The 140837-nt window shown below is 40.5% G+C and overlaps 2 protein-coding genes across 6 annotated transcripts; one reads left to right on the top strand and one right to left on the bottom strand.

Annotated features, from left to right (window-relative positions):
* Positions 1–32316: 32316 nt before the first annotated feature.
* S1PR3 (sphingosine-1-phosphate receptor 3) lies at positions 32317–41035 on the top strand. Of its 5 annotated transcripts, none has more exons than XM_067316639.1 (2): positions 32317–32570; positions 37850–41035. In XM_067316639.1, exon 2 carries the CDS (start codon positions 38028–38030, stop codon positions 39171–39173), a length of 1146 nt encoding a protein of 381 aa, XP_067172740.1. In that variant the 5' UTR covers positions 32317–32570; positions 37850–38027; the 3' UTR covers positions 39174–41035. The 5 variants fall into 5 exon arrangements, with proteins under 5 accessions (XP_067172740.1, XP_067172745.1, XP_067172742.1 ...); XM_067316644.1 differs by lacking the exon at positions 32317–32570 and adding an exon at positions 32988–33065; XM_067316641.1 differs by lacking the exon at positions 32317–32570 and adding an exon at positions 33172–33432.
* Positions 41036–48985: 7950 nt separating this feature from the next.
* On the bottom strand, positions 48986–109966 carry SHC3 (SHC adaptor protein 3). Its single transcript, XM_067316638.1, has 12 exons — positions 109427–109966; positions 89320–89390; positions 76296–76359; positions 73427–73546; positions 70285–70338; positions 65886–65937; positions 61585–61711; positions 60269–60422; positions 58074–58170; positions 56941–57135; positions 54435–54730; positions 48986–50492 (listed from the first exon to the last, which is right to left on the bottom strand). The coding sequence occupies exons 1-12, from the start codon at positions 109964–109966 to the stop codon at positions 50364–50366; spliced, it is 1899 nt and encodes a 632-aa protein (XP_067172739.1). The 3' UTR covers positions 48986–50363.
* Positions 109967–140837: the final 30871 nt, after the last annotated feature.

The following is a 140837-nucleotide window of genomic DNA, read 5'->3' on the forward strand; positions in this document are numbered from 1 at the left end:
AGAAGAGGGCATCAGAGGGAAGTGCGCCAGGTGACCAAAACAGAGGTTAACGTTGTTTTGAAGGAAGCTTTAGACCAAAAATGCACACAATGAAGAACATTCTTAAAATCTAGCCAAAAAGGGGGCACCAAGAATACCATTGCAGACGAGGCCATCACAAACTGCATCGTGCCAACAGCCAAAGCTGAGCTGTATTTATTGACTGAGGCAAAAGACAGGGTATATTCAGCTAACAAAGGTCTGTGTTAAGACACTGTGTGCACAGCTCTGGCTGTCTCCTTAGGGACCAAAAAAGGAAAAGCAAAGAACTGCATCCTCACTATTTGGGATAAAAGGAGGGGGAAAAAAAAAAAACACAAAAAGAGGGATTAGCTGTCTTTCTCCATCCTGTAAGCAAGAATGAAAAGAAATGCTCTCCGCTGCTTAGAAAAGTTACAAGTATGCTGTTCCTGCAGACGGCGTTTGATGATTTTGAGTACATGACATGTTTGAATAAAGGATAGTAGGGGAATCTGTCAAAACTGCATTTGGAGGGAAAATCCTCTAATAAGGCTAAACTTTGCAAGAAGAGTCATCAACACTCATTATCCACAAGGAGAGCTATGAATACTAAACTGACTGTACAGCACATTTCACACATCTCAAAATGATGCTCCCACTCCATATGTTTTCCAGTCTCTGGATGTTTGCGTCTCCAGTGCTAGCCAAATATTTCATGAAATGTTGAAGAATACCCTTCCACTTTTAATTTTAATGGGTTTGTTCATGTTTACCACTTGAGATGCAATTCCTTTTGCACAAGGTTTACTTATGGATTTTATATACAGTTTCCACAGAATTGCTGGAAATAAAAGTTGCAATCAACAGTTTAGATCAAGTTCTTCTCAGTGGTGTTCGTTTCCTTAAATGGGAAATTGAAGATTTATTATAGCAGACTAGCTGTGAACTCCTCCATTAAATATTCTATATTCCCCAAAGATCCCTTCACTGTTGCTTGTAGCTGAATCTTTAGTCTCAGGCAAAATAGACTTGGCTGTTATGTATTGTATATTCATTTCTTGAATCCTTGTTGGTGTTAAAATGACAACCTTCTCTCACGTTCAGTGAGTAAATGCAAACCACAGCACAGCTCCTCCTTTGAGCACCTTTTTGGGTTCAGATTGCTGTGTATATAAAGCAAAGGTAAAGGATTAAGCTCAGAAAAGTCCCTGGTGAGGACTGTCTCTGCCTCTCTGCCTTGGGAAAGATGTTTATTTATTCTTCATGAGATTTCACAACTGGGTTATACTTTTGGATGCACAAATGATCTTAGATATTCAGGCAGTAACAAAGATCAGGATAAGGTTTTTTTTAATCTGTGTCTGACTGAGACACTGTGGCCATTTCACTTGACCTGTGCTTCAGCCGGAGATTAGGTTACTGCTATGCACCCTAGATTAGCCTATCCATTAAATCCGCTAAGAAACTGTAGTTTATTTGTGATGAGGAGACTCTTTTTTCAAGACTTTTTCCCATGTAGTGCATCATGCAGTAAGGGCTGGCTTTTGGGGCTCTTTCACTCTACATGAGCGACAAAACACATCTAGGTTTGGGTTGACGTTCATTTGCAGAACAGCTAATCCACCACTTATGGAGTCTCTGAATGTGTATCACAGCTTGGATCCAAAATCTACTGGGGATTCAGTGCAGTTCAGGCCTATTAACTGTTATGTGCTCCTTTATTAAACCATGGGTTTAGTTACAGACTGCAACTGAAGCTGTTGCTTCAGAAAACATTCCCTGGGGCTAGCTGGCACTACTGACCAAAACACTAGGAACAAAACAGATCTTCATTGTTTGGAAAAATCTCACCCCTGTTTTCTTGTTTTCTTTTTGCGCCCATCTGCTTTTGAAAAGTAGGCTTACATTTAGCACAGCAATTCTCCAGCTTTTCCTGAGGTAATTGGTTGAGCTGCAGGTTTCCTGCGAGGACCCCACTCCGACTTGCTGCAGCTCCCAGACCATGGCTCTTGGAGCAATAACACTCCCAAGTCCTGGAAGGATTTCTCCGACCACCAGTGATCTGTTGATGATGACATAAAGCTAGTTGAATTTTTTGCTAAAATCCCACCAAACACTACTCATTAAGCAGCTGCAATGTGGCACAAAGAGACAAAACCCTGAGATGTGGCAGCTACAGCTCCTCACGCTGGAGCACATCCAAGGCACTAGCCTCAGGGCAATCCAGGAACTGCCACGCTCTTCCAGTTTTTCATATAAGCTTTATTAATAAGGTCCAAAAGAGAGGGAGAGAGAAAAATCACTCCGTAGTCTGGATAGGATGTTTTTGCTGGCTGCTTGTGAATGACCATGACTACTGAGTATATAGTTTGGTTTTAAACACATTCTAATCTTCACCATTCTTATATTTACTGCATTAAGCACCTTACAGCTCTGAGCATCATTTTTATATGCTGACATTTGAGGTGATCAGTTCTCCACTTTTTTTCTCTTTTAATTTATGCAGAGCCTAGACATCAAACTCACCAAAGGGTCTAGCCCCTGAAAGTTAGGTTCAAACATTTGTGTTCTGCTAGTTATACTTCTTCTTGGAAGTTTAGTAAAACTTCTTGGAAATTTAGTAAAACAATCTGTATCTGCTAGAAGCCCATAATATATGTCAGTGTTACTTGCTAGGGCTGACAATATTCACACATTAAAAGAGCACCTTAAAGAAATGGCTTACGCTTTGCTGCATTTCAGAGGAGGAAAATGGAGATATAGATGTCAGTGTCAAGGAAAAATCCAGGTTTTTAAGCCTCTTGGTCAGCCTCCTTGCACTACTGCGATGCCAAACAGCCATTTGCTGCACAACTGACAGGCTTTGTAGCAAAAGTTGCTTTAATCTTGCAACTACGTGGTATGATTGGGAGCAAATACATTGCAAGTAGATGGTAATAAAAGGATGTAAGCCACCAGCAGCAATGCCCATGGGTTTGTATATACATTTACAGGCATTTAAAAGCAAACCAAAAAAAAAGAAAAACAAGTTTATTTTTTACATTCTTCCTCTTCATGTGAACCGTAGTCAATGGCGTTTTCCACAACCGTTAAGTGGTGGCTTTGCACTTAGAGAGTCCCATGTAGGGCTGCTCCCAGACAGCAAGGAAGCGAAGGAGCTGGGAACAATTGGAGACTTGTTTAACTGCATTGGGTTTGATACCCAATGTATTGCAGGTGGTTCCCATCTCCCTTCACCCGGAAACAGGGCAGTAGGTAGCTCCACCCAAGGTGCAGTTGGCACCTACCTGGTGGCACAGCATGCCGAAGGCTGTATTTTTACTAGGGCCAGCCCAGTAAAGGCAGGTTGCAAATACCTAACCGAGGCCTGTACTTGTTCCTCGGAGTACATTTCATTTACATGCCAGCTCCCTAACTCAAGACTTCTTTTAACATTATATTGTTTAATATTAATATATCACTTTTGCGTGCCAAGCTGGCTCCGGAGCAGGGGAAGGAGCCCCTCAGAAGCTTTAAAACACAACTTCAAAGCCAGGCAGGCACTCAAAATACAGGAATACAAAGCAGGACACTAGTTTATGGAATATTGGTGTTAAAGGAAAGCTCTTCTGTTCCCTCACTTCCACGGCAGATGAGCTGCCATGGGCACAGCAGACAGCACATGCAGTTACTAAATGCTACTCATTGCTGCTGTCTAGACACCACGTGAAGGCTAAACTACCGGCCTTGTTTACAAACCAGCAAATACCTGCGTACTCTTCTGGAATTATTCGGGGTCATTGCGTGCTAAGTCACCAGTGCTGAGTTTGCATACAATAATGCCAGTGAGAATAATAAGGGTTCACATCATTTTTGCAGTGACCTGAACAACTGCATAGAGTGAAGAGAACTGGAGAGTCAGGCCCTCTGCTGCTAAAAACATTTGTTTTCCTTCATTACATCCTTACTGTGTTTTTATTAGTTTTGTATCACAGACACAAGTAGTTTCCCGCATTAAAGTTTCAGTCAGATGTTTATGAATGAGAAATGCTTGCAAAGACAGCTTCCACCAAACGAAAACCTCACAGACTTTGTGGCATAAAGCATTTTATTTAATCTTTTTTAAAAAGTGAGCAGGCAAGTTCGTTTGGGTTCTTTCCAGTTGATACCAGCTTAAGTAGAAGATGTCAGTATCTGTCATCCTGTTGTAAAAATATCTCTTTCTGCTTGCTTTCGGGAAGAAAAAAACACAACAAGGATTTTTCACAAAGTTGAAGAGGTTTTGCCATTTGTTTTGGGGAACAATTTGTGACTATTTTGAAGTCATAAAACTGTAGCCATCCAGCGTCAGTCCATCTTTCCTATGAGAATCATAAAAGGATGCTGTAGCATTAGGAAACAGCAATATCAAATAGCTTAGACTGGGCATATCTATAATATCTGCCACCTGACCTCCACTGTGAGTTAGTATTATTCTGTCTCATGGTGTTTTCTCCCTTTTTCACCATCCTAGATGCAATATTTCATGCATCACTATTCAGATGAGCCAGGTTTGGAAGCACAGCTATTATGGTTACCTGCAAAATCTTTCCAAGGGAGAATGCACAACAGGAGAGGTAACACTGACTAATGCAAGTGGCAAATGAAACTATAATAATGTGGTAATGTGAAGAAAAGAAAGAAGTAGGAAAGATATTTTAGAACAGCAAAAAGGTTTATCAGAATGGGCCAAGCTAATGTACTGTTCTGTACATGCAAATAGAGAAGGCAACTGATTTTTGACAACATTTTGCATCCTTAAATAGGAGGAAGGCTGTAATAAAAAACACTACCAGGACCCAAAGAAAGCCTGTGTTTAAATTACAGTGATTGAGACCAAGATCTTTTTAAAATGTCACTTTTTCTTTTATTGTCTGTGAATATAATCAAACTATTGATGTTTCCATTTCTCTAGACTGCGTGGCAAGTACTAAGGTCTGGAGAGCAGTACACAATTTTACAGCCTTTGAAAAGAGCTGTGAACTGAATTGACTGATCCCAGGCTGAAATGACTTCAGAGTCAGCATAGGTCAAAGCAAACCACATCCAGCAACCGGCCAGGGGAGCACGGATAAACTCTGCTTTAGCAAACAGCCAAAGGTGAGCTGTAGGTTTTCGAGCAGCTCCTTTTCAAATCGTACCGGAGAATCAGGCAAAGCAGCAAACTGGTATAACCAGTAACCAGCCATTTGACAGCTTCCTCTCTCAAAATCCCATAGCTAAAATATCCTCATCACATGGCTTGTCTCGATGAGGTAGGCTTGGCTTGTCACAGCACAGCTGCAAGCCTTGACTCCATCCGTGGCTGGAGGTGGGATCCGCATCCCAATCAGTATGGGGCTGGCACATCACATCCACCTGCATATGTACACCATATGGAGGGGGAGAGCGAGAGAAGGTGTCTAGTATGTCAGTCCCTATATACCTTTTCCCTCTCCCCTTTCATATACACTCATCGCATTTTTCCCCTCTCTTAGTTGCAGTACAAATATTGTGAAAGATTAATGGTATTTCTCTTGACTTCACTGGCTAGGTCAGTATTTGGGGGGTTGAAACTTACTTGAGTTAGAAATAAAAATTGGTGACAGAACATGGAATTTTTGGACAAAAGATATATCTACAAGAATAAATTAATTCCTGCTTTCTGGATCACACAAGGGACCCAACATGCAGGAACAGCTCTCCAGTTGATGGCTCCCTGCCTTCTGAAGAGAAGCCTGACCCAAAAATCCTCTGTCAAGGCTTTGTTTAGGGCCAAACTGCTGCTTTTCCCAGAAGTTTTGAAAATTTTCTCTCTGTCTTTGCTGCTTTCTGCCTTTCTCACTTCTGCCCTTCTCCCTTCTTCAAAATGCCCAGTGAAATCTCTTCTGCCCAGACCATCTGAATTTGTGAGCAGCTTCCCATTCACCTTTGATCTGGATAGCAATATCTATTTTATTCTCTTACAACTCTCTGAAATGTAGCACATAAAGAGAAAACCAGCACTTCCAAAGAAATTCAACCCACTCTCATTCCTGAGACTCTTCTACTTTGGACAAAAGTGCATTTTCTCTTGTGTTTTCAAGCCTTAGCCCATGTTCCCTTAAAAACAAAAGAAAGAATATGGGCTGATGTTCAAGTTCACACAGTCCCTCTGTCCACAGCTGGCCCCTCTCCAGCTCTCACAAGTCCCAAGACACATCTTACTTATTCTTAATGTTTCCAGTGAGGCCAGGTGGCTGCTCTCTCCTCCTGTGTGTCTCCTTGGGAGAAATGGGCTTTCTGATACACACTCACGTCCCTCCAAAGCAAGAGTGTTCCTCTGCAGGAATCATAAGGAGCAATAATTCAGAAAAAAACAGATCACAAGCTGTACCCAGGGTCGAAAGGGTGGAGAAGAACTTTTCATGCAGGACAGAAAAATGGCTTCAAGCCAACTGTGTTTGGTCATTTAATAATAGCTGATCATTCTCATATGAAAAAAGATTTTGTTGTATTTTGGTAAAACTCAGTATTTGATCATGTGCATAACAAAGGCTATTAACTGCTCTATAAATCCTGAGGGAACTTGATAGCCCTGGTGGCTGAAGAACCCCTGAGTGTTTGCTAACAATGAGACAGATGAGATTACAGGGTATTTGGAATTAAAAAAAAACATGTTGGAAGACTGCTAAGGAACTTCCTAAAGTACCTGAGGCTACTAGACCAAAAGTTATGTGTTTTTTCTGCCTCTGTGTTAGTCACTATGAAAAATGACCCTCGATTGCCTCTTGCCTGCTGTTGAAGGGAGAGCATTTATTGCTTTCTGAAGGCCTTTATATGGGACAATTAATAGCAAAACCCAATTAGCTGTGCAGGAGCAGAGAATGGAGATGCAGCGATGAAGGAAAGTCCTACAGACGGGCAAGTGAGCACTTGTCTTGAAGTCAGAGTCATCTGTGAGAGGATTTGCTGAACCTGAATTTCCAGCCAAGCATGCAGAGATGTTTTCTCGTGCCCTTCTTGGCCTAAACCATCCATGGTCACAACTTGGTGCCGTAGGATTCACAGCCCCGAGGTTGCGGCAGCTGCCGTAACTTGAGGCTACCGTGGGCAGAGGTCCGAGCGGGGCTGCGCCTGCCAAGGTGGCCCCTCACTGCACCACCGCCGCCTCATGCCCAAGGGCAATCACGTGTGCCCAGCTGCCATAATTCACCGGTGTGTCAGGGCCCGCCTGATTTCTATTATAAATGTGGCTTTTGGAGCTTAGATTTTTAAGCAGTTCAAGCAGCACCAACAGCAACACAGGAGATTGTAAACTTGGATCAGATTTTTTCACCAAGAGTTTTCCCCAATCTTTTCTCAAATCCCGCAGAAAGCACGATTTCTTATGCTAGCCCTTTGATTTCTGATTTTCTGTAAAAGAGAAAGCCAATGCTGCTGTAGGAGATAGCTGAAACATTTCTTGTTAGCAGCCCTGTTAGGCTGGCTTGGCCAGTAACCTGCTCAAAGCAGAAAACAAGGGGTCCTGAAGAAGTTGGGCCTTTTCCACCACCTTCTTCATTTGAAATACCCAGGGTCTGCTACTGTAGGCACCAGGGGACTCCCGTGTCCTCAGTGTAGGGCCCCACAGACTGTATCCCAAGGGGACATCGGCCCTTTGTACCTCCTGGTGGTCTCGACGGGCAGTGGAGGTCTCCACCTCTCTCCACTGCCTGTCTTGTGAAACTGCACACTTATTTACAGACCACTAAATGAGACGTGGTATCTGCAACATAGGACTATCTGCTAAGGCACTTAATCAGGATGCACTAGGTCCTCCTCCAAGGAACAGGATTTTTTTTGGTCTAACTAATTAAGGAGTGACAAACCTAGCCTTTCAATACTTGGCTGGCACATCCATATAACAGCTTGGTTCCTGCTGGAGAAATGAATTTAATGTGGCGCAGGTCATGCCTGCAGCACGCTCTCGCAGCCAGGCCCCAGCAGCAGCAAGGCTGGCTGCTGTGCAAAGCACAATATCTCTTTGCAATCACGCGGGACACGGCATGAGACTGTATTTTTCACTAGCCTCACCTTGGGTGAGCAAACATGAGGCATTTTGATTCAAGGCTGGGGTGCCCACAGGGGCCCCGCGGCTGGAGGGGGGCTGTGCTGCTCTCCCCACGGCATTGCGGGACGCCTCATCCCTCTCATCCGGGCACTGCGGGCAGAGTCGGCTTTAAGTAAGGACCTGACTCCTGGGACCAGCAGATGTTAGTGTTTATGGAGGAAATTTTTCTTGGCAGAAACCGCTTCCAAGAGACAGTCCCTAATGTTTAAACAGCGACTTTTTACCCAGGGAAAACTGAAGTGCTTTAGCTCCTCAAAGAAGAGGGTAGCGGGCCAGCAACGCGAAGCTGCGGAGGCAGGAAGCATCGGTGCCATATGCCTGTATCCAGCTGCCCTCTGGCTGCACCTCTCCAGCCAGGAGGAACCACGTTTTTGCAGAAGCTCCAGCTGGCCAGAGGTGGGCCTGGCTCACCTCGGCTAACCAAGCATGAGCCCAAACAGATGGACATGTATCGCCCCAGGAAAGCTGTTGACCCTGGGGTGGTGTGCTCTGGGGAGAAATGCTCCCAGGTAGGGAAACGAGACTCTTGCTGGGACCATGGAGGTCTCCAGGCTTGGAAGGGAGGCTCCTGTGTTGCGTAGCTGCAACAGGGGGTGCACAAACCTCTTCTATCCCAGATATTTGGTGTAAAAGAGCTCGTCAGAAGGAAGGAGATACCCTTCCCTCTTATTTTTCCTCAGGCCCCTGTGAGCTACCTTGGACACCCAGGCAAGATGTGTCACATACTCCAGCGAGCACAGTGACATCTTGTGCCCTCAAAATGGCACAGTCATGGGCGGGGGGAGCTCTGTTCCCACCATGATTTTAGCCAGCTGGCCTAGACTTTGGTCTGGTGTGGATACACAGATCTGGAGCAAGCAGTAAATCAGGATGTGCTGTTGCTAACCCCCGACATACAAAAATCATGAGTCATGCCCAGAATAACCCAGAGATTAGCAGTAAAATTCATGGGATTTAAAAAACATAGTAAATGTCGTGCTGCTTTTATTTGCCGGCTATTTTTGAACCCACGCTTGACTGGACCCCAGGTAGCCACAAAAGTTAAAAATGTGATCTTCTGAATGTGAAAATACCCTAAAAATCCTGACTGCAAGGGCTGAGACTTTAATAAATAAAAACACTTTTAACAGAGAGAATTTGAGTACATTGCAAAACTTGGTAACAGTGGAAACACCCGCAAGCTTTGCCTAATGGGGACCATGAGAGGAGCAGACTCGCTGACTTGGTGTCAGGGTAAACATCCATAGAGAAGTCATTACGCTACAGCTATCTTTCTGGAGCGCAGCAACTTCTCATACATCAACAACTTGAAAACACTCTCTCTCCTCCAGACAGCCTTTACCCCTTTATCTTAAAATAGGGCTGGGTGTTTCTGGCTTTTTAGGAAATATCAGCCTGGACTTTTTAACCTCTCTCCCTGTCTCCTAATAGTTTAAGTGACATAAATAAACCACATGCTTTTAACTCATGGCTCCAAATGTTGGGGTTTTGCTAGCACTATAGCTAAGCTGTGCCTGAAGAAACTGAGACTTGAACAAACATCCATATATTTTCTATGCTTCTGCTCCACCAGTGAAATCTGAATACCAGGAAGAATTGGACAACCTTTAAACTATTGCGGCACCAGTATAGCGAAACGAGATACGGCAGTTGATTTGCCCGGGGCAGCCATAAAATAACTGGTATCCTGGCTGGCTGTGATTCAGCGTAATGAGGCTTCTGGTTTAGCCACTCCAGCCAAACCAGCCCCTTTCTGAATTTCCCATGTTTTGATATTTAAACAAAGCCCAACTCTCCCAGGCTCTGTGTGGAGTGGCAAACCTGGTGGTCTGCATTTTCTATTTTCTTTTAGAGGTTGGGACACGTTGCTCTATTTACCCCCCTACCACCTATGCTTTCCTCCACTTACTTTACGGTCCCGGCTACCTCAGCTGTTGATCCCACAGAAACTTCTTCTGCGAATGCTCTTAGGAATAGAAGCCACTAGTAGCCAAACTGGTAGTAACGTTGTGGTTGCATGCATGTTTGTAAAGTTTGTTTTGTATAGATATAATCAGAGGCGAAACGGCTGGATGGAATTTTCTGCTGCTTGAGGCTGCGCAGAGATGTCTTGTTTGAGGTCTCCTTATCTTCGCGTGCGAATCTTGACTCACACAACCTTCTGTTCTGAATCAAATCCATATTCACTAATAATCTGGCTCCTTTCCGAAGAAAGATTTAAGTTGTTTTTAAACTTTTTGGATTCTGCAAAACTGCCCGTTATTTTGGAATTTCAGCAGAAGAGTGTGGAGCAGCCCCGTGCCTCAGCAACAGCTGGGCAGCAGGACTATAAGTAGTTATAGCTGGGTTTCAGAGGAGAAGAATAATGAAGTGTTGCTGTATCTTTATCTCCCTGCTGCCCCAGCCTTGTTATTTTTAGTAAAATATTCCAGTAGGGCAATTGATTCTTCTTTGTAAATGAGGAAAATTAATTAGCTGCACAGCAAGCAGTTCAGTTTAATTTTCCCAAGTGTCTGAGTGAGAGCTTGAACTAGCCTTTTGCTAGTGAGCCCTCAAATTTGAACCTGGCCCTTTGAAACCAGGCAGTCAAGTCTGGACACAAGGTTATATTTGTAAAGATGCAGCTAGTGCCCATGAGCTTTGATAAAGAGTTTCCAGCTACTAGCTGGTTAGCACATTGTTCTTAATTTTTATCCTTTTAGACACACGGTGATCCAGCACTTTGGTACTTTTCCCACAGCAGGTATCATATTTTAGCTTTTTTTTTTTTCCATATCCTGCTGGTTTAAGTAGATTCCTGCTGATTTAAGCAAAGCTTCCAGTTCTGTAAGTCTTCTGTTGCCGGCATATAATACCTATTTCAGGGACTTCTGCTGCTTTCTGTTGTGCTGTGACTGAAGGGAAGCTAGCAACTTCTTGTTTTGGTCAGGGTCTGCACAGAGAGAAATTTCCTCTCATCTTGGCTTCCATGAGTTATGATGGTGCTTTCTATGGCTGCAGTTGTGAGGCTATTTTAATCTTTCATGCAACAGCGTCACTTCTGTGTAGCTGTTCACCTACATGTTCCCCTGAGAATGGAAATTATTTAGATTCAGATGTTTAAAGAGACTAAGGTAATTCCACTGCAATTCCTTTGAGCTCAGCCTTAATGTAAAATGAATTCCAATTCAATGTGTTTTCACTGAAAAAAAAAAACATTATCATGCATTTAAATATCTGTCAGCTTATCTCTCCTCCTAGGTGCATACTCATTACATACCCACTACTATAGCTGGGCATTTATATTCGATGTATATCTATAGGAAATTATAGTCCCACATATATTTTAGGTCATTCTAGACTGTCCCACAGCTGGGGGGCAATGCATAATATAGTTTATTGCAATCTGCATGCCTTTGCCTACAAATTCTCCTGCCTTCCTGCATTTATCAGCAGCGCTGAAGCTGAATTGCCAGAAGACTTATTTTTCTATAAGATGAAAAAGAGCAAACAAAAACCGCTTCACCAGCCTTCCAGGCCAAAGGCTGGGCCTCTTCTTTTTTTTCTAGAGCAATGACATCCTCAGCGTGCTTGGAGTCTCTGGGCATTACTGCAACATAAACATGAAGTAATGATAAGAATACAACAGGAGAATAAAAAAGAACCACATAAAATAAGTTCTGCCCCCCACAACAAAGGCAGTTAATGCCCTTAAAACACTGTGAGAAAGGCATTCTCCTAAAGAAAGACTCCACAGGAAATAAGAAAAATCATCAACATTTTTGACACGATTTTCTGATTGAACTCTTTCTCTTTGTCTGGGAATTTAGTGAGTATTAAAAGCATTTCACGTTGTTAGTGTGCAACAGATGAAACCGGGACCTTAGTGACCAGTCCTCAAAGCAAAAATATTCACAAACATTAAGGCAGCAAATGAGGTGATATTTAAATGGAGGCATTCCAAAAAGTCTGCTTAAACTGCCCAACTTTCCAAACCCACAGGCTGAGGATTGGCTTGAATTAATTATAAACTTCTCTCCTTTTCTTTTCTTCATTGCCCTGACTTTCTGGGAAGACTAAGGGACTCTCATGCCCCCTCACTGACTCCAGACCCTGCTCGCCTCCACGGCCCTGGCAAGCCGGCCCAACGCCGCAGACGGGCTCGCAGTCCCTGAGAGCGGCCGTGGGGAGCAGGATTTAATCTGCAGAGCCGCAGCACCAAGGGAGCCAGGGGAGCCCCTGGGCTTCAGGTGCTCCTCCCGGCGTCCCACTGCATAGCAGAGTGCTCCTGGCTGATATCGGTCACCCAAAGACAACTGTAGCGCACAGGGTCTCCATGCTGCCAGCTCCTGTGCGGCTCAGTGGAGGAACGCTGTATTTCCTCTTATGCTTAAAAATCATGTAGACGCACTGGGCAGCATTCAGGTGGTCCTCAAGTCCAGGTTTTGAAAGTATCATGCCGACAGGGGCGGACCGCTGGTGGTATTTATCACTTAGCATTAACACGAACCTCAGGTGCAGTACAAAATAAGAAATGCATTTGGATAGTCCAAATATAGACAACGGTTACAAAAGCTTAAGAGGTCAGTAAAAAGAAATAAAAGCATAACTATATCTATACTTCAGATCAGCTCCAAGAGACTTTTCTTGTGTTGTGTTCCAGCTTTCCAGCTTCCAAGACGTTTACCTGACCTTAGGGCTCTTTTTTATGCACAGTCTCATTCCCTATGCCTTTAAAGAGAAGAGTCAGACACGAGGAACATTTAACTTTTATGCAAGCTTCCTCCATGTTGCATTCATTTTTAGATTTGCCCTTCTGATCCCTGCAAGATCTCTATGAGCGTAGCTTGGTCAAGGTATTAATTTTAACCTTGGGCTTCTGCATGAACCTCCTGCTCCAACTGTAACGTTGTCAACCAAGGGGAAACCAAACCAGAAATCAGCTCTTAGGCCACAGGCTCAGGGAACTGAGTGCATTCAAAATAACTCTGGTTTCACCACCTTCTTTTTAAGCTAAGTAATTCCCCCTGGTGGGGGGAACCACAGAAATGCTATGGGAAATACTGCCCCAGCTTGGCTACACAGGTGTTCTCATGGCTGACTTTCTTCACTGTCACCCAGTAACAATTTCAGTATATCAATGAAGCCAAAGAGCTGCATTTCAAAAAGAGGCATAAGCTGTGTCACAAACAAAAACCTCAGAAAACATGTCCAGAAAGGATGTGGTAAACATCTGTCTGTCTGCATCCCTTTAAAAAATTACCCAGGGGAAGTACGCGTCAATACTGACTATGCATATTTACCACATGCTTAACCTTTTCATTAAATAATTGAGTATCCTTCATGTTCTGAACCAGATGAATGGGTTAGAAGGGTTGTTGGGGGGATTAGACTGCTTGTAAATAATCCTGGCATCCTCCCATTTCGTGCTCCTCTCTAGAAAAAAAATAAATAAAAAAATCCATCAATGAACAAAGATCACTCCAGAGGGACCAGTTTCAGAGTAGCAGTTTATATACCCTCTTACAGTTGTTCAGGAGTTGTGAAATCACTCAGGGAAAAAAAAAACAACCCCCCCCAAAAAAAACCTAGTTCCTAATGACTGAGAGATTTGCCCTACATTTATTTCAGGAGATTTTGGAGCACCCCAGTAGGCTTTTCTCAGTTCTGACGTGTGCGTAGTGTGTAACAAAAAAATGGACAGTCATTAAAATCACAGATTAAGCATTATTACATGAACACTATATAGTTTACGTACAACATAGCATTAAGGTTGTCTGGATTTCTAGTAAACTTAATATTAACTAGAAACTTCCTACCTATATAAAACTTTATTGTTTAACAATTACAACACTCCTGCAATATATGTATCACCCTACAGTGTGTGTGTATAAACTCTCCAGCTTGACCCCATTTTAACATCATTTTTCTTGGAGAACTGAAAGAGGCCGTGTGCCAGGAGGACAGAGGTGCAGACCACTGGATGCCTGTAAAACCCAAGACAGTAGCTATGTCTCTCAGGGCCTATTTGGTCTGGAACCAGGCTACCTTTAAAGTCATCTTCTGCGCTACTGCCAAGCGAAGTGGTCTTGGGGAAGGGGAGAGGAAGCCACTGCCCAGCACCTAAATCGTACTTTGCATTTTGTGTAATTTAGCTGAGGTTTCTCCATGCCTTGGAAGAAAAGTACTTTTTGCATTTGATAGACCAAAGGAGCAAAGAAGTGGCATTGTGACCCAGCTAATTTTTGACAGCTAACTGAGATACCTATGAGAGATGCATCGTCACCTGAGACTGTCCCACTATAGTTGGTAGAGAGAGAAGCACCTCCTAAGTGGAAGCTGGCTAAGCAGCTTCCTGGAAGTGTGTGTGTGCGTGTGCACACATGTGTGTGCACATGTGCACGTGCACGCGTGTGTGCATACATGTGTGTGTCCCTCTCTCCCCCTGTTAACTGCCCAGATGCTGGCTGACAGCACTCCCAAATCAACTGCCTAAGGTGCTGCAGGATGAATTCAGCAGTGAACTAGCAGTGGCTTTCGTGCCACAACAGGGCTAAGAATTGCAGCTGCAGAAGTATTGGCTTTGTATTTATATATATATGCAGTAACCACTAGGAGTCTGCAGAAGAACTGAGTCATGGTTTACAGTTCCTTGAGTTTATTTATACATTTCTCTGCAACGCTGAGAAGTTATGACCTCTTTTCATAATCAAATGAGCCTTCACAGCCCTGATGGCTGTTTGCAAATAGCACGGGGTCAGTGAGACTTGAGATGACAATTTGCCCGGACAACAGTAAGCATATCAAAGCTTTTTCTTAGTTATGCTCTTAGCAATATGGAGCATGATGAAAGGTGAGACTTCTTCCTCCAGTCAGGTATCCTGGCCCAACCTGTCAGGTGTTTCTGCACAACCATGGCCAGCAGGAGAAGATTTGATCCTTTCCAAAATCAGCAGTCAAAATCTAATCGTTAGGATGTGTCTGTCTGTTATTCCCCATAAGCATGTAAAGAAACTAGACGGGCATGCTCAGTGAGAACTGGAAGTGGCTGCTTGCTGTGTCTGATCAATGAGAGAGCCGAAACACTGCAGGTAGAAGTAAGAACTAGACTGGATGTGGCAGAAAGCTTCTAAAACTTGTTGCTTTTGTGAAATACTGCTAGCATGAGCTGCATAACCCTGCTCCACCCAGGGATATATTACTTCCGTGTAAAATGACAGCAGGGCGTTACACAACAAGACAACTGTGATTTTAGTATGTATCCATTATAATTTCACAAAACTATTATGACCCCGATTCTATAACCCCAATTCTGTAAAATAAGTGGGAAGATAATAGATATTTCATGCTGCCAATTTTGTTCTTGGGTCTCTGTTTGCCAAAACAACACGTCTTAAACCTTTTAGAGTCTCAAAAGCAGCACCAGCACATACAAGCAAATGGTTTGTTCACATCGCACGACAGAAACGTCACGCTCAAAAGGACCTGAAACAGGAAGCAATGCAACCACATCAGTACTGCTGCTCAACATGACTGATTAGCTTGCGTGTCTTGCAGAGGAGATGCAGTTTTTCAGAAGAAGGCAGCATCCATACAGCATGAATATACCTGACTTTGACTGACGTTAGAGACAGTATTTGCATCAACTGAGAAATATTTATTAGGAGCATATTTGCCCTAATGTCACTATATTCTACATGAAGAGAGATAGACACTTGCCATTATGATTTGTATCTTTGATCAATTCTAAGACCCCTGTTCCTGTATTATTTAATTGCTTTGAAAATACTGTCCTTTGTTTCTAATTTCCCTAGTTTTGAACCCGGACTCAAAATTTAAAATAGTTATAATTTCTTTCTTCTGCCATATTGCTCTCCATTTATTATAATATATTATGTATATCAGCACAAAATAATATGCACAAGCTTTGGAGCATCTATATATCCCACATGGCTTGGCAAAGTAATTCAAGAGCAGTGCATCAAAAATAGAAAGATTGTTACATACACATCTGTTTCATATTCCTGTCCAGGACCCAGCTTCTATTTGAAATATTTTGTTTAACCATTTTCATTTCAGGAGCAACAAACAAAATGACAACTGTGGACTTTTTCACATTTCTGAATCTTAACAGCCAATGAAAAAAACAGTCATTCCCAAAGAAAGTTGGACAATATATTGGATCTGGAATGGACTTTATTTATTATTAATTTTATATTGAAGTAATTGATGTAACTTGTTCAGAAAACAAGTCCAGTTTCTGATGATCCCCTGCTGTATGAGTCACATTTAGAAAATTTAGAAAAACAGGCAGTAGCAGGGTTAATTTTGGAGTGCTTTGCTGCTGTGCTAGCTGCCTTGTTTCTGACCCCAACCCCTGCTGTCTTGTGCTTGAGGACATCTCTTCACACTGCTCCAAATGCAGAAGTCCAGAGATAATTTCATCAAAAGAGATTTAATCTTGCAACGAAAAAACAAAAGAAGGAAGAATAGAAAATGTTGAAGGAAAAATTGCCTCTGGGACCTTCTGGGCAGGGTTGGTTAGCTCAAGTTCAGCAGCGTGCTCACAGAAATGTGTGGCCTTTGGCCAGCCCAGCACAAATATACTACACAGGCAGCCTGAAACGCGAGTCTTGATGAATTAGATGAGATATGAGTGATTTGTGAACTGTACTGCTTAGCCCTATCACAACCATGTCTGAAAGCTAATGGTGCCCCATCACAAGCCATCAAGATATCGCTTCTCCATGGTGCTCCCAGGGCTGGGAGGCAATGGTTGTCTGCATAGCTGTTTTAGATCAAATTAATTGCCGATTTTCCCAGTGGAATTCCCAAAAGAGAAGGAAAGAAGGCTCCTGGGGGCTTCATTTATGTGTGAGCCAGGCAGGTCAGCTTACAAAAATATGAAAGGAAATTCTTCTTGCCAGGACTCCATCAAAGGAGCTGTTGGGGCTTCCTGTTAAATATTTGCTTGCTAGCAGTGAAGCACACTTCAGCCAGTATTTATTTTATTTCAGGGATTTGTACTCCTTTTTACTATTCATTTCACAGTCCTCTGATACTTGAAGCTATTTTGTGGGTTATTCCAACCTCTCTGTGTCCAGAGCTGGTTCTAACGCAAAAAGTAAGTTTGCAACATCTGTGATTCATTTTGAAATCAAATTCCTTAAATATTTATTTCAAGCACATTCCCAGGAAGCAAGAGACTCAGTTGTAATTGCATTCTGCCTGAAATTTATTATCAGTTGGTATTTCATGTAGACTTTTTAATGCCTGAGTCCAGAGTTCATGTAGGAAGAGGCAGCATTTCAAGTCATATTCCACACACTCAACACAAGAACAAAATTTATTTCTCGAATAAATAACAAAGATATTTTACAACACACAAACTGTATATCAGGAAAACTATAGCAAGCCCATTAAACCTTCCTGTTGAAGGTCCCTGGCTGTTAGTTGTTTTCACCTTCTGTGGTTTAAGATTTATAAAAAAGAGGATCAAATGATCATAAAAACGATGAGTCCTGCTAATGAAAAATGAATATTTGTACTTTGCAGGGCAAGGCTCCCTCCTGCACCAGGAGCCTGCACGGGTCACTGCGATGAACAGAACGGCATTGTTGCATGCCCACACAGGCCTCCCTGCTGTCTTCGGTGTCCACCAGCAGCACGCAGAATTAAAGAGAGGTGAGTATGCGGAAGAGAATGTGAAAACAAGCCTTCACACAGATTTGCTTGGTTGATGGTTTTCCACCATTCACACCTTTTACGCAGGGTAGCTTGTCACATTCGATACCTCTTGGGCCATATCTGAAGGTGCCTCTGGGCTCCCACGGTTGTTCCCTTCTCCCGCCTTCAGAAATGCCACGGGCTGGGCAGTCCAGTTGGTATTGCTGAGTATCTGCTCCTGGGGTGGCCGGGGATGGTTCCTCGGCTATGCTGTTGCTGTGTTATTCCATCCTGAAAACCCTGGGGTATAAAGTTAACCTTTAACCATCCTTGCAATTCCCTCCTGCAATCCTGGCGGGACAAAATGGTCTTAAGGAATAAAAAATTGCCCTCTCCCATGGCAGCAAGCAGTACTCCCACACGGGCACGGGGCCAGGTCAGCAACTGTAGTACGTTTAATTCTAGTTATTTTTACAGCACTTCTTGTAATTGTGAAAAACACTTCAAATGTTTACCCTTGACTCTGGTGGTTTGATGTTGTTTGTTTAAATGCTATGCTACGAGAGCTAAGGTAAATCAATTTTTCTTAATGCATTGTAATGAAAAATTCTGTCGTATCACCTCAGCCAACTTGGGTGATAATACATTGGTCATTTGTTTTAAATAAAACTAAAAAGGCTCAGTGGAAGTGCTTGTGCTTTTATTTTAGACACAATAGGGATCTAATGGTCATGTATGAAATCACAAAGAGAAAATAAAATATTTTACAAATAGAAACACTTTAGGACTTTTCAATTGTTTAAAACAATTTACAAGATACATTGAGTGAATAAAATGCCAATTTGTAAAATCCTCAGCTAATTTTGCTTTCAGATTAACAATTAAGCAGGAAACAGCCCTGATTCACTGTAGACCTGCAATAATTTAAACAAACTTTAGAGTTAGGGCTTATTTACACTTTGTTGCCAGGTCAATCTGAGATGTTTTGCATAAAAATGTGTTGATATGCCAATTTTTTTTTTTCCAAATTAGCTGTTGTTTTAATGCATGTTATTAAACCCACTTCAGAGCCAGATTTCCATGGTGGTACATGGTAAAATTGTGTGGTTACCTGCCTAGTCCTACCACTGCAATGTCTGTTGACAGAAGGGAGCAGACATACGCAGTGCCAGTGGCCGCCTCTCCACCACTGTGCGTTGGGAAGTCCACCAGCGACCTTCCCTGCGTAGCCTCGGCTCAAGGTGGGTCCAGAAGTCCTGGATTTTAGCAAACCCATTGCATCCAGGCGACCCATGGGGCCACCACTGCAAAACCTTGTGTCCCCCTGAGACACAAGCATAGGCCCAGGTTTAGGGAGGAGGAGAAGTAGGATTTTAACCACTTAGATCCAGGCACCGTTTTGGCACTGTCTTGGTGGCCTACCTTCTCAAACTACCCTTTTCCTGCCTTTACCCTTCTCATTCCTAAAAATGGCAGTGATGCCAGAAATTGTAGAAAGCTGGTCTCTTCTTTTCACCTCCAAATACGCCAAGCTATAACTAACAGTGAAGATTGCTACAGCGCTCATCTTACCCTCTCCTCTCTGATTAACCTGCCACAAGCCAGGATGGAAAGTACTAAAAGTAAAAGGATTTGAAAGGAATTTTTTTTGGAGGGAAGTGAAATCCAGAAAAGAAAAAGCAAGATTATATTCCTGGCTCATAGTTGCTGAGACCTCAGCTTTGGTCCAATGCTTGATACATACACAGGCATGAAAAAAAGAAAACTTGTATCAAAGATATCACAGAAACCATACATCTGCGTCATCCACTCAGCCTGTGCACACTGCATGGGAGTCACTTCCACTTCTGCAGCTCTCTGTTAACAGAAGAATGGTCCATTTTTCTGTTTTTCCAGTTCCTTAAATAAAATTATTTTCTGCCTTTGGGCAATAGTCTTCATGGCAGTATCCTTCAAACAGAGAATTTTCCTCCTTTATTATTTGTGACATTTAATTTGATGTATTCTTCATTATTTATTTTGAAATCTTTGAAGACACCCTTACACTCATAGTTTCGCATCTTGAACAATTCATTAAACCTTTCACTTTGAACAGCCTAAGTTGTGAACATGCTCTACTGTAGAACCTCACGTGCAACATACTGAAATCCTCACAAAGTTTTGTTCTTACATGAGACATACGCAGTGGTCATGACAAAAGCCTGACAGAGAAGCCTAGACCTTGTTCCCAGGTGTCCTCTATGCAGGAGGAAGGGTACAAAGCATCAGGGACCCTGTATGCAGGAGCTGTCTCAGCACTTTGCAGGGGACTTTAATCTGACTGATGGAAGTACTCAGCAGCCACCCACTTCTTCCTGCCACACACTCACAATGCAGTTTCCCCTGCTTTTGAAAAAGTTTTGCAAACTACAGCAAGCAGCTCTCATGGCAAGCAGATAGTTCTCAGGATCAGCTGTCTTCTAAATGCACATTTCTTTCTGCAGCTACTCAGAAGGTCATTAACAGCTCCCTTTGCCTACCCAACTGCCTAGCAAAAAGATTCATAAGCTGTAGAAATAAAAGAAAGTCTTGCTGTCCAAGAAAGAATGGAGGGCTCTCAATGCCATTGGTGTTCCCTGAGCTCAAAACTTCCACTTGTGATCACAAAAAGCATTCCAGACCTGTTAAAGTTCCTGGGCTCATACACCTTTCAGGCCCCTCTACACAGATATTAGGACATCTCCCATGGCAATCAAACAGACCTTAAAATAGGAAGTGGAAATAACATTTTCTATACATAAGCAGATGATTCTCTGCAAAGAATAGTCATATGCTTTCTATTAATAGTCTCCATTTTACTCAGTAATTCCCACTGTGAAAACCTATTAAAATTCTCTGGTGAAAGGCTAGCGCTGTTATACAGGACAACAGCAATGCATACACCTAGTTGCATAGTCCCTACAGTATTGATCTACTCACACCAAACTAGTTAGCAACTAATGAATTCCAGATAATGATGACTGCACTTTCCTCCACGGCAAGCAGGGCTCCTGTAAAGGTGTCCATTACGGATAGTGCTGGGAGTAGATCTGCAGGGGACTAATAAAGCAGCATCCTAAAACTGAGCTGGTACTGCTCACCATGCCAGCAGTTCAGCTTTATCCTGCCCCAGATGCCATTTCTTTTCGGTCAAGGCCAGAAGCAGTTTTTCAGGAAATGCAGTCACTCCAGGAAAGACCTGGGAGATGTTTCCCTTTGGTTTCAAGCTTCTCTTCCATGTAAGTTCATATCTTTCTAGTCCTGAAGGTTCCTGAAAGGATCCATCTGCCTTTGCACTGCTTTCTTAGTGAAGGACTCATGAAGGACTGCAATAAAGAAGCTCCTAACTCCACAGGAGGTGGACCCTTCTGAGCTTTGTCTGTTAGAGTCAAAAAGACCAAAAAAATCTTCTTGAGGCAATGTGCTCACAAAAAATCCTGCTGCTTTGCCTGCACGCACACACACACATATGCACACACCCTCCCTCCTGCAATTTTGCCACAGTTCATCTATTAAAATAGCCACTTTCACCCAAGTCATCCATCCCCTAGATATTTATAGTACTTCTATTATTTTTTCACTCCTTTGTGGGTGATCTCTTGATATGCTTCCCCATGCATCCTGTGACTATTCATGTGAAAGCTATAAATATGCAGCTGAGTTGGTCAGCACTCTTCCCTTCCCGCTCTCTGAAACAGGTCCAATCTTCCCAGATAGCCAGGTCCTCATCTTCTGAGTGAGAGATTCTTCACTGCCAGAAGAAGATGCTTCAGAGGCTATTTCTGAAGGCTAAATCATCTGATAAAATACAATTAGGGGAGGTGCATTTCTCCAGCTCCCATGGGGAACCAGGAGACATTTGTACAAGAACCATACCATGCTCCTGTATCCTTGCAGCCTCAGATGACCCACAGCACCGCATTGGCTGGAAAAGCTTCTCAGGCTCCATTATCTCTAACCAGTGGCCAAATGGATAAATCTGGAGCCATGCCACATTAAACAGCAACTTTTAGGACACTGTATCATTTCTCCTCCTTCTGTGCTAGGGAATCATGTTTGATTGTCCACTCTTGTAAAACAAAGAATTCCTATCAAATGAACTATTTTAAGCCACACTATTTTAAGCTGCCCATACATTACAGGACCTTAACTGATAGGACAAGAACCAAGGTTCAACACAAAACTTACCAAACAAGCCTGTAAAAAAAATCAACCCCTGTCAGCATAACCATTAATTATGAATGGCAATGTGGATCACACAAACCCTCCTAAGTAAAATCATGGGGAGCTTCAGAGCTGATAGTGATAGGTAACTGCCTCATCTCATATGCTTCTGCTATCTGTTATTATAGCCCACTTTCTTCTCATATACACATCACCTGCAGACTGTAGGAATGCACTGAACCTTTTCTGGGAGCAAGAGGCACAAGGTGCAAGTCCAAAACAAGAAGTACACTTTTTCCTTTCTTGTTTTTAAATGCCTGGAAAAAAGTCATGTAAGACAATTCAAGTGAACAAATCTATTCAGAGAACTACTTCACATTAGTTAGCGCATTCAAACTCTTTTAAAGGCAGCCTATTGATTAACCAGCAGGAATGGAAACTGAGAGAGAGGGATGCAAAAGGGATGAGATACACACCTGAAGAAAACCAAGAAGGGGACTCTCTCTGCTGAGATTACAAAATCAACCCTTGTAAAAATATGGTCACAGAGCACATTTCAAAATCACCAAACATTAGTCAAAATAATACAGATTTTGCTTCCAAAACTCCCATAAACTGTTGCACACATACATTAGTGAGGGGATTTCTTACAAGGAAATGCTCTTTCAACAGTATTTCTGCTTGCCCAGATTTCTTGGAAATCTCCTCAGTGTTAAAGGAAGCCATCACAAGGAGCATCGCACCTTATTTCAATCTTTCCCGTGTCTTTCTCTGCCCTTCAAAGACTCATGATTCATTGGCTATGCAGGGTGATGCCATTGACAAAATTTCATTTTTGTATGCATAAATAGGCTTTAAAGAGAAGCAAAGAAAATACATCTATGTTTTACTGACGTAAAACTGAAGTGGTGGTGGTGCAACACAGCTGGGTGTGGAAGCCAGAGGGGTGGTACAACTGCTGGGTGTGGACCTCAATAGATAGAAAAATGCCTATCAGTTTGACGCATCCTGGCTGAAGTTTTGACCAGCTCTTAATCACTTTGCAGTGGGAATGCATGGCCCATCACTTCTGGACCATAGTCAAGCTAATAGTTGAAAAGAACACATCACTTTCTGTTTCTATAAAGTGAGTGAGGAAATTTAAATGAAAACTGCACGTTGGTTTAAATGCGCAAAACTGACAGGACTCATTTCTTAAACAAATCTCCAAAGTCTGCAAATACAAAGGACTGCTGTAAATTATTTTCCAGCCCAGCCACTATCATGTGCTATTTCTTTGTTTCCCAGGACAAGGAGAACTGTGTCTGGAGGCGGTATGAGGCAGTGACCTATAAGAAAAGGAATGGATGTAAACCAACATTTACAGACACAGACTAGCTGGTATAGACACAGCTATAGCTGTGTGCAAGGGTTAGCCGCATGGCCATAATCCCCTTTACCGCGTGTTAGGATACACGTGCACATATAGATCCTACCGAAATTAATAGTGGACAGAGGCTCTAACTGAGAACAAAGGCAATGAAAAATTATCAATTTTAACTGCTCTTTCTCTTTGTGTCTTATATAGGAAGTCCGTGCCTTTGTAGCACCAAAAAGTATGTTGCCGTTGGACAAAATATTTTGACGAATTTTCCTGATACTTTATTAGCGGTGTAACATTTCGGCTATGCACAAAACCTCACGCCATCTTCACACACTATCACCCACTTCTAGGCAGGCTGGTCTTTGACCGCTACCCTGTATTGCTCCAGCTCCCACCATTCCTGGGAGTAACATAACATCAAACACCTCCACCTTTCTTTAGCGGCAGCTTATCCATTAGCCATTGGAAATGGATACTAAGAAAAACAGATAGACGGGAAAGTGATATAGAGGTAAAATTGGGATGCAGTTACTGATTTTTGTCAATGAAATAGAACAGTGGTGGATGCTTGTAAAAATATGTCTAGATTTCCCAGTGAGTAAATACCACAAACGTCAAATAGCTCTCAGAATAAGATAGGACTTGTAAAATGTTCTCCTACATATTACTTAGGAAACTTTCCTTAGGAGACTTAACTTAGGAGGAAATGCCAGCATCAGCAAGATTCACAAGGTTTTCCACAACTCCAGGAAAAGTTGCAAGAGCATCTAAGAAAAATGCAGAGAAATATGGCAGATTTTATTTTTATTTTCATTTTTTTTATGGCAGACTGTCATGCTGAGCTGTTGTGTGGGCTTCTCTGAAAGATAACCCCAGCTCCTGAAGGGTTTGAGCTGCTCAAGCCCAAGGTGTAAGTGTGCGAAGCATCCTCAGGGAGAGGTCCTCTGCCTTGGAGCTCGTTCCCTGCCCCATGCCAATGGGGGGGCTAAACTCACTGGAGAGCTGAGCTTGTGCTAAGCAGAAAGTCCTGGTCTTGGAGACATATATTTGTATCTTTTACCCTTCTGTATTATTGTAACTTGCACTGTAATGGTAATAAAAGTGATGGTGACAGTGAGGGTGTTTGTCTCCCCTTTTCACAGCCCTCCCCGCTGCACACACATTTATCCAGGACAAGAGGGGAAGGATGCTGCTTGTAACCGTTCAGTGTCTAAATGTGCTACATGGCCATCAGAGGAGAGGCAAAGGGAGGATTTGCCGTTCCAGAACCACAAAACTCTGTATTTAAGCTAAATAAGGATTTGATTATGCCTTTTACTCCCAGGCTGGCCTGAAGGGTGGGGCATAAAAAACACTATTCCAAAAGCAGCCCAGAAAATAGTGTGCCTTGGAGACATATTCCTGTTTCCTGCTGGCAGTGGATTAGCAGTAATAATTTGCCTCCAATCACATATATACGCCACCTCTCACATCAGCTGATCCATGATCCATATACTTTCATCACTGCCAGAGACCCAGGTACCTCCTGGAGAAGAAGACAAGTTGTGGTTGTTACCACCACACTTACGCAAATTGTTGATGCTCCAGCAGACACTTGGGAGCCTATAAACTGTAACACTAAAACTGACAAGAAATTGTTAACTTTTAGTAACACTGACGCTTTAAATATTGCTGTCCCAGGACTTTTAGCATAGAAATGAACAGCTAAGAGAAATGAAATGAATATGCAGAAGGAGAAGGTGTGGATAGTTTGAATATTGGTAAATGAAGATCCATGTCAGAGATTTCAAGCCCAAGAAAATAGAATTAATATAGGAAATTGAATGGGAAAAGAAGAATCAATAGCTGGAGAATCTGAGTTTCAGGGAAAGGTGAGGCATATGAAAAGTCGGCAGTGTAAGAAAGAACAGAATAGAGAAGCTGTAGCAGAAAAAGAGCCTTAGGAATAAGAAATAGGAAGAATACAGGTCCCGTTAATATCAGTGGGGATCTTTCTATTGGCTTAAAAAAGACCAACATGTTGCCCTGCTTGTATTGATAGGTGATATATGGAAGAAGATGAGCTCGCCAACACACCTCAACTATAGTTTAATGACAAAGATGTCCTTTGCTAATAGAGTCCACTCCAAAGGCATATGGTGATTGCTAGTGTAGGTCAACCGAAACAGCAGCACCAGAAAAGGCCCTCACACGCAGAAAAAAACAACTTAGGTGCGTAGAATGCAGTAAAGACAGGATTTCATTATGGCCCTGAGAAATGTGACAGACAGGACAGAAAAGGGAGCAGAGTGTCGCTAAGTGTTGCTTAGCAGATCTAGTTACCTTGGAGTGTCCCACATCAGAGCAACAGTACTGCTTCCAGCATCTGACCGAGCTAGCATGGGAGTCTCCCCACAGCACTGCCTTACATCACATACACATACCCAAGAGGAACAGAAAAAAAATGCTTGTGCATCTTTAAAGCAATTATTTCATATAGCATCATGTGGATAGATGCAAATATCACTGTAAGATCTTCTTCCATAAGTAACCCCCCCTCCATCCAGGGATACTACCTGATGCACAAGGAATTGCTAAAGTGATTGTCAGTCTGAGACGTATTGTAAGCTAGGCACTACTTACACAGACCCTTACCATGACACTTTGACATTCGCGTTCCATAAAAGAGCAACAAACTCTCCATTAGTGCCTAAGAAGCTTTTAAAGTCTTATTCACAGAAGTGGCACATATTGCTTCTGGGGAACTTCTTGTCTCAGTGAGTAACAACAGTTCTGAAGAATGTTATGTGGTATGGGAGGAATTTATCTCCTGTATAAAGGAAAACAGATGTCGAAGGGAGCAGGACATGAGATCATTAAAGGGTTGCTGTGAGAGGTCAAGGGTTCTTTTCTGAACAGGGCTTGTTTTATGCTTTTCTTAATCATAATGTTGAGTCATTATTATAAAGTCAATACAGATGTCTGATTTTTAACACTTCTGAGCACTCTCAACCCCCCCCTTAGCCTATGTGGGAATCAGAATTTCTCAATGGCATTGAAAAACAGGTCTGTGGGTTTTTTAAGTATATCTTTTGCCTCCCTCTTCCATTTCTGTTTTCCTTCCTTATACTCAGTCTCAGCATATAAATCACTCATGGCAGAGATAACTAGTATTTCAGTGCCTAGACCTTACACCCAGCCTGTTTAGATGTAAGTCCAGGTGCAGATTTTTTGCTGAACACTAGCCTAGCATACTATTAATGTAAATAATGGCCTGTGTTTTAGCTGCTCTTCCCCCCGCTTTGGTCACGTCATGTGGCCAGTGTGAAACAAGCAAGTTGGCTGATGGGGGAATGGGTCCTTCCTAGAAGATCCTGCTGTTCCCATGCAAGGTCTTAAGGGATAGGCAGGCAGCCTTAATTTAGGCTGTCCACACTTGCATGTAGGACATGAAGAAACACCTGTGGACATGAAGAACCTCAATTCCCTCTTTCTGGCCCACTGTTGCCTAGACAGTTCAGGTCTAGCCAAGGTGTCTATTTATTGGTGTTGTTATGAGAATAGGTGTAGGTTTCCACAACTGAGTCCCAAATTTCTTGCCAAGAATTTCCTTCTTAGCTCCTGACATGTCTCATCGCAAGTGGCTTTGTCCCACCTGGTGGTAGCCAAGATGTAACCAGTCATACAGTCTCTGCACACTGTGTGAGATGTGCTCATGAGCCTCAAAAGCAATTGGAATTGTGTATTTCAGAATAAACATTGAGAGAGTTTGGAGACAACTCAAGGGGAAAGAATCATGTCTCTTATAAACTGAATAAACTTGATATGGGACACAGCCACTCTGTTTTAAAGCGTGGCGTATCACAGAGCCCTGACTCACTGTCTCTCATGGCCCCAGCCCCTCATGGGGCTCCCCGACATTAAGGATGTTACCATCCACAGTTCCCTGCTTGAACATCTATTGCAGTTCCTTGTAACAGAGATGGCAGAGCCGATGCTATATCTGTTCCTAACCCACTTCTCTCCATAGCCCAGGATATAATACAGTCACTTAAGGTAACGTGCCAAGGTGTAAAATGCCTTTACAGAGGAGGTATGGACACTTCCAGTAAAAAGACAGGAAAGACAACTGTGGGCAGGAGAAGCTTCAGCTTAATCCAGCAGGGCTAGGAAGTCAGTGCCTACAGGACCATGACACTTAAATAGAGCACATCAAGCATCACCATGAAACAAAAACCATTCTTTAAGCATTGCAAAAAGATTATTTAGCGTAGCAGTACAAGCTCAGGGGAAAACTTTAGCTTCTTGCACTGTGCTTCTTTGCTGTCCCAAAAGAGGCCCATTTTCAGGAAGATGGCCCAAGAGCCCAGCTGTCACGGTAACAACTCTTTTCCATATATTTTCTTTGCCCCCAACCTTCAAGACTCCTAATCTAGACAGTTGCATCCTTCCCTGATGTAAAGCAGTGATGCTTGAATGCACAGAGCCTGCCGCGGTGCACAACGGCAGATGTCCACCAGGGAGACAGCTCTGTGTTTCGCTTCGGTGGAAGGAAACGTTCTTCAACTGTGTCTGAAATGCAGCCGAGCAACCGAATCATACACAGTGGGATTTGCCTGGAAATCGGACTGTCTCAGAAATGAAAACTATGCCATTTACCCTGAAGCCTCCCTGCCTCCTGTATCAGTGTAGAGGTCTTGGTAGACACTTTCTCGGCATTTTTGGAAGCTTTCAGTCTGAAAGCCAGAGATTCATGTTTGCCGCTTGGGCTTGGTTCTTCACCAGATCCCAGGTGGAAAGGAACTTCCTTTCCACTGGGCAAAATTCTTGTAAAAATAATAAGCAAAAAGCATCTCAAAACAGTACTTCACTATTCTGCTGTTCAAAGTACGGGAGCTATTCAAAAAGTCTGAAAGTGTTAATTCTGCATTCTGTAATGTGCCATTTTCAGTCAAAAACGTAACTTCTGCTTGAACCAAGACTCTTGCCCAGCAATGAAACCTATTCTATCTATTCACTGGCTATCTATTTGCATCAAATAACATCTACTCCAATCTGTTTTCTTACATACCCTCTTAATTAAAATTCTGTTTTCCTCTGTCCAAGCCACTCAGCAAACTCAAATTTATTTTAAGCTTTAATCATGCAATAGCCCGTGGCTAGTCTGGAAGGAGTTCAATGAGATCACCTACAGCATTAGTCATTTTCTCTTCAAACAAAATAATTCCCACTCCAGGCCCTCTTTGCTGGGAGCTGAGCTGTTCTTTTACCCACCTTTATAGTTTGCCACAGAAAAACAGTGTTGTAAACATCCCTCTGTAACTATATGGGCATCCTAAGAAAGAGAGCCAACATGGGGTAGCCTGCTCCAAAGGGCTCATGCCTGTTCCTACCCCATAACGCTACACTAGGGAGAAGTGGCGCTCCTTCGAGGACAGTGCGCATGGGTGCGATGGCCATGGACTTGGCAGCAGGCACCACCAAAGCTGCTGCCAGGGCTGGGAGCTCTGCGGGAGCCGTGTGCCAGGGACAAGTTTGCAGGGATTCGGTCATCAAGGTGAGACAAGCGCCCTGGCAATGATGCTGAGGGGTCCCTGCTCCCAGAGGCGCAGCCTAAGGGAGGCTGCAAAGGCTGGGGCTGGTGGGAGCAATGTGCGTAAGGGAAAGGTGAAAGAGGACCCTTCAAAAAGTGAAGTGCATGTATAGTATTCATGTTGAGTCACAGGATGCAGACAGGGAAACCCAAGTAACTGTCTGACATCTCACTGAACCCTTGTTTGTACTTCTCCTTTCTTGCTGTTCTGCTTTTCACATCATGTCTGGCTGAAAGTGTGGTGATAACAACTATCTTCTAACACGTGCAGTCAGCATGGTGAGAGCTGCACATGGAGCTGAGTCTCTCCTAATGTAACACTAATGATATATATATATGGCTATGCTCTCAGCATTGGCCCAGCTATTTACACCAAAGGGCAACCACAGCAGAAGCAACCAGATTTGGGCTTAGTTAAGCACATAATTCTGGTAGTTAATACACATTATGCAGTTGCAATATATAGCATGTAAATATATTGTATACAGATGACATATACCAGACTCTACCTCTCCAAAGGACATTGCAGTTACACAAAAGAAGAAGAAAGGACATCCAAAGCTACAGCCTTCATCTGAGCTTGCAATTAGCTTATCAGCAAGGAACTTCTCTCCGTTTTTAGCACCCCAAATAATGATCTGAGGGAGGAGGGGGGAGACGTGAATAGAAGATATGTATGTGTCTGGTTATTGGGTCTATTGATCGTTTCTAAGACAAACTCTGGAACGCCATGTACTACAGCAACGTTAATGTTTTACAGTGCTCTGAATCAAACTATTGTTTCCAAAGAGCACCATTTTAAATATCTGAATTCAAATGCATTCCATTTATGAGACGCTGTGATTCTAACTGTGTTGATAAAACTGGGTTAGAAATGTTGAAGTAACAGATAGGATTTGCAGGATCTTGGCCTTGAACTCTCCTGTGACGCTTGGGATTTCCGGGGTTACAGCTTGACAGCTTTCTTTCTGAAGAAGAAAAAAGGGCAGATACTTTTAAAACAAAGAGAGAAACACAAAAGAATTCAGAAAATAAATAGTGATGGTATACAAGTGCATGAAGACGTGGAGAACAGTCCTAATTTTTGAAGTTTCAAAAATCCCTTCTTAACTGCAATTGACAGATGACTTTCTTGCTTTATTAACCAAATAAATTTTGGTCACTGCAGTTTAGGGCTCAAAAGCATTCCAAAGAAAATTTCTTTTTTTCTTTTTTTATATTATATCAAATTAAAATATTAATTTCACTTATTTTCATTTCTATTTTTGTTTTAATTCTTTCTAAATTAAACCATATTGCATTCAGTCTTGGCTTAAAACTGAAATGCAGACACAGAAATGAGCACTGAAAAGGGGTTAAAAATTAAAATATGCTGTAGCACTCCATTACCTAGACATAGCAATGCATAATATATCTCATTAACAGAAAAAACTATAAACTCAGCAGCAGTGGAAAAAGTAGAGAGCTAAAATATGTTAAAAAATAATTACATAAATTGCATGCTAGTTTGAATTGCAGTTTTAAAATTGCCCTGTTCGTGTTTTTCTTGCATACAATGCCAGGAACCCTTTTCTAAATGATGGCACATTCACTCAGGAACACCAGGCAATTAAATCAATTAATTAATCAATGCTTTAAAGCATTTGTTGAACATCAGTACAAGGAATATTGTAACTAAGACATTAATAAAATACAGCATGAAAGATTTTTTAATCTTGATAGAGTGAAATGACCACAATTCCATCAGGCCCTAAACAGTTAACCGAAAAAGGAGTGTCTTCGAAGACTTAACCGTAACTACTATGTGAAAAGCATAATATTATCCTGTCACACAATCTGTTTTGTCTGCATAGAAACCACAATATCTGTTGTCTGAGGGTAACTTCAGCTTCTCTATCATTTATTGTATAGGTATTCATTTGTAACTATGCAATATTGATAAACAGAAATCATTTGAACCCCTCTTAACTTTAAGCATGTGCTGAAAACCCATTATATCAATGGCATCCATCTTTCACTGAATGCGTTGGCTCAAATGCCATATGCAGAAGTCAATAGGTTTTTTTAACCACCTATTCTGTGTGTAATGCACGCTACAGGAAAACCGAGTCAGCGGTGACCGCAGCATGCCATGAAGACCAGGACATGTGAAATTAGAGTTGTTTTTTTTCTACATTTCATTCGGCACATGGAAATTAACTGGCCATTTTACCAGCGGGTCACCTAGGATCTTGAGCTCTTTGCCGCTTCTTGTCATCAGTTTTAGTTTCCCTTTCGAGTAGCCTCAATAACATCTCTGCTCTCATGTTATTCGTCCTGTTCGCCCAGCTCCTTATGAACCTCCAGGCCAGGACAGGCTCCAGATCCCCACAAAGTTCAGTCTGTGACCTCCTGTTGCTATGAAAACTGACCCTTATTCCTAGCCTCTGCTTTCTATCTCTTACTTGATTATCACTCCTTTTATCCCAAGACAAAAGGGGGTGCAACTGCAGGGGGTGCCGGGTGGCTGCCAGAAACTGCTGCTCACTGACCTGCAAAAATGTCAGCAGCCGGACACTCCTCCAGCACCATGTGGCCAAGATCTGTTTGTGGTGATGGAGACACCAGCATCTTGCTGGGGCACACTGGTGGGACTGCATTGCTCTAGGTAATTCACAGGCAAAGAAGGGCTTCGGATGGCCAAGACCACTTTTGGAGGTCTCTGTTAGAGATGACATGAGCCACACCATCCATGCACCACTTTCCAGTCCACTGCAGAGGACATCCATCCTACTGAGGATCTTGTAGGAATGAGCTGCTACAAGGTGGTGGCGAGCCAGACTGAAGAAGGCACATCAAATCCATGGCAGGCCTTGTCTTGTGCCCTTTCTTAGGATAGTCTGATGAGCTATTTCTGGCTCCTTTCTTGAAGGTGCAAAAAAGTAGTAAAGGAAAAACAAGGAAATAGGGGAAGAAAGAAGGGACTTGTGTGACCTAGGACTTGACAGCATGACACAAGTGGTCCCTATGAGGGCTACAGAGCTTCTGGGGCTTCTGAGGACAGTGCTTTACAGGGAAACTGTTGGACAACACTTCTCCATGCAATGAGAGACCTCAGTTCAGAGGCCAGAAGTCTGCTCTGCTGTAAAAAGTGGTGTGTGCTTTCATCTGGCATGGAAGAAGTTTTCTACTCCCCCTTCCTGCCACAGAAGAAAGCAGCTTGCATGGAGCACAGATGATCAGCGGCCAACAGAGGTGACACTGGCACCACCACTGCTTGCCACTTTAGCCATGCTTAGTGGGGCTGTAACCACTGGGTCCACTGACTTAAAAGGGTCCTTGTGTCTTGCACCTGTGCAGTCCCTGCTGGCGACTGCAAAAGTCCTACAGCAAAAGTGTTTTCTCCGTCATCTTCAGTAGATTAAAAGCAGTCACCAAAAAACGCTACTTGTTCTGGTACTTGGACTTTGTTTAAACTTGTGGCTTTTTAAAGACTAGCTTCTTCCAGGACTTTTCCCTCCTCTAGAACGGGAGTGCAGGCAGAACAACAGCTGCACCCGTGGCATGAGGCCCAGCGTGACGATGCTCCGCTCGAGACAGGAGGCTCCCAAGAAAAACACTGATTGCAGCGAGACGACTGGGCAACCCCACACACAGGGCTGCTGCAGCGCTCCTGCTCGCGAGCTCATTCTAGCCGTGTCCGACAGAAAGCTTTGCCGTACCCCACAAGCACCTTACAAGTACGTTTAATTAGGAGGTTCTAGGATTTCAACCTTTTTTTCCCAGCGCGCCGCTCCCATCCCCGAGGCAATCGACGCGTACGTCGCTACCCTCGAGCCACCTTAATTCAGCCGGCCGCTCCGCACCTGAGGGGGACGAGCGCGGCGGAGGGCGCAGGGAGGCGAGGCGAGCGCGGCGGCGGCCCAGCGCTGCGGGCTCCGGCTGGGCAGGGCCGGGCCGGCGGCGCTTCCCTCCCTCCCCCCTCCTGCCCTCCCTTTCCTGCCCCGGCACCCGGCACCCGGCACCCGGCGGCGCGGCGGCGCGGCGCGGTGGCGGCGCGGGCCGGGCCGGGCCGGGCGGAGGGGCCGGGGCCGGGGCCGGGGCAGGGGCCGAGGCAGGGGCAGGGGCCGGGGCCGGGGCCGGGGGCGAGCGGAGCCCGCGGGGCCGCGCCGGGCCGCGCCGAGCAGCCGCGGGGCGGGCGGGCTCCGGCCGCGCAGCAGCGGCAGCGGCAGCAGGTACCGGGCGCGGGGGGGCGCGGGGGGGCGCGGGGGGGCGGGCGGGGGAGCCGCCTCCGGGGCGGGGGGCTGCTCGGAGCACCGCCGCCGCTGTGCCGGCTGTGGCCCGCGTCGGCTTTGCACTTTCGCAGGCGCCGTGCGCTGTCGGAGGTTTCCTGGCTTTGAGCGGCGCCGCTTGGCTGGAGTCACCGCTTGCCGGGGCAGCTGGAAAGTTGCTGCGGAGGGGGTTAGGTGAGGATGCGGAGCGACGGCGCGGCAGCGGCGCTGGCTTGCGGCAGGTCGGCGAGAAAGCTGAGCTCGGGGCAGCTCGCTTGAGCGGAGCAGTGCTTTTGGCTTGGAGAAGTCGCGCCGCGGAGCCGTCGGTGGGGTGCGTGTGCTGCTTGAATAACTCGGGCAGAGTCTGGCTCACCGCGGGAAGCTCTGCAGCCGCGCCGATTTGCAAACCGAAGGCTTAGTCTTGCCGGTGAGGGGAATAGGCGGGGAGCACTAGGAGCGGTGAGAGGAAAGGGGTAAACGTGCCTTCCTTTAATGTGCTTAAATGCACAGGAGGAAACCGGTCGGGAGCTCCTGTGTGAGATATGCACGTGCGCTACCCGGGATTACAAAATGCAAACTGATGCTGTCCAAAATCCAGAAGCCAAGAAAAATAATCGTTTATTAAAGGCTTTTCCTAGGCTGTAAGTTGCCAGCACATTCATCTAAAAAAATAAATAAATAAATAAAACCTTTCTAAAGTTTATTTGAGTTGTCCAAGACATTGTTCTGCGGCAGCTGTTTGTTGTCTGAACTCTGTTTGCATCTAGCACAGCTCAGTTTCAGAGTGGAAATGTGGATTGAAATGCGCTGTTGTTCTCCAGAGCCCTTTCTGTTCTTAAATTTAACACTGCTAGGGTGTGCCTGAAAAATTACACGTATTTGCTTTTCATCGGGAAAGGCTTTAAAAATAAAGGAAATTCACACAAGTTTGGCTTTGAATATGCATTCTTGTCTCCCCCTTCGCCTTTCTTAAATTGTCATTTGTGGCCACAGCATATGGCTGTGCGTGGAGAAGAAGGGCGACCAGGAATGTGTGTGTGTCGGGGGGAGGTCCTCCTCGGTCGGGTCTTTTCATTGATACTTGGGAGGTAAGAAAATACAGTTTGCAGCCGAGTTATAGTTCAGTTGCAGCTGGGTGTGCTGAGTGTGTAGCGTACCATGGTCTGGCGTGGACGAAAGTAAGAGACAGTAAGTTAAATCCTGTTCTCACTCGCACCTTACAAATTGCTTTGACTTCAGTGTGAGTGAAAGTTGAGAGCAGTTTGGCTTTAAAAACAAGTTCTCATTGGCTCTTTGCACTGCAAAGCGCCGGGTGACAGTGGGGAGATGGTCGGAGAAGTCCTCGGCTCGCTGGGGGGCTCCTGCCGGGGCACCGTTGTCGCTGCTCGGGGCAGGGGGAGGTTTGCTGGGGAGGGGTTGTGGAGGGGGCTCAGCGTCCCTGTTAGCGCCAGCCCCCTGGTGCTGGCCTGGCACTGGGAATTGCACGTTCCCGGAGAACGGCCGCAGGCTGCCTGGGCTGGCTGCACTGCGCGGGTGGCAGGGGCGCCCCGGCGGTCCCAGGGCCCCCAGCAGCTGCGGGGACCGCAAAGCCGGTGGTGGGGCTGGGCGGCTTCCCAGGGCCTGCGGATGGCCCCTCTCTGCTGGCTCCATCCTGGCCGCGGGGAGCACCAAGGTCAGCCGAATCGTGGCGGGAGGTGACTGAGTCGTCCCTCACATGGCCACAGCTTCCTTTATTTGAGCAATTTGTCAGTTGCCGGTTTGACCACAGCATCCGTGAGGAAGCATAGCTGGATCCCTCCTCTGCTTCGTACCCTGCGCAGTACCCGGCAGAGCAGCAAGAGGGATGCTCCCGCTTGCTTTAGAGTGAATAAAGCTGACTTCCAGCAATATCGAGGGCTTGGGGTACTGAGGTACCTAACCAAGGCAATGCTCAACATGCGACGGGCCACACGCACGCTTTTCAGGCCCTTTTTTGAGAGTCCTGGTTGAGGTCCATACTTTACATGTGATCAGGACAAACACTGTGAAGAATAAGCTGTAGAGCTGTCAGGAAGCAGTGACACAAGTACGCTGGAGCTGGCTGTAGATATCTTATTATATGTGGCCAACTTTAAATTTGCTGACTATTAAAAATGAATGGTCTTCTCGAGTTGCTGGTTACAAAGCAGGAAAGAAATGAGAACATTGTTTAAAAAGAAATATGGCTGAAAAATATTACCCTGAAATGCTGCTGATGGAAAAGAATGAATTTTAATTCATTACATTATTATTTATATTAACTTTCCAGTGGCCTGCCAGTGAGACCCATTCTCCGAGAGTCCCGACGAGTAACACTGCTTCTTGCAGGCAGTGGTGGCAAGACCTGTCTTGCAGCAGGGACCTTGTAATACTATTACAGCCTCCACTGCCTTGCCACAGGACTGCCCAAGGCAAAGATTTACTTTTACTGTGATCCTAAACTTGCTGCAATAATATTAACAGAAGTAGTCGTTAGGAGCAATGGAAGAAGAGACCTGGTGTGTTTTCTGCTGATTTTGCCACTGTGCCTTCAGCTGGGGGAGCTGGTCTAGTGCCGTTGCCCTTAGTAGAGTAATGACAGTTTTAGCTGCTGAGTGGTGACTGATAAAGTCCAATGTCTGGTGTATCATTTTCTTCATGGAAAGAAATATATTTGTCCGTCGATCTAGCAATAGGATGACTTGGCTTGGAGAAGCCTTGCTGAAATATTTATTTTGTTGCATGTGCTGCTCTTAAATGATACTGTGTATGACTCCATTATGCAGCCATCAACTAATCATCTGATGAATGTTGCTGGTTGAGCTGTGGTTACCAAATACTTTTCTGGCCAAATATAATTGTTTATTGTACAGCGGGAAGCACTTGCAATTCATATGGCTACACTGAGATTTTGTTAAAAGACAATACAATGAGAGGCTGTGATAGTTTCTGTGATAACAGTGGGCAGATTGTAACCGAGTTACAACTGTGCTGAACTTCAGCTGAGGTGAAGCTGCTCTGCTGAAGAGCTTCAGAAATGCTTCAGAAAAAGCGTCAGCCACTCGAGGGCCCCGATCTATCCCTGGGAAGTGCGTGAGGAGGGGGGTTGTCTCACAGTCAGAGAGACGACTCAGGACACCAGACTTCAGCTGCATTTATTGGACAATATGGGCCTCATCTCGGGGGTCTCTTCACCACAGTAGTTAGGGCTTAACACCTAGAATGGACTAAATGTAATAATACGTAAATTACTCTTTCAGGAAATAATTTTAAAACTTTTCGAATGTATTCATGAATTCAAAGCAAGTCACTGTAGGCTTTTGTCAGATTATTTCTTTGCTGAAGGAGAGAATCTGGGGAAAGGGAGGGTGGGAAAAAGGGCTGTGGGTCACCCTTTACGTCCCTTGACGTTCATATGGGCTGTGGTTTGCTCTTCCCCTCTTCCAGAAGGCACTTGAAAATGCATCTCCCACTTTTCAAGGGCCCAAATCAGGCTGCTAGAGTAGCAGTTGCTTTCGTGTTTTTATGATCTTCAGAAACCTGTTTATTTTCCAGTGAAAGTACAAACACTTATATAGTAAATTTAAGCCTGATGACAGTAAGCTTGCTTGCCTGTGTTACCTAGGATAATCTGGAGATTCCTTGGGGTCTAGAGACCACAGGTTGAAAAGTGTTGGTGTGCTGGACCCTGGGGGGCACTGAGGTGTCTCAATTTCTTCTCTCGATACCCTTCCTTTGAAGGTGTCTTCCAGAGGCTTGCAAAATGCTCGTCACCCCTGGGTAAACAGTATGGTGAGGTCAGGAGCTCTAGCTCTTAAAGAGTTTCTGAAAATAAGCTCTTTCATTTTGGACCAATAGAAAGTGCTCTCCCACTCAGCACGACTTTTTATTTTTGCATTTTTCCCAGAAAAAAAAAATGAAACATTTACAAATTTTGTTCAGATGAAAGCAGTTCTCTCCTCCTCCCCATCCTAGTTGGATTTTCCTAGCCCGAAAACTGGCTATCCATTCGTTCTTACTGTTTGGGGCACAAGCACTGTTTCTCATTGGAGTGTGCAGCATCTAAACTGTAACATTTCTTGTAAAATCTTAAGTGCTTCTGACATAGCCTGATATTTTGCTAATCTGTGCAGGTCTCTTCAAATATTTATATATGGCAATGAAAAAAAAAGACAACTAGGAGAATCTGCTGGGAAAATGCAATATATCAAAGTCCATGGGAAAACTTTGCAGTTAGACCTAGTCATAATTTAAAGAAAAACAAAAGTGAAACAGAAAGGACTATCAAAGATGTTATAACATGCTCCTTTTTTAAACATTAAATACACATCTTGCATACAAAAGTGAAGGGAAAAAAAAGTAAAGTTGACCAAAAAGCCCAGTATTGTGAAATTACTTTTTATCTGGGTGGTACTTCCAGAGATGTGACTTAATATGTTTATCTGAGCAATGGCAGGAGAAAGCCACCTAATCTGAGTAGGAAGTGGGATTGATTTTATGGTGACTGCCTTTCAGAGCATCTCCTTAATTATAAATAGCCTGATTTTGTACTGTTAAGCAGTTTCTCGCGGTGCTCTGGTATTTCTGCGGCAGAGCTGTGCTCATGTAGACCATGACGGACAGCTTACCCAGGGTCACCTCGATGGATGCAGTCCATGTCCCCCTCACCACAGCAACAGTACCCGTGCGGGCTGCAGGAGACATCAGATGCCAGCAAGACTGATGTGGCCTTCTGCTGTTTTTGTTTTCAGGGCCTGGTTTGATAGTCACTGTCCCGAATTACCATGAGAGTAGCGCTGGAGCCTGGGGTCCCTGCCGCCTGCCCAGAGGAGTGCTTGGAGGAGCATGGTTTGATCTCCCTCTTGTGGAAAATTATTGGAACTAAATTCATGCGATATTAAAGAGGCGAAGAGCCGCATTGGCTGACAAATGATGGCAGCCATCACTGTGCCACCTGCCTCTCTCGGTGGCCCCCAAGGAGGCGAGGAGATGGACTCCCTGATTGTGCTGCATTACAATTATACAGGAAAGTTTATTCCAAGAGAAAAGGCAACTGATAAGGTAGACCTGCCAACTATTGCATTTCTCCTCTTGTGTAGCTTTATAGTCCTGGAAAACTTGATGGTGTTGATTGCTATTTGGAAAAACAATAAATTTCACAACCGCATGTACTTTTTTATTGGCAATCTAGCTCTCTGTGATCTTCTAGCTGGGATCGTTTACAAAGTAAACATACTTATGTCTGGGAAGAAAACTCTGAGCTTGTCCTCCACAGTCTGGTTCATTAGGGAAGGCAGCATGTTTGTTGCCCTAGGAGCTTCCACTTTCAGCTTATTAGCAATAGCTATTGAGCGGCATTTGACTATGATTAAAATGAGGCCTTATGATGCAAATAAGAAATACCGAGTGTTCCTGCTCATTGGAATGTGCTGGCTGATTTCGGTCTCCTTGGGTGCCTTACCCATCCTCGGCTGGAACTGTATAAACAACTTACCGGATTGCTCGACGATTTTGCCTCTTTACTCCAAGAAGTATGTTGCATTCTGCATAAGTATCTTCATAGCCATTTTGGTAGCTATCGTTATCCTTTATGCGCGTATCTACATCCTGGTGAAGTCCAGCAGCCGCAACGTCACTAACCACAATAACTCCGAGCGCTCCATGGCTCTCCTTCGGACGGTTGTGATCGTCGTTGGCGTCTTCATTGCCTGTTGGTCACCACTCTTCATTCTGTTCCTCATCGATGTGGCCTGCAGGGTCAAGGAGTGCTCCGTCTTGTACAAAGCCAACTGGTTTATTGCTTTGGCCGTCATCAATTCTGCAATGAATCCCATCATCTACACTTTGGCCAGTAAGGAAATGCGTCGGGCTTTCTTTCGCCTTGTCTGTGGCTGCCTGGTGAGATCCAAAGTGGCCAGATCCTTGCCTATTCAGCCCACACCAGATCACAGTCGAAGTAAATCCAGCAGCAGCAATACCCAGAAGCCAAAGGATGATTTTCCACAGATGAATGTTGCCTCATGTATCATTGAGAAAAATGAATCTTCATTTCAGAATGGAAGCTTCTGTAAATAAAAGACTCCTCAAGACAAGGACTTTTCTGTGGCTTTTACAGTTAAACTACAAATGGAGTTCCAGTGTTCATGCACTTAAATCATAGGGGAAAACACTAACCACTTATTTAACTTTGAGGACTTATTTATCAGCAATCATTTGCTTTGGTAGTCATTCAGCAACGCACCTGATTCAAGAGAACTTTTCATGCTCTCCACCCAACAGCTGGGACAGAGTCCATACATATCCAATGACGTTGTACACCGCAATGGCATTGCATATTTATGGTTATATATGGCACTGCCTGATCTTGCAACATATCTATAAAATCTGTCAGAAACTTCACCATTCACTAAACACTGCCAATGATCAGAAAATGAGCCTGATTATTGCTGATTGGGAAAAAGGCTCATTACATATGTTGGCGATTATAGTTATCTGTATGTATCTTGCTGTTATGTTAATGGCCTTGCACGTATGTGGTATAAATAGCTGTATATTTGTACAATTCCTTATTAAAAAGTCATTGTTTGGCAAGAGTTTACAATATGCTAAACATTGTATTGCAGTATACAGTGTACGATGACAAATTATACAAGTAGATAGATGTGTTTCAAAGAGGATGTTTGAAAACATTTGAAGAAGTAGCTTTAAACTGACACAGGAACTTTAACATGCCATATCAATGCAGTATTTTTATTTTTTCACTTAAACTTTTCATGTTCAATGAAAGACAACATGACAGTTGTCACTGTGGCATTTCACAACTTATTTTAAACAAACGGTAGTAAATAACAAGCAGTAGCAAATAACAATTGAGAAAGGATATATACGTTCGTTATTTAAAATAGCTAAAATGTGACCCAACAATACACATATATCAAGTGTATGTACTATTTCAATGCATATATTTTTACTTACTATTTCAATGTATTTAAAAATGTATGTCAAACCCATGTACACCTGTATACCTTGTAAATGCACTACCTAAGCTGAGATTCTTCAGTCCTGAAAAGGAGAAGTAGCATTTCAGAAAGCAATGAACCACAACTAGGTTTTCTTGGGGAGTTCCTAGTTTTCTCTCCAGGCACTACTGTGGCATTGGATCATATTATGGATTTGGTTGGGGAAGAAGTCCAGCTAGCAGGACAAGATCCCGCTGTCTGTTGGTGGAACCTTATGCTTCTCCCAACCTCTGGGTGCTTTTGCAGACACAAGAGGGAAGATGCAGTACAGCAGGATCACAGTGAGGCGAATATCTCCGTATATACCTGACCTTGCCTTGGATCTGGAATGAGAGCCCATTCAGTTTGGAAGACCTTCCACCTTTCCTGGAGCCCCAAACTTACTCTTTAGAGAGGTTGTTCCAGAGAAATCTCTATACAAACAGCTCCATGGTTCATCGCTGCCTTACCAGGCTCCATTCAGGATGGTGGTCCATTTCAGAGGGGGTTCCCGTGACCTGTAAGGATTAAGACATCATGAACATTTGGGGTCAGGTACCCATGAACGTGGTCCGTGGTACTTCCATCAATAGTACTTCAGGGCTGGAGGCTTCAGTGGAGGTTGAAGGGAAATGCTCAAATGAGTTCCCGTTGTCTTTCAATAGGAGTATAACCGTCCAGCTTTCTTGGGCTCTTGTGAAGATTCCTGTTTAATGTCTCAAACCACACCTTGCCTTATGCACAATCAAAAGTTGAGGGTTTTTTTTAAGTTCATAGCTTGTAAAAGTTGATCCTTAGCTTTACTCCTGTCTCAATCATTTAATGCAACAGCATTAAAAGACTCTCTCCAAGTATGTACAGTGTATAAATCATGTAATGTATGTAGCAAAAGCCTTTAAAATATAGAGGTTTGCATTGTCATTATCTTTTACGTGGTAACAGTCTACTTGTAAGTTTTATGCTATTAGACAAGTATAAGAACAAAGAAAAACAAAAACTACATTTGAAAGAAACAACTGCAAGATAGTAATAAATATGAAATAATTTCTACCAAAAATGTTGAAAAGCAGTGCACATAGAGAAAAAGAGCAAGCTAAGCTAAGCATGATAAAGGAGTGAGAACTGCAGAAATATAGGCTGGGTCAGCAGCTCCATGGCTTGGTTAGAAATAGAAGTGATTGCATTGCAATGTCATGGTTTAGGTTTTTAGATCTTAGACTGCTGTTTGGCTGTATTTTCAGACTTGAAGATCTCCCCTGAAATGGTCTCTTTGAAAACTGCCTGCTAAAATGCTTACATGTTTCTAAATGTTAGCTTGAGAGGTGGTGGCACACAGCAGCATTCCTTGCTACAGTAAATGAGAAGGGCCTTAGCAACGCAACTGCTTGAGAAAACATTGCGGCTGACCCAACACCAACTCTCACGTTAAGGATGTTTTGCATGACTCTCCATATTTAGATGAGAAATAAAAATGAAAAACTGTAATAGACAAAGTCCACGGACATGCCCTTAAAAGTGAGTTTTAGCAGCGGGCTTCTAGCCCTGGCTATTGTTAGAGTTGATCCAAGGTGTGAGCAACACAAGCAGCTCTGCTGTTTGAGGCCCTGTGACTCTTTGTTAATATGAAAACCTTTCACTCTGCCTTGATTTCCAACCCTTATTTTGGATCTGTATTTTTTTTGGTAGTTCACTGCCAAGCCATACTTGACAGCAGGCTCCTAATGCTCATAGGTTCACATACAAAGCTAATATAATATACAAAGTACTTCTGACTGAAGAGAAAAAAAATCCATTGGGGATATGCTTTTCAGTGGGTACATCCCACTAAGACTTACTAGGTGAAAGCCAGATTTAGAAAGATTTCAGAGTAAAATTTCAGAGAAGGCCAAGTCAAGGGCTTAACAGCAGTGGACCATAAAGAACCAGAAAGATGTCCTGTTCTTGAAGCTGGAGAAAGCTGGAGGAGAAACTTCTTTCCAGAGCTTCTGTAGAAGCTTTTTTCCCCCTAAAATATTAGAAAAATCCTTAAAATACAACACAGAATCCAAGTTGTTCATCATCTGGGCTGATTTGACCCTACAGGAAATCTGAATCAGGTCTCCTTTAAGTAACTGGTTTGCTTTACATGGAGCAAAAGCTATAAAGCAGACAGACATTTCATTCATATTATTTCATGAATTGGAATATTTATTTTTGTTCTGGATTACAAAAGAAATGCAAAAGAAACCACCTAAGGGAGAAAAAAGCTTTCACAAGAGGCTTTCACAAGAGGCTTATTGCCAACAGTCTTACAGAGTATTTTCAACCCATTAGGTACCATAAACATTTAGAAAACTTTCATTTAAACCTCAAACCTTTGAACTGAAGTGGTTATGTAGCAGTTGTTTTTCATAGAAATGCAAAAAGGTTTTGGCCTTCTATAGAAAGTGTACGTTTAAACTACAGATGTCATGCCTCAAAGCACTGCCTGCGAGAACGTTATGTCAACCGCATATGGTAGGTTGTCTCCGAGTCTGCCGTGGTTGAAGTCAGAGGCAGGTTTTGGCTCTGATTTCCTGGGAGCAGGCTCAGACCCTAGGCTCAGACCCTAGGCACAAACAGCAATGCACACAGCTATTCCCTAAGAAAGGCACATTTTACAATAAGCATCTGTAATTAAGGGTGCAACATCACCTACAAGGTTTGTCATTTCCAATTGCTCCAATAAGGTAAATGGAAACCAAATGTTACTGTAAGAGCTAAAGAAGCTGGGATCCTGAGAGCAGCTGGTCCATTTCTGCTGAGCTTTGCTGGAGTCAACATTTAACTGGCTTTGTTGGTGCCATTTAACTCTGGATTTCCACCAATATAATTAGCAGCACTAGCTTGGCCGTTGACTTCACTGGGAGCTGCAGACCCAGCTCCCACCTTGAGCCTGGAGCCCATCCTTGCTCATGGCAAAACTCGGGAGGGGCTGACGCAGCAGCAATGCTCAGAGGGTTTCTGCTCAGCCACCGTCAAGCCGTGGGGCCAGCCGCAGCCCTGAGGCCTCATAGCATCTGAAGGAGGCCAGAGGCGTCTGCACAGCGGGTGGGAGGGAGATGGTTTGGGAGCATCAGCCCTGCTGAGCTTCCTGCCAAGGCGAAGGGGTTGTCCCTGCTCCTTGGCACACCGGCCCTTGCCCAGGGGTTGTCCTTGCCATCAGCCACCAAAGAGAGGCTGTGCGGTTGGCCACCCTCCCCTATGCAGCATGCCGGGTGGGAACGCCACCTTTCCAGGTCAGGCCACTGGCTGGGCTGGAACGAGGGGCCCCTAGGAGCAATTACTCGCTTCTGAAAAATGGTATTTTGGCAAAGTGGAACTCTTGGAAAGCAAAATCACCTCTGTCAAAGTCATTGGGGCTCCTCTAGTGCAAAGTCAGTGCAACTGAGGTCAAACACATCATATTTTATTTGGTCCTCTGTCATTTTTGGTCCCTGTTTCTACTGAGATGAGAAGTTCATTGACTTAGTAATACTCACTATCCAAATAAGCCCTGCAGAGTTTCATTTATTCTGCTTCAAAGCAGACATCTCTCCAATCAAATGTGAAAAAAAATAGGCTATTAGGGAACCTGAGTGCAGGAGAACAAACACAGGCCCACGTTCTGTACATTTAGATTTGGTAGTAGTACTGCTTATTTTATTACTTCTGTTACTCATATACAAACTGAATAATCAAAAACCAGTTGCATGACACTTATACTTCAAATCATGTTGCTTGAAGACTTCCTCAGAGACAAAATTTGCCTATACAATCAAAATGCCACGATCAGCAGACCGGCAAAAACTTGAGATTTAGTAAAGTATTTCACAACAGATTTCAAGTCTGGAGTCACAAAAGTTGCTGGGAATATAAATGATCACAATATTTCTACACACACTATTTTTCCTGCGAGTCTCAGTTTAAAATGTTTTTCAAGTAATAAATGCTAATAAATACCAAATGTACAGCCAAACTCTCTCTTACAGCAAAATAGTCACTTTTTTGTTTTGTTTTTGCTGTTTACACAATGCAAAGAAAAAAACATTTACCTCAAAAGAAGAAACCTGGCTTCTTTCAAGATTTAACTCTGCAATACTTTACTTAGAAGCAGCTATCACACCAATCCAGCCACAAAGGACACAAATATACATCTTCTACCAATTACAGTCTTTACATTCATTACCTCATATGAAATTTCACTTTTTTTGAATGAATATTTGCCCAGGTGTTTTTGGTGGGTTTTGCCTCTCTGAAGAAAAAGGAAAAAGCTGGAAAAAGCTGTCATATTTAACCTCCGTGTTGTTTAACTTCCATGATAATGATGTAAACTGTCTGTTAGGTCTGCATCTTAATCTCAAAATTTGAGGCTACCATCATCATCTGAGTCATCTTGCTGATCTCCCAGAAAGCAGGGTAACAGAATGAGTCACTTTTAGCTTTAGCTACTTCTCTGGTTTCCATGGTATCTTCTATTAGTCAAACAATGTAAAACACCCTGAATTTAGCTTTTCCCTGTACAGTCCTTTTGCTGGAAATACATAGCTCTGAAATCTTCTCTCTCTTACTGAGAAAAAACAAAAAAAAGCTTTTTCTCAGTGGAAGCCATAGAAGAAGCTCATGTTGGAGGATGCAGAAGAACAGATCAAGGCTTAGGAACATAAATGTCTCAAAAAGGGATGAGCCTGAGGCATTGCCTGGGCTTTTTGCCATTGCCCTCAGAGGTTCTGCTCTAACCATATCAACCAGTTACCGTATTTATAATTTGGTGGCAGCTCTCCATTCTCACGAGCAGCTTATACGCCCATTGGTGCATGTTTCCAGGCTTCATACTTCTTGTCCCTGAAGTATTCTCTCTCAGGAGAGCATTTCAGCCCCTATTTGAGCCCCTACTTAACTTGCATGCCCACCACGTGGCTGTACTATGTTTTCCACAGACCTGACCTCCTTCCAGCTGCATCCTTGCAGCTGTGAGCAAGGTCCACAGACACCATGCAAGTAAGCAGAGTTAAGTGCAGCTGAGCCCAGAGCTTCTCGTGGGAATTTGCCCATATCCTGACAGCCTGGAGCACAAGTGGTGCAAGGATAGATTTGAGGAAAAAGACCACGCAAACCTACCCGTTTTTGACAGTAGACTAAATCTGAATGTAGTTTTTATACAGACATTTAAAAAGAAAAACATCTGGAAGCTAAACATGGAAGTGTATCTGTTACTTCAGCACAGATTTTGTTTATGCAAATATGGTTTGCTTAATATACATTCTTGGTGCTACCACTTACTTCATGTAGACATTGGATGCTAAGAACAAAGGCTTGAAAGCTGGATTTGTAACCTGATGGGGAAACATTCACAAATTGCAAATTTCTGCTCTAGAGCTGCAAATTTCCTGGAGGCTATGAAATTGTGCTAGCTTTCAAATGGAGCATTTATTACTTACAGATATATAAATATGTGTAGATTCTGTTATGAATACATTGTTGCTGGCATCTGGCACTAATGTGCCAGCAACAATTGCACTGTGATATAAATTTGATAAATTCTCCTCCTGCTACTGCACAACATGGTGCCTGGGGACCATGATGCTAAGAAACGTGAGCATGTTATTCTGCAGGGAGGGGCAGGGGGAAAGATCCTCAGATACAGAAAATTTAGGGCTGGCAGATGACACCTACCAGATTGTTAGTAAATATCTACATTTTCTTCATGCAACAGTACATGTTTTGTACTCAAATCCTGGTCCCAGGCCTACATCCTTCATTCAAGCTTTTATTGAACAAGCACAAGCTGCAGAGAGGTTTCTGGCAGACCAGTGGTAACTCCCACTGGGAACCCTGTAGGGCTGGAAGTGGAGGACAGCTACTGTATAACCTTATATCCTACTTCATGTGCAAAGCTCCGGTCAGTAAGCCATGGAAACTGGATCTCCTTCTCTTATGGTCTCCACCCAGGCATGGCCAATTTGAATATCCTCTTCTTGCATTAGTGAAGGGAGCTTGGGAGTCCTCACGCTGCCCAAACTCCCATTGAAGTCCAAAGGTAATTCAGTTTTCAAGTCGCTTTCCCTACCTTTGAGGTTTCCATTGCTTGTAAAACAGAAGAAGTAACTGAAAATTTGGAAACACGACTGCAACTCAGCTGACAGATCTCTCACTGATAACTTCACTGGAAAATTTGTTTTAACCTGATAATTACTATATATCTGCAATGAATCAGAAGCATTTAGTTTATTTTTAAAAGTCCTATTTAAAGAATCCAATGCATTTTCAATGACTGTGATTCACCTAGCTGTAACACAACTGGAAACAAAGCTGATAATCAGATTTTACCTCTCTTCAAATCAGACTTGACATGAATTTAGGCAGTCTTGCAAGATACTGGGAGTTTCTTACTCAGTTCTGTCTTCTCAGCTATCCGTTGTGATACCAATGCACTTAGTGGTTTTAAAAATAGGGTGATTGTTCAGCACCATGACTCTAAGAGATGGGATTTCATTGAAAAAGTCAATTTACAAGACTCTGTAAAAATCACTAAAATTAGGCAGTATTAGGGTATCCTTTGTTACCAATGGACATGCCAAGCAGGGAAAACTGGACATGCTGACAGAGCAGCTTAAAATACACAAATTTTCTTGGGAGGCAGAGCTTCAGAAATGTACTTGGGGGAATTTAATACTTCTGCCAAGCTTTTTCACCATGGAGAATGTTATTTTGTGTTTCCTTGCCACCTGCTTAAATTTCCAAGACATGCAGCTAATTGGCTGCTAAGTTATCAAAGCTACAGGCAGGAGAATGGTAAAACCTTTTAGATGCTTATTTCAGAGCACGTATAGTGCCTTCATTTATACACCCATATCTTGACACATTTTGCCGGGGTGTAGTGACTGGCTATTTAGGAATCTAAAACGAATAGGCAGAAGGTGGGATTTTTAAAGGCTCCTGAGAAAGTTAGGGACCTAGCACTTACTGAAGTGATACATAATGATGTTTTAAGCACCAAAAAGGCCTTCTTTTATAGTTAGTGATATCACACTAACAACTTCCCAGGGCATGGCTGTAGGCAGGTGGGGGCATGGGAAGACAAGTGTTATGTATGATGAAAAAAGTGGGAACTGTAGTGTTTCAAACTGGAATGTGGTGCCACATGAATGCTCTTTAAACAAGTGTATCAAGCTTGTTAAAATTTCCAGCTAGTCAATCTGTATTAAACATAAATCATTAGATGTGTAATAACGTATTATCATTCAATTGTTTTGATGGAGCATCTGTTTTTTTCTGAAGCTAAATATGCAAGTTTTGTTATAGACATAACTAAAAGATACTTAGGCTTAGACCTCACATGCTTATTTATATACATCTATGTTTAATTTTTAGAATTAGGTTCACTTGGTGATATAGCAAATACCAGGGAAAAATGCTAAACAGAGCAGGTTGGAGAACTGAATTTACAACCTGCAGTATATTTCAATAGATTCTAGTATGCATAGGAATGGAAAGATGAAACCTCAAAAACAATTTTTTGGAGCAGTAAATTTCTGCAATATTTAGAATCATAAATGTGGACTCAAAAGTATTTTCAGATTTAGCACTTAAACAAACTACCACTTTTTATTTAGATGTTTTCACTTCAAAATGTTTTGTTTCAACATTCAGACCCAAAACAAAATTTATTATTTAGGTTCTTCCAAGCAGACATGAACTTTTTTTTTTGAAACTATTTTTTTCCCCAGGCAAAACCTTGATATTCCTGAAGCCCCACTTTCTAACAGAAAACAAACATGCTCAATTTCTCAGCCTTTCACCTCAGAATTTTTCCTACTAATGACAACAAAAGTATCTGGCCTGACTTTCAGTCTTATTTTCAGTTTGCAAGATCTGAGGTTAGAAAAAGTGTAGCTTTAATTAAAAAAAAAAAAAAAAAGGAGAATTTGTCAGTATGAACATGAAAGACGATGAAACATGGATCTCTAAACAGCACCAGGTTAAGGCTTAGGTACCGTTTGGACATGCCACAGTCCCTGGTTTCTGCGATGAAGCAGAGAAATCAGAATCCTCTTGATTTTATTAAATATTGGAATTCTGGCCTTCACGGATGCAAAGCAAATCAGGAGAAAAAAGATTCAGCTACAGCCAGTGATCCAGCCCTAACTACAGGGTAATCCCTCTTAACAGAGTCACTTTTCAGAATGAAAGCACACTCAGTAGAATAAAGTATTTTCCTTCCTAGCATCATGGCCAGAACAGTTGGATAGCTACTGCTTTGGGGGTATAAGATCTCCTCACTTTCCCTTGCAATTTCCAAGCTGGTAAAAGATTGAAGCAACTCTGAAAATATTCATTCATCCCACTTCCATGCTAATTTGGGTTGCAGTGCAGCATTTAATTTCTTTCCTTTGCCCTCAGTGCCCACCCAAACCTAGAAATATCAGCTAACAACTAATAAATATCTGTAATAAAATGAATCAGAAGCATCTGGTTCACTGAATGTCCTAGTTTGACTTCTGAATGTCTTGATCACAGAAGTAAATGTACTTTTATTGCATGAGTCACATGATTAGTCTTAGATGCCTTAATCATTTTTGTTCGTGAGATCAACCAAAACCAAACTTCCAAAGTGGCAACTTTACTGTATTTCAAAGCAGAAAGTGCAAGAAAATTATTTCAGAAATTTATCACAACAGTCCTATCTGAATGGATTCTTAGTGAATCCTTCAGCCAGTTTTGTCCCAGTTTAGCAAATCCTTAAAACCAAATCTAACTTTACGTAGTTCTATTCACTTCTTGTAGGTAGGTAGGTGCTTAACCTAGACTCATCCTGCTGAGTCTAGGCCTTTCTAGATCAAGTATGAAGATTTGATTTGAGCTATCGGTGCCAGAGAAGACCTCGGGACACAAAATAAATTCTAACGATGGTTACTCTGGCACAAACTCTGCCTTTACAGAAACTGTGTTCATCAAAATGCAAATTGAATTTGGCTCTTGATGATACTACATAAATAAGAACTAAGGTTCATACAACAGGAAAGCAAATTCATACAGTGCTTGTGCTTGAACTGCACAAATGTTTGTTAAAACACTTCCCAATACCAAAGGAGAGGATATTTCTGCCAAAAAGACATCTTTAGTGTATATATATTTTTTCCAACTTGATATTTAGAGATAAGCAGTACATTTGTAATACTTAGCATGTGCTGAAGGCCAGCTTCAAGTGGTACCTTGGGAAGAGGCACCTAATAACTAAGTAAATCCAAGTGACATCATTTGCAAAACTGATCACTGAGTCAGGATAGTTTTCACTTTTTATAAGAAGAAAAGATTTTTCAGCTATGTCTTTGACCAACCATGTATATCTTGTATTAAATCTATTAAACACAAGTTATTTGAACTTGTCTAATCAGAATATAACATCTCATCGGAGACTGGTAGTCAAGGACATCTAAATCTTCACCATAAGCAGCAAACTACTTTAAATAACCTTAGCACTCAGATTAATAAATTAAAGTTGCAGAATATTAAGTTACATAATTGTTAGAAAAATCAAATGCACATACCTCATACACACAGAGATCACACCAGCTCATTGTTAAAGCAAGTTACAAATGTTTTGAATAGCATCATGTAAGAATTCAAACTTGACATCAGAAAGATAAAATGCTTTTGAAATCAGTGACACTGAATAACGCTTTTAGAAACCATTTTATGCTAAATTTCCATGTTGGAACACTAGTTGCTGAATTCAATCTCCTTGGTATTTAACCAATATGTACTCTGTTCTATGTTCTCCCCATAATTGTGCTTTTTAGATAAAATTATAAATAAGATTCCCAATATTTAGTTTCTCAATAAATTGAGACTGCTGAATTCTATTTTTACCTGAACAATCACAATTGGCATGTTTCTTCTGTTAAAAACACATGGCACAGAAGATTAGTTCCATACCTTCAACAGACTGACTTGAAAAATATAAATATATACTGTATTTATATATAATGTGTATATATACACTATCAATATTCACATTAAAGAATCAGAATAATTTTATTGAAATTACTTTTTAAGAAAGCCTTCTGTTGTGACTTCATGTCCACATAAAGCATTAAGAATTTTCAAGTGTACCATGTGAAATGGGGCTTCTTAAACCTAAAGAAAACATACTGGTGAAATATATATGAATATGCTTTTTTTTTTTTTTAAACGTACATGTTTTCAGATCTGCAATTTTCACCAGTGATAGCTTGCAAGTTACAAAAGCTAAAAGAGTTATCTAGAGTCAGTGTTTCCTCTCAGCAGGCTGCTGCAGGCAGAGTTCACTCCCAGAAGAAACTATTGGCAAATTATTCTCAAGGTGATGGTTGATGAGATGACTTATGCTGTCAAAGACACGATCTTTTGTACGAACCTTTAAAAAAAAAGGATGCAAGAAAAAACATTAAAGAAAGAGCAAAATACTTTTTTCCCCTCAACTTTGCACTAAAATTCTTTAAGAATAAAACAAAAAAAGTTAATCATTTCTTTGTTTCTTTATCCCCAGTTTTAAGAGATTGATCCTTCTCCCATCAAAATCTGTGGAAGTTTGACTGTTTCTGGAGTAAACTCTTCTGTGCCTTACTCCCTCTGTTCTCTCCAAATAGACATTTTATTGCTATCTATGGGCCAGGCTACCATAAATAGGCCTGCCTGAAAACTTTCTGAACAACATTTTATTTCACTGAAAGCTGGAATTTTAGATCCACTTTTCTTCCTCCAGAAATGACCTGCTTCTTTCAAGTATTTTCACATTTTTCATTAGAAAGAAAGAGAGACCTATAGAGAGGTGGCAGACCCTAATTCTCTCCGTGCCCCAGCAACTTTGTGTTTCCCCTCACAAAGACCTTCTTCTTGAGGTGCCAAAAGACTTGCCTCACTTCTGCTTGAAAACTCCCTTCCCCCAGAAGTGATCCAGCCGTCATTTGTGTTTGGCTTGTGTTTGCCCTGTGTGGCACAGTACCCACTCCGGCTTTCGAAATTCAAACACTTCAGAGAAGGGAACAGCATTTTTCTAGCACATTTACCAGCACTCTGCACTGGCATCCTGCTAAGTGAATTATTACGTCCATGAAAAGAGAACACTGATATTGCAAGGTCAAACAGTCAAAAGTTAGGGCAGGCCAAAAAATAATTCCTATTACAAAACGATCTTTAATGGTATAACCACATCTTCACAAAACGTTTGCTTCCTGTGTTTGGAGTGAGTTAAGGCAGGAAGAACATAGGGTCTCTCATGCCAATGTCATGCCACAATAAAGTTTCACATTGGGATGGTTGTAGAAGGTTCCAGCAAAAAGCATATGAACACTTCTGTAAAATGAGGGATATCATCTATTTTCTTTGAACTTTTCTCAGAAAGAGATAACAATTTTTGTAAAACTTTCCAAAATCAATTTATGCTGTAGCAGGCACCTCACCTGAAATATTTCAGTCTCTACAATTAAATGCTGGCAAAACTTAGGACAAGCTGTCACAGGAAAAAAAAGCAACAAACAACCTTAATGCAAATGATGCCATTAGCTCGGTGGACATCAGCAATTTTGCTGAAGAAAACCATCAGGTTCTTGTGATTTCTGAAACATATCTCTGAAACATCACTGCCTGTATTTATTCAAACCCATATTTTCAAAATTAAAGGATATCTTTAAAACAGTGCCAGCCTTCATTATCAATATTCACATGAACACCTTTTCAGTCAGTTCAATTCAACTGAGAGTGTCCTCACCATAAAACAATATGCTCTGCCAGCACCAAAGTTCAAGCTCTCATTCTAAATCCAGTAAAAAACCTTCAATCTTCAGTTTTAAGCATCACTTACCTTGAACTAGAGACTCTTTTTGTGAGCTGGATCAGGACAGAAGCAACAGGAGAGTTAACTCTGCTCTGAAAACAAGGCTTTAAGTGTTGTTACACATCACTGGCTAGTTTTGTGTATGTTAATGAATGGTCACACACTCTTTGTATGCATGAGATTCATAAATAATTATGCTAAGGCCACACAGAAGAAATGCAAGCCACTGGCACGCTCTCAGGCCTGCTATATGCTTGCATTTTATTGACCATGCTCCACTCTGACAAGTCACAAAGCTGCTCAACAGCTGTGCCTGGATCCCATAAATATGTAGACAGCACAGTTAACCTAAATACAGCCATAGAAAACTGGTTCTTATCAAGTGGTGCCTCCTTAAGTGGACTCCTGCAAGAGCAGGGTCTTTGAAGCTCCCGTAAAACAGCAGAAATAACCAGTGAACTGTGCCAAGATTGTGTAAGATGCTGCGCTGCCCACTTCCTCCTGATCTTCACCCCAAGGACATGAGGAGCCTGCTAGCAGGCAGAAGTAATCAGGTCTGTTCAAAAATGAACTGTTTCATGTTTGGGCTCCCTCCTACAGTTTTAATTGCAGTTAAAAGATCTCCTGCCCTGTTTCTACTCAGTTAATCCCCAGCAGCCTCCACTTAAACAGCAGAAGTGGTGGGAACCGAGTTCAGTGCTCTTTGTCCATGAGGCTCAATTAATGGATGTTTGTGAAGCTTTTTGAGGCCATTATGAGGCAAGTATTTTAGTTCTTTATCCAGTGTTTCAGGGGCTTTACTGGGGCAGACAAGGAATTCCTGATAGCGTTACATCCCCATTGCAACCGCTGCCCGTCCTACTGAGGGGTGGCAGGAGGCAGAGGTGCCTTGCCAGGGGCACATCCTGCTGTGACATCTGGTTTGCTCCAACAGAGGAGCAAGCTGGGAGACTGGCTTATGGCAAGAACAGTCAGGATAAGGGTTTCCCAGCCCTCTCTGTGAAGTATATGCAGATGATGAATCAAATTCCCTAGATGCTATCAGATGAGACACACTAGCTTCTTCCTCACTGTGTATGGAGACACCAGGAAGGCAATTAAAGGGGCCCAAGATCTAGCAAGCTCATCACTGGGCAAGCAGGGTGCAATTGGGAAATGGGAAGAACATTTTGCCACACCAAGCCCTTTGTACAGACAACTGTTGTTATTCTCTCTACCCTACCCTCTTGGAAAGGAGGAGGTAAGGAAGGCTTTGGGACGTGGTGGTACATTACCAGAAGGCTGACAGATGGATAGATGCAGACAAGAAGCAGGTCCCTAGGTAGGGAGGGGAGCAAATTAGTGCTGCCATGGAAAAAAAATGAGGGTCTCTATCCTTCACCTGCACCAGCAAAATGGCCTGGGGATCACAGAGCCTTGGTACTCCACGCCAGTAAGGACAGCAGCAGACATTATATATCCTTTGCATTTCAGAGCACCCAGTGGCCTGGAACAGCTATTTGAGCATTTTTTTTGAAGAGAGAATTAGGAGACCCTACTGAAGAGGTCACAAAATAAAATTTTAGTGAATGAGGTCCCTCTTTAAGAGGCTTGGCATCCAGTTTCCCAGACTGGTGTCTCAGTGAAGCCTAGATTAGGCAGTTGTTATATAAGTAAGTGCTAAAGACATCATTTGACTGCCCTCTTGTGGCAAATACAATTACAACAAGTATCATGGCCATTTCTCACTACATTTATGCTCTGCAGGATCGACATAATTCTGCCGGTCTTCTGCAAGTTTCTCAGCTGAAATGGATGCCAGAAGGCCAGCTCCTTTCCTGGAGTTTCTCAGTTGCTTTGGGGCTTGTCATTTAAGGTTGTCCTCTACAAAGAAGAGGAGTTGCCAGCTGTCTGCTACCAGGAGTCAAGAATAAAATATGTGGCAATGCTTTAGGTTGTCTCAGATGAGGCTAAACCTCTGCAGAAGCCTGACAGGAGAGCTGCAGAAGCTGGAGTTTCTTTGCCCTCAAAATTCTGCTGCCAGGAAGCTCCCTCCTCACCTAAGGGTGCCCTTGCGCTGCAAAGAGATGGAGCAGTTTTGTCCCATTTGTCTCCCAGGCTAAGGGCAGGAAACATTCCCAGGGAAAACAAAATGGCCTGGAGGGCATGGTCTATATTCTGGCTGACAGAAACAGTATGTGGAAATTTCAAACACAAAGGTTGTCCTGTCAGCTGTCCCATCAGCAGCTTCTCAGCCAGAAGGCTGAAAAAAATGACTTAGCTACACTTTTGAGGCCAAGACTGTATTACAGTGACAATGCTTGACCTTGATAGCAAAACAGCTCCTAATGCTCCCTGCAACCTGCAGAAATCATGCAGTAGATCTGCTAAACATCAGGGAGAGAATTAGAGATGTGATGGCACCTTATGAGAGTCTGTGATTATGACCAGGTGTGAATAAACTGTAAACAAGATTAAACATATTTAGAGAAAATATGTCAAGTCAGAAACCTCCTGCAGTATTATTCAGGAGTCAGCACTTACAGTTCCTTCTGGATCCACCAAAAGAAGATGCTTGGCTTGTCCGTTATGCATGCCGGTCAACACAAAGGAGCCTGGATTCGTGGTACTTTTCCTCACGAGGAAGTCTCCACATTTCTTTAACAGCTGTTCTGCTTCTTTCCTACTCATCTCTCCTTGATACCAAGGCTCTGTACTCAGCTCCTGCATTATAGTCCAGTCTGCTACTCTGGATAAAAGAGGACTGATACATTCAGTGGAGGTGGCCTTACTCAACACAGGCTCAGATGTTTGGTTCTTGAGAGCATCTTCAAATGGTTCTGGTTATGGACACAGACACAAGTGCAAGATCATTCAGAGGTAAATTATATTGCAAGATAGTGATATTCCAGTTGTTTTTAAATGGATTCATTTTGTGTAATAGTCACTTCCTTTTATCCTTATGAAAAACTAAGGGAAGAGGTATTGCTAGGCCCACTGATTTATGGAATATATTAAGACTGAGGAATGCAATATGTTAAAAATATACAGTATGCACAGAAAGATGCTGATAAAAATCAGAGCCAACCTTGATATGAGCTTTTGAAAGGTACTGACGAAAGGTACTGACTCTAATTCAGTAATGGCAAAAATAAGATATTGTCAACAGTTGTATTTATAAGCTCTGGTACAGGGCAGAATTATCCTTTTGTCTTGCCAGTTACGTCAGACAATTTCATTTCAAATAAATTGCATAATATGGGTAGCCAAAGTTATTTTGCTCCTGTCTGGTCTCTCTTCAAACAACATATTCATTTAACAATTATGCATTACTGAGTCTCCAGCCTAAGGGGATGCCTAGAAGGGATCAGTAGCCCTTGTTACTCAGCCTACTCCTCTTCCTAACAGATACAGGCTGACATCTTCACTGTGATTTAGCTAACTGAAATCATCCTTGAGGAAGCATCTTTTAAACCTCAGCTAACCCCTGAACTCAATCTTACTTTCTCCGGATTGGAATGGAAAGGTGTGTCATTAAATATCCCAACAGTCTTGCAGAAAGAGGTCAGTGTATGCTTCATTGTATGCTGTACTGACCAATCAAAAGCTATTTTCCCTCTCAGACTTTCATCTGACCAACTAGTATTAAAAAGATATGTTGTTTTGCACCCATTAGACTTACCAGAGGACATCTGCAGAGCAGGACCAGGAAGCAATACACCAGCTCTAAACAGACTACTCAGATGCTAAGGGTATACAATGGTTGCGTGGGGCCACACAGGGGTTAATTTAGCTCAGAGAAATAGGGTAAACACTATGCTGTCACAGCTTGCTGGTACCTCAGCTAACTCTTTAAATCCAACGAAGCTGTGTCTTTGCTACACTGCAGTCTGCACAAAGCCCAACACATGTTTAACTTGACAAACCACATTAACATCGGGCTAGTTGACGCATTTTCTAGTACCATTTTTCTCCCTTGTGATCCAATGGTTAATAAAGATTAATGCAGGCTGGAAGATAAGAAATCAGGTTTCCTTATTTTTAGGAAAAGAATGTTTATAAAATGGAGGCAAGTGTGTACATGCTTTAAGGACATGGAATGTGGGAAATCAAGGTTAACATCCCTCATTCCATAGAGCAAACTTTTCTCATTGAAGACCACTCTTCACAGACAGGTACCCTCTCTAACTTTCTTCCCTCCCTCTAGAAATCACTGTCAGGCATATCTCAGCAAATACATTCCCGGAGGACAGTTTTATGTATATTGAACTAACAGAAATGTAGATATGTTATTTTACAAATAACATATAGGCACCAACTGCTTTGTCTCACTGCCTTTTAATTATGTGAACCGAATTAAATAAATTATGTGTCAGCAATTGACTGGAGGTAGGAAGAGTGGAACAACAGGGAAAGTTTTCTGCTTTCCCCATCCTTTTTGCTAAATATGATCTGTTCATGGCTGAGAACAGTATGTAAGGATAGCACCAGCATCAAATTATGACTGATGCTTAAAACTTTTTTTAAGGTTACGGCTATGATACTAATTTCATAATAGCTGACTTCAAAGTTAAAACAGATAGCTAGATGGGACTGTAGGTCTATCCAGAGCATGGGATAAAATGTTTTTATAATTTCCCTTCCAGTTTCTTTGTTGCACCAAGTCTCTATAGCATCAATTTGCTACCTAGTAGCATGTTGGCAGGGCTGGCAGGAGCTAATTCTCCAGCCACTCACTCCTTCAGTCCCCTTCAAAAGGAGGCTCCTGATCTTATTTCCTTCTGACATTGTTGCCCACGACGCTAAGGATAACACAGGCTGCAGCTCAGCTTAGCACACATCTAATGCAAACTATCTTCAAATCTTTGGCCACCCTTACTTTGAACTCAGTCAGAGATGAACAAGCACCACAAATTCCAAAATTCACCATGAATCCCCCAGGAGTACTAAAATTCCATTGGGGGAGTTTCTGAATTCTTTAAAGACAAAATAAATCTGTAAATATATTGGGTCTCTTATTAGGAAGGGAATGAAAAGGGAGGGAACTCACTCATGTCAAATAGATCCTTTCCTGGGCTGCTCTCTTTGGTATTATCTGTTGTTCCACTGAAGGCACTTTCAGCATCTGCCTGAAGTGCCAATAGAGCTTCCATATTTATATGCTGGGTGTTCACGTACGTTGGCATCTCTGCTGTTGGGGTTACTTGTGATTTCCCTTCTGGCATGCTATAAATATCCAAAGATCCTAGAAAATTCAAAAGATTTTTTTTTTCTTTTTCTATATTTGACAGAATATTGGTTTTAGAATGACCAGAAAATATCACACATCATCACCACAGTTTTAAAATTCCCTGGAATGGGAGATGAAAAGACAATAACTGCTGGGCCTAGTCAAAAAAAATGTTGATGAATGAAGACAGAACTGTGTGTCTCAGTCAGGTTTTTTTTTTCATGAGGAAAGTGAGTTTTTGAAAATAAAGGATGCGAGTTTCAAAGCTGACATTGTGTTGGAGAGTCATGAGAGAAAGAGAATAAAATCCCCAGATTCATGCAGATTAGCTACAGAGAACAAATTCTGGCACTTGAAAAGAAAGTGTTCCTGGAAACATAGCAAAGCCATCAAGTAAATGTGGAAAGGGTGAAATTTCATATAGATGTTTTGACTGATGTGGTTTGCTTACAATTCATAGACAACAAAGAGAAAAATTATGCATGGTTTGTTACTTACAAATCATTTGTAGAACGCAGTGCAAATACACACACACTGTTCTACATTTTCAGAAGGGTTGCTGATTTTAAGCACTTCCTTTGGAAATTCCACCTTAAATATCTATAGTGAGTGAGGTTTTCAGAATGGACCAAATGGTCTGCCTTTAAATACCATGGGCTTTTAAGACGTGGCAAGCCAGAAAGGGTTCAGAGCAAGCTGCAGGTTGGGGGCTACACAAATTATGAACTATTCTGCAAAATGTAAGTTTTTATGAAAGTGTGCATAAAAAAAGTTGTCCAAAGGTACTTAGCAAATACTTTTCACTGAAATCAACACTAAAATTCATGACAAAGGAAATGTATCAGTAACAAAGTACAGATTATTGCCTTAAGACTTTGAGGCATCAGGCTTTCACGCACTTTGCCCATCTGAGCCCACCTGCGTTATTAGCACCTACAAGTAGTGAAACTCACCTTGTTTAACAGGCCCATGATGCCAGTCTTCACTAAATTTGTCTCCTAGGTGCCGATTCTGATAATAGGCTTGCTCTCTTCCCACTTCTGCTGCAGACTAGAATGGACACACACACAAAGAAATCTTCAGCTACCTTTAAAACACTGGGATATATTATGAGTGGCTTTGATGATTTCCTTGCTTCTATGTACACCTACTCTTCATTTCTGATTCATCGTGGTGTCAGAATATATATTTCATGAATGCATTTGTGTAGGAGTAAGGTAATACTGGTTACCTTTGTGTAAACTTCCCTCCTTCCTGCTTTTACTAACCCCTACAATCCCAAATGACACATCATCTCCTTCAGTACAGTTGCCTTCACATAGTGAGACCTGACAAACCACGCCTGGGACAAATGCTCCACAGAAACCAGATGTGGGATCAGAAGATGCCCCAAGCACCCTCCAGAGCACCAGCTGGAAACTTCCACTGGTACTAGGGGACTCAGCCAGGTGTTGAAGGGAGGATGCTTTCTCCAGACAAGGCCCCTCTGGCATTTAAGTGGAGTTGTGCTGGATCTGAAAACTTGTCTTCAGTGGCTATGTCAATACTGCAGTCAAATGTCTGACAGCAATGCCAGCAGAAATATCCAAGATGACTTTAAACCAGATGTTCAACTGGCACTACATCAATCCTCAGCACCACAGAATTCCATGAAGGATGCAAAGCCTATATAGGAGCCTGGCTAAATACTGACTGCTACTGAGTTATTAACATAATTAACTGTTAATAATGACTGCAATAGATTGTTTAAACAGTTCTGCATCAAATCTTTCCCAGGTCACATGCACTCCTTACCATACCGGCCTGCTGGGAGAGCAAAAAGACTAGGGTCTAGGCTCCAAATACCACCACATGCCCCTGCACAGGGAAGTGCTACTCATCCAGCTCACACTCCTTGGGTTGGTGTGAGGGCAGAGACGTACCAAGGGCTGAGAAGGGTCCTGCTGATTTCCGCTAGGCTCTGCAAGGGCCACCAGCTAAGCCTGCTCAGCCACACCAAAAGCACATACTGCAGGATTCATTACATTGAATTGCAGTTATCCTTCTTGTTACTTGTAACAGTTATAATGAAGGAGTGAGGCAGGAAAGAAAGAGGTGACGATTTCAGCTAACCAACAGAACTGGGGCTGTTTTGATTCTAGATTTGTTGCTATTGCCATTGCCTGCATCTTAAGCCAAGGTTCAAAGTCCTTTCATACCAGAGATTGGAGGTGAAATGAAACATTTGGTATGACAGTGAGGGTGAGCCAGGAGAAAAGCTCTGGGGCTCACATAGCCTGCTAACCAATAAGAAGAGCCCAAAGTTGTGATAATTCAGTAAAAAGGCTAAATTCTGAGTTCTGTTGCAATGGGCAAGGCCTGCAGAACCAAACTGAAGTGCTGATCTGCAAGCAGCTGGCTGAGACTGGTTAAGGCCAATGCCTTCAACAGCACTCTTAGGGCTGGTCCAAAAGGAGGCAAAGTCCACTATCCTTGTGCTCACAATTCTGTGAGGGTCAAGGGATAGGAGACCTTCAAAGTCCCATAGCTAATGACAGGAGTCAATAGATGTTAACTAACAAGTCCTTCCATCTAGCAACCCCGTACAGGGGCATGGGAACCTTTGATTCCCCCAGCTCCTGATCCCCTACCCTGCCATGGCTGATTCCACTTACACGGAATAAAAGATCATCTTTCATTTTTTTTCACTCATGCTCATAAGTAAAAATGTAGTAATCATAAGAATATGAAAGAGTGGTCCTGGCTTGTCAGATCCAAACTCCGTCTAGTTCAAAATCCTGTTTCTTAGAGTGGCCAAAAATAAATGAAAGAGCAGGGCAAAGATATATGATGGATCTCCAATATATTCTCCCAGACATCATTTGAAACTCACTGAGCAAACTACTACAAAGGTAGTAACCCTCAGTGGACCTCTCTTCCTTGAACCTGTGTAACCTTTTAGTACCATGAAGAACTCACCTCCTTTTGCTTGTCCTGAACCTGTCTAATTTGTTGCCCCTAGATCATTGATGCTCCCTCATTCAAAAGGAAACTGGCCACACATGAAGAGTTGTGAGCTATAAATGTTCCCAATGTATTCATCTTAAAATACACATCACTCTTCAATTTTGGATTAGCAGCAGGAGGGCAGAGGTGCAATTGCACTGACCTGAGCAGTATCTGCAGCAGCGGGAAGCCTCGTTTTGAGCCTGGCATCAATGAAGCCGCCAGGAGGAGGCATTTTATTTGGGATGTTGTTGTAATAAGGATGTTCTGCTGCCTCTCCCTCTTCCTCCATCCACGGCTCATCAAAACTCTGCATCCTGTAAGAAAGTGGCTGCTTTATTTTGCCCATCACTTGCAAAGTGCTCACAAGCACTTGCAGCACGTTAGGACTGTCTGTCAGGGGGTCACTACTGCATATTATTTTGACAATTTAGCTACACCTATAAGTCAGAAAGGAATGATGGATCAGACAGCAGACCCTCTCTTTTTAGATAAACTTGACAAACTTGATCTAAACTCACTTTGCAACAGACAAATTTCTTTATGCTGACTAAAGGATGTTTTCATTCAGCCTTAATAATAAGTGCTATTAAAAACTGAATTAACAAACTATTGTATTTAACCTTACTGCAGCATTTGTAATATTGTTACTTGATTGACTGACTAAATTCTAAAACATTGTCTTTAATTATGGCTGCTCTAACATAGATGTAAATGTGGAAGAACTCCATGAAGTTGAGAGATCAGATTTGCAGTCTCACTCTACATTTAACAGTCATTTACACCAGTCTAAAGCGAGTATAGAATGCTTGCAGATGAAAATAAGTAGCATTTTATATTTGCCATGCACTCATTTTACTTTCATGTAAGAGATCACACAGGGTACCAGCTCATTGGATTTACACTAATGTTAGTGAGCATACACCAATGCATTTCAAAACCACAGTTCACTAAAGAAAAGAAAATGTTATACCCCAGCCTTTTAAATGTACATAAACAGACAGCTTTTGTATCCCCCAGAGAGGAATGCAGTCAAAGCCTGTCTACAATACATTATATTCCTAAAAACTTCATCCTAGCTAATATCAGAAATAGTGAAACATCGCTAGGCATCTTGAAAGCCCAGTAACTCTACTTTACTGAATCTAAATTGACAGAGCTGCTATGACAGTAACAACAAGGAGGAAGCACCACACAAAACATCCAGTCTTGCCATCCAACACTGTCTACTAACTACAATGGAAAACACATGAACATGTCAATAAGTTCACTGTAAAATGCGTGTTTAAACATCCTTCTAAAGTGATTGTGCTCCTTTCATACTCATTAGGCAAACCCAGCTTTGCCAGTTCAGCAGAAAGCTCTTAAATTTAAGCATTTACGTCCTGTCCTTCTCCAGCAATTTGTCCACAGCACATTTTACTAAGCAAATACAAACCTAAAGCAGATTTTTTAGCAGTCTTCTGCAGTCATACTCACCTGTCATGGAAAGCAGGCATCTTAGAGGGACATCGTAAATATTGCTTAAATCGAAGCTCAAAGGCTTGCCCTATGGTGCTGATGACATCCTGTGCCAGGCCATCACAACATTCCAGGATATGGCAAGCTAAATGGAAAAGATTGGCGCATGCAAATCATTATTTATGTTACGGCTGGGTGCACTAACCTATGACAAAAGACCGACAGGTCAGGCATAGCTGCACTATTCATGGTGTGCACATTTCAATAAAACCCAAATCAACTACAGCAAATTTCAGACAACAGGGCCTTTAAAAGTTAAATAGAATTGCTATGGTCTATACCTGCAGTAGGTGAGACCAGAAATCAGTTCCACAATTTTAACAGGTACATGAAGACAGGAAACCTCATAAAATTTCACTTATTGTTACCTCAATGCCATAGGTTATATGAGAACTTGGAGCTTTAAATTGAGATTATAAAGATATTAGTTGATAGTAACAAAAAAATTCAACTACTCCAAGCTTTCTTTGCTTTCCTTAATTTTACCCCCACTTTAGTTTTAAAAGCTAATCATCCCAAGTTTGCAAGGCCTTCACTTCCTTTGAGTTTCTAAAATTTCCCAAAATAGAGGCTCAGGGAGGTTGCATAACTTGGATACTTCCCAGATCCTGAGCCCTGATATGATCCCAGTAATAGAGAGGACTGGTGCCTTTTCCTGCTCGCCATGGAGTCCCTGCTAGCAAACTGTGGGAGTGCTGGCTAGTGCAGAACCAGGCAATTGGCTTATTTCAGCACTTTTGTGTGCCGTCTCTCTGAACCTGCCGTGACAGGGACAGTAAGGACAACTGGCAACACAAGCTCTGTCCTGTGGGAGACTGAGAAACCTCTATCCACTGTCTGAGCAGCCAAAGCAGTCCCAGTTTTAAAAGGAGAGTGGCTCAGAGGTATCATCCTATGTGACAGCATACACAGGCAAACTCATGAAAGTTTCACCTACAAGTGTAAGAATGTAGACGGTTGTTAAGAGCTGGAAGCTAAAGGGCTGAATTAATGCCTCAATGATATTAAGAAAAGTCCAAGCAAGTTCATACTCTATATTCACTGCTGGACAAGTACATGGTCTGCTGGCTAGAGCCGGGATTGCCAATGAGGATCTGGTTGTTTTCTAAGCCCTCCCATAGTACCATGGGACCTTATTCAAAGTTATTAACTTCTGTCTCCCCTGACCACTTTACTAGGTTTGAACATAAGTTCTTCATTTAGCATTCAGCTCTGCATTTTAGTACGTGTGCAGTGCCCAGCTCACTGGAATCAAGAGCTTTGGATGCCAATGTCCTACAAATAAGGGTTGCATGCAAATAATTTGTGCACAGCTCTGTAATTTTGTCAGTTAAAGCTATATAGGAGGTGAAGGAGGTTTAGCAATGGCCCCCCAGAGGCTGGTCTGCTGGATGGACTTCTGAAGAGGCCAGAATAAAGGGCCAAGAAACCTGCAGCTATGCAGGTACAGAGCTACAAAGGCACCAAGCTCTTGCTCCCTCATTAGCACCAGAGGTAGCATGAGATGGCACCAGTCACAGTGCTGCTCTGCTAAACAGATCCAGAGATGCTCTCACCTTACAGCATCTGCTGTGCCCACCAGCAGACTGAGGCAGTGTCTGATTTGGGAGAAATGTCCCTGACTGCAGGTTGAAAGTGGATTTAAAGGCTCACATTGCTGGCTAGCAGCAGGCTATTTGCTGTTTGCCCTGCCTGCACCACCATTGGCAGTGCTGGACAATCCATCCCCAGATAAGGTGCAGACATATCTTCATGAATGTGGACTGAAAGAAGTTAGGTCAGAACTGTGATTTTTTCCACCCTGTAACAGCAGTGGGTATTTAAAGAGGCTACATCGCTCACTGCTAAACCTACCTGGAGCTGAAATGAAGCATGAGTCATTTTTTTAAAGTAGTTTCAGTACGTGACATAATGAATAACCTGTTTCCTTGGATACATGAATGGACTTTCAGCAGGTAAGAGATGTGCTTTCTGTAAAAGGATAAGAAGGTTTGGCTCACACAAAGATGCTTTCTTTCGTATGTTACAGCAGAAGACAGACAGCCTTTAGCTTGCTAGATGCAGAATATAAAACTCTAAGAAGAGAACTTTCCCATCTTTGGAAAGAAATGCATTTAATATGCATGTGCAAGCTCCCTTACAGCATGGGTCATGGCGTCAATAATAGCAGCAGTAGCATTTTCACTAGATGTGGAAGCAAATTTGAACTCACTTCTAACATGTTTTGCAGGTAACACAAAGACTGACCGAATGGCAAGTGATGGTTGAAAAGGCGATCAGGATCCCTTGGTAAGCTAAACTCCTTAAAAAGCAAAATGCATTTTAACACCAGCCACATGCAGAGTCACAGATCTGCAGACTACTGGTGTATACACACATGGGGGAAATCCACCGTGCAACGCTCTAACTCTGAAGGATTAAGGATTGGAGCGTAAGAGAATTTCACATGAGAAAAAAGGGCTACGCTGGCAGCAGAAAGAGCTAATGAGAAAATCACTAATGAAGAGGACAAAAACAAATAAGAATAGGAAGGTGCAATCTCTATTACAGATTGGTGAGACTAATACTAGATTACTGCAAACATAACTAGCATTGATCTGCATCTTGAAAACAATGCAGAAAAATTTAAGATGGAGGAACAAAAATGATTTGAAGGATGGAGGACATGTACTGCAGTTGGAGACCTACAGAATTCACTCTGTTAAACCTTTTGTAAAGAAAACTGAGGAGCAACTTGATCACAGCGTATAAATACATCTATGGGAAAATAGTATCAGGTGCTTAAACTTTGACTCCTCAATCTAGGATAGACCAGGATAACAAGAAACAGTGGCAGGAAGCTAAGGCTAAACAAATTCAAGTTAGCTATAAGGAATGTAGTCCACAAAACAGTTTTTAGATAAAATTCATTCACACAGGAACAGAAGACAGAACACAGGGGTCCTCCAGACCCTACAGTGCCCATGTCTCATCTGCGATGCTGGCCCTCTAGGTTGCTGCTGAGATCTCTTGGTGTGACTAAATTAATCTCCAGTTTTGGAGAATGGTACAGCTGAAGAAAAGGGGTTGAGAGCAGCTCCACACAGAACAGCCTACAGTCTGGTGCCTGAGCCTTTTTAACAAAAGATTCATCAGGCTGAAACACACAGGCATGGCCTGGAACTGAACCATCTCCCCATCCTCATCCCCTCATAAGTTTTCTAATCATTTGACTTATATTCAGCATATTAGTATGTTCAGTGCAGGTATTATCTACAAGCTAACACTGCCAAGACTGGACATTTCTGCACACGGACACAGCAGGTTGTTGAGGTATCTAATTAAATAATTAAATAGTTAAATAATTAAAGGTCACAAAATGTGGAAGCTATTGAGTTAGTCATGCCCATGGTTAGGTCACAGATAATGGTTCACAGGGCTGAGATTTTGGAGTTAATGTGTCTAAATTCTGCAGAAATCTGATTGAAAGTGCTTGAGTCTTTTTTTGGAGCTAGTCTTTTTTCTACAAATCCATGAATAATAAACCGATTCTCAGGTACATTATACAATACTCTGCACCTTGCATCAAGACCTAGTGATGTTTTCTGCATTTCAAGCAGCGAATGTTTTCTGTATCTATTATTTCAGACTGTAATTTACACTTTTTATAATTTACCTTTATTTCTGAGAACACGAGCAGGATCTCAGTCTTTGAAAACAATCAACAAGAGCTGCCTTATTTGTGACTGATGTCTATGAAAATAATAGAACTAGGCATCTCTTTGAAAAAAAATTCACTGAGAAAGAGGACAGCCTCCAGCAAGTTGGCTAGAAAGCTCATTATTTGATAAGGAATCTGATGCTGTCAGGAAGAATTAGGCATATACTGAGAAGATCTAACAGATCCAGCCTCTTAATCAGAGGACTTAATCAGAGGACTGCTTAGTTCTTGCATCTTGATTGAGTTTAGGTAAGAGTTAGCTGTTGCCTAGAAGCTCACGCTGCCAAGACTAGCAAGCTCTTGATTTAAGACATGAAGAGAATCTAAATGATATTTGGAAATGAACCATAGCTAAGATATGTTCTAATTTTCAGAACCAGCTTGTGTATGGTTGTTTGTTATTGCCACACAATCATTTCACGACTCTACCAAAGGCAATCTTTTTATTGGGCTGTATTTGTTTTTTTCTGGAAAAAAAAAATGGAGTAAATTATACTATGAATAATTCATGTTTCTCAAAGGAAAAAAAAAAGATGCCAAATAGACATTTCTAACTTACCTCGCCGATTAACAGGGTCCTTAGCTACATATGCAACATAGTCAGTTGTATCCTGTCAAAAAATTAAGATAGCTATAATGAATGCAAAAAAAAGTTTGCACTGCTCATAGAAAAGATCATAGTCCGCAGTGTACATATTCTTGTGGGTAGGATCTCAATATGACATGTCTAGCACCACAGTTATCTACTGCTTGGAAACCTGCAGCTTTTCATTTAGTGCAAAAAAGTTTATGTGTTTTGGTACTGATCCCATCACTTCACTTTCCCCAGAGTGTGAATCTATTCCAGTATAACTTATAAATCTTTTCCACAGCCTTTGAAAATCAATTAAAGAAATTTAGTAGGATTTGGAACAGGCCTCATTCAGAAAGGAGTAGAAATTTCAAGTCCTTATCTTCAAAGTATCTGAAGCTTTTGGTTCAGAATATGAAGTAATCAACTGATTCTCTGGCAGAAAGAGTGGGGTTAACAGCCCTGCTCCTCAGAAATGACGAAGAGTCAGGTTTATTCATGTGTGACAAGCAGGTGTGTTTACTTTACTGGCTACAGTGCCGTGTGGCATGGAGGTCCTCAGCCATGGCTTGACTGTGAGACGCAGCCTCCGCAACACACTCTCCCTAGCCCATGGGCTGCTCCCAGCAGTCCCCATTCCCACACGCCAGGTGGGTTTTCTGGCAAGAGCAGGCTCACATCTTCTCTGGTGATTTCTTGCTTGCTCACACGCCTGCTCCTGTGCACAAGCAGAGCAGACTTTTATCATCCTGCAGATGAAATGGCAAGGCCAGCGCTCTGGGGAAATGTCAAGTTTACTGGCACATCAGGAAAATGCCAGGTAGACTCAATTCAGCTAGGAAGTTGGTTAGATCCATGATTTCCTGACATGCCTGGCTTGTCGTGTCTATATAAAGCTAGCTGAGCCAAATGCAGGGTACACTGCATTTGGCAGTGTAAATCTACTCCAAGCTTTCCAGGGGGACTGGTCTAAGACCATTGAACATATTATCTCAAGATCTGATGTCACAACACATACCAATTCTGAATTAAATGACAGATTTCTTTAACAGCCTTCTCCAATGCAAGCACACACATACCCCTACCAAAACAAATCACTGCGCTGCACACACAGTTCCCTTCCTAAGGAGAGGATAATGGAAAGGATGAAGCACATTCATGGCTCTGATGAGAGATGTGTAGCCATATGACTTAATGCACTATTGGAAGGCACCCAGACACAGAAATAATGAGGCTGGTCTGTAAAAAAAAAAAAAAAAAAAAAAGGAAAGAAAAAAGAGAGAGAACAGAGAAGAGTAGCCCTAGCTCTTTGTCTAGTAATTTCTTATTCCTCCAGTGACATAGTGTCTGGGCAATGACTTCAGCAGAAATAATGATGCATATCAACAAGTAATGGGGAGAGAAAAAGTGGCTATGTCTATAACAGCAAATAAAACAGAGCCAAGGTGCAGACCTGAGAGTTGTCCCACACTCGTCCATACCGTTTAACTGTCAGTACCCTCCCCTGCCTGGCTGTGCCAGTTCCCCAAGCAATGTCCTGAAACTGTCCAAGGGAATAGCACATGCCAAGAAGCTACTGTATGGACGTATGGATGCAAATTGTCCTGCACCATTTGGTCTCAAAGCATAAAGACAATCCATAGATCATTTTATTTGCTGGTATAGACATATCTAGTGAATACATTTAAGCTGGAGATTTATTTCATAGCCAGCCATTCGGAGTGTGGGTGCGAGACACTGGAACCACCTACTACATGAACTAGGTCTTTCTTTCATCTAAAGCTCTCTCAGATTCAAGCTCACTATGACAAACCACTTAAGGAGATGAGGATGGCACGTTGCATGCTGGCTAAATTATGAGACTCCCATCAAAAGGCTACAGAGGACTGAGCTGATGCAGGAACTGGTCTCTGAGACTGAAATTCTTACACAAAGTACTGAGGCCTCAGCTGAAGACAAGTGTGAATGTGCTGTATATTAACCCTAAAAATTGTATTGTGGTGAAAACATTTGGAGGCATCAGCTGGACCAAAACAGGGCTTGCAACTGAAAAAATACTCTCCTCAAGGACCTCTGAGAGACCTTGCTTGTGAGATGTCTCTGAAATTTCAAAAGGCATCTCCAAAACCAGGTGTCTTGCTTAGCAGCCTGGAAACAGCCACCTGAAATGATCATGGATGAAAAATGTTTGCTGTATCATAAGGGAGGCTGGAGAGAACTAGAGCAGATCCAAACACTGTCTTGGAAGTGAACTAAAAATGATTTTGAAATGGTGCATAAAAGGATTTGGTGGAGCCATTTTAAGCTCGCATGTACTGACAAAGCCTGAAACTATCTGACTCATTGCAAAGGGAAATATTGCAAAAATATATGTGGTACTCAAGCTGTTCTCCAAGACTGTGGAACGCTTCTCCAGTGGATATATTTTGAATGATGAAGGTAATTAATGCTTAGGGAGTGGGAGGAAAGTTGCAAAGCTAATTGCTGGCATCAGTGTGTGGCAGATACCCAGAGCAGAAAATTGGATGGGGCAAGAAGTGGGGGGAGTCTAGCTTCCAAATAAACCAGACTTCAAAATGCAATGTAAGGGAAGTATCCCCTGAAGAAGCTTGGGAACTGATCTGAGCTTCTCATGTCTACAGCCTTTCTTTTTCCATTTTAAATCTCAAATAAGGGAATGAGCTTATGGATTGGGGCCCAACTGTGTTTGGGGGATAAGGTTTTTGTGATAGCAGTCCTCCATCAAGTGGAAATGATTAAGGGTTGATGAAAGTTATGTCTAGATAGTCCCCAGATGGCTTAATAAAGCTGTGACTTAAATCACATCCCTTGCATCTTGTCTTCTTTTCTGTGCGCTCGGGACAAAGGAACCACCTGCTTTATGAACAAGCTTTTTTGATTTAAAGTTGTGCCAGATACTAGCCCACTGAGACAAGCCTATAGAGCGTCATTAGATCCTCACACCTACCCTCTTCACCCCCAGGATGAGATCACCATGCGGTGGTCTTATTGGGAACGCTGCTTTATAATTTCACTGTCTCTTTTACAGGCTCCCTTCCACAGTGCAATTTGATTTCTCTGGTAGCTCACTGACTCAGTAGCATGATTTTTATCTCTCTAAAACATTCAGAAGAGCTTGTTTACTCCAAACCCAGTCGCTACTGCTGCTGCTCCTCTCCTCTTCCCCGGTAAATCACTGTATCAGTGGGCAGTGTGCAATGGTGTTTCCAGGACTCAGCATTTGGGATGGCAGATGGGGAGCGAAGAATCTTCTCACGGAGGCAGGGAACTGTGCTAATCATTCCTCTGCCCACTTCAGGAATTGTTCATTTACAGCATCCATGGCAATCTGTTGTATTTCAAAGCTGCTGTTGATCCATTTCTTGTTCCCCAAATTATTATGATATGATGTCTTTTTTCCTTCTGGGCCTTCACTGAGTTCAGCAGAGTTATACCAAGACTGAACTTTGCCCTTATGTTTACTGAGAGTAGCGAAATGAAGAGAGAAATTGCCAGGGGTCTTCAACTTAATGGAGTTAAGCTGAGAGAAATAACTCGCAGGGCAGGCTAGAAATTGCTTTACCTGTATTATATGACTGATTAATGACAGAAAATTAAATGGCTCATGAAAATGCAGATTCATTCAATTAAGCTAGATTTAAAAGCTTTCAAAGCTCTAGGGTACGAGGTGAGCATCATCCCTGTTTTAAAATTCTCCCGCTTCTTCCTGGGTGAGAAATACTTTTGGAGCCCATTTAATATGACTTTGGAGGGACTTCTCATAAAAACAGGGAAAAACGCAAACAAGCCGAGGTCTGCCCTTTGATCTGCAGGAACCAAACATATAGGTGTATCTGAAAGCTTGGCAAAATTAGAAAGAAAGGTCTGGGCTTCTTCTGAAAGCCTGTCTTCACACTGCATGTGTGTAATGAATACACCTGAAGGCAGTATTTAGTACAGCCTTCTCAATGTACAGTTAAAGACAAGAAGAAAAAAACTACATACATTGCTAGAAAAATAACTGTAGTGTAAGTCTATTACTGCAAAGAGGACAAAATGAAAACAGCTAAAATGAAAATTCACACAATACCCATCTGACTATACTACATTGCTCTGAAAAACAGAGCCATGCTTATCAGTTATTATACGAATGCTCGCAGCCCTTTGATACTTTTCATTTCAATCATTCAAGGAGGAGTATTTATGACTGCTTGTCAGTGGTTTCCTCAAAAAGAGTTTGATGGCAACAGTCAAGGAGAATTTATGAAACAAGAAACAGGGGCTATTGTGGTTATATTTTCCTTTCAGTAAGCTACACAATAAATTTTGGCACATAGTCCTCATAAAGCCATATCTCTGTGGGGGAAAGCTTTAAAGAAATGCTTACCGGATCACCTCCAGATGCAAAGGAAATAGACTGCATATGGTGATTTGCTATGATCTGTGAGGATCAGAAAAAAAAGTACAAGTTAGTAGGTTTTCTCATACAGTTTACCCTTTTGATTTCTTTTTTTGGCTTGTGTGGGGGTGAAAATCCAAAACCAAGATCAAAATAACTTCTGCATTTCGCCTACAAGGAGTGTAAAGAGTAGCATGATAATATAAACAAACGTAAGGATGAATGTTTTTAATCTGGTGTTCTTTGAAACCTAGCAGGACACAGTGAAATTGTTAAATGTGCTCAGAACTCTAGTAAATCATATAGCTCTGTCATACAGTATCTTTGAAGAAATTTTAATCTGCTAAGGCTCACTTTCTTTATTACAGTTAGTGACGAATGGAGCAAAGGGTCCTATTCATCAGAATACTTTTCTGCTGATGCCACCCTGGTGAAATCAATGAAATCATGCCAACCTGCACACCCACTAAGGAGCCTAACATTGCTTCCAATACCTGCTGTGTCATTTTATGTTCGACATATTAAACATAAACATGTTTGCAATATGCAAACAGAATTTTGAATCTAGCTGCAAATCTAGGATTACGGTCACAATCTCTGGCACACTCTAGGGCATTCGAAATGACAAAATTCAATTTGCTTATGTAGAGTTTGAACTAATACGCTATTTCTCTGGGAAGAGACAAATTGTCAAGAACCTCTAATACAAGGAAAACAGCTCTGCTGTTATTGCTATTTTGAGACTTAACTTACAAAAGCTTTTAATAATAAAATCATGTAACAAGCGAGAACGAAAAGGTCATTTTAAAGAAATTTTGCTGGATCATTTGAGTCATAGGAATGATACCACATAATTCACTTGTTATAGGAGAGGGCCCTTATTTAGAAATCTAGAGTATGTGACAATAGTCATTTGGATCTTAATTGCTCCCTTTGGAGAAGGTAACATGTACTATAGAAGACTTGGTCTGGGGAAAAAAAAAGCTATAAAAAATATTCTCTGAGCTCTTTTCCCATCCTGCATCTTAAAGACCTGAAATAGCAACTACCTTCCCTGAAGAGAAAAAAGCCTGACATGAGTTTCTCTGGATTTTGCCATTTCATGCAGTCAGAAAGAATAGACAAAGAGAAAAATGCTTTCATATAAAGTTCCTTTTTAATACTGCTGCTTATTTCATGGCAGACTCAGAAGACACAGTTAATTTTTAAATGCTCAGTGGAGGACCATTGTTCCCTTACTCCTCAATGGGGATTTTCTTCTCATTTTTTCTCATAAAAAGGAAGTGATCTTAACATCAAAGATGAACTAATATGGAATTGTTGCACATTTAATGTCATTTCTATCTAAAGTTGTGCAAATAACCTGATCTTTCCCTTCAGCAGCGTAAAAAATAGAAATTATTTCAGATTGCCTCAAAAATTATTTTTCCAAATTTTAAGGAAACTGAAAAGTGTTTTAAACTATCAGTTCAAGCCAGACTTTTTTTTTTAATTCAGTCCCAGAGCTAAAAATTTTAATTTAGTTTGCGGCAGGGGTATGCACACAAAAAATCTCCATTCATCCATCTCTACTTAAAATGGTCATGAAGCTTCTGCACAGGGATGCAAGCAACTGCTCGCCCAGTGCCCCAAGGGCTGACAACACTGTCTTTTCCCTCCTTCCAAGTCCTCTGGGAACAAGAGGCTATTACAGAAGTCCAGGCTGGCTTTCTTGGATGGGGCCTTGAAGGACAAAGCTGCTGGGCCAAACTTATTTTCGGTATTCTTAGAGGTATCGGAGAGCTCACGTTGTAACAGCTCACGGGGTAACTGAATGCTTGGTGGAAACAAGAAACAAGGGAGATCACAGCCAGATTGGGGCTCTTTGAGAAACCAGATGTCTCCCAGTCCTCCAGCATCCAGACCCAGTCTATCTCCAAAAGAATGATGTGTGTGAGAGAGAGAAGCAGTTCTGTCAACTCTCTCTTATATTTCAGCTCACTGGAAATTACTTCATCTCTCGTCGAGAAAAGCCAAAGCATTTGGGGGAGGATCCTTCCCCAGGATAAATCAGTTTAGCTCCATTTCTACCCTGACGCCAGCTGAAGACAAGGCCACTTTCAGGGTTTGGCACTTCTTTAATAGATCTTATTACCATCAAGCCCCTGTGCTGCGACTGTCCCTGCAGAAAGCCCTGCTGTGCTTATTCCCTAACACCGCTCCAAACTGCTACAGCCAGCCATGCTGCTGCTCTCGCAGCCTCTGTGCTTTCACAGTAGAAGATTACAACATTTTCTAAATGAGGATAAGAGCAAAGAAAAGATAAATCAGTAGAAACATAATAATAAACAGCAAGCTTTTAAATATATGTTGTGCGTAGCCTTTCTTATCCTTTTATCCCGAGGCTTCTGAGGACAGCAGGGAGGCTTTTCTTTTTTTCTTTCCTCACTAGCTGTATCTGGGCAGAAAGTTGCGTGCTTCAACGCAGTATGTAGCTCATAGCAAATAGCACAGCAGTGACTACGCAAGTCTGCCTGCTCTCTCCTTGTATATACACTGAGCAAGGATTATTTTTTCTCCTCTCATACATCATTCACAATCCACTGCAGTGATTCCCCAAAGTCTGTACGTACCTTCAGCACAAAGAAGAAGAAGAAATGGGCTGGTTGAGAAAGGCTGCCTTGTCTGTCTAAAAGACAGGGCATTTCACTGCACTGAAAAATCCCTGCGGCTGTATTTTGAGCAGCGCCTTAGGAACAGATTGTCCTTTAAGACTCTAAATGGGAAGAATGAACACCAAACTGGGGACGCACATTCATTTCTTTAGTCACCTACTCCATCCTTAACCCTATGAAAGTTTGTAACTGCACCCAAACAAGAACTCTTGTCACCACAAAATGCCTTTTTATGTTGTAGGTCTGTTTACAGAAGAACAGAGCTGCTTGAAACATGGGCAAAAGAAAATAATGCATCTAAGCTGTGCTGAATACTTAAACAAACACTGACTCCTACTATGTTTTATATTCTGTTTTCATTCACTTTATAAATGTTATTGAGGAATAGTACTTTGAGCAACTGACTGTTTTGGCAGACAGAAAATAACAGGCTGTTCATCAAAAGCTTCACCAATTATTATGGCAGTTAAACTCACCTGTTTTGTATCAGGCGTCATTAGATTTAAACTGGTGGTGGAGATATTCAGCATTATGCTCATTCCTGCGAACTGAAGATTGCTCTTTCCCAAGATGCTAGAAAGAACTTTATTTGGTGGCTGTGAGGGGGGGAAAAAAAGCACATTTTTGTTCTCTGCTCATTTGGTCTGACCATTTATTCTATGCAGAGTTAGCTGAAATCTTAAAGGCTCATAAAAAGGTGCTGACTTTCCAAAGATCATTTCATTGGAACAGCTGTTTCCCCCTTTGGAGATCATTCTTTATTTAAAAATAATAGTCATAACAATAAAGATAATGACAAAGCAGGTACACATCAACACTTGGCCTAAAAAAAGTACTTTTTTATGAAATAGCAGACTCATAGCTTCATGGGAGCCAAGCAAGCAGAATGAGATAAATGTCCTAAGTCAGTATCTTAAAACAGGATATTCTTATTCTGGAAAAACATCTTCAGCTCCTGAAAAAAAAATCTGTTGTTTGCTCTGCATCTGTTGACTGCTCTATCCTCTCTCCACATGGAAAGCGGGACTCCTGTGATGGGGATATTGATGGGACATTCACAAATAGTTAATCACAGTGTCATTACACTTGTCACCTTCTTAGCAGTAGGTAAAAGCCCAGCCATGGGCAAATACTTGTGTATGCTGGGTCCACCAAGCAGCTTATGATTACTCCTAACTGGAAATAAGTACGAAGCATGGGAAGCCAGAGGGGATGTAATAAAACTAGCAACTTTTGCAGGCCTTTCGCTGAATTTGCATTGGTGATAAGGTGCCCACAACCTTGGAAAGATTTGTTCCTATTAACAGGCTGGACACATTTGTGCCTCTTTAGTCCTCACAGCTAACATATATGCAGTTCTAGCTTCCTTTCTTTCTGTTTATTTTATTAAAAATACACTATCTACATACTTCTTGTATGTAGATGTAGAAATGTAACATTTGTGCTGCACTAATGTTACGTTATCATCTTACAGAGCTAGTATTTTCATTAACCTCTCTTTAATGTGAGCCCTTTTGAATATTGCTGTTTCTCTGGAGCCATTTCCTTAAGCCCCCCCCGATTCTGAGCTCCTTCCTTTCCCACGGTGTGGGAAACAGCTGTGTAAAACTGGCCCGAAGAAGTACATTTCACTTTAACCACATTCGTAAACCAGAGGTAGCAAAAATATGAGAAGTGATGAAAGTGCAAAAGCTACCTGTCTTTAAAAATTAGCTGTCATTCTGTTGCTGGGCAAAATTTCTCTGCAAACAGTAGGCTTATTTGAAAAACAGCGTATCTTTTCAACGACTGATAAGCAACGCCGCTTCTAAAAACAGTAATACGGCAAGGTGTCTCATTAGGCACTTGGGATTCTGTTTAACCTACTTTTCCAGACATACTTTGTGTCATCTTGCTTTTCAAGGAAAAAGAAAATTTCCCCTTTATTTTCAGGTTTAAAAACCAAAACCAAGCAGAGAACCTAAAAATGTCATGAGATATATTTGCGGGGAGGGAAGACCCTTAATTTCTGAAACAGTTTCCATTACGCTGTAATGTACGTTGTCTCATCACCTTATTTTGCCAGGGGGCAGATTCCCCACTGCACAAGCAGGGTATCTGTCTCACCTTCCTCCTAGGATCCTAGGATCCTGCCTAAATAGCCAGGCAGGTAGGGAAGCAAGCAGACATTTTCCTTCACCTGCTTATTCTCCTTCTGCACCCAGCAGCTATTAATAACACAACAGCTACAATTAATTGCAATCAGTGCTCCTCCCCTTAGACTTGCTTCGAATTAAATCCTGGCTGGTGGAAGTACAGGCAGCGGGAGACTGCTCCAGGTGCAGAAAATGAACCCGGTGTGGCCAAAGTGAGGTGTAAGCTATAGGCACAGCTTTACGCGAGCTGGGGTCTCCTAGCGGCATCGCTGCAGCAGCACCGAGCTCACTAATGGGTGCCAAAGTGGAAAGGCTGGGCTGGTCCCAAAGCTGCCAACACATCCTAACCGCCACACCGCAGCCTCTCCTATACTGGTAGGCTATATGATCGGGCAGGTTTTCAAAGCTGCAGCTGCAACAGCAGCCGAGTGATCTCCAAAGAGGTCAAGCAGTGCAAAGCAGCCCTCGGTCCCGCCTGGTCAAGGGGCAAGAGCCAGCGCTAGCCCGGCTGTGACGGCCGGCAGCACAGGAGCTGAGCCAAGGCGTCTTCCACTCCTCACCTGCAGATCTTAACTCCTGCTACACAAACAAAAGCACAGTAATAACCGCATTAGGCCAAAGTCCATCTGTCCTGCCTTCAGTGCTGGCCACCAAACAGCCGGCAGCAAATGTTTATGGAAATAGTATCGGAAACTGAGAATCACCTGGTACGTTCTCTCCATTTCCAGAAAGCAGCAACTCAGGAGCTTCCTAAACTGTTGAATAATCATCACCAGAAGGGCTATCCTCCATGCATTGAGCTAATCAATCACTTGCAAAATTGTATATGCTTTTGGCCTCTGCAATAGCTTCCAGCAACAGCTTCCACAGTTTACACATGCATTGTATGAAAAAGCATCCCCTCTAGATTGTTTTAAGCCTTCCACCTACAGCCTACACAGGAAAGAAAAAGGGATTTTCTGCAGTAGGAACATAAAGGCAAGCCACAATCATTTCCTAGATGTACTCATACTTCTAGACGCCTATAAAAGAAGATCCTGACCAAAAGGGCGACAGGCTACATACAGTGGGTGAAAACAACCTATACTTTAAATGATTAATGATCTCCAATTCTCAAAGCTACTTTAAGCTCACCTGCCTGCTGCGCCTGGTCTCCTCTGTGTTGAACTAAGAAAATATGGTCAACTTCACCAAAAGAAAAGAAAAATACCTTTCGTTTCTTGAAGGCTCCTTTGGCACCAGGCACGGCTTCACAAACACGACTGATTGCTTCCCTGAAGAGACATAAAAAAGCTTTATAGCAAATGGATGTGTGAGTTTCTTCATTATACTTCTGAAATGCCCTGGAAGAGAACAGCTCCAGACAGTATTTGTATTCACAAGTGAGGACAGTGAGTGGGTCAGTTAGCTCTCTTCTCGCCACTAAAATAGGTGTCATTCAAATGTAGATTACTTCATTCTAATGCAGAAGACACTTAATGGTCAATGTTAGTGTAAGGAACAGCATCTTGAGAAGCACAAATGATAAAAACGGTTCCTTACGCCACCAAAAAGAACTTTTCTCATTGTAAATTAGAGTATTTACTTTAATACCTTCTTCCAGCTCTCATTTTTGTATCTTATTAAGTCATGGGGAACCTGATAATAAGAGATGTCTTTAAGAAACGTTGCTCTAGACCTTTTTTAACCTTTTTGTAATGTAAAAAGTAGTAACTATCTTTTTTTTCTACTTACTGTACATTTATACTGTATAGTCAGAGCAAAGCCTCCTGGCTTTACATAATATCAGAACCCTAAAATATTCCTGGTGAAATGCATGTTGTATGTAATACATGTGACATATGTTTTGACACAAACTTTTTAACTGATATTTGTTCACTATGACCGAAACGATATATTTGTGGCCACATTTTTACATGGTAAAGAAAATGAACGCCATTAACATTTTTCTTCAGTTTTCTAATATTGCTTCATTCTTCCCGTTATGCTAATAGCCTGAGTGAAGAAATGCATATTGAGAATGAATCTGAATTAGGAGAATAACTATATATGACAGGAACTTTTCCAATCGTACAGCTACAAACAAATCTTTTAGATCCTTTCAGCATTTAACAAGAGATTATCCAAGTAGTCGAGCTGATCAGTATTTAAAAACTGCTATAGTGCATGCACAGACATTCCTGTGGCAATTAGCAACACTGTTGTCCCATTAATTGATACTGTAAGACAGAATGGTTCCACAGGGACCAATAAGGGTAACTGCAAACTATAGTTTAACTGTTCTAAATATTGATTAAGAGCCCAGACCATTAACAGTATATTATATTTAGACCTAAAGACAAGCAAATAACATGTATTTTATGCAAAAAAAAAATACAGAATATGAGATTATGAACTCCAAGCTGAAGAGTTGTCAAAATAATCCAAACCTTGAAACACAACCTTGCTAAAAATAATAAATGACTTTAATTTAATGCCATGAGTGGGATGGTATTTCAACTACACCCTAGGTGAATACATGGGATTATCAAAGGAGTCAGGAGGGAGAGGTCATATATACTAGCATTCAATATATAATGGCCCAACAAATGATGTCACAGATTTATCATTATGCAATCAGTAGTCGCTACACAGTTAAGTCTATGGTGCTTTTACCTAGGGCCCAATCCAAAGTTCAAATCACCTGAAAGAATCCCATGTTCGTTTGTGTTTTTTTTTTCCTTTGGATAAGGCCTCACAGCAGGTTTAAAATCCTGTCACTCTGGAGAAAAGTAAGATTTACAGGAAGAGATAATCCAAAAGCTTTCAGGCACACTCCTCTCTTTACATCTAGAAGAGGGCTTGCTTGCTGCAAAGCTTGCTTGTTTGTTTTTTTCCCAGCTATATGCTGGTCTAATAATATTACCCCTCACTACAAACCCTGCCTTGCATTTGTCCTTAGACCATCACAACTGCAACAGCACTCCCTTCCACAGTTCAGTGCTTGGATTCAGTTCCCACATTTACCACAATGCCTCTTCGAATTCAAACAAGTGCTTAGTTAAAGCAATTACCAACTTTTCTTATGTAGCAAGTGAAAATCGCTCGGTTTAAAAGAGCAGCCCTGACGTATCTTAGAAATACGGGACAGCAAACATCACACCTACTTATCATTATGATATTTAGACATGATATTCAGCTCTTTGTCCTCTGTGTCTCCCCTCTCGTGCCTTTACTTCTGTTCTCTCTGTTCCCACCAGCGGTCTGCTTAGCATATTAAGATTGCCTGCAAATTTTGCCTCTCACAAAAAGTATATCCATTCCAGAGACACGAACTGTGCTTGACAGATACATTTGCTTGCAATTTCCTTTCTCTTCCTACTTGCCTCCACCATCTTCTACTTGTAGCAGCAACACGGAGCAGGTAGGAAGCAAGGGGAATTTTCAGGTTTTAATGACAAACAGAGCTTAAGAACTTGTATTTCTGGTGCGGGGCTGGTGATTGCAATGTTTTTGCTCCTACCCCTTCTGCCTGAAGGTTCCTCCTGATTATCAGGCAGCAACCACATAGCTCAGTAGACCCATCTCATTCAAGGATCTTGTTGATCAAAACAGTCGGTTGAGCCCGGGACAGGAAAGGCACTGTCATGAGAGGTTGAAACCCGGCGCTGGGTTAGCAAGGCACCTCAGCTGCCATTGTGCACCGTGTCCCAGAAGAGCTGGGCAAGCAGTAAGCAGCTGACAGCCAGGAAACACAACCTCGCACTCAATAACAAAGCGTTACAGGTTTTCCAACTCTTGGTGTCCCTGTCAGTAAAATACCACAGTTTAACCAAACTCTTTGGCATTGCCTTCTTTGCTTCAGTCTTTACTGCTCAGGCCAGCCCTCAGGAACCCCAGACCCTGGAGGCAAGAGAGAAAGTCTGGAGAGAGGAAGATTTTCCCTTGGTGGAGGAGGAGTGGGTTAGAGATCATTTAAGCAAACTTGACACCCACAAATCCATGGGCCCTGATGGAATGCACCCATGAGTGCTGAGGGAGCTGGCGGATGTCATTGCTAAGCCACTCTCCATCATCTTTGAAAGGTCATGGAGAACAGGAGAGGTGCCCGAGGACTGGAAGAAAGCCAGTGTCACCCCAGTCTTCAAAAAGGGCAAGAAGGAGGACCCAGGGAACTACAGGCCAGTCAGCCTCACCTGCATCCCTGGAAAGGTGATGGAGTAGCTCATCCTGGAAGCCATCTCCAAGCATGTGGAGGAAAAGAAGGTGATCAGGAGTAGTCAGCATGGCTTCACCAAGGGGAAATCATGCTTAACCAATCTGATAGCCTTCTATGATGGAATGACTGGCTGGGTAGATGAGGGGAGAGCAGTGGATGTTGTCTACCTAGACTTCAGCAAGGCTTTTGACACTGTCTCCCGTAACATCCTCATAGGGAAGCTCAGGAAGTGTGGGTTAGATGAGTGGACAGTGAGGTGGATTGAGAACTGGCTGAATGGCAGAGCTCAGAGAGTTGTGATCAGCAGTGCAGAGTCTAGTTGGAGGCCTGTAGCTAGCGGTGTCCCCCAGGGGTCAGTCCTGGGTCCAGTCTTGTTCAACTTCTTCATCAATGACCTGGATGAAGGCACAGAGTGCACCCTCAGCAAGTTTGCTGACGATACAAAACTGGGAGGAGTGGCCGATACGCCAGAGGGCTGTGCTGCCATTCAAAGAGACTTGGACAGGCTGGAGAGGTGGGCGGAGAGGAACCTCATGAAGTTCAACAAAGGCAAGTGCAGGGTCCTGCACCTGGGGAGGAATAACCCCATGCACCAGTACAGGTTGGGGGTTGACCTGCTGGAAAGCAGCTCTGCGGAGAAGGACCTGGGAGTGCTGGTGGACACCAAGTTAAGCATGAGGCAGCAATGTGCCCTTGTGGCCAAGAAGGCCAATGGTATCCTGGGCTGCATCAGGAAGAGTGTTGCCAGCAGGTCGAGGGAGGTGATTCTCCCCCTCTACTCAGCCCTGGTGAGGCCACATCTGGAGTACTGCGTCCAGTTCTGGGCTCCCCAGCACAAGAGGGATGTGGCACTACTGGAGCAAGTCCAGCAAAGGGCCACAAAGATGATTAGGGGACTGGAGCATCTCTCTTATGAGGAAAGGCTGAGAGAGCTTGGCCTCTTTAGCCTGGAGAAGAGAAGGCTGAGAGGAGATCTTATCAATGTGTATAAGTATCTGAAGGGAGGGTGTCGAGAGGATGGGACCAGACTCTTTTCAGTGGTGCCGAGCGACAGGACGCAAGGCAATGGGCACAAACTGAAACACAGACACTTCCATCTTAACATGAGGAAAAACTTCTTCACTGTGAGGGTGACAGAGCACTGGAACAGGTTGCCCAGAGAGGTGGTGGAGTCTCCTTCTCTGGAGATATTCAAAACGCGCCTGGATGCAATCCTGTGCAATGTGCTCTAGGTGACCCTGCTGAGCAGGGGGGTTGGACTAGATGATCTCCAGAGGTCCCTTCCAACCTCAGTGATTCTGTGATTCTGTGAAACTCAGCACTCCAAAAGTCCGCACAAGCACTGGAAATGGAGCAGAAACCTGAGAAAGGTGACAACTCGTTGCAATGCTACTCGGATAAGGCAGGTCGTCTGCACTTACACTGGACAATTGTTTTAACTTTGTTTCTGGAAATTCTGTGAACAGTAAATGTACTCAGGCACCTGCTGGTTTAAGTTAACAATGCTTTTGGTGAAAACGCTAGGAACTTCAGAAAAGATATTTTGAAAGCAAGACTGTGTGTGCAAGATCAGAGTGGTCTGTCAGGCCAGGAGATGGCTTTCTCAGCAGCGATCCCTCATGTAGCTGTAACAAAAGGTACAGTACTTTCTCCACCTGGGAGTTAAGGAGCCTTACAGAAGTATCTGATGAATATGGGAAGAAGAAAGTCAGCTGGATATCCACCGCCATTCAGATGTGCACTTTCCTGGGGGAAGCTTCCTGGATTTCCATGTTGAGAATATTCCAGATCATCTTTGTGGGGGGGTCTTTACACATGGTCTGGTGATATGGAAAAAACACCCTAAAGCTTATTTCTAGCTTGCATTGCCAGGCAGTACAGAGCAGACATCTTCTCTTTTTGCAGCAAGTCAAATTTGCAGATGCCTATGCAGCATAAACACCTGAGCCACAAAATCAGACCCCAAAATAGAAATAGCTGCTAGGTCAAGAGTGCAGTTATCTGACTCACACATGCAAATGCTCGTCTAAGAAATGTAAAAGCAGAAATTCTGGACATACTTGCATGGCTAAACAGTTGCATGGACTTTGGAGGAGCTGGATGTGACTACATTTTCTTCCTTTCCGGTAAGAAAGCTATTTGACATAGATGCCTGCCACATTTTTCTGTGCCACATGCCATTTCATTGGCTAGGCGCTGATCTCAGAGAAATACCAGTGCAAAGTTATCTTGATCTCTTGTAAAATTAGCTACTGTGCAGTCTGCAGCAGGGACCGCATGCCGAGTTCCAAATCTGTCCAAGAGTATTTTCTGCTTTGCAGATGGTCATGCTGTGGAGTCATTTTCTTGGCACAAAACACATTGTATATTTGAATATAGATTTCGGCATGCAAATGTATCCACTGAAGAATTATCAAAATGCATTTTCCCAAGCCAACCTGTTCTGCTTTAAAGCGACTTGACATCTCTCTGAGACAGAGGAAGAAGCATTTTACACTGGCATTTTGTTCTATTAAAAAGGCTAATGCCCTGATATTTTGCATAACTTTAGTCATATTTTATTCTGGCTGTTATATAAAGTAGCCCACTCGGGAAGCTGAAGTCTGTTCCTTTATGAAACACCATCACATGAAAAAAACCTCTTCTTGTGGTTTCAGTGATTTTTTGGCTTTGGGATGCCGGGTTTTGTTGTTGCTGTTTTTAATTAAAACCATTTAATTGACTAAGAAAACAGAATTCTGAAACTAATGTTTCAGGGGAATGACAGGCACATACAAATTGCACAGAGTTTTTTCAACATATTTGGAAAAAGAATAGCCATCTCAGACATTGAGACTAGCAACCGTGACTAGTTTTTGCTCTGAAATGTTTTGTATGATAAGACCAAAAAACCACCAATAGTCTCTTGTTAATATCTTCTAGTATCCTACAGTCCCCAAGTTTACCTTTGCCACCTCCAAAGGTTGGGGCTTCACAGCTAGACATCGAAAATGTTTACAAAAATAGACATCAAAAGATAGATTTTATTAATGAAAAAATGACATGTCCAGAAGAATTGTACATAAGGCCTCCAGTAATTTCTTCACAGTATTAAACCCCTGCCAATCTTTTTAATAGTTTGTAAATCATTACCGTGCACTGTATGCTGAGGAGAAACAAAGTCTACACTGAAATTAAAAATAACTTGCTTCTGAAAAAAACAGAGACCAAAAATACATTTTTAGAAATCCATTTAATAAGTGAAATATTATTTGTTCATTTACAAAACAGGCAAAATGACTATGCGCTGTCTGAAGAAGCACAGGGGACATTCACAAACCCTGAGGACCAGGGCAATATATTACTGTTAACAAAACTTTAAATGCCAACAGGCAAATTGACGGTGGCTGGAAGATGCAAGGCTGAAAAAATAGCTAATCAAAATACAGCAGCGAATAAGGAAAGAAAGGGCGGAAGGGTAGCTGTGAGGAGCGGTTGGGCGTAATGCCACCAATTTAGCATATGGTAGCCCTGCAGGGGGGCCCACTGAGAACATGGCAGAGAGACCTCGTGATGCCATTTGTTCACTCACGGCAGCCTCCCAGAAGTGGAGCCTGTCCTGCTGTACATGTGATGGGAAGCCTGGAAGAAAAGACTTGTGGAACAAGGTGACGTTGGCAGATGTGTCAAACAAGCTGTTGTCAACTTGTAGAGCAAGTAGAAGACGGTTCCTCCGTTTCTTCCTCCCCGGTCCTCATTTTGTTTCTTGAAATGGGTTTTTTTTACATGTAGAAAATCTATAAGCAGAAAACAAAAGCAAGCTGGCCAATTTCATTTTTGGTATACTTAATAGATTTTACACAGTAGTAAGGCTGTCTTTGGCAACTGTTAGAGAGAAGGAGTAGTTTTCCATTGGTGATTCTAGCAGAGCAACATGGTTATTATTTTTACTCTCCTAAGTCTTCATTGTGGGACTTGCATTAAATTGCTAACAGAAGTCAATATATTCAGGAGGCTTCTTTTGCTTTTACTGTCAAAGAAACTTTTTATCCATCCGTATGCTTAATGAGGGCTCTGTTTTAAGTATGTATAGATAATGCAACTTCAAGTGATATTTGAGGCAATTTCAGTACAGTCTGTACCTTCTTTTATAATACAAAAGTTCAGAAACTCTCACTGTTTTATTCATCACTAGCAGAGAGATCTATCCGCTCTTGACGGTTTCTTCTAATATGGTCAGAACAATGCTCCGAACTTCAGAAAAGTAGAGTGAAACTGTGCATCCAACAGCACACTTTATTTAGCTATGTAACCATTCATTTTATGTGCACACAGTCAGTTTTGAACTTGGCAAAACTGGAGCAAACATATCCATTTTTCCTTGGCTACAGCAAATGTACATGGCCAAAGATGCATATAACTGTTCCTCCACTGCAGAGAACACAGTTATATATACGTGATTAACCATTATTTAGGCTTTGACAATCACAGTCCAAAACTAAGGGTACCTTTCAAAGAGAAAAGCTCTTAAAATACTGCTTGCAGCTTTTGTAAAGATCAACTGAAAGCCGAACGCGTACCTACAAAAATCCTCCTTGTGCACAACCCTGCATCTGTGAAGAATAAGGTCAATGATGCCAACAAACTAAATAAAAATGTACTTGGAGGTCTAGATCTGTTAAGTGGATCTCTAATCCTTTAACTTCTTCTGGGGTTTTCAGGCTTTCTTCCATTCTGCATCTAGCTGTTTAGTCAAGTAGTGGTCAGGGAAATGGACAGAGAGAAATAAAAGCTGTCTTCTGTTGCTAAATCAGGATCATAGCAGTCTCCAAATTGGGTCCATCCTCAGGTCATTTAATATAATATTCTCTCTCTCAGAAAGTAGCCCATAACAGATATTTCGGAGAGAAACCTGGGAAACCTCACAATAAGTAAAATTTTAAAAACTTTGTCCAAGGGATAATTTTCTTTAACTCCTAATTGACTCCAAAGCATGACTTTGGAAATAGGTATCTTCCAAAACCTCTTTTTTACTAGAGGATTAACATTCTAACACTGACCTTTCATATTACCCCTTAAGATATATGGCATTTTATAAATATGCAAGCCATCTTTGCCAAGGATTGTCCAGTGGCAATGAACTGTCTGATGTGATTAGACATAACACACAAAAGACAAACAAATTGCCTTGGTTTCTATATGTAATCAAAGTCTCTAGGTACAATTAACAGAAGAATTTCAGAGTGTCTCTATTGCCGAGGAGTAAGGCAATTGTTGACTTTGCATTAAGATTTGTGTTTAAAACACATAAAGACCACTCTGCTTCAGACCTTCTGCTTCTGTAGAACTATATGGATTCACCAACTTTCTGAAAACCCAGGGTAGACCTATACCTGTATCTGCTTCAGTGACTATTTGGCTTTCAACTCTTCACTTTCCCCATCTCCTGAGAGACTCTGCTTTCTCACAAAGGCAAGTGGAATGGGGCAGCTCAATTAATTATTCTCATTCAGGCACTGCATTACCATATATTAATCAAATTAATCCAAATACTAATCAACATTTTTGCCATTAATAATACATTGAAAATGAAAGATTTAAATGTTAAGCACACAAAAGCCTGTTTATTCTAACCCATTTCTGTGCCACTGAATCGGAGCTAAACAAGCAAATGTAAATTATTCCCTGATAGTATCAGTCATTCTTTGTGTCATTGCCCCACTTAGTGGGGCTATGCTGTAGGAATTACAAGCATGTCCCCATCCACTTTTTGGAATCCTGTTCCCTGGGGAGGGCAGCAGCAGCCAGCACCCCTCGCTTGCCTGAGCTCAGCCCTGAAGAAACCGTGCAAAAGGAAAGAGGACTCTCGTTCACACCCCTTCCCCAAATAGCTGTGAGCCCAGACCCGCAGCCTGGGTTTGCATGTTCGGGAGTCCCCTAGGCACCTCCCCAAGTCCACGTAGCAGAAAGCAGGGGTGAACCCCACTCACCTTCCAGGCCAGTGTATACGTTAAGGAAGAGGTTGAGCAAACTTATGGAATTCACTGCAGATAACATGTTACCTGTCTTCAGAACTCACAGTGGAGCCATTTCTTCCCTTCCAGTGTCTTCCTTCCTTTTTCAGTGATGCTTGTTGAAAGTGAATTTCTGCAAAGAACACAGATATGGTTGAAGGAAACACTATAGTAAATTAATTTCATTCATGTTGTTTAGCAGGGGACTCGAACCCAGCTCTAAAATCTGGATTTGCATTATCTCCCTTCCAAAAGCTTGGGACAATGGTGCAAGAATGGGTTTGATTTTCGCTTTTAATAAAGATAGGTTCAGCCCCCAAATTGGGAGAGGAATCTCACTTCAAATAGTTCAGCCCGACAAAGTTCAGGGAGAGAATTAGGATCAGGGTTTGGATTCAGGCCCATCGCTAAAATAAAGTATCTCAGCCCTTTGATCTACTTGTTATTAACACAGCATGCAATATAATGTTTTGCTCAGCATGGGGAGGTGTGACTTTCTGAAGCTGCATGCAGCAAACTAATATTGCATTCAATTAGACAACAACAAAGAATATGCAGCCTTGTAGTCCACACACTGCTGTACGACAAACAGTGCATGCAACATTATTATAATTCAATCCAGTGTATAGCTACACTCATGCATGCAACATGGTAGTGAAGACTCATTATACTATAACAGATTTCACAGTAAGCATACAAACATACTAGATGAACGGCAAACATTGTACATGTTGCAAAAATATCTTACCTGATTTTTTTTTTTTTTTAAATAAAAAGTCTGAGGGCACGAATGGCCTGGCCACACAACCTTGAGAGTGGCCTCTTTCTGTGACGATGATGGTGGGTTTCAGATGAGCTTAGAAGCACTTGCCAGCTGCTGTTAGCTCAGTAGTCTGGCCTGCTAGTCCTCCTGCTCCTCCTCTATGTTGAAAATGAAACGCTTCTGTTCATCTTGCTGCCCAAGCAAGTTATCTTGATTTCACTTGTGTTCCAAGAATTGTCACTGGATAATTAATGATGCAACACGTGGATTCAGCTGGCTTTTATTTATCATTATCCATAACTGCTGACCCTTGGCTTGCACATCCATTTATTTGCTCAAAGATTCACATAATATTACATTCATTATACAAAAGAATAAGTACAATACGACTGATTAATGCAACCCTAGATCTCCTATTTCTCCTGTAGCGAAGGAATCTTGAAACTTAAATGTACATTGATAAAAGAAAAATATTCTTATAAATTAGCCATAGCTGTTCATTTTTCCTCAAATCACACCCCAAATTAGGATAACAATACCTTTTGTCAGGCACCAACAAGGTTGTTAAGACCTGATGAAGAGTATGACAAGTGAAAGTGCTTGCTCATTCCTTTCACACAAAGATAAATTCATTGCTAGAAGTTTAACATTTAAATTTCTAAAAAGTGAAAAAGCAAAACAAAAACAAGTCACATGTGAGGTACAACAGCATTAAATGGCACAGATTGAGAGTAGCTGTGATTTTACGCATGACTGTGACAAGAAAGGAAAGATCCCTGACCAGATTGTTTACACTGGGGCTTCACTCCAGTTCCTGGAGTTGCAGCCACGGTTTTTCATTTGTCAGACTGGTACATGCATATGCTTTTCTAATGTATTAATTATAATGGCTGGGATTTTCAAAGCCATTCAAGAGACTGGGCAACCTTTTCCCATTAACTTCTCGCGTAATATGGGTGTCAAATTCACTAGGTAACTGTAGATCCTAGCCAAATTCATAAATAATTTCTAAATGTTCACCCAAGGATTTAAGTGCTTTTTGCAACCACTAATTAATTCATTTAACTGCACATTTTTATGTGACTGAGAGTAGTAACTTCTCCAAAGTAACGCCCAGTGTTTGCAGCAGAGCCAGAGACTACAGAGCTCCCCTGTGTCTGAGCCACAGAAACTTTTTGCTTCTGGCAATTAGTGTTGCTCATCAGACTTTGGGCGTTTAGTTTCTACTCAGGGCCAGCAGAGAGAAGTGGCATACACGATAACCAAGGGTCAGAAAAAAAGGCATTTCAGACATGGCATGTGGATTTCTAGAGACAGATGAATTAATGAATAATGAAGATTAAGATACTAGATCCTGAGATCCTGATTCAAAATTCATCTAAAAACTCCTAACTTCAGAAAAGTTTTAGATCAGGAACTACGTGATCAGAATGAGGAGCTAATCATTCATCATTATTTTATGATAAACAGAAAATTGCAAATGCAAAATTAACAACAAACAGGAAAATACGGCTTCCTGCTTGAAAAAATATCCTGTGCTCTAGATGTGGTCAGAGGAAGATGAGCCAAGAAAATGACCAGCATGTAGTCAAATATTCTATAACTTCAACAGAAAAAAATTATAATTACAGTCTGATTCACAGTAAAAGCCAAAAAGCATTTAGGTACTGAAAGAACTGTAAGACAGTGACACTGTGTTTGTGCAGACCATATTGCTTTAGATCAGCAAATATGTTAAGTATTAATGGTACAGTTATGCCTTTAAGCTAGTTAAGAAAAACAAAATGCTATCCCAATGAAGACATACAGCAAAAGAAACGCTGCAGAAAAACACAGCAAAATTTGGTCCACCTTCAGGTACAGAATACAAAACAAGTAACTATCACAGTTGTTTTATAAGTCAGCATCATTTAACTTCCACATGTTAAAAACAGATGAGCCACCTGCATTGGAACTACAAGTCTGCCTAGACATGAACTCATCTTAAAAGGTCACTTTTGCAAATACCACAGAAATGTACACTGTGAGTTCAAAATAGCACACTAGGAAATTTTTCAAATACCTCCATAGTCTAGATTGTCTGAAAGGAAAATCCAAAATCCTTTCATTTATCTGTCCCTGTACTTTCATGCCCCTCATGAACACAGCACCTTGACAAAATAATAATTAACATTTTGTGAGGACTCACAGGGTCCAACTCAAAGCTGATGTGGCAAACATAACTCAAAGTCAATGCAAAGGTACTCATATACAACAATTCTGCACACAGAGCGTAAGAATGGCATCTCAACCTAGCAACAATTATTCTTATTTAATAACAGAAATAATCAGCTGTCTATGATATTGCAATGGTTCATGATAGACCACCAGCAACCAGAAGACGCCTCAAGAGGTGAAGTTCACTGCTTCTTAAATTCAGAAGATAAGTGTTATATACACTCATATCGCTTTATATTTGTTCCTTCGAAAGGCATTGTTTTATTACTTTGCTGTCAGAATTTGACTATGATAATTTGAAACTGTGGTCTCCAGTTGTTAGAAGATGTCAACACCCTAGTCCTCTAAAACCAATGAGCTCAGCCTGTCAAGTGAAAATGCCTGCAAAACACTATTTGCTGTAATTCTCAGAAAATATCTTTTAGAAGTAAAATGATTAATGGATACTTCTTAAGATAACCCAATATTTATGTACTCCTTTTAGAACAGTACAGTGATACGTTTAAAAAAAGAATTGCAATGAGGACCTAATAGAAATTAATCGTTCATTATGAAGAGTCAGGAAAAGCCAACATATTTCCATTTGTGATATCTTTCTGCTAGTATATTTTCATTTAAATTTTTTTCTATGGCTAATTTGTAATCTTACATCTTTTCATAAGAAACTGCTACAAATACCTAAAAATACGAGGCTCCAGATCAGCTCTCTAGCCTAATTTTGACAAGTACACTGTAAATTTTAGACATATTCTAATTCTCATTGGCTTAAATGTCGCTAAAGCAGTGTCCAGATAAGTGCCTTCTTGGGCAGCACCATTCAACAAACCTGCAATAATTTTCAAGAGGGGCCTGGCACACCAAAAGACCAGGAAGAAAATATCCTTTAAGCTCTTTTGGAGCTATATTAATATCAGGTGAAAGATTTATCTGTAAAAGCAAAATAAAAAAGTGGACTTAAGCTATCTGAAAACTATTTACTATATGTTTTGCCATTTTCCTGGTTTCTTCTCTTTGGGGACACAGTTCAGAAATTACTTTAAAAGGTATTTGTACAAAGTCTTACCTTGTAATCTGTGTTCTAGTATTGAAGTCAAGAGATCTCATTGAGCGTAAGACTTCTATACACCCCAAGTACTGTAGGGAAAAAGAAACAGTTATAAAAATTATTATAATTATTGTGGAGTTCTAGGAGAAAATGCAACTAATCATTAAAAGGCATTGTACAGTCCTTATTTTTACATCTGATTTAACCTAAGTATCAGCCAAATTTCTATTCTTATGTTCTTGTATGTCACAGATTTGCTTCATAAACATTTTACTTCATTTAAGTCTCAAGTTTGCTTCAACATATCTTTTTATGTCTAATCTAATCATTGTAATATACCTAGTTCATAATGGGTTGATGTGCTTGTTAGTTTTCACCTATCTTAACTGATCCATTTTAGATATAAAGCTATTCAAAGTAAAAATAAAATCAATGTAAAAGGAAGTGTGGTAAAGCAAATCCATCTAGCACTAATTAGTGGAAAAGTATTATTTAAGAGGGAGAGATAAGGCTTAGTGCAAGAAAGGTAAATTATGGCAGGGAAAGCTGAAAAGACCACCAGGAATCCAAAAATATTCCTTAAAGATCAGCTCAGGGATTGATGTGATTTAATATCTTCATTAATGACACTGGTATATAGATATGGGAAGATGTTAATAAAATATGTTAATAACACAAGCTGGGAGATGGCTTCAACAGAGTCATTCAAGAGAGGAATGACATAACAGGTTGGCCAATATTAGGAAAAGACTAGATTTACTGACTCAGAAAGTCTCTTTCTGTCCTACATCCCAGTGAAAAAGAGGGAAAATATGTTAAGACATAACAATGTCTATCAGAGGTTTAAGAAAAACTCAGGTGCATCTTATGGACTAGCTTCCAAAAGCAGACATGGTTTGCATGTGAAAAAGTCTACATGCAGCTACAGATCTCTTCAGATATTTGTGTAGCAGCTAGTACTATAATTTATCCTTTGTTTAAACCAACTCATGATTGGCATAGCCCACGATGGTAGCTTTGCATGCATATTAAATACTCAGCTACTCACCTGACTTCTGGAAGTCAGGTGAAATAGGGATGAGTCTTCAGATAATGGGCCTGATAATGCTATTCCAGTATCGTGCTTTTAGATCAGTGTAGTATCTATTTGCAGCATAATGCAATCTATCTGGGTATGAAACTGGTGTAAAAAATCAAGTGAGGCCAGTATTTTGTATCTACCCGGAAGTTTTTTTTGGTATTGTTTCACAATCTTTTGATTAGGGAATTATCACATTGCTAGCTGTGCTATCTAGAATTTCAGCGATGCTTTTTCTAAAGAAACCTATCTCTCACAGGCTGTTTACAAGTTGAGGGAGTTTCTTGCTTGTTTTCACATGTACATTATTATTTAATTTATTCCTATCAAATATCATGAAGTCATTAGAACACTGAATAAAATAAACCAGAATACTGAGTGACTCCTATTAAATTACTCAAATTTGGATTGTGATAGCCTACAGTTTCTGGGAAGGTTTAGATCCATTTCCCGGATTTTTAGAATTCCCTTGCATCTTATCTTCTGTTTTTTTGAAAGTTTCCAAAATCCTCACGGAAAACTTTTTGTATGTAGAGATCATGGCACAAGGAACTAAGGGTCATACCCTCAAGCTCTTTAGATTATCATCGCTCTCCTATCAGTGCAAACTATGTATTTGGTAACCCCTTGTATCTTAATACAAGTAGATTCCTTTCTTACATATACTTATTCTGAGTACTTAAAGCATCCGGAACAACATTTTCATGCTCTGATGCAGGAAGTTAAGCCATTATCTCTATTTTTAAGTATCTGAGGAGGTGATCTGATTTTCTTGAAGTTCATTAAACATCAGTTGAAGCAAACAGCTGAACTCAGTGAAGTTATGCCAATATGCAGCAATGAAAGATGTTTCCTATACCCTTTGTGTCACCTTGTTTTAGTTCAATGATCTTTTAATAGATAAATTTTCTCAAATATTTATTTCATTTCAGACATTTTCATAATTAATTATGCTGCAAATTGGTGTAACTATTCCAAGGTATCCTGTTGATAGTTTGTTACGGAAATATTTGGTTTTGATTACTTCTTCAACCTGTTCACTTAGACCACTCAATACTCAAACACTTTTGGGTTGCACTTGTTCCTTCGCTTTTCTATATTTGCCACAAGTCTTTTAAAGCTAAATAATCAAACAATTTTGAGAATCTGGTCCAACATTTTAGAAGCAAACTCTGAAAGGTAATTTGACAAGTACATGCAGGCGTGCAAATAAATACACAAACACATGTGCACACAAAGCACTGTTGAAATAAACACACAAATAATTAGACAAATACCCATAAACAAACTCAGAAGGCGTGCATTTAGACTCCTTTGAGTCATACTACCTAATCTGCATTAACAAAAGTAGAGACAAAACCAGACTGAAGGAAGGTCAGATGGAAAAATTATCCTGTACTTGTTTTATGTATAGCATGGAGACAGCTGAACACAACATAGTAAGGCTGCAGTATTCCTGACTGATCAAGGCAAAGATGGCAACTGATTTTTTGGGATAAAAGATGTGAACACTTAACCACCACGGCATGTTTTCAAATAACAAAATTACTATAAATACTGACATTCAAAAGGTCCAAAGGCCAACTACAGGGACATATAACTCACCTACTGCTATGCTTCAATTATTCCCCAAGACCAACATTGATCTCTAAAAATATCCATTTGAAGTACATCCTGACAAGGATCCACAGAAAGAAGACATACAACCAAGATAGCAAGTAAATAAATTATTCATTTATTCAGCAAATAAATATACTGATTAAAAAGAAATGCTATCTTTTGCTTTAGGCATTCCATGAAACATTTAAAATATAGTTATAAACAGACTACTTCTAAAACAGCTCCTCTTCCTCCAAACACTTAATGTATATGCTAACCAATCAGCTACGGTGCACTGTGATATTTATGAGCTCCCACTAGCATCCTCCCTCTCATTGCTCAGGAAGCAAATATGCCAAGATGCAGCCCACCCTGAAGTAGGATAATTTGGGACTACATTGGTTCCAAACGCTCCTAGATAATGCTCTGCCTTCTGCCTACTTTCTTATGTTTGAATGAGATTCCAGCTTGTGTTACCTTCACTGAATGGTATTATGTCCTGAGGAACAGTCCTTCAGATGAATGAATCCCTTCCCATTTAGAGGTTTTGGACTCGTGACTAATACTTTGCATTGCAAGCAGCACCTTGTAGGGAGCTGATGTAAATATAAAAGCACAGTGTCACGTACTCCTAGAATCAAACACATCTTACTGCATGAGTTTCCAACCTCTTTACTAGTTATAATTTCTCTGGGAAAAATAAGAGAAGGCCATATATCTCAGGTATCTACAGTTTGTCCCATAGATGAGGACTTCTTCCGTATTCCCTAAGGTATCTCTGTCTTCTCTGCGATTCAGTCGGAAAATTCTTGTTTGACAAGCAAATTTTTTATTGTACCCCGTGTAAGAAAGGGTACTGAGTTTTCTCGACATTTATTCGAAACAGGCAGTTCAACAAATGAGCGTTGGGTGCGTTCATGTGCTTGAAGGGAAGAGAAAAGGCAAATGAGGGTAGGTGCTGTGAGAGTTGCCTTTTGCTCCGCAAACACGAACAACCTTGTTCAGTGTTTCATAACAAGCTCACTCAGAACACCAAGTTCCTGGAAGAAATCTTCCACAATTTGAGTCAGAAGCTGGCAGCAGCAACAAAAATTTTTATAAAAATGTAGCAAGATGTAGCCACATACAGCACTGCAGTAGTCCAACCTGGGAGTGACAAATAGCAGGGGCAGACTATATCTAATATATCTAGTATATTTAAGAGCAGATGGGTATATGCCCAGAACATGGGCAGTGCTAGTAACTACCCATCACTCACTCTCAGACTAAGTAAAGACTCCTAACCTCTGAATCTGAACTACTAGAATATCATTAAATCACCAAAACAATATGGCTATTCCTAGTAAATTAGGATAGACCATTTTTAATCCGTGTAACTCAATGACTGTCATTAAAGCTGGGTGGCTCAAAATATTGCAGATTGTACTTAAATACACAGAGCCTTGTGCAAATTAGGTAAGAGAGAGCATGGCTATATCAGTAAACAGACATGCACTTGGCATAGCTTGCCATAAATTAGCCAGTGCGTACAAATACTGATGCATCTGGAGTCTTCTCTAGCATTGCACAACTGCTGATAATAGCTTGGGGGCTCAAAAATAGCTTCAGCGTCCTGGGATTCTGGGTGGTATATATAGATCTAATTTTTGAAGACAGAAAGCTCTGAAGTATATTGTAAGCTGTAATAAGTCAGTCAATGCAATGTAAGTTCTTAACCCTCAGGCTTAAACTGTGCTTTTATTCGCAAAGTATGCAAAAGCGAGCATCTTCTCACTTGCCACATCTGTTCCTCATGTGTATTTAGAGTCATATCTCTACATTTTCATGATTCATTTTTTTGTGCTGCATTTTACTCTTGTTGGCAAAAGAGCTTGTCCAAAATGAAAGTACATCATGAAAGTAAATTGCCAGATAGTATGAACTGACTATTGCTAGTTAATTCCAGGTGAGGACTTATTTCAAAATAAGAGCTTTTATTTCATATTCTGATTAACCTGCTTCTGTTGCAACATGCATTTATTTATGCATCAAAATGATAGTTCATTCCAATCTCAAGTGTCACCATTAACAGCTAAAGGGCAAGGGGCTTGTGAAAAGAGCACTAATAGATGTTCCACAATTCTTGAAATTTTCAAAACTGAATTTTCAAAGCCCACTTTTTAAACCACTGCAGTGAAAAAAAACCAAAGGAACTGAAATCAGAATGTACACCCTTATAATAAAATAAAGTAAAAATACAATAGTAAAATTAAATAATAAAAAAGCCACAGTACTTGGTAATTTATTTAATCTTGCTTTAACTGAACATTTATTACCTTGAAAACGTAATTCGACTGAGACATGCACTACACATTAATTAGCTAATCAGCAGGAAAAGATCACAAAAGGAGAAGCTAGCTTATCACAATACACATTTGCTCATTCACTTCATAAGGAGATCATAGCTTAGTTAAACATATTTAATAGACTACATAGCACCCTTTAGCAGTAGATCTAATAATTTCATGAAGACATTGGAATCTTAGCAGCATTATAATTCATTAAAGCAGTAAAGTTTTATGAAAAGTCAAAAAGTGAGGAAATCAATATACAGTCCTTGCTAAATTATAACATAACCCTCCGACTGGGTGCTGACAGTCCCTTCACAGTATCCATCCATTAACAGAGGCAGTAAGAAGCGACTTACAACATCTGTGTGAAAAAATACAGTAGCAATACAGTCTTTGCTGTTTTAAAGGCAAACGGGATACAGAGTTCTACCTAAAATCTGGAATACTTAAAGATTTGTCCTTGCTGTTATCCATAGCAAAATACTTTACCATAGAAATAGGATATCCTCTTACTTCAAAAGAATGCTGTAAAGATATTGGCATGTGTCAGGAGGACTTTTCCTTCCACATCTTCAGGAAGAAAGGTGACATTTTGCAGACATTTGCTTGACATTTTTGCAGACAACTCTGCTATCCTTACTGAGGCAGTCTTTATAAGGAGGACATAATGCATTCACACTAGTAGTTTTGCTACTTTGCTTTTTGAATTTTACACAGTGTTCACACCCCTGCATCAGGCTAGCTCATCTGATCCGTGTGGGAGGCACAGAAGGCCTGGAGGCACGGCTCTGTGCCTGGATAACTGTGGGAATCCTCTTTCTAATAGGGAGCAGTGGCTCCACATCCTGTGCACAGTGAATGGCCCATGCATAGGAAACCAGACTTTTTCTTCACCTACAATATTTGTGAATCCCAAACCACCTGGTCTCCAATTAGGAATGAAAAACAGAAAGAGGGAAGGAGGGAAAGAAGGAAAGAAGAAGAGAAGGAAAGAAGGAAAGAAGGAAAGAAGGAAAGAAGGAAAGAAGGAAAGAAGGAAAGAAGGAAAGAAGGAAAGAAGGAAAGAAGGAAAGAAGGAAAGAAGGAAAGAAGGAAAGAAGGAAAGAAGGAAAGAAGGAAAGAAGGAAAGAGAGTGTGCTAAATAACTCTGAGGATGCATTTCTCATTATCCTGGAACCTAGCAGGCTCTTTCAGGGGCTATCGTCTAAGCACAGTTACCTCTAATTTCACTCTTGCTAATATGCTTAGTCTTTAATGAGGGCTAATACTGACCTGTATTTATGGTTCTCATATGTTTGTATTGTATTGTTTTCCACATGAATGATATAATGTGCTTATACAGCATCTTAAAAAGCATAAGTGCTCTTGCCAGTCAGCAGAAAGACCTTTAAATCCTTTCAAAACAGGTAAATGGTTCATTGGTAAAAATGGTAAATGGTCAGGCTAAATATTGAGGCTGCCTCTGTTTTGAATTCACATCACTGAATAAAAAAATTGGTTTAGAAGGAGGGACATCCTGAAGACATCTCTGCATAACAAAGACTGAAGCTGTGTCATATGCATTCCATCAGCACAGGAGACAAGAGTTAAGATGTGAGTTGATGTCATGACCAGTTATGAGGACTTTTAAGCAGAGTTACTGTATTTACACTGAAAAAGAGTATATATAAAGGGACACTTTGATGCAAGTCATTGACCAAAGAGTGGGGCTTGGCTACAGGACCGGAACCTAGATCTCTGTGGGAACTCAGCAAAGCTTTCTGCACTCAAGAGTCAGCTACTGCAGAGGAACATAGGAACCATTCTGAGGCCAAATCAGAACAAAAGATAGCTGTATAGTGAGGCATTTCTCCATATTTCCAAATAAATGCAATGTTTTCTTAGTATTTGTCAAAAACTTTTTTTCTTTTTTTACCTTAATGCCTGTCAAGCATTAAGAATGACTTGAGAGTGTTTGCCAAAGCCCAGGCAAACCTTTTCCTGGTAAGCAAAAAATCGGTGTATGTTGTCCTGCTATTGCTGTGGCAAACATCCCACCCAAGTTCTGCCACCACGCAAGTCTGCAAGGACACCCTTTCGCTGCAGGTGCTGCTGGTAACCCAAAGCGCTCATCAGGAAAAAGAGTCTGCCTTTGGCAAATACTAGCCAGCACCCACTGGGCATATAGCAGCACCGTGGGAGGAAGGCCTAACAGTTGAACAGCCGTTCAGATTTGCGTCAGCGTACCTAGGTATTTAAGCAGAAGGATGGAACAGAAGACTAATTCTGTGACATTTCTAATGTAGGGTGAGTTATAATATTAGAAAAAGCTGTGGGCAGAAGGAAGACTGGATATTCAGAGGGAAGTAAATTTCTATGAACAGTAGTCACAGAGCTTTAAGTCAGCTGTTAGAGATTTCAGTTTCTCTGGTAGTTTAGGATATACATATTTGCTTTTGACTGCTCCATTTAGCTATCAAGTAACATGATACTGAAGTCTTCCCTAACAGGAGTGTTATCCTATACAGGTACACTCTAAAGTAACATAAAACATTCCTGTAGCCAGTTCCTTGAAAATCATTAATCTTCCGTGTAAAACATGCACCCACGGCTACATAAAGAAACATGCACATTTTTCAGAGCTCTCTCATTACACACATACACTTTCAGAAAATCCAGACTAATCCTCACAATTATCTTCTGCAATACAGTGACTGCATCAACTCAGAGGACCGGCAGGCTGATGTAGCCAAGAGAGGGGCCCCATCCCCACCCTCCTTAAGGGAGTGTAATGTATTCCCCGAGCCATGCCACATCCCTGGGTTCTTCATTCCCACGGGGCAACACACATCTTCCAGACTCTTTGAAGAAGGAGTCCTCTGAGGAAGTCTGATGACTGCGCTCCAACAGTGTACGTGGGGGGAAACGTTCTGCATTGCTGCCACGCTTCCCATGGTATCTGTACCGCAGCACACCTGCTCTAGGACTCAGTAATGCTGCATGAAAGAAACATTGGCACCCTTATTGTGAATAAGGAGAAAGCCCTATATTTAGATGTTGTCAGAATCTAACACTAAAAATGTGTCATAAACATATACTACTGTGAAAAACAGGCGCTCTTCTGTGCTTTCATACTTTTACAGTTGGTAATTTTTATATCTGTAAGTAATCATGTATAAAGCTTTATAGTGAATCAATATTTCCCCCAAACGGTTTTTTCTCATTAAAGAATGTGCGGTCTAATCCAGACAGAAAACTCTAAGCAAGGATTGATCGAATGGAAATGGGATGGAAAATCTAAAAACATGTCTTCTTTAGGGTTCAGCTACCAATAAGCCTTGACCCTTTGGCTGCAAATTTATCATCACAAATTGCTCCATAAGACAAGTAAACTAAGAGACCTTCTAAAGTAGTAGAAATGATGATAGATATGATTGTCAATAGGTTTGCATTTCTCTTAAAAATAGGTAGCTTACTTCTTCAGTAATGGGTGAGAGGAAAACACAATATTCCCAAGGGTACTTCCAGTTTTGACCAAAAAGTAGCTCTTTCCCATTTTGTCTTGTACAATAACTGGCTTCTGTAGTATAAAAATACTTATAAAATGTCCCCTATATATGCAGACTTTAATGATTCTTAACCAGCGATTGTTAGCCTATTTTTTCAATGAGCTGTCATATCCTATTTGAATGCAAGGCTGTTTTGCACAACTGTAATAATAAAGGGATGTAGGAGGCATGTATTAAGAAAATAAATACATGCATTTTCGGTATGAGCTCAAAATCTCCCAGAAATCACTTCTATATACTTACATACTTCTATTGGTTAATTGAAATATTATTTTAGCATAATACAATACTATTTTGGCAAAGTGTGAAGTTTACAATGTATTTCTTCTCTATTCTGTTCTTTGAACTGAATGCTTGGATTTCCAGTAACGGGAATGCTGCTAAAGTTATGCCATTAAAGTCCCTTGGAAAAGGAGGTAAGCTTCATAAACTCTTGATTTAATTATCACAGTAGAGTTATACAACGTTTTCATAAGAAACTGCAGGGAAATAAGACTTTCTCTGTATATCAGTGCCTTGATATATTTTGATTCACTGCACCAAACAGTAACGGTGTTTGTTTAGCATCCAGAGTATAAAATAGTAAAAAGACAGGTCACGTTTTAAAATTTTCACTGAATGACTGTGAGTCACTGCAGACTGCTAGATGCCTGGCTTTTAATCATTTAAATCGTTTCACAGTGAATTTCCTAAAGATTTTCATATAGATTTTTTCAACCATAACTAAAGGGAGACTGACTTCCAGAAGGATTCTGGCATCAACTGAAAAGCAAACTGTCTGGCATTGACTAATTAATACTGAAAGACTGGGAAACTTTTTCAGCTAAGTAAGTTTACTTTTGTCTAACCTGTTGCTAGTGAAAAAAATTGGCTTCTACACAAAGAAAGGCAGCTATTTTGTTCTATTTTATGAATTTTTCTTACATCAAGTTGTTTAAATGAGAAAGAAGAATCAATCTACCTTAACATAAAACAAATCTTTTTTTCATACATGTATATATACACAGACCTGGAAGTGCTATATATTGACTTCATGCATATACAAACACATAGTGCCACTGCTCTTGAGAACGCTTATCAAGAATCATAAAAGGGTAACAGAAAGATTTTTTTTTCTCATTTCTGAAATGCAGTATAACTATTTTAATGTTTTGGTGGACAGCCATGTATCTCTATTAATAAACTGACACGCATGTTTATATATAAGAAGATATCAAGATTTGCCAACAAAAACAAAGCTTACAAAGCTTACAAAGCTTACAAAGCTGGAAATTGCTTTTTCCTTTTCTTCCCCTCTATTGCTAGAACGTATTTTCACCTGATCTTGCTGGAAGAAACTAGAATTTAAGGCCTGCCCTACATTTTCCTGTATTGGAGTTATAGACAAGAGTAGTTGTGGAGATCTTCACGCAGCACAAGAATAGGGGTCATCTTATCAACAAGAAAAGAAAAAAGCCTCTCCCATAAACATCATGAAGAAAAGAAGTTCATACCAAGCGGGATATGTCTACAGTTCTCAATCTCTTGGATATTAATAGTGATACTAGTGGTTTTACATTTGTCCCCTACGAAAACATTCTAGTAAAATCTCACAATCAACTCATATGGTAATCATTCAGAATCCCTTTAAAAAAAGGCCAATGATTCAGCCAGGGGGAGACAAATATATTTTATCTTATCCTGAAAAGCAATTTCTTTAAGTCAACTCTTAGGTCTCATTTCTTGCTAGGATGGGAAAAGATACTACTGGGAAGCAAATTTTGCTTCTGACAATTTTCTAATCTCCATCACAAATGGAGCTGAAAACATCACATGTTTAAAATAAGGACCTAGTTCTCATTTCTTAGTCTTGTGTGCATGAATTAAGATTGCCAACACCAAGCTCAAAAATATTCACACAGTACAGATGCTTAATACATTGAGCTTTCACAAGATTCCACAAAAAATATCAGTAGCTTTTCACCTACAATATTTCTTATGTTCTTATTTTACACAGGCACGTGTTTGCGTGCAAAAACTCAGAAATGCTAGAATCAGAAGTGCACATATTGGACAACCATTTATCCTATTATTATACATGCAAACACATTTTGCTTTATGCCTCAATCTTTGTACGTGCAAATGTTTTAGCAAAAAACAGACTCCATTTGCAAAAACTTTAGTTCAATACTTTTTAGGTGTAATTTTCAAGGTATATAATGCAGGGTGAATGCCATTATTACAGTGTGATATTAATGAAGGTGAATAGTTACTTACAGTATGCATTGCTGTATCATAAATGAATTGCTTCATCTTCACTGGTGCATACTTTAATTCAGAGAACACTTTCCAGACTACTTTGTTTGCTACCTAGAATATCCCAGAAGATACATTGCCTTTTAAAGCACCATGCAGATTAGTTCTAGCAGCTTATGTTCTGCATCAGAATTCCTTGAACACAAACATGCAAAGGCTTCCGCAGCCAAAACATTTTGCTTCAATAGTGGAAAATCATAATTAGATATTCAAAACCATAAATATGGACACCGTAGCTAGAATTATTTATTTTATTATTTATGCTACCTTAGACATCAAACAGAACTGCTTGATGATGGGTATTACTAAAGCACAGAACCAGGAGACAGAAGGTCTAACAGGTGCTTTTCCACTAAGCTGAATATAAACCTATGCTAAGTACCTGAAATGCTATACCAATATGCTTTCAAACTTATACATTTGAGGGTATGATTTAGGAAAGACACTATCAGTGTTACCATTGAAAATCTGAAAAATCCGGGGAGGGGGAGAGGGAGTCCTTTTCTTGGTGTCAGTGCTACATGTACCTCTATTCCTCATCGCAAGAGTCCAGCAATTAGAATACATCTTTTTCCTGAGTATTTATCAACCCAGTAAAGAAAAGAGGCTTTCTCTTTCTTATGCTTAAGTACCAGCTATCTGTCTTCGCAGTAAAAGAGTCCAAAATATCACCTGCGAAGTGGAAGACAGAAGAAGTAAGGTTAGCAAGAGACATCATGGGATCGATTTAAAGCATGAAAAATCTCTAGAAGGTGTCCTTGCAGCACAGAGGCCATGAAGACACCTAGAAAACAGCCCCCAAGGCAATGGGGGTCCCAGCAGGTCCCAATGGCCCTGACCACCTCTCCTGGGACCCCCACCTGCCCCATGTCAGCTCGGGACGGGCACCCTCAGCTCCCACTCAGCTTGTGACCCCTCATGCAGCCGTCCCCCTGCTCTTGCTCCCTGACAAAGTAAATATATGGCAAGAAGGGGTTCAGTTGATGTTTCTATTCACTTAGTGCTCTCTGCTTATTTTTTGACTATAAAATTAATTTACAAAAGGTCCAAAATGGCAGAAAGATAGATCTTCAACAGTCAGTGTTTTAAGTTTTCTCTTCCAGTGTGCACCTGCTTCATGTGCAGGCCATTTATCCAGTGTAACTATTGCCTTAATAAAAGAATGATTATTGAACAGTGTGAAATCGTGGGGTAATCTATTCTATACAAATACACAGTGTTGTAAGTTGTCTCAACCTTGTTTTAACTTGAAAAGTCTGCCCCACCAAACCCTACAGGGTTAGCATCAATTCTAGTTCTTGAGACATCTCTCACTTAACTTACTAGAGGCTAGCGTCTGTGCCTAGCATTAAGCAACCTGAATTGCTATTCACAACACTGATCTAAAAAATACATTCATAAATATTGCTAACCACAACCTAACCTAGAGACTAAATCTCTAACACAGACAATACTTATCTTGTATCTCACATCTTGTATTCAAGATATTCTCCATGACTCTGATCCAGCAAAGCATCCATACCTGATATTAACTTTGAGCTTGTGAAAAACTTATTGCATTTTATGAAACACTTTTCAGGTATGTATTTAATAGGGAATTTTCCATTCTCTCTACCTGCTGTGGCATGCGCCTTGTGTTGGGTGATCCTCTGACAACTGCTACAAGTACATCACAGAAGACTGTAATTCAAAGTAAAGGTCTGCTTAGCTGGGCAAAGTTGGTTTTTTGTCTCTCCAAAATTTCTGCTACAATTTCTGCTATAAATATCCTCAGTTTGCAAATTAAAAAGATATTTTCCGATTTGCCAAGTCTGCCTACTCAATTGGAGACCTGGGAGCCTGGAAATCAATTTTTTTTTTCTCACCATAAGTACCAGCATTCAGATTTCGTGAACTAATTTAGGCCCTCAGTGAAGGGAGAACGTGCTTGGCTGGAGTCCCATTCACAGTAGCAGACCTTTGCTCTAGCAGCTTTAAAGAGCAGTATGGTCTGGTGGAAGAGCACTGCACTAAGCCTCTCTTAGATGTCGTGCAAGTCTCTGGCAATAACTTCCTGCATAACCTCGAGCAAATCACTTAAACCCTCTAAGTCTTTACTTCCTCTTCAGTAAAATCAAAAGACTGACACTTTGCATTATAGAGTACTTTGTATTAAAGCTTGTAAACAAACTTCAGTACTTTGTAGAGCACTAAGATCTATTAACAATAAGCATTCCATATAAGCTAGGTATTATCATTATTATTATTATTATTATTATTATTATTATTACTCCTACAGCAAAGTGAGCCAGACTTCATTGTCTTCTTAACACTGCTGAAGTGCTGTAAGAGAGACAGGTTCAACACAACTGGTAGTGCAGTTTGATTTCATACCAGGTCTTTGGTCAAAAATCATCAATACTGATGATTTTTAGCATTCCTGAAGCAGTTAGGATAGCAGTCATCTAGGAATAGGACCATACCGGGGAGTGCCTTCATAGTTTCTGGCCCCAGAAAAGGCTTTGGGTGGATTCAAAATACTTGGCTAATGTTTTCAACAGCTTATTGTAATGTCTGTAGTGCAGCTTCACACTTAACTATTTCTATTCAGATGGAGACTCTCCATAGTTTATCTGCTTGGCCTCTTCTCTCCATTCCTGCCTAGACTATAGAAAAAAGTAACTAAAAATGGATAAAACTGTATCATCGGCACTCAACAAGTGGTGATAAAATGTGGCACCTGCCTTCAGTGGTGAGTCGGGCATTTCTGAAACATTTTCACCTCTAGGGAAGTAAAGGGTGGACGGTACCTTTAAAATTTCCTGTGGCTAATTAAAGACGCTTGTCTATAAGAAAAGAGACAGCTTTGTTTCTGATAATTACTTTGTCAGAGCTACACAGTGCCAAATGCTAGTGAAGATGCTGGTTTCCAATAGGACACGCACTCCTTTGCATAATTTTCACGCTAATAAAAGCCAAAAATGGGAATAAAGGCATGTTAGTGTAACTGTGTATCTACAGGAAGCCAACGGTGCTGAGCAGTCCCCAAGATAGGATTTTCCTCTCTCTTTCAGTCTTGTCCTTATTATTTCTGGTATTTGGTTAATTTATGCATCCAATATCAGGAACTGCTCTGAGATAACAAAAAAGACAAAACAAAAATCTTTCTATCAACAAACATAATGTGCTGGTTCTACAGAAATAAGGCCTAGTTCGTTTTTTCTGTTTATCTCACAATATTTTCTTTGCATCTCCCTGCATCATCTTTGATTTATTTTTATCTCCATCTTTTTGCTTACCATTCTTGGATAATTTCAAAGGGTTTTTTTCAGTCTTTTTAAACTTTCAGTCACAACTTGAATTTTCAGAGCCAGCCTTTTGAGACTGAAATTGTTTTTAACCCTATGAAAAACTTATTTGAAAAATCTAAGGGAATAACTACCATCTTATCAGTCTTATTAGACGAACACTCTAGATTACCCTTATTAAATTTTCCCTCAGTCTCTCTCTAAAAATGTGCGATGACTGAAATGTGGTTGCAGTGGGTCCCACCATTGCTCCCATCACCAGTTCTCTGTGACACTGTCCCAGGGCACACCTGCATTTGTCCCATTTCAAACACCAAGAATATTTAATACTGATACTTTGTGCGTTCATAGCTTCAGCTTTCCCCTCTGCCATGAAGTCAGCCTATAAAACAAGTATAATTGGGGTGTTAATGGAAACAAGGGTTCTCAGTGGGTCATGCCGCTAAAGGACGAAGGAGCACCCAGGCAGGAGCAGCAAAGGCAGGTCTGGGTTCTCCCAGAAGATCTTAGTCCATTTGTATGTTCTCCGTAGCGGCAGATATTTACACTGGGCACATGGCATTCTTCTTATAACCAATATTTAAGGGCAGATAAAGAAACCAACAATCCAATTTCCATGGGGAAAAAAAAAAAAAAAAAAGAAGAAGAAGGAAAACAGGCTGAATGCAGTTTTACTTCCTAAACTTACCTGGGGATTTTATAACTTTAAATAACTAGTAGGACTGTATCATTTTTACTTAAAAAAAATACAGCTGTGGCTTTACTATTCAAATCAACATGAACAGTGCCCAAATTGTGTCACTTACAAAATAACCCTAGGTATGGAAATTATGTCAAGGCGTCCATGGCATTTTGCAAATGCTCGTACTTCAAATCAGACATTCATGTTGAGAATTTGATTCTTCAGCACTAAAATCATTGCTTTTTCTGAAATGTGTGCAACTGTACAATAATAACCCTTGATTCATACAATTAGAATAATATTATAAATAAAGATCCTCCTGTATGATTTCTGCACATAGGATCTGATTTAAGTTCTGTGAGAAACTCTCTTTTAATATCAGTGGGCTGTACAACAGGCCCACAGTGTTTCAGATTGAGGGAGCTCAAAAAAGGGACTTTGAACTGAACAACGAGCATCAGAATCATTCATTCATAGCCCAAATGACAGTGAAAGCAAATGTGAAGGCTACTAGGTGATTGCAAAGGAATATGGCATACTAGGAGGAATGAATTGCTAGAAGCAAAGCTGTCTTTTTTACTTACTTCTTCCCTCTTGCCTTACCAAATGCATGTAGGTAGTTTTAAAATCCAAGGAGATAAGCCAATTTCGTGATTCCCTGAGCCCCAGCTCGCAGAGTTTGGGCACTCAGGTTGGGGACAGCAGAATCTGAGCTAAAGAATTAGTGTTCAGTCCTATTATTACCATATGCCTGAACATACAACCCACTTCTTAAACACGCAAACCTCCTTACAAACAGGATGCTTTGGAACTGCGTTTCTAGTTATTTGAATCCCATGCACAAAAACCTACTGAGTAGGTTTTACTCAGGCTATTTCAGATTGTAAGTGATAAACCATTAATGCTACTGCAAATTGACTGATAAAACTAGGAATTTAAATCTGATCCCCCCCCAAAAGTATCAATTTTTCTGTAAAGAACAAAGATAAATTTAGCATCAACCAAAAACCAAAAGAAACTAGAAAATCATGCTGCAATGTTACTATTTTTAAAAAAATGCATAGATTGTAACACTGACTTCATTTAAAGAGGTAAGAAGGAAGTAAGAAAACCTCTTGCTTTTTTAGACAGGATACCTTGGCTACCTTTCAAACAGGTGGACAAGGAGTGACACCAGTAAGCCACAGAGCTTTTGTATTTTGCTCCTACTGCAAACCAGCAAGAAATCAATTCTGGTTAGAACAGAAGGAAAAAGGGAAGCAGCTTCCAAGGAGCTCTGAGGTCTTCGATGGGAAGGCCGCAGATGGTGCAGCTTCTACCACATTAGCTCCATTTAAGGCTACGTTTCATGGTCTGGGTTAGCCATTAAAGAGAAAAGTCATTTTGCAAATTCAATATCTACTTGCAGAGATCTGCTAAAATCACATGTCCTGCCCATACCACCAAAGGGAATACCATGGTGCAAAATAAAAGGACGCAATAAAAGCATGTAACACAATAATTCGGTTAATCCTTAAACCCATACTTAACTTTCAGCATAGGAGTAGTCTCAATTATTTCAATGAGAATATTCCTGTAAACAGTGTGATGCAGAAATGTTTGCAGAACTGAAGCCTCCACTTTGTGATGTATTCAAACAGCTTCACAAAAGATGTCAGCTTTCCTCATCAGATGTAAAAAGCTGTTATTCCCCCCGCAAGACACAAAAGCATTAAAATGTTAAAGAAATAATTGCAGTTAGGCATTATACTTGTTAGATACTTTGCTACAATCTTAATAATTTAATATGCTTTTTCACTGAAATATTATTTGCCTGGCTTAGGGTGCTTCTTTTAAGTGAAGTTCTTTCTCTTATTTCTCAGATACTATCTCTGTGCCTGTTTTTAATACTACATTTACACAGGTCTTTTCTATGCCACTGTCTTGTTTTTAAGGCCGGTTATCTTTTTTGACTATGCTGTATACAAGGTTATAAATTATGCTAGAGTGTTTCAGGTTTACTTAGTTTTAACTGCTGAAAGCCGGGGTTTTAAACTCATCAACACTTACGAGAAAATTCAACCACAAGTTATCTAAAGGCAGATATATATTTGCCTCCTATCATGACTGTTCATTGTACTCTTAATTAATTGTAACAAAACCTAGGTATCTATGCAATTACTCAGTTAAACTCATCAGGAGACATTCATCATCGGAAACAAATGGATTTCACTGAAACATTTAACTAGTGTTACATTACATAGTTTTACACTTTTTTATTATATGTATTTGTTTTTCTGACAACGTGATCATTTATAATCACTCTCTATAGTAATCTGTCCCTCTATGGAGAAAACACTGAACTCTTCAATGACTTCCATCACTGCGAACCACTTCATTTTTTTCATTAATCCATAATCTGTTAAACTGTTCAGCAGTAGTGTCAAATAAAACATCAGTACCTCCCTGTTTCATGTCTCCTAATTTGGCCATGGCCAAAGTCTAATCTGTTACACAACTAATTTTTTGTTTTTGTGAAGAATTTTTTCCAGTAAAAAAAAAACACCATGAAATCCACAGGGAAAATAAAGACTACAGAAAGTGCTAGTAGTTTTACAGCTGAAAATAATTCTGTCGCAACAGATCATGATAATCAGATCACAGTTTCCGTACATCATAAACCTACAGTCATTTTTAAGCATTACAGTTACACTGCCCATTTAAAAAATGGCCAAGATGTGAACTAAAGATGGGGACAGCAGTAAAGTCTAGCAAAAAATTAATGACCACCAGCATCAGTGAGCAAAATGTCACTTTTCCCTTTTGCAATTTTTATTTTGTGGATTTGGAAAAAAGAAACTTATGGAAAGGGTGTCATAAATACGTTATGCATTTGTCATATATTGCATGTAAGAACCTTGTTCCTTTTACCTCAAGATGTTCCAATATCAATTACACCAAACTGTCCAGTAGTGAGAGTTTACCCTGTCCCACAAATCATTTGCATGTTTTGAATGGGAATTAATGAGAAAATAGTAACCCAGTGCACATTTACACACAAAATGATAAAAGCTTTGCTCGTTAACAACAAATCTAATTTTTGTCTCATTTAACTAATGGCGTATGGAATGATCTGTGAGGCATATGGTACTAATTAAATATGGTGCGAGTCCCCCAGACAGTCAATATAGCCATGAGGTATCGAAGGAATGTTTCCCTTCAGTGTACATTATCTATGTATTGATTTGACGGTCTGAATGCATAAAAGCCCTGGAACTCACAATGTTTAATGATGTGGGAACTGCACTTCTATTCTAATCTACGTGAATGCTGCAGTTGCTGAGGAAAATTCTGAGATACTTAATGAATGGGCAAATTATGAACTAATGGGGACTGGTCTATTTTCATTCATACATTAGCCATTGATTTTGATATTTCTTTTTAACCTCTGTTTTGACATTTACAGCACAGTTTTGTGACTCAATATGCCAGAAAGCAGTAAGTTGAAGATATCACCCTATTTTTAATAGAAATGATAAACAGCAAGATTCCATAAATTCCAAGGACATGAAAAAAAACCTAAAGTGTAAGCTGTATAATGCTAATGATTCATTTTAAAAAGTCTAACATACATACTATATAAAAATATGCTTTCAAATATTTCACACCAGCTGCACTAAGGGATTAATTATTAACTTTAAATACAAGTCCACTTGTATTTATCTTTAATTCTCTTTTCAACTCAGACTCAAAGATTTTGGCTTCCTCTAGCACACAGAGGGCCAACCAGTGAAAAATTAACTCAAGAAGATGAGTACTGTGTTTGCTCTGCTTCACAATCATCACTTCAGGTAACACAAACAGCAGCAGTGAATTCTCACAGTCATTATTGGCCTGCTTACAATGTCCTAAGCCAAATGGAAGATAAAAACAGTTGAACTTCCTGATCTGATGGGAGAATGGGAGATGACCTTCTGTTAACCAGAATATTGCCAGGCAAAAGAATGACAGTCTCGCTACCACTGTATCTAGCACCGATGGGTCATTTTTTATCAAGCCACTTCTCAACCAGTTACAGAGCAGCAGTTGTGTTCTGAAAGGTAGCACTGACTCTTGTAGTTCCAGCAAATTTCCACCTAGTAAAAAGACAGCGCCTTTTAAATAGCACTTTGAACTGTCCAACTTACTCAAGCTACCATCACTTGCAAAATCTACCATCACCACTAATAGAAAGAAATGAAAACTGCTTCCTTCCTAGTGCACCAGCTGTTAAATATGCACTCTGTTTCTGATAAGGAGACTTGAGAGAAATGGGTAAGAGTTAAGCAACAAGGCTGTCACTCAGTTTAAAGCATCCTGATATAAACTTCATGCTGCGACTTTTAGACCCAAAATACGATGAGAACAAAAATGGAAATAAAATCTTATTAGTTGCCTGCTACAAAACAGTCTGACACTTAAGATACAAAAGCCACTAGGCAAATAAAACATGGTGACTTAAGAATGAATTCTGGACGGTAACGTTATTTTTACACTTACTGAACACTATGCTGGAAGGTGTAACCAGAATCTTACCTGACTACTGCACATACCCTGTTCTCAGAGGCTCGAATTTTACAGTTCATTTCAAAATACTTTCAAAGCATGCAAAAATATTGCCCTGGAAACTTAAGATTTGCTGCTCTTGCCATGCAGTACCAATGAACTGAAAAGAGCAATAACATTTAAGGTGGCTGAATCCCTATTATGTAAAACAAGCTGCATTTTCCTGCTCTACCCACAACAGTATTTCTATTTGTGGAACAAGATAAGAATCACGCTCTGTGCTTTACTGCTGTAAGATTTCAAATATAATTTCACTTTAAAAACACACATGTCCTTAAAGATATTTTCAAACGGAAATGTCATGCATGATAAACAGGTCTTCACACACCAAGGAGTCTTTCTTTCCTCCTGTAGATTGCACCAGACATATTGAAAGCCTATGTATCCCAGATATATATAGTATACCAGATAACACTGAAAACCTAAATTCAGAAGAAGGAAAAAAAAACAACAAAAAGTAAGGAAGCCAGCTTTTAGCATAAAAATAATATTTTTACATAGCTGTAAAACATTACCTCACAGATAGTCTATTTGCAGGTTTGCTCTAATATAACAAATTAACACTGCTTTCCAACCCTGCCTTTCTGCATTTACATACCATGCATTATGCACAAAAAAAGGAGCATACAAATAGAGATCCTTTCAGCCTGCCTAGCCTGTCACCGAAACCAGCGGAGAATTTTTCATTGATAAAAACAGAGAATGGAAGAAATCAGACCAACCTTCACAATGTACGTCACACCAGGTCCCAGGATCTTCTCACTTGAGTGCAGCCATCCTCGAGAGGGTTTATTGACAAAGCTGCTACTTTGATTCCAGTCTTCACCTCCCGAGTGCATTTCCTCTGACTGTGTTTTTTTCCCCATGCTCATCTTGCTCACGTCCTGCTGAGAACACGAAGTGGCAGAGACAAGGTTACATGTGTTGTCTGAAGCCCCTGCTGCCGAGCTAGAAGCACTCGAGCTTCCTTGCAACTTGGAGACAGCAAGCTCCTTTACTGCGGAGGAGAGGTTTTTGATACCCAAAAGGCTGCCTGTGTTAGAGAGTTTCAAGTGGGACACTTTATGGATGAGAGTGCACAGGGTGCTGGGTCCATCTTCTTGGTCCTTGCGGAGAACCTCTGGCGAGACCAGGTATGAAGGTGCCGTTGAAGTCGTAGCAACTGCTGAGACCTTGCTGTTCATGGACAAATTGTGAATAAGATCATCAACCGATGTCACCGAATCATTCCTGAAGCGGTTATACTTGGTACGTTGAAGCATGCCCTTCTATCTGTTTTCCTGCATATGTTCTGGCAAATCTGATGCCAACACAAGAGATGCCTGTGCTAACATAGCAGGTGATTCATAACAACATGGACGGACAACAAGATTTGGGGGTAAAAAAGCAAAGAGGATAAGAAAGAACAAAAATACATATATTTTTAAGAAATTTCTTATGGTTCCACGTTAAGGTTGGGTGAAGTAATAGTTTTCTGTGACAGAGATCCCAGTCCTGCTTAGAGCTGCCAACTCGCTCACAGCAAAAGCATGACTCACACAAATGAGAAGGACCCTTTTCAACAAAAGGCTCAGTGAACACTGCAAATCACTTCCTGTAGCAAAAAAAAAAAGAAGAAAAAAAACCATCCACCCACTTACAGCACACTAGCACCAATCAATTCTCAAATTTCCTTTTCCTATCTTCTCAAACAGATATTTCCTTCCAACCTTTAATTTTTTCCCCCCTCTTTTGGTACCAAAGGTAATTACCTCTAAAACTGAATTAACATCCTTTAAAAAACACCACACTGTATTCTTCTGTTTAAATGTTCTTCCACCTCACATATTTGTGAATCTATGAAGAAGACACAATTAGATATCAAATATCTGGATAATATTTACATATATGCACTCCTCCCCCCCCAGCCCCCCCGCCCCCAGCAAAACACAGATACCTTGAAGGTTTTCAGAACACCCTAGTGCACACAAGTATTTCAAAAACAGATGATAGAACTAAAGAATATACACATTTTCTTCCACAAAAGCAACCTAACAGACTTAACAAGTGCCTTTGTGCCAATGCTGTTTCTCACGGAAACTGTTACATCCAATTTTTGATACAGAAACAAATCCTTCTCCCCAGTTACTCCGCAGCAACCTTCTTTTTTTAATGCAGGATTACATAAAGTACCTATGTGTGAAGAAAAGCATTTTTCTGATGTCCGACAACAGGCTTAAGAGATGTTTTTTCTTTCACCACTGATATTCTCTCCAAAGCAAGCTGTGAAGTGGATCTTCAATTCAGTGGAATATTTGGTTTAATTCTGGAAAATTGAGAAATACTAAGAGAATATCAAAAGTCCATGTAGCAGCAAACTGACGTCCTGCAGGGAAAAATAAAAAATGCACCAGCTCTTATTAAGCATATATGTCAGCCACAACCACTTGATTTGAGGAGCAGCAAAACATGAACAAACTGGATATTTCATTTCTCCTACGTTTTGTTGGAAAAATACAAAATGTATAGAGCATTGTGAAATACAATGCCCATCACAAGCCATATGGCTCTTTTCTATAAATTGATCTCTGCAAAATATCTTTTCGATGCAGGCCAATATACTGCATTGTAAACAAATTCAGATCAAAGAAGTTGCATAGTGAAAAGTTTCCTCTTTTTTTTTTTTTAAACAAATTACTAACTGCAGCACATTTTAAAGGAAAAATCCTGTGGTATTCCTTCCCTCTCTCGTGACTAAAGGCTGCAGTATATAAAGTGCAAATACACTAAAACAGCTTAAATACAGGTATTTAATTATGACACATTAAATTAAGTCAGCACCTCTCATCCCAGCAGTGATGAATAAAGGCAATGCCCTAGCCAGTGTAAAAGCAGGTTTCTAGTGATCTGCGGAATAGCCTTTCATCACCACACTGCAAACCTGCCACAGCATCCACACAGCATTCATTCCTCTCGTCATCCTCCTAGCATAGCAACCGCAAATATACACACCACAGCTTATTTTTACTTGTCTCTACTGCCCAGAAAGCCCTATCGCTCCCAAACGGCTCTCTTCGTCAGAAGCGGCTAGCGAAACGGCAGAAACGTGAATGGGACTCCGCGCGCGTGAATGAATGAACGGGCGGGCTGGCAGCGCCGCGTTTCTGTGAATGAAGCGCGGCCCCGCCGCCCCCGCCCCCGCCAGGCATCCCTCGGGCGCTACCCGGCGCAGCCAATACCCGCCCGCTCCGGTGACTCATTCAGCAAGGGCCTGCTGGATCGTGGAAGAGCCCATTCCCACCGCGGGCGGGGCGGCAGCGTCCCCGCAGCGACGCCAGGACACCGCGGCGGCGGGCACCACGGCGGGCGGCGGCGCGCGCAGCCCCCGCGGAGGCCGGGCGCGGCCGCGGAGAGGCGGCGGGCGCCCGGCGGGGCGGCGAGCGAGCGAGCGAAGCCGCGGAGCCGAATGCGGGTCGCTCCCCGGCGCGTTCGTTCGGCTGGTTCCTTTACATCCAGGCCGGGACCGTGAATGCGCCCGTTTTGTTTGATGTTTGGCTGCTCTGTATGCCTACCGGCAGATTCACAGATTTTACAGGTTCGCATTCAGAGAGCTCTGATGCAAAATAACGGCTGGAAAAAATGTGGATGCTTATTTACCCTGTTAGCACAGTGGGTATTTAAAAATAGCGTGATCAACAATGCGGTGAAAGAGAGGCAGAGGGAAAGCTAGAGGGTTAAAGCTTCTCAGAGCACCGGCGGAAGGACTAATTCCTGACACTGCTTTCCTGGCCCTAGGAATGCTACCGAGGCGTCTGATATCCTGAGCTCCTCTGCAAATCCAACAGTAGCTGTTAAAACAGAGTGGTAGCTGCTGAATTCCTGAACGCTTGAAATCTGCTGCTCATTTCAGTGTCTGATTAGAAACAGGTCTCCTTTGCAAATCTGGCCCTAAACTGAGAGCAGTGATCATATGAAAATCTAGCCTTTTCTAGCTCTTGGGACTGGAAAAGGTAAATACTTTGCCCAGCAGGCAGCAGGTCCAAATCCAACTCCAGGAAATAGGGATCAAAATTAAGAGGCCTCATAATAGGCATCAATTGCAATTAGAATTAGGATATAGTTAGTTCCTCTCTATTGCCAGAGTGTTCAAAGGTCTCCTTGGATGTTTCTAATAACACTATTATAGCTTGCATGCATACTATGCCATGGTAGCCTTAAACTACTGAGCTTAGTTACTACTATTAATAAGAGTTTGTCATAGCACTATTGACAGCAAGACATTCAATCTGCCATTTCCCTCCTGTATCTCTCCCTGCATACTGCCCCTAATTCTCCCCAGTCCTGCCAGCATCATCTCCCACCAGACTCTTTCTAACCCTCTTCAGGTTCCTCCCCATCCATCAGCACAACCCCTGAGCCGTATTGCTGCAGCTACACTAGGTCAGCCAGGAAAGTGTATCCAAGTTAAAAATGAACCTTTTTTTTCTCCTTTTTGCAGGGATGTGAGCCCGACACACTGCCACCAGGAGTAATAAATGGCCATGGAACAATGAGTCTGTTGTGGACCGGGTAGTAAAACAGCGGGTGGAAATTCAGTGTTGATAAATGCAAAATAATACATAATCCTAACAATACACACACGATGAGGAGATGCACACTCTCTGACACAGCATAGCAGTTCTTTTGAAATATCAGTGATTTCAGCACCTTTGACTATTCCCTCTTTTTTGGACCTTTCCTCCACTGGTTTTTCAGTTCTGTCTTCTCAGGGCTCTTCCCCTAACCTGACTCTTTTAGTGTCTCCTGTGACAGTTTTTCCTCTTTTCCCTCCAAGTAGCTCTCAAAGGCTCATCCTTAGCTGCCCCCTTTTTTCTTCTGTATCTTAACTACCTCTGCTGTCTGTATTTCAGAAGAAAGGAAGTTTTATTACCAGCAAAGGGGAGAAAAAGACAGATATTGAAGTGTAAGATTAGAGAAAAGAAAGGGGAAAAATAAAATTTCTGTTTCCACTGTTAGGATAAGGTTTAAAAAGATTTTAAATTGCTAATAACACAAGGGTAGGAGGCAATGTCAACACACAAGCTAAACTGGATAACCTTTTATGATCAACATAAAAAGGAAGCATAGCCAGCACAACTGAAATGTTTCATAATTTTTAGCAAGAAACTCTCTTGAGTGTGAAAATGGTGGGTTTAGTGGCCTATATTTAGAGAAATATTAACATATTATCAAAATCAGAAAAAAAATCTAATTCTACTACCACACTGCAGTAAATATGTACTCTACACAACTAAGTGCTAGAAACTGCTAAAATGTGCTGTAAGGCCATCTGCATTTCAACAACTCCTGCTCAGAGGTAGTAAAATTGCTCTTGGACTAAACTGAACTTTAAAAAAAAGAGAGCATGAGAAGACAATGATTCTGGAAAAAAAAAATCCCAACAGATTCAGGGTTAGCAAAATTACAAGGAACAGGGAAAATGTCAGACAACCTTAAGTATGGATGTCACTATCGTTTCCACCGAGAACACATGAAAAGTGGTCATTGGGCCATCACAGTTGACTTACCTTTTTAAAACAGGACATAAACAATTAATATTACCATGATTACTCTATCAGGTAAATAGGATATTCTTCACACTGTCACCTGATAAAGACACAAGGATAACACTCTATTTTGGCAAAATGTCTCGCAAAATGGTCAATTCCTCACATAAAAAGGCAACATTTCAATACTACAAAGGCCTCTAATATCCTGCTGGAATATATCTTCACTTGATTAGTTAATCAAGAAGGGAAAATACCACCCTTCTTTGCATGAGCTAGATATTCACCAGAAATCTTTTATGCATCTATTAACCAGGCCTAATCCAGCTTTATTTATGTGACAACCTCAACTGATATGGTTACGGACAAGCAAAAAAACCACTGTGACCAACAACAAAGCATTATGACCTAATCTTCTTAAGAAGGTCTGTAGCTATTTTAAGGAAAGGCAAATTTTGGAATAATTTTGATGTAGCTAATTCTCTTTGTACATACTCAATGTATCATATTCTGTCATCCTCCTCCTCTGATATACTTGCACACAGTGTTCAGCTTCACGCTCCTCTGATTTCAAGGGAGACTCACACAGCTGACAGAAATATTCAAAGGAACTGAAGTTTCCAGCAGTGACATTAGAAAGAGCTGTGACTATATACCTCTATTTCAAAACATTTTGCAGGAAATAAGCATGGAGCGGGCTCACATTGCTTAGATTTTTCCCATACTGGGTGTTTGAGTCAGACCTCAGCTTCTGTAAAGCTCATATGGCAATACCAGCCTATGCAAAAAAAAAAAAAAAAAAAAAAAGACACCCCCCCGCCCCCAGACTGTAGCCCTTCCCTTGCAAAAAAAGTGTGCTTTTACATCATTTTAACAAATTCCAGTTATTTCAGTGAAGAATTGCTGCAAATTTCCCGCATCTCCCTTCCATTCTCTCCGCATCTCTCTCACAGGATCACAGTTTTGCAGTTTCCGTGGCAACCTTATTGCTAAGGGTGGGCCCCGTAAGGACATGGGAGCATTATCTGCAGCTTTGCAAGCTATTCCTCTGGAAAACCACGCTGCTGGAAAGATTGCTGCTTAAAATCAGTGATTATTAACCATTCATGATCAACTTCTTGATTTACGTTGGTGAAAATCTGAAATACGCGTACCCCTTGCTGTGGAGCTGCTCAGATTTTAAGCCAGAAGCTGACCCTGCGCAAGCAGGATGTTTCTCCGGTACTTGAAAATACTGAAACAATTTTGTCTAAAGACATCTTCATCCTGTGAAATACAACATGAAAAATTTGGAAGAAAATGAAACTTGTAACTCCTTGTACTCCATTAGTGGCTCCTGTGGGCCTATTGTTAAAAGTCAACATTATATAAAAGTTCAGAGTAAAGATGGATCTGAGATAATACCCGAAACAAAACATGACATTAAGCTCTTGCCAGGCAGGACCAGACATGGAAGTGCATTAAGATCCGCGAACCAGCCCTAAATCAACTCCGTAGCATGGAACCTGCTTTATGAAGAACCAAATTTTTATAATAAATTCTTCCTTTCCCTACCCCTGAGGTGAGAAAGGAAAGTAGGAGCAATATAAAAGGGCTGTATTTTCTAAGTACAGCTCACAGCCGTGCCATGTCTGTGCAGACTGTTCCCACCTGCCCTAGTCCTTTGCAGGCTCTCTTCCTCATCCTCCCTGTCCCACTTGAACTGCAGGGTATTTTTCCCCTCCCTGACAACACCTGTAGATCCTATACCACCTTCATTACTGATTTTAAAAATACTGTTTTTCTTACTGCCAGCTGAGCTCATTTCTGTGAGTCTTTTGCTGTCCCGTGGTTTTACTTTCACTCTTCCCTTTTCTTGTCAGGGCCGCTCAAGGTGCTACGCAGGCAATTTACCGTGCAACTAACTTGAGTATTTTACATAAAGCGACATATTTAAATCTGAACAATTTCCCTAACCTAACCGTAGTGGAGACACAAGAAGCTCAGCAGCAATTGCTTCAGGCTGATCCTCCTCTTGAGCGACTGCAGGAAAACAGCCCACGTAAACATGGACTTGAGGGGCCACAAGCTACTTGTCCTCTGCACCAGGAGCCACAATCCAGCTGAAGCTTCACACTGGACAGCAGTTCTGCTCCCCCCTCCCCAAATATTTCCCAGTCTTGTTTTCTTCCATTTCCACAAGCTATTGCACAAGTGACAAACTGTACTATATAAATTCCAGAATAACAGACCCATTATCTTCTCTCTGGCCCTGTGATGCACTCGTCCTGATGGAAATGACAGTTCTTCTGGGCACATATGTATTCATGTCCAAGTTTCTCTGCCTGCTGTAACTGTAGGTGATGGGACAGGTGAATAAAGACTGAGGATGAGGATGTGTCTCACGCATGAGGACATGAAAGTTGTCATTCATCTACCATGAAACTTAGAAGCCAGAAGGCAATTAAAAGAGAGCAATTAAAACGTAACATTATAAAATCTGCTGGTGCTAATAACAAAATCCGTCTCTGAAACGGAGACAAATGAGAAGTCTAGATAAATGATTAATCTGTTCAAGGCAGATTTTTTTATTTTAAACAATTAAAAAATGTCAAGACTTGGAGGGGAACATAAACAGCAACCCAGTTCATTGACAAGTTATACAAGGATTCTGTTTGCGGTCTGCTTATTGTTGAGGAACCAGTCAATGATTCGTTAGTCAGGCCTATATCTTTTGTTTTTAATTCATGAGATGCATTTAATAATTCAGTTGTTCTCCTTCCTACGTTGTAATAAGGTATCTGTTTTTGTTCTATTTTCGTTTGCTTTCTTTTTCTTCTGTTTTCCTATGAACAGTTTGAAAGTTGCTTTAAAAAAAGCTGTATGTGAAGTTCTGACGTCACTAGTTTCCAACTGATTTCCATGGAAGCAGAATTTCACTGCAGATTTCCTAACCCAAATGCAAGTTTGGGAATTTTAATTGTTTCTGACTTTTTAAAAAGATTTCCTAGGTAACCTGATAAAAATGCAGAAAACAAACTATGAGGTGTAAGTTATTAAAATAAATGACACTTTAATAGTTGCCATTCAAAAAGTATTTGTACATTTTTACAAAAGTCTAAATATTGTTGACATTATCTTTTAAAATACTTGAAAAATAGCTTATTACACATACAGTATACATACAAATACGTGTTTTACCACCACTAGATTTAAATCCAGTACCTACTCTTTCCTAGGATCGCTGAATATTAGTGAGAAGAACAACAATGAAAAGGATGATGATAATAATATTAGAACTATTCATACATAAGACATTTTACAGCATTGACATAGCTTCCCAAGGAGTTTCTCCGTATAGGCAGGCCCTGACATTTATGCGAAACTCTTATTTGCTACAGTGGCATCACATAGAGAACTGCACAGTGCTCCTGCTGTAGCTTTTTGAACAAATGCTAATTGTACTTTGTCTTAGTAGACAGCAGTCCATTAAAAGTATTGAACTTTCCTAAATCCATATGTTCCTCTCCTCTTATTGAAAGGGTATAATCCAAATGATGAGAACAGAAAAGCAACAGATAGCATAAATGGGCAGCTCTGTCTTACATTGCACCTCAGACCAAAATTTTGGAGGCTTGGGTAGACATTTGGTGTCAGTAGCAAGAACTGCTCAGCCTGCCCCTGCCCTCCTACTTTGCATCACCTTTGCTGTGGTGGCATAAAAACATTTATGCCATGGTACAGAGAACCAGTCTGGCTGAAGAATAACCCAGAAAAAATGGTTATTTTTTTCAGCCAGATCAGTTCTAGGCTCTGATTCACTGAATAAAACATTGAACTGAACTGATTACTGACTACCACTACTTCTGAAAGAATTCTGAAAATTCCTCCGTAGAGGATAAATGTTAACAGTGCAGGGTTATTTGCAACAGTATTCTTCCAAGTAAATTCAGAAGGTGGGAGACATGCATTATTTGTACGCCTTGTTGATGTGAGTCACTGTACGTGTCTGCTGGGTGTCCAGGTCAGAGGAGCTCGCCCAGAAGCGTGTGAAAGCAAGAAAATGTGCAGCTGCTGGGGTCTGCTGAGAAATGAGCAGTCTGACTCTAGGGTCACACTGTGCTCACTGCCAGCTGCTGGCCTCTAGGGAAGCACCACAGAAATGCCACTGGGAGAGACACCAACTGCAGCTCCCACTTCCAGAGGGCAGAAAGAGAGAAGGGACTGAAGGCACCCTGTGGCCTGAAAGGACCTATTATGCTAATAAGTAATGCAAGTTAAAGCAGAAAGAAGAATCCTAAAAACCTGGCATGGAAAGCAGACAGACTTAGCAATACCTCGTGGCAGCAGCGGTACTGTTATATCAAAGCAGTTCAACAAGTTTAAGTGACAGCCCATATGAGGGACTAACCGAACAGTACTGCTATAGTTAACATTTTATGTTGTATAAACGTTGATTGTCTGCTGTTATTATTCAGTTTGACTGGGATAGGAAAGAGTAAGGATCTACACCTCTATAAAATTATTATGTGGCACTGAAGCAATCTGTTAAGCCTCTTTTCTAATAGCTATTACTGACCACCATAAACGGTAACTGTCCTAACTAACATTGGGTTTTAACACTACTAGCAGCGCTTTATCTCTCTACGACAATCAAAACAATGCCCAGAGAAAGCCCTTCTGGGCTTGCTTTACCTCTATCAGCACAGGTGTGCTTTGTCCTAGTAAAGCCACTAGTCTATCCAAGTGCAAGAAATTACACTGATAAAAACACTAATTTTGTACATATAATTCTGTAATACTAAGAGCCTGCTCTTTCACAGCACCTGACCAACATATGCCTGTCCAGTATACCTAAACCAGCAGAAATTTGTTTTTTAGATATAAGCATTAAGGTTGCCATGTGGCTACAAAACCCTTAAGTACAATTAAACTACAAATTCTATAGTTAATGCTGAAATAACTCTACTGCATACAATTTTGTATCAGAATAAATATGCACGTCTGTCCCCTGTGCAGTGGTTCAAATGTAAATATGAATGCTTGGAGTCCACCATGATGACAGTCAAATGAAAGAAACGGAAGATGTTAGAAGGGTTTAGTGCAGTGATGGGCGGGTAGATGGCACTATTCATGGATTGATACTCTTTTTTACCTTGCCAAAGGCATTTTAGTTTTGTTTTTTAATTTTGTTTTAACATTTTGGCTAAAAAAAAATTAGAAAGTAGCAAAGGAATATTCTACTACAAAAACTCGCTATATGCAAAAGTTGTATTTAACTGCTCTATAACATAGCTTTGTAACTTTTTCAAGTGCACAGACACATTTATGATGTGTGTATACACAGCCATCCCACACAACCACAAACTTAAGATACACAAAACTAACACGTGCCCTCTGCTGTCCAAAGAAGTTAAGGGAGTCAGAAGGAGCCTTTCCTTTCTACAGAGTACATCATTAACTTCCTCTAGCATCTGAGGGCAGCTAAATCATCATCCTGAACATCATACCTTAAAGAGGGAAGGAGGAGAATGGTAAACTTGCATCTAAGTCCCAGCAAGGCCATGTTGTACCAGGCAGAAAGAAGTGAGTGTGGGCCATCAGAAATTAAGATCACAGCTTAACCCTATTTAGGAGTGCAGCAACATACTGCCTTTGTCATCTGTTCTGAAGCATATTGCACTGACCAGCAAAAACATTTCTGTAACAAATACATAAAGCAGAATCAGTCGTTGTTTCAACTTTTAGTGCTTTTTGAAAGCAAGCAGTCTATAAAATGTCACCCAAAGATAAACCATCTTCTTCAGCCTTGAGAGGGCCCTTTGCAGCAGGAATGGTATTTCCATGATGCAAGGAAGAGGAGGGCTGCACAGAGGGATAGTAGTGCCAAGAGAAGGCAACACACAATGAACAGAAGGATGAGGCACAAGAAGTGCAGGGAGGATCTGTATGGTTCATTTTCCCATAATTATTATTTATGTCCTCAAGATTATCTTGTGGGCATCAGTCAGAAGACTAAAAAGAAAAGGCTGACTGAAAAAAAAGAGGTAAATTCTTCACAACATGGATAGTAACTGTCAAAAATCAGAGGCAAAAGAGATATTTTTCTGTTCCCCATAACAACTTTTCCCTTTTTATCAAGTAACTTTTACTTCAAGATAATAAAAATTGAAACTTCTCAGTACCACAAATGCCCAGAACCTTATTAATAAATAATGCATTACAAAGTGTTGAACCAGCAGAATATTCCTTCAGCAGTACCAGAGATTTTACTGAACTTTCCCAATACGAAAACATTCTTTAAGGGCTGCTAAGTGCCCTTGTAAGAAATGTGTTTATTTTCTAAATCATCATTAGTTTGTTTGTTTTGAATAGAACTTTGGCCAAGGTAAATTAAAATTAATTGCTAGAAATGGATAAAAGTGTCCTTTACTTAAACAGTGACTTTCAAATTCATGCCCAGCTCACTTTAGCCTGGTTTCTATTTCTTGGTTATCTCTGTCACTGGCCTGTAACTCTGCAAGTCTGTCTGTGCATCATCCATCAATCAACAGTGACTGAAACTCCTGACCAACTTCGGATAAATACAACAAAGAGGGGGAGATTTCAAAGATATTACATTACATAAATTCATAGAGATAAGCAGGAGGGGGGGGAAAAAGAGAAATTCTACCCCTGCCCCCAGCAAGGAAGACACTGCGGTGTTAGCCCATCCTTCTCAAATCTAAATAAAAAGTAAATCTGAAATCTGGAATAAATGGACTATAAATGTCCTCACCCATAGAAACAGCTGTAATTGAAGAGTGTATTTAGACATCAGCAAAGCCTATCATAAGTTTATCCTAAAAATAGTACTTACCCAAAGTAGAAAATTCCTCCAAGACCTCGTCTTGTATTACTATGTTGAAAATTATCCTCTTAGCCATGTAAGTTCTTCCTTTTGTACTTTTTGTTTTTGATAAACATGCTTTATACGTTACTATGGGGTATCCTATCAGCACTGCAAAACCTCACAGGTTGTGTCCAAAACATCTGCATCACAGTCAATGTGGTTAGCTGGAGTTGTTTTGCTGTCATTATGTTGGAGTGAAAAGACTTTGTATTATACCATAGAGTAGTATTTACATTTCGGAGTAAGAATGGTTTTCTAACAAAAGTCTGGAACTTCAGACCACATTCTCTCTTCTCTGAAATCCTGGAAATGTTCATATACCCTTAATCTGTCTCATAAAATATGCCAACCTACTTTTTACCTTTGTCTGCCTGCAGACTGGGATAAATCTGTCATAAATGTTTAGAAGAATCACTTGATGATGCTTTACCTCAGCATATCACTGCACTTCTGTGCACTTGTTTTTACTATGGTTATTCTAATTAATAGTTCTCATGTTAACACTCAAAAGTTTGAAATCCATGTTTGCCAGATTCCATAAACTAAAGTAATTAGAGCCAGTTCAGTTCATCTGTCAAAGATCCATCTTACCATGATTATGAATACTATTGCTACTTAGAATACAAAACTCAGGATTTCTCAGTATTTTGGCAAATCCCAACACTAACCCAGCTGTTCAGTTGCACATTCTTTTGAACAGCACTAAACATGACAGTATCTAATTAGTAGTTTACCAACAGGCTTGAAATAAGCTTAACACTAATATTCACAATTAATAAGTCCTTGAACAAAAGGCAAAAAGGAGCCACTGTTAATATCTACTCTAATCTTTCACATAATACAGGGAATATATCTGCTATGAATTAACTCCTCATTGGACCATAGCGTACTTTAAAAAAAAATACCTGGTCTTGATTAAAAATTTCCAGTGATGGAGAAGCTGTCACAATCTTGGGTAAATTGCTACCATAATTAATTACCCCATTGTTTACTGTTGTAAGCATAAGCACACAATAAAAACACCTCACATTATACTTAATGAGTCTGTTCTTAGCATGTGGAGCTAAATGAGGTCTGTATCAGGTGCAGATTTATTGGGTAACTCTTAAGGCTTAAATCAATCCATTAGTAGTTTCAGTGCCAGGCATATTCCTAAATTATGCAACCTCACCACACAGACATAATGCACCCCCAGATGCAGTGATTCATGCCGTCCAGTCAGATAATACCATAATGTTATTTAACAGAACAAGGGCGCAGTCTACAGGTAAAAGCACACACAAATTTCTCTGTGCTATTCTGTACCTTCTAGTCCAGTCCCGATTATGTCAATACTACTGTATTCCATCACTACTTCTGATTTCAATATACAAATATGGAAGCTCTCCCTAAAGAATGAATGAAAAAAAATCTGAATCCATGCAGGACATTATTGCCGGGGGAAGGGGGAGACAACACACTTTATATTAACAACGAATAAGCTGCTGCAGCGTATCTGAATATTGGCCTTTCTGGCATTGGTTTCTAAAAAGCAGCTAATACAACAAATCTCTTTAGTAAAGAAAATGTTCATATTAAAAATCATTTTACTGTTGCATTGATGATCTTCTTGCACTCAAAACAAGTAGACAAACATATACGCACATATATACACTTAGATACATTCTCTCCCTCACTTTCTCTCCCTATAATCAATATAAAGACCGAATTTATTTCTAAGGCTCTTTTCCTTTTAACTGACTCCTATGTGTATAGTTTTGGTATAATTTGAACATGTTTTATAAAGAGCAAGTAGCAAAATTAGCAGGCATTCCCTTCTGTAATTCAAATATTTCCTCATCAATATGCAATACTATATGATGGGCAACTGTGAACATACTTTGACTTGTAACTAACATTGTTTTCCCCATTACTTGACCATTATCTCCCGAAAATGCATTTTCATTGCAGAATGCCAATATCAGTCTTTGGAGCTTATTACACCCTCAGTCTTTAAAGATTACCCGTTAAAATTAGCATGAACATTAAATCAATTTTAATTTCATTAAAGACAGTGCTAGTTTTAAAAATATGTCTTATTTAGGCATGCCTAATTTTTCATGTTAATTGGGAGTCATATTACTTGGAAATTAACATCTGATTCCATGACACATTTGAGTCGACTTGATATGGAAATGGGTTCTGGCGTTTGTAGGGTTAATCTGCTGAGTCGTGACTACTTGTAACTGTCAAATTCTCTCCAAGGATAAATAATTAAAGCTTCAGGAAGAATAAGCACACAGGAAGTGGTGGAGATTGGATGTACGTAGGTGTTGAGGGCATTCATTTTTATCCAATCGCTGAATAAAAAGCACATTATTCATGCAATCGTGTTCATTCACTGCTACGTGACCTGCAGCACAATGGAAGACTGCAGCATCCAGGGCTGAACTGAACTGCATTAGAGACAAAGACGACAGAACTTGAACTGTACCAGCACAATATTTCAAACACAAGAACAAAATGCTACACTGTAGGTGTATACATAGCCTGTGGTTAATGTTATAATGAGATGAGTTACAGCTCTTATGACTAATGCTGAAACTGCACATAAAAATATTGTTTCTTACAGAATTTTTTTTTGGGGGTGCAATAAGAATAGCAAATACTAGCCTTAAAGTGAAATGGCTCTTTCATTTTCTATTCAACTTAGATCTCTTATGTGTGCCATTAATGATTATTTCCAGATTTAAAAAAACAAAAACAAAAACACACACACAAAAAGCCTTCACTAATATGCAAAGCAAAACAAATGCAATGCATTGTAGTATTAGCATTTGTGGTACAAAACTGTCGAAACAAACTATTACAATAAAGTGAACACTATCAGGCAGGAAGACCTACATTGTAAAATGTAAAATCTACAGCAAAGCAAAGCAATCTTAGCTCAGAAAAACCTGTTGTGTGCTGCTGAGGATTTTTTAAAGCACAAGAACAACTCCCAGCTCCTAAACAGATTCCTTCGCCTTCATATTCCTATTTATGTCCCATGTTTACTCACTGTGAATTCTATCTCTGGCTTGATATATCATACCTTATAAACTACTCCTTTAAATGTAACTGTTTACTTGCTTGAATATTTGTATACCATATACACAAGGCGTAACTCAACTAATACTGCAGTGAAGAAATCAACCAATAAACATTGAAAAATCAGATACCTATAGTCCCATATTAAGTCCATAGTTATTGGAAAGCAAGGATCTTGCTAAAAGTGTTCATACCTTCTCCCACAACTACCTGCCCACTCCAGCAATTTTAAATACCAAATTAGTTAGATGACTCTTAGCAGCAGATGTTACAGCTACATATCTTACATCCAAGGACAGACTGATGAACATTTTAATTCTCATTTAGAATGAGAAATAATGATCCTATACAAAGCCTTGAAAGCTGAAGAATTCCCTAATAAAAAATTGGGGGGTTTGAAATGTTACCAGAATAAATACTTATTTTATTTTGACATGAAAGATAGAAATCAAACATCTGAAAACATTGTCCAACATGCATTTAAAGCATACAGTAATGAGAGTAATTAATTGGTTTCTTACCACAAATGAAAAAAGAGAGGAAAGCAGAAAGAGAACCAAAGGAGTCTGAAAAACTACAACCCTTGTTATTTATACACCTTTCCTCAGAAGGGTAACTAAATGCCATATCTGCAGAATGGATGCACACGAATAAAAGAATGAAGGTAAGCATACATCTCCCTTACAGTTTAAGAGGGGGGAAAAAATCAAATATAGGCAGTCAAGGAGAAGAAGGAGATGAAAGGAGAAGGAGGAAGAAAAAAATATCAGATCAGAAACATATCTGAAGAATTATTTAGCAACAAATCTTCCTGCCCCAAGAGACTCTGAAGAAATTTTGAAATACACTAATGGTTGTAATATGACAAGTCTAATTTAGAAATAATTGATAAACTTAAGAATACCAAAGTCTTCAAAGAACAGCAGCTTTTTGCCTTGGACAGGGCAATCATGATTCTTAACATACACTTGAAAATATTCTCAAAGACTGTGAAAAAAAAAAGATGCAATATATTCCTACTTAATATTTGCTGCTTACACAAGAATTGTTCCCTGCTAACAAACTGCAGCAAAGTATTAAACAAAGTGTTGGACAATTTCGTAAAGTAAATATGCCGGTGCCACACTTAGCTCTGATGGACTGGAATGGTCTTTTTTAAAAGCACTGCTGTCGGATACAGATTTGAAATCTATGAAAACTTGGACAATGCAGCACTCTTCCTCCATCAGCATAAAAGCTAAGGGGAGAGTTCTGCAAAGAATTTGAAATAGAAAATTGAAAATTGCAAAGTTTCTCCTTTATGCTCCTCATTGGTCTCCCTCTTCACTGAATCCCTAGTACATAGGACAACATGACTTATAAATAATCAAAATAACATAAAATGTTATATGTCCCAATGATGCAGTACTAATGGTTATCAATGTGGTACAATGTTTGACTTACATTCAAAAGGAAATTAATCAACTTAGTAATAAATCATATTATATAATTAAACATTATTAGTTTAGTCTAAGATTATTTATTATTATTATATATATTATTATTATTATATAAATATATTATATTATATAATTATATTATATTATATAATTATTTATTATTTAGTCTAAGATTATACAGCTCCTAGGTAAATTCAAGTTCATGTGACGTTAACAACACTGTGTGACTTTACTCAGGAGAAAATAGTTTTCCTAATGTCAATAAAAAATACAATATTAACTTCCCTCAACTACTTCAAAATTGCAAAATGATGGAAAAGTAACATAAGACTAATTCTCCATTTGTCTTGGCCAGGACATATAATGCTGGTCAAATTCATGATAAGTTCATTTCAGGGTTTAGCCCAAAAGAGGTTAACTGACTTGGGGAAGGGCACAGTAATTGCACGAAGCCAGATGTTTGACTGCTCATTTGTGGAACAAGAGAAATTCTCTCAGTCAGTGGCACAGACAAATAGAGAAAGAAAAATATTTTCAGTTAAAGAATGTTGGCTAAAATCAGGTAGATTTTCTAATTCATGATCACCATTTGTGGAATTTGTGGAAAATTAATTCCTAGATAGTAAGAGGTTGACCAACACAAATGAATCTTTTCAGAACAACAAATAAAGATGATGAATGAGACTTATTAATATTTGCATGGAAAGTTCACACATATTAATGAGAACTCAATGTGTTTAAAATAGCCACAGAATAGCCATCTCAAGTATAATTTTTGCATCTCAGCACAAATGCAATCTGACCATAACAGCATTACTGTTTCTATCACAACCATATATAGCACTTGTTTCTGACACATTAATATACAGATTGCAGGTGGGAGTTTCCAGATTCAAAGATAGTTTTGCAATTGAGTGCCATGTCCCCTAAGCCCATTTTCATCCCACCTAACTTTAGGCGCTTAATGGAGGCACTTAAGTTTGAAGTCTAGGCATCCTAAACTCTCTCTTCAGTCTGTGGAAAGAGAGGGTCAACTACAGAGGGCTGATCAGATCTTAGGTGAGCTGAATTATATTCAGTGAAAGTCCTACTCAATACGTCATACTGAAACTATCTGCATATTAACAGTTCAAATATTTGAATAGCATTCAGAACAAACAAATCCCATCTAATCATCAAATGACTTGTATGCTTCTCTCCCCTAATTCAATCTTCTCATAAGCTATTTTTGTGCAAAGCACAAAAGCAACTCAGTGGTCTTTTAATCATCGTTCCCTTCTGTATTTAGTACCTTTACAAAGATACCATTCTTTCTTCTTTTTCTTCCCGTTTCCTTCAGTGGCAAATGAGTAATAATATATTTTTTAGGAGACTAGTACAATAGAGATTTTTTTTTTAAAACTGCAGGTAGGTGAGTAGCTTGTCCACAGCTCAGTATACTTCAAAAATTTCCAAAATTCACATACTTTGAATGATGCTCAAGGATCTCCTATTCTCATGACCCAAACCTCTGCTCTGTTCCACATATTATTCAGTAGGAGAAAGCCTGGGAAAGTATCATCATTTATTAGTTTTATTCCAAAAATTACTAGGAGGGACTTGAAAAAGCAAAATCTCAGACAAAGAACTTGCTGGTAGTTAAATAATTTTACAAGATGCAGGATGATCTGACAAGTCTTGGAAAATGGTAATAAGGAAAAGTAAGGGCATTTATTGCCTTTTCCATTTCAACTATCTATAGACAATTTAAAAATATGAATACTGGGAGCTAATTAGTCAATGTATAGAATATGATAAATTTTCTGAGCCAATATATAATTGGCTAAATTAAGGCAAAAACACAGAGTAAAAATAGTTCCAAGCACATATAAAAAAAAACTAGTTGAATTGTCACATCTTTAGATATAATTATCTTCTGATTGCTAAGTTACAAGAAATACCTATTTTAAAAAGACATTCCAGAAAAAAGCTTATCTCCTGGGACAAAAAGCATATAGTCATCACAGCTTCAGCTCTACATGATGTTGTAGCTATTCACAAAATTCACCTATAGATCCTTCCTCATTACCTGTTTCTGTATTCTAGGAACATCATGCATAAGAGATGTCAGCTATTTATTCTGTATAGTAAAGAACTTGCCATACATGGTATATACTAGCTTTTATTAAAAACAAACAAACAAACAAAAAAAACCCCACAGAACTTCTCTTTCCTTATTACATATTACCAGAATCTGAGAGACAACTCTGCAATAAGTCTTACAGGAGACTTTTCTACCTATGCAGGGCCCATCGGATTTACTGGGATTTACTGCAGGTGTACGCAGATACTATATTAAAAACATTTCAGGAGAGGCACCATATTTTCTTATATGCACTGTGAGAGGATTAAAATGCTTTTTCGAGCTGAAGCAACATATTAAATTAATAAATTAATAAATAAAAATACAGGTCATTCAAGCATCAGTTGGAATGTTATTTCAGTTCTCCCATTAAATATTTTACTACTTACTTTTCTCCAGGATAGGATTTAAGAACTTCTCTTTCTAGTATACCTAAGACACAGATCAGGAGCAAATACATGCTTCTCTCATTCATAATACTTTTCAGGAGCCAGTTAAATCCAGTGAAGCCAGTTAATTAATAACAATGCACAAATAGTATAAGGTCTTTTCTGTTTGCTTTTGAAGGCTCATTTGAAATTCAGCAAATCAGAATCTCTAGATTCTTATCTTTTCTGTTCGCTTGAACAAAGTTCACTTCTATTTCCTTTTGCCTTCTAAGAGTAACTGTGGTTCTTTTTCCTCTTTCCTCAAGAGCAGTGGGGTGGCTGTTTTCTTCTATAATCTCTTCTCCTGACACTTTTCTGAACTTGTGTGGATCAAGACATTATATCAATTTTCCACAACTCAAACAGGCACTGAAGTTCACTGAAATATTAGAAGTAGAGGAAGAAAAGGGCTTCATCTTGAAAACCAAATTAGGACCCTGCTACTACCTTCTTTCTAATTATCATCATTTTCACTATTCATATTTCTGTGACATATGTCATGGAACATAACTCTGTCTTGACATTGTATGGAAACAGGACAAAAAATGGGAAACCCACAGTCTGAGAAAATCTCATGTAGCTGGTGGCTCCCCATATAGCTAAACTGTCCTGCAAGGACATCTGCGGTGTACAGTAAATAAGAAATGACAAGCAATTTATGCAAACATCTATGCTGCCTCAGATCATGAATCTTCTTTCAACGCTAAGGAACATGGGGGTTGATATGTCATGCACGTAGCAAAAACAGCAGTTAAAACTCCATATGGGGGATAATAGGAACGATCAGGTGACTGGAGCACCTGGAAGAACAGAGCTAAAGCAGCACTTTCCCACTCAGGCAGAGGTGGGGAATTGAACGAGTCAAGGAACTCGAGAACATGTTGCTCCCCTTTTCTGTCCCTGGCAATTATCTGCACTTTGAAAAATATTAAGACAGCTCCTTTCCCATACAATAGGTCTTTAACATGTGGTTCCAGGTATGATTGCACTGGCACACCTGACTAAAGGGAGTTTTACCTCCTTCCCCCGTATTTTGAAGGTCCAAAAACACACATCCTCCGTAATCCCAAACAATAAATGGGCGGAGTTAGACTCAACCACTGAATGATAAAGCACAATCAGACACAGAGAACTTCACAGCTATGTATCCCACTCAGAGTGCAATAAATATGACATAAAATCATCTCAAAACCTTGTGAACATGCTTAACACATGCTAACGACATCCATTTTGGTTAGTTTTGCTTTCCATACCATGAAAAATACTGTAATTTTTTAGAAACTACTGTCAAATTCATGCCTTTAATTACATTCTGCCATTTTAAAGTGACTGTATATGCATTTAGTGCTTCCAAAGGTGTCACCCTGAACACTGAAATCCTCTGTTCATCTACAGAAGAGATGCAGCCCTAACAGCACAATGCAACAGCACCTCAATGGCCAGTAAGACAAATCATCAAGGAAAGCAAGATTCAAGTGATTATTTTTAAAAGTTGAAATATGGGGTACTTTTGCAGTTACATTTATAGTGTTACAAAATACCAGGCTCTTTCTTTTTAATCTGCTTCATGCAGCACAAAAAGTTCTGATGGAGCCAAAATATAGGTTGAAGAACTGCTAATTTTGGGCTGAGCTTCAGACTATTCCACCGTATCTTTATTTTGATCACCATAAAAGTGAAGCAAACAAAAGGACAAAAATAATTCAGTCCCCTTACTTTTTAACTTCTCTCCTTCCTTGCAGTGCCAGTGGAGAGTAAGTTCAGCACTGGGTACTGGACTGTAAGATCCATATTGCAATTTGTATAATGTTGTCTAAAAATGTTGAAAAATAGTTGGAGCAAACACATGCTTACTATGTGACAAGTTGAAAGTGGAGAATGCATAGCATACCGTACTGATAAAGCAGTATGCCTTGAACAAGCATGATGTACTTATAAAAACCCAATCATATGATTGACTATATTAAAAAAGCAAGTCATCTCTTGAATTCTTTAGATACCTTGAAAATATCAAAACGTATTTAAAGCCTCACTACTCCTGGAAGCCTCAAGAAACCAACACCTGGTAAGGTGATCTGAAACACAGTAAAGTAACATATTCGGGCAGTTGTGAGGGACATACACTTTGGAAAATATTTAGGGAAACTATGGATTTGGGGAAGCATCTCCATCAGTCTTCAATGGATGGATGAGAAACCTGTCTAGCTGAGAACAGCCTTTGGAAGGGACTTTTCCCTCTCACACACACACACCCATCTCCAGAAAGGAGCCAACTGCAGAAACACACCAACTCTAAGAAAATCTTAAATCATCACATTCCCCTGATTTCCACATTCAGTCTGATGCATCTATTTTAATTTCACCCTTTGAGAAAGTAAAATATTTATATAAAGTTCCTAAAGGTTCATTTTTTCCAGTCTTTCAAATATTAGGGTGAGAGCTTAAATAAGGGGAAATAGCTTCAAGTAAAGTAAAGGCTGTCATTAGTTGTTGTTTCTAATTTAGATTAATTGACTTTGCTTATGTACAGATCAGATAAATGAGAGCACATGTTTCACTACTAGATGATACATTGTAGGACTGTTTGCTTTAATTTATCATCAATCACATGGAGCATTTTTATAACAAGTTTATTTTAGCATTATTCCATTCCAAATTTCTGCACTCAAACCTTTTTTTCTCCTTGTAGCTCCATCTGCTGATTGGAAAAATATTACAAGGTACCATGGTAACGCCTGCTGCACTGTAACACATATTGAAGAAAGTTTTCAGACTCCTCAGGCATAACTAAGACATACAAAAAAGCACAGTAATGTCAGAAAAACCCTCCAGAGAGATTACTTCAGGAGATTTCATAGATTTGTTATATTATTTTACATTCTAAAAACTATAATACTCAAACAGTAGAAAAACTGTCTTTCCCTAATAAAAGGCAATTTGGTAGTTTACTGATGTAACACATTTTGCTGTTTGAAATAAACTTCAAGCGTTCTCAAAGCGTGAACTGGCAATTTTTATGTCTGAACTTCACTGCTCAGCATCCAGCTACTCATGTCAATGACCAATGTCATGAAGAGAAAGGAGATACTCATAAGGACCTACTTTGAGGCACAGAGGGTTAATCTCCCTAGGTTTCCTCTCCAGTCAATAAAAAAGACTCTTACAGGGAAATTCAAATTTTCCCTTTGGAGAAGCCTAGCTCTGTCAACAAAGAGACTTAGATAACTAGCTACACTAAGATTAGACTGCTCTCATGGCCTTAAAAATCAAACCAGCCCTCATCTTCATCAAGGGCTCCTTGGCAGTGGCATGATTTGGTAGCAGATATTAAGTAGGAGGAAACAGAGCATGATCAAGCCAAGGCATTCATCCTGTATGTAACCTTTTATCCCACAGGAAAAAACACACATCTACACCTATACTGGGCTCTTGTTTACTTCTGCCAGCTGGAGATCATGGAGGAAGAACTCCATCTCCTGCTTTTAGGCTGGATGATGAGTCTGAATTTATCCATCTGCTTTCTGTTGCACTCCTCTCCCCCAAATATTATCTCTGTAACAGACCAGTGTACTTTTGATTTTTATAAAGGATAGGGGCTTGTTGTTTTGGATTTGTTTTGTCATTAAAGCATATGTATGAGTGATAGACCTGACAGCAAAAGGTCTTTGAAATCTGTTTCTTTCAAACATGAAATGAAATGCTTTCTATCTATCTGCCATGATCCAAACTCGAAGTATAACACCAACTACAGAAAGCACAAACATTTTTGTAGGCAGTTTTTGTAACACTCACTGACCCAAAACAACTGTGGACCAATCTGGAGTAACCATTAGTTTACCTGGTAACTAAAGCCAGGTGAAAAACACCCCACTTACTCCCAGTCTTGTTTCCAGTATCTCTCAAGACAGATTTTTACGTCTAAAACCCAAAGCGCACTCTCAGAAGAACTTCTGTGAATTTTATGGCTTTTCTAAAGACTGCCATTTCAGGTTTACATCCTTGCCTTATTACAGCTGCAAACCAACAGCAGTGACAATATTTACCCACAATTCTTTCTAAAGACAGCTGTAGACTTGATACTAAAATTATAATCTGTTGGAAAGTTACACATACCAGATGCTTGATGTGAATATTTTGTTTTTAGTTAGGGGATCAACCAATGGTCTTAATATACAAATGTGTAAAGCAAGTTAACTCAGCTGAGGAATTGAGGGTAGCTCTGATCTGGTTTGGATGAGTACCACAACTGCGTCTCCCGGACTCTAGTCCGGCAAAGGCCTGGCTGCAAGCCATTCCCACCACCCAATGTAGTTTCCACAGGAAATCAGGTGTGACACATTTTGGTGAGTCCCCTGACCTGTGCAATAAAGGCACTGGGAGCCCAGGACGCACTGTGGCAGGCACAGACAGCGCCACAGTTCAGATTCAGCTAAAAATCTGAATCAAGCTTACAAATTCCCACTCTTCCCCCAGTAAAATGCATGAACTGCAGTGGCAAAATCCTGATAAACATGCCATTCCAGAAAGCATGTAAACAGATGGATTAACATTTTATTTTCCATCTTCATACAGAATCAAGGCTTTTCCAGAGCCTTTACCATTTCATATAAGATTAAAATCAACATGGCTAGCAATAAGTCATGGCTAGCAATAAGTTTGGGGAACATCATAAGAAAAAAAAATTAAGAGACAATTCATAAAGTCTGAGCTAGGAGTAGATGCTTTCTGAGATACAATGCATCATATGCCTGGCACATACCTCTGGCCTGAGGCTGAGGACGGGAAGGATCACACAGTCCTCAGCTCTGTGCAGTACTGCAGGTAGGAAGAGTAGGATCAGCGAATCAGAGAGGACTGGCAGTGTGGCGCCGGCGAAGCAGGTGATTCCAGCATCAGAAAGGGGAAAGTGAATTGGCAGGTGAGGGAAAAGGAATGGGGCGTGCGGGGGATGACACTGAAATCTCCTTAGCTCCCTCTGTAAGTCTGCACCTAATATTGGCAGGGTTTCACTACTCATGTAGTGAAATAAATGAACAAATCATTTGCTGGCTGCTCCCTCCAAGAGAAGCACTGGCCACGCTTACAACTCCAGGGACTATCTGGATTCCAGACACTTCAACTTTCTTGACTTACAAATAAAATTTCAGGGTGTAACTACTCACCCACTTACCAAGAAGGACTGTTGAAGGGCCTCAGTCTCGTGTCCTGCAGGAGAAAGTTGTAACCTGTTACCTGTATACAAAATTTAAATAACATCATATCACCATTAGATGATAACTGATATACTTCAGCTTCTTTTTCTGCACAGTTGACATGCTGCTTTAAGGGTCAGACTCGGCCTTTGAAGTAATACTGTACCTTGGCCCTTCCTATTATTGCATAGCCCAGAATATACCAAAAAAAACCAAAAAACAAAAAAACATGGCCTGAGCTGGCCCTGGCTCCCGCAGCCAGCCCCCCCGGCACAGCGAGGATGCTCTCAGGGCCCTTATATTGAGCAGAAAATATTGTAAGATGTATATATGAATACTTTCCAAGTCTGCTGTCAGTCCACATTTTGGACTTCTGATGCAAAGATTTTGCTCAGAAATAAAAATTTAAAAAAGCAGATTTTTCATTAAGGCAGCCCCAAGGCCCTATGACTAGATGGCAGCTATAACACAAGATATACTTTCAGGAATCCAGGATTCAAAATGCACAAAACCCCACAATGCTGGTTAATCCTGAAATGCTACCTTTTCAGTTGTTATTTAAGTGTCACTCCAGATCCGCTCATACAGCTGTAAAATTTGACATTTTAAGCATATGTACAGGATCTTGATCAGGTCCAAATGCAAAACATCCAAAAGTTTGGGGTTTTTTTATTTTTACGAATTTATCAATTGATTTAATTTAAGGAAATACTACCTCTCAAATTCTCTACTACAGTTTGCCTTGCTTCTCACCTTACCCTTTATGAATACAACGGTCCTAACAGCGTGAATCAGTATGTCTCTCTTGCAATCACCATAGGTTACCATGGGAGGAATAAGAAAATGGAGGAGCTGCACTACAAGACTAAGCTGACAGAAGCTTGAAGCTTGGTGTGTTGTAGCATGAGAAAATGTTTACAGAACAGAGGAAACATATACCCACTTTTCAACAATGGAATAAGACACTGTAAAAAAAAAATCTGATAATTATTGTAAGATGGGACATTAACTGGAACATTACTGTTCACCTAAGTCCTAGTCCAAAATCTATTGCAGATGACTGGACTTTCCACTGATTTCAGTGAACCTTCAATCCAGTCCATAAGGACGGTTATCTCTAACAGTTCAGAAGGGAGAATCACAGTTTAGCAATCTGCAAGCTGGCAAAACAGGACCTGACTCAGTATCCATGACAACCCTGCTGATGTGCTACTAAAAACAAGACAAAGGCATTAAGTTTTAACACCTCTAAGGCCAGCTGAATCAGTTTGCCTGTGTTTCTATCCTATGAATTTGCTAAACTTTTTTTTTTAAAGATAAGTCTGTAAATATATGTATGCAATGATGTAAGATTCAAGTATGATCAAGTCAGACATCCATCAGGGATATCCTTACAATAACTGAAAAGGTGTGTTTCTTTATGTTCTTGTAACTGAGAGGGTTTAAGGCTATGTGGCAAGGTCTGTGAAGAGAGGCAATGCCTTTCATTAGATAAAAGGACATAGCTGGAAAAAGCGGACAAGGTTTCATGTTCTGAGTGTCTTTCCAATACACAAAAGAGGAGTCATCTTAAGTTATTTTCTGTACTCAGATTTGCAACATAGTGCTACAAACTGCAAGAGTGATGGAAATGGAATGCAAAGATGAGTTTGGTGAAAGTGGTTAGCCTGAGAGCCAGGAAGGGAGCATTCCTGGAAGATGTATTTCAAGGTAGAATCTTCTTCCAGTCTATGTTACAACTGTTGAATTATTTTTTATATAGATACTTCATGGTAATCTGTAACAAGAGTTTAACTGGTGGATATTTTTCTTGAGATGTTTTATCTTAAAAGCTACCGCCCAGAATGAGTGACAGAAACAAAACGATTCAAAATGAATGACTAAAAAGCTGGTTGTTAGGAAGGTGTGAGTGAAACACTATGAGACTGCAAATATGTATACTTGAATGTGAACAAAAAAGAGTTTTACCTGCCAAGACAAATTCAAAGTTCTGCATATCTCTTACAACAGATGACTGTTCTAGTGTCTAAAATAAGGATGGGAGTCACCAGGAACATTGAGAGTTGAGACACATAAGCAGGGATTAAAAAAAAAAAAGAAGAGAGAGAGACAATTAGCTTGCAATATGTAAGATTCAAAATCATGGGAAATAATTCAAACAGATATTCTGTGCAAGGGAAATACTTGGAAATATGCAGAACTGAAAATGACCACAGGAGAACAGTAAATCAAAAGAGTTTCTCTGAAATAAGGCAACAAGACTCAGAAGTCTGGGATACTACATATTCACAGAAACAGAAAGAATGATCTCACCCTGCATATTTCTGGTGAAATGACCCCAGGAACAGTATATTTTGTTCTGGACATCCTTAACCCACAGAAGAGTGGTAAATACTGCTGTGAAATCAAGCAAGAAAAAAATACTGAACATAAACAGTTTAGCTGCATTTATTAAATCAGGGACATGATGATAATCTAAATATCCAAATATGATTACAAAAACAAGGACAAAGGAAAAGCTCGAGCTGATACATATCAGGAAAATAAAAAATAAGATTAGAATTTGTAAATACAACTGATTGTTCCCAAAGCTTTCAAAAACTGAGTTCTGTTTAATTGCAACAAAAGAAAGACTGGGTTCAAAATGCTGCATGTGTTGTATTTGACTGCAGCTCTACAAATTGGTCCAAACAGGCCACAACCCTGGGCCTGACTCACCACTGAGGCCACAGTCTTCGGTGCCACCCTCAGAACAGAGGGAGGAGGTGTGAGAGGTGTGGGTGGCTCCTCAAAATGGGGAAACCCTGCTGCCTGACAGGATGCTTTTTAGATCTTTTATAGTTAAGGGGTGGGAAATCTGGTCCTTTATGTTTATTCTATGACATTTGGATCCTCCTACCTTCCAAATTTTTGGAAGCGTACCCACACCGTGACACAGGTATTAATCACAAGAGTGTTATTCTTTGAGCTGAAAATATACATGCTCTCTGCCTGTAAATGAAAAAAATCTGTTATCCTCCAGTCTTCAAATGTTCAATGCATCAATTAACATTATCTTAGCCAAAAAATAAGAGTATTGGTTTTCAAAGAGCATCTTGTTATTTAACTTGAAATCAGTGAGCCCTCCAGTGGCTATTTTAAACCCTACATTGTTACAGTAACTGTTAGAAAAACTATTTGTACATATATGGTTCATTCAGATTCTATTCCGTTTGAACTGAATTCAGTCATCTTCTGCTACTCTATTAACAACATTTTGTGGCAACCTATTAAAAGACATTATAATACTTGCAAACCTGATATATTTTCAGCTCAGGTACCATTTGCTTCCTCTCCTGTGTATGTGCAATATTTATATATGATTAATTTTAAACATGCAAATAATTTTTCAAAAATTAATGAAGAAATATTTACATAAGCAAAAACAAGCCTATGTTTTAGGTTCCTCCAAGTTCAAAGTCTTAGCCTATAATCGTTTAGTATATAAAACTTATCTCTGGAAGCTATAGACATAAATTATTCACAGCTTCTTCCAATACAAAAAACAGGATGGGGCAGATTTAACACAAACAAAAGAAGATGCTTGTTCTCACAGAGGAACTTGTTCAACCATGGAACTCCTTGCAACAGGATACTGGGAATTCTAGAAGTTTAAATAGGCCTAAAAATGACTGGAAAAATTAATGAAGCAAAAATCCATCCAGGCTGTTAAATGCAAAGAAATCCCTGATCAGTAATCACTAGAGCCTAGAAGTAATCTGAGAAGGCATCATCATATACTTGCCGGATTCTTATACTCTTCTCTAGGGCATCCATTATAGAAAGCTGCTGACATATGTTTGGCTAAAAGGACCTTTTCTCAGATCTAGCACTGCCATTTCTATTTTTAAAGCTGGTATTCAAACCATTTAACCACTGCATCAAAAATTTCCCATAACTGAAAAACTCTGAAAGATTCCACTGCAGATTTTTTCTACTGGTCCACTTTGAGATGCTGTCATGTAACACAGCCTACAGGAAAAATCTGAGCAGGATTGTGTCTCATTTGACAGCATCTTCTTGTGCTTGATTCTCCAGTCATTATACCTTATCATCCTGAATTTGTTATATGAGCTCTAGTTGCTATGGAAATCATCATCTCCTAAATTCAGCATTATTGATTTTGTTTAAGACAGGAATACTTCAGTTTGGCTCCTTCTAAGATTTGAGCTGTGCTCTTCAGATAAGGTTCTGATCACTTCTTTCACAGGAAAATCCACAGAAAGAGAGTTAAAGAGAATTAAATCTCAATGAAATGACAAAGATGGACACCAGCCACCAAGCCTTGCAAGGATCTGAACGGATCTCAGGATCTCATACTTGGATGTTCTGTATTGTTGGCTCCTTATCCCTATCCTGTAGATTGGGCTCCTATACTGAGCATTTTATTCAGGTATGCCTTCAAAATGCAGTCCTTGAACCAGCTCAGGTACTGGAAGGAGTATCCATCACAGTAGCTCCATCTAGGTTAATTTGTGCTATTTCTCAAATCAATGTATCCCTTCTCAGATGGAAATCCCCAGTAATTCAGCTAGACTATTTTCAGTAGTTAAACTAGTTTATTTAGAGACAACTAAACCATCAAAACATGGCGCTGTTCCTTTAGTCTCGCCAAGTCTTAGTTCTCATTTGTGAACTGAAAAACAAGACAAAAACTAATAATGTTTCCTTCAATTAATGGAGGAGAGGTTAATTAGCACACAAACAACTCAATGCTTATGAAAATTATTTCAAAATAAATTAGGCAATAAATCCAAATTTAAGCATCTACATTGAGATAACCTGATTTTGAAGATCAAGTCTGCAAAACCAAATGCTGTTAATTATATACATATGAGTAGCCTGGTTTAAGTCTGTAGGATCAGCGCTTTTAGGATTAGTGGAGGTTTTGAAGTGCTAGGCAAATACCATATAAAACTAGTACATAAAATAACAGTCAAATAGAAAGTTAGCTTATTGAATATCAGAACTAACAGAGATTGATTTTCTACTGACTCATGGTTTGTGGAAAATTGACTTTCATGTCTTAGCAGGCATCCATTCCAAATGCTGAAGGATATTTATCACTGAGGCATTCATAAGAGCCTTTTCTCATGTGGATTCTTTGCTGTCTAGTAAGCTGTGAGTTTAACTGTAACAACTTCCCTCATCAGACTGCTTCTGTTCTATCAAGCCACCTGTTATCATGAAACCTGCAATATTTTATTTATCAACATTTCCGTCAAGTTTTACTTAAACCAGCCAATAGGTTCAAAAGCTAACTGAGGATCAAAACTAACAGAAAGCACAATTGCTTAAACCTTGTTTCCATAGGAAACAGATTAAAAATATAACAGCACTGATCACAGTTCATCAGTATATGTTATGAATGTGATTCACACTCAAATTCTGCACAAATTATTGTGTATATGATTGTGACTCATTAAGACAGTACAAAAGGTTCCTTGACTGTGATCTTGCTGTTCTACTCAAGAAAACACATTCAGGTATCCTACATTACTGTTTTATGAGGACATATTTGAAAATAGAACTGCAGCAAATGTACATCTAACTTAAATTTCCTAAATATTCTGTAGAATTGAACAGAAAAAGCTGCAGAGAAATATAATCAGAAATTGTTATGCAGACCACTGATGAAAAATTTTGCATCTTCCCCTTCTGTTGAAATCCCCTCCAAATATTTTTATCCACCATGACTTAGATCCTGAATTCTGTCTGTGCAATAGTAAGGTGTACATGGGCCCATCATCATGACAGATTTTGATTTAACATAGCCCTCACAACTCTTTGGATAGCCTTGGGCACAGAGTATTACACAGAGGATTTAAATCTCCTCCTGTCTGGATACATGAAATCAGCCAAAAAAACCCTATGTTCACAGCCCATTTGTGGTACTGAAAAGGCTCTATGCTGATTACAGTCACATTATTCTCACGCAGAACTAAGATTATTGCTCTTAGACAAAATTATACACTCCTGAATAACAGCTACAGAATAGAGAGAGAAGCTCTCTTCATGTTTCTGCCATTTTTGTACTTTATCTTCTGTTTCAGCAGCAAGAGCTAATTGGACAGGACGTGGAGGGGGAGTGTGCTTTCCAGTTGAATAGCTCATGTGTTTCCCCTAACACATCTATGCTCCTTAGGCCATGAGGAAATCTTTTAAGCTTTGTTCTATGGCATACTGTCAGCCAACAACAGGAAACATGCATGTCTGCACACTTTTGAGAAGTGGTCTCCAATCTCAAGTCAAAGTTCTTCAACATGTGCTTCACTTCAACGCACTGAGGCATGAGTGAATAGTAAGAGCTGGTTAACTAATCAGCAGCTTTTCTCTTTGATAAATGTAGACATTCGTGGTTCATTCACTTCTGACCCGGCTCCTCAGTAGTGAAACTTCAGATTCAGGATCTGATTCCAGCACTTAATAAACCTAACTCTAGAAACTAACAATAAAGTTATTCTTCTTTGAATATTAAAATTCAGTGCTACAATTCAAATGAAAGGATCTTTTGAGAGTACTGAAGAAAGAAAATTACTTCATGTGAACATACAGCTATTGCCCTACAGCTCTATATGTTACAGCCAGGCAAAAGTTAAAATGGAAAGGCCTAACTGAAACAATCACAGAAAAGTAGGTCTAAAAGAGATCACTGATCACAGGCAGGATCAGTTGTACCTAAAACATTTCTGCTGGATGTTTTTTCTAAATTGTTGCTTTAAGAAGTTCTTGCTTAGATAGTTAAATTGGTCTTAGATACTGACAGGAAACATTCCCTAACGTCTAATCAAAACTTGCCTTACTAAAGTTTAAGCATTTTTGTTCTCTCCACATTGGTTATGGAACACTATTTCCTTCTTGGCAGCTCTTCATTTAGTGATGACTGTCAGATCCTTTGCGTATACCGAATATTCTGAAGAAAATGTTGTTGAAAGCCTTATACAACAAGCTTATTACTTTATTTTAGTAATCTTACAAGATATATCCCTATGTTAAGGTTTTCATTTCAGGAAAAAGGTATCAGCAGTGGAACTTACAAAATTACTGTTACTGTTGCAATATTTATTGCCTCTGAATATTTACAAGTCTTGCCAGGGAAATGAAGTGATGATAAATGAGGGAACAAGAATGTCATTCTGGTACTAACTGGCGATCTCCTAACCCTGGATTAGTAAAAACAGTATGTTAGTTTTGTTAGTTCTGCAAGCTGCCAAATACATACAGTTAACCTGAGGAACAAGGATTTTCAAAATAATTTGAGGAAACTCAAAGAAAATTGAATGCCTATCTACCTAAGAATTCTTCAAATACTCTTTAAATGAAGGATTGGTATAATTATGAGTATTTGCTATGGAAGAAGAAGTTGCTTTAAAGGAACTCCAGGTTTTCACTTCTGAGTGCACTCAAAGGATGCTTATACATAAGCTGTCATAAAGGTCCATTCTGAT

This window comes from Apteryx mantelli, chromosome Z, assembly GCF_036417845.1.
Source record: "Apteryx mantelli isolate bAptMan1 chromosome Z, bAptMan1.hap1, whole genome shotgun sequence".
In the NCBI taxonomy this organism is placed as follows: Eukaryota; Metazoa; Chordata; class Aves; order Apterygiformes; family Apterygidae; genus Apteryx; species Apteryx mantelli.

Excerpts from the sequence above, each read along its gene's own strand:
- S1PR3 (XM_067316639.1), top strand. The coding sequence starts at position 38,028 with ATGATGGCAGCCATCACTGTGCCACCTGCCTCTCTCGGTGGCCCCCAA.
- SHC3 (XM_067316638.1), bottom strand. The coding sequence starts at position 109,966 with ATGCTTCAACGTACCAAGTATAACCGCTTCAGGAATGATTCGGTGACA. Across the intron at positions 76,360-89,319 it reads ACTAGAACACAGATTACAAG|GGAAGCAATCAGTCGTGTTT; the intron begins GTAAGACTTTGT and ends ATGTCTCTTCAG. Across the intron at positions 50,493-54,434 it reads TGGTGGATCCAGAAGGAACT|GTTCGTACAAAAGATCGTGT; the intron begins GTAAGTGCTGAC and ends TTTTTTTTAAAG.